This window comes from Stenella coeruleoalba, assembly GCF_951394435.1.
Source record: "Stenella coeruleoalba genome assembly, chromosome: 3".
Taxonomy (NCBI): Eukaryota; Metazoa; Chordata; class Mammalia; order Artiodactyla; family Delphinidae; genus Stenella; species Stenella coeruleoalba.
In genome coordinates, this window is record NC_137148.1 from 167,019,571 (window position 1) to 167,159,364 (window position 139,794).

A 139,794-nucleotide genomic window follows, 5' to 3' on the forward strand; every position below is an offset into this window, starting at 1 on the left:
GTGGGCATGGGGGACTTTCCTGGTGGTCCAGTGGTTAAGAATCTGTCTTCCAGTGCAGGGGACGTGGGTTCAATCCCTGGTCGGGGAACTAAGATCCCACACGCTGTGGGGCAACAAAGCCCGTGCACAACTACTGAGCCCGCGCTCTAGAGCCTGTGTGCCACAAGTAGAGAGAAACCTGTGCGCGTAAGGAAGAACCCATGTGCCAAAACGAAGACCCCATGTGCCGCAACTAAGACCTGATGCAGCCAAATAAATAAATAAATTTTTTTTAAAAAAGTGGGCATGTAAGCAGATAGGGTAAGGGTCCCTGGAAGAAAAGAACCAGATATACCTTTTTGACATAAGAGAAGCCATTTTTTGCCTAAGCCATTTTGTGATCTAAGGCCAGCCACGGGGCTTGCCCTTGAATGAGTCTCAGTAATTAATGATCTTAAGGGAACAAAAGAATGCAGGAATGAACCACTGTTATCAGGCAAGAGAAGTAACAGTAGCAAAGATAATAAATCCGTTGTAAAGACTTCCAGTTCTGTTTCAGTGGTAAAGAGTAGCCTGAAGCACTCTCTTGAGCTGTTTTGCAAAATTCAAACTCCCCTCAAGTGCTCAGTCACCAGATCAACTAGTACCTAAGGAATGAAGATGTTGACCTTTTCTGACCCTCTTGATTTCATCAACTTAAGCTTGGACTCTGTCAACCTTTGTCCAAATTCTATGCTGAATTCTCCTCTGCTCAAACCCCTTCATGGATATGCATATAATCTTAGCTTAAAACGTCCCAATTTTACTGCCTGGGGAGACACTGCTTTGGGAGAGATCCCCGGGGTTCTCCTTACTTGCTGCAAGTAATAAATCCTTCCTTCTCCCGATCTTATCTTATCTTTGGCTTGGTTGTGTCTTTTGGCTTGACACCCACAAAGAGGCGGGTTTTCTGGTAACAGGCAGAGGATCTGAAGAGATATTCTTCCAAAGAAGACATACAGATGGCCAACTGGTACATGAAAAGGTGCTTGACATCACTAATCATCAGAGAAATGCAAATCAAAACCACAATGACTATGATAATAGTCGTTCTAACAGGTGTTAGAATGACTATTATCAAAATGACAAGAGATAACAAGTGTTGGTGAGGGTGTGGAGAAAAGGGAACCCTTCAACTCTGTTGGTGGGAATATAAAACTGGTGCAGCCACTATGGAAAACAGTATGGTGGTTCCTCAAAGAATTAAAAATAGGACTATCATATATCCAGCGATTCTACTTCTGGGTATTTACCTGAAGGAAATGATATCACTATCTCAAAAAGATATGTGCACTCCCATGTTTATTACAGGGTTACTTACAATAGCCAGGATGTGGAAGCAAGCAACCTAAATGTCTACTAGTGGATGAATGGATAAAGAAAATGTGATATAGGGGAATTCCCTGGTGGTCCAGTGGTTAGGACTCTGTGCCTCCACCGCAGGGGGCACGGGTTCGATCCCTGGTGGGGGAACTAAGATCCTGCATGCCAAGTGGTGTGGCAAAAAAAAAAAAGTGTGTGTGTATATATATATATATATATATATATATATATATATATATATATATATAAACGTTACTCAACCACAAAAAGAAGGAAATAAGTCAGACAGAGAAAGACAGATACTGCAGGATCTCACTTATATGTGGAATCTTAAAAAAAACAAACATGCAGATACAGAGAACAGATAGATGGCTGCCAGAGACGGTGAGTGGTGGATGAAATCAGTGAACAGAGTTAAAGGTACAAACTTCCAATTATAAGACAAATAAGTCATGGGAATGTCATGTACAGCACGGTGATTATAGTTAATAATACTGTATTGTGCATGTGAAAGTTGCTAAGAGAGCAGATCTTAAAAATTCTCATCCCAAGAAAAATAAATCGAACTATGTGTGGTGATGGATGTTAAATAAACTGATTGTGGTGAACATTTCAGAGCATATACATACAGCAAATCATTCTGTTGCATACTTAAAATGAATACAATGTTATATGTCAATTCTATCTCCATAAAAAAATTACAATAGGTGGCTAATTTTAATAATACTTTGTACTTAACCCACTATACACAAAATACGATCATGTAACAAGTATAAAAAATTATTAATGAGCTATTTTACCTTTTTGGGGGGTACTGTTCTCAAAATCTGATATAGTTCATGTGTTTGTTTTACAACCATAGAACGCCTCAATTTGAATTGGACACATTTCAAGAGCCACATGTGGCCAGTGGCTACTGTATTAGTGCAGGAAATGTAACCATTGCCCAGGTGAAGACAGGAGACATCCCAGATGCAGCTGGAACCCTGGGTCCTTCGCTCCATGTTCCCAGATAGTCTCTGCCTGAATTGCGGTGGACTCCTTGGAGCCCGGTGTAGGGCTGGAGCCCAGTCTGTATCTCCAAAGGTACTGACTCTGCTCTTTGAACCGCTTCTCCTCTCTTCCCTCCTCCTCCTGCAAGGTCCCACTACCTTAAACAAACCAGATGCCAGGCACCCCCACAGGGCCACCCCAGGCTTGTCTGGATTGGCCTGGGACCACCACCTCAGATTCAAAATAACAATGACTGTCACAGGCTGTCCTGCCTTGTGGGCTGTATTGTTTCTCCACAAAAGATATGTGGAAATCCAAACCCCAGGTCCTTGTGGTTGTGACCTTATTTGGAAATAGGGTACTTTGCAGATGTAATTAGTTAAGATGAGATCATACTGAATTAGGGTGGGTCCTGAATCCAATATGACTGATGTCTTTAGAGAAGAGAGATGCAGACAGACACAGAGGAAGAAAGTCATGTGACCATGGAGGCCAAGATTGGGGTGATGCAGCTTTGTGCAAAACCAAGAAGGCCAGGGCTTCCCTGGTGGTGCAGCGGTTGAGAGTCCGCCTGCCGATGCAGGGGACATGGGTTCGTGCCCCGGTCCGGGAAGATCCCACATGCCGCGGAGCGGCTAGGCCCGTGAGCCATGGCCGCTGAGCCTGCGCGTCCGGAGCCTGTGCTCCGTAACGGGAGAGGCCACGACAGTGAGAGGCCCGCGTACCGAAAAAAAAAAAGAAAAAGAAAAACAACAAAGAAGGCCAGTAACCACCAGGAGCTAGGAAAGAGACAAGGCATGATTCTCTCCTCTCTCCTAGAGCCTTCAGAGAGAGCATAGCTCTGCTGATACCTTGATGTTGGACTTTTAACTTCCAGCACTGAGAGAGAATCCATTTCTGTCTCAAGGCACCCACTCTGCGGTAATTTATTGCAGCAGCCTTAGGAAATGAGTGCAGCCTGTTTATCCCTTCTCTTCTTCAGGTCTTGGCTTGCCAATCACCTGCTCTAAGAGGCCTGCCCTGACCTCCAGCTTGGGCCAGGCTCTCTTTATTCTCAGGCTCCTCCTGATCACAAATGAATTATTACATCTTTACAATTGTGTCATCGCTTGTTATTCCCAGTGTCCCCTGTGAGAGCAAAAGTCCCACGAAGAGAAGAGCCACAACAGTCGTAACTCCATTATTCCTTCAAGAGCATCCACGGTAAAGAATGAATTACTTTTTTTGTTTTTGGCTGCACCACGTGGCTTGCGGGATCTTAGTTCCCCAACCAGGGATCGAACCTGTGCCCCCTGCAGCAGAAGCGCAGAGTCTTAATCACTGGACCGCCAGGGAATTCTCAAAGAATGAAATTCTGCTATTTGCAACACCATGGATGGGCCTCGGGGGCATTATGCTTAGTGAAATAAGTCAGACAGGGACTTCCCTGGTGGCAACTGTGGGACTTCCCTAGATCCCACATGCATGCCGCAACTAAGAGTTCGCATGCCACAACTAAGGAGCATGCCTGCCACAACTAAGACCTGGCACAAGCAAATAAATAAATCAATAGATATTTTTTTAAAGAAGAAATAAGTCAGACAAATACTGTATGTTGACTTATGTGGAATCTAAAAATAATACAAATAAGTGAATATAACAAAACAGAAACAAACTCACAGATACAGAGAACAAACTAAAAGTTACCAGTGGGCTGAGGAAGGAGGGAAGGGGCAACGTAGGGGGAGGAGATTAAAAGGTAGAAACTACTATGTATAAAATAAATAAGCTACAGGCTACATTGTACCGCACGGGGAATATAGCCAATACTTTATAATGACTTAAAACGGAGTATAATCTACAAAAATATCAATTCACTGCATTGTACAGCCAAAACTAATAGAATACTTTTATTATTATTATTTTAAATAAATTTATTTATTTTATTTATTTAGTTTTGGCTGCATTGGGTCTTCGTTGTGGCATGCGGGCTTTTCGTTGTGGTGGCTTCTCTTGTTGCAGAGCACGGGCTCTAGGTGCACGGGCTTCAGTAGTTATGGCACGTGGGCTCAGTAGTTGTGGCTCGCGGGCTCTAGAGCGCAGGCTCAGTAGATGTGGCACACGGGCTTAGTTGCTCTGTGGCATGTGGGATCTTCCTGGACCAGGGCTCGAACCTGTGTCCCCTGCATAGGCAGGTGGATTCTTAACTACTGCTCCACCAGGGAAGTCCCTAATAGAATATTTTAAGTGAACTTTACTTCAGTTAAAAAAAAGAAGAACGTCCATGGTCAATCTCAGTGTCCTGCACCAGGCCAGCGATGACAGGAGAGAAAACCAGCCGTCCCGGCCTCTTGTGTTGTTACATGACAGACACACAGTAATTGTTAAATGACTAAGTGAATGATTAAGGAACTTAGCTGTCCTAAGAGCCTCCTCCCAGCTATTTTTTTTAAAATTTAAGTAGAGTTGATTTACAATGGCATGTTAATTTCTGTTTACAGCAAAGTGATTCAGTTATACATATATATATATACAACCTTTAAAAATTTTTTATAATGATTTTTAAAATAAATTTATTTAGTTAATTTATTTATTTTTGGCTGCATTGGGTCTTCGTTGTTGTGCGCGGGCTTCTCATTGCAGTGGCTTCTCTTATTGTTCAGCACGGGCTCTAGGCACGCAGGTTTCAGTAGTTGTGGCTCATGGGCTCTAGAGCGCAGGCTCAGTAGCTGTGGTGCACGGGCTTAGTTGCTCCACGGCATGTGGGATCTTCCCGGACCAGGGCTCGAACCCGTGTTCCCTGCATTGGCAGGCGGATTGTTAACCACTGTGCCACTAGGGAAGCCGTATAATGATTTTTAAACAATTTATTTATTATTTATTTTGGCTGCACCAGGTCTTAGTTGCGCCCCGCGGGCTCTTCATGGCAGCATGCAGACTTCTTAGTTGCAGCACACAGGCCTCTTAGTTGCAGAATGCATGTGGGATCTTAGTTCCCAGACCAGGGATAGAACCCGTGTCCCCTGCACTGGAAGGCGGATTCTTAACCACTGGACCACCAGGGAAGTCCCAGGACCTTGTTGTTTATCCATTCTATACATAAAAGCTTCCATCTGCTAACCCCAAACCACTCCATCCCTCCCCCACACCCCCTCCCCCTTGGCAACCACAAGTTTGTTCTCTATGTCTGTGAGTCTGTTTCTATTTCATAGATAGGTTCATTTGTGTCATATTTTAGATTCCACATATAAGTGATATCATACGGTATTTGTCTCTTTCTGACTTCCTTCACTTCAATCTCTAGTTGCATCCATGTTGCTGCAAATGGCATTATTTCATTCTTTTTTATGGCTGAGTAGTATTCCATTGTATACATGCACCACATCTTCATTATCCATGCACATGTCGACGGACATTTAGGTTGTTTCCATATCTTGGCTATTGTGAATAGTGCTGCTATGAACATAGGGGTGCATGTATCATTTTGAATTAGAGTTTTGTCTGGATATATGCCCAGGAGTGGGATTATTATATGGTAATTCTATTTTTAGTTTTCTGAGGAAACTCCATACTGTTTTCCAACATGGCTCCTCCAATTTACATTCTTACCAACAGTGTAGGAGGGTTCCCTTTTCTCCACACCCTCTCTAGCATTTGTTATTTGTTGAGTTTTATTGATGGCCATTCTGACCAGTGTGAGGTGGTACCTCATTGTAGTTTTGACTTGCATTTCTCTAATAATTAGCATCCCCAGCTCTTTCTGAGTCTCCTCAGCTGGCTTCTCCAGGGTTCAAGATCAATGCCCTCAAGACTTGCCCTACTGGCTTTACCTGTCTTAAGTCATTTAACCCTTAGTACAACCCTAGAAGTCAGATCTAATTATTTTTTTAAATAAATTTATTTATTTATTTATTTATTGGCTGCATTGGGTCTTCGTTGCTGCACACGGGCTTTCTCTAGTTGTGGAGAGCAGGGGCTACTCTTCATTGCGGTGCGAGGGCTTCTCATTGCGGTGGCTTCTCTTGTGGCGGAGCACAGGCTCTAGGCACGTGGGCTTCAGTAGTTGTGGCATGCGGGCTCAGTAGTTGTGGCTCGCAGGCTCTAGAGTGCAGGCTCAGTATGTGGCTCACGGGCTTAGTTGCTCCACGGCATGTGGGATCTTCCCGGACCAGGGATCGAACCCGTGTCCTCTGCATTGGCAGGAGTATTCTTAACCACTGCACCACCAGGGAAGTCCCTAGATATGATTATTAAACCCATTTTACAGGTGAGGAAATAAAGTATCAGAAATAGAGGTCATACAGTGGGCGAACTACTGTTATTCCCAGTGGTCATCTTCATAGTCGTCATACATTTAAAACTCAGAAAGCAACCCAATAAAAGCACAGGCAAATGATCTATACAGTCTCTTCACAAAAGACAAATGGATGCCAAATAAGCACATGAAAAGATTCTTATCGAAAACCATTAGGAAAATGCAAAATAACACGACAATCAGATACCACCACAAACCCACCAGAACAGCTAAAATGAAAAAGACTGACCCTGGGGCTTCCCTGGTGGCGCAGTGGTTGAGAGTCCGCCTGCTGATGCAGGGGACATAGGTTCGTGCCCCAGTCCGGGAACATCCCACAGGCCGCGGAGCAGCTGGGCCCGTGAGCCACAACTACTGAGCCTGCGTGTCTGGAGCCTGTGCTCCTCAACGGGAGAGGCCACAACAGTGAGAGGCCCGCGTACCGGAAAAAAAAAAAAAAAAAAAGACTGACCCTACCAAGGTGAAGATATAGAGGAACCAAACATTTAAAGGGCATGCATTTTGTTGTATGTCAATGACACCCCAATAAACTAGAAAAAACAAATCAGTATGGTAACATTAGGACACGGACACAAAATTGCATTTGAGTGGAATCCAGTGAGGTAGGATTGGTGACTGTATTCTGGTGATTGTATTTTGGCGTCAGTGCCTGAATTTCATCCTGGGTCTCTCAGCAATTTCAAGAATGTTTCTGTGCTTCTCCACCCAGTTCCCATGCTCCTTAGTGAAATCATCCCTCCTAGGCTGAGCTGACTAAATTACACACTCTTGAAGGAAACACAAATATGTATAAAGATGCTTTCTCACATAGATCACTTTCCTAGTCAAACTTCCTTGCTTCCTTAGAGCCCCCTCGTCCTACCTCTCATGCCTTTATTGCACCCAGAGTTGTGTGAGAGAATACTCTAGAAATGAACTCACATTATGACTGCCTTTTTGGCTGAAAGGATGCCAAACTCTTCTTTCATTCAACAAATGTATCCTGGGGGTAGGGATAGATTAGGAGTTTGGGATTAAAATATACACACTATTTTACATAAAATAGATAACCAACAAGGACCTACTGTATAGCACAGGAAACTATATTCAATGTCTTGTAATAACCTATAATGAAAAAGAATCTAATAGATAGATAAAGTATAGATAGATATGGATATATAACTGAATCACTTTGCTGTACACCTTAAACTAGCACAACATTGTAAATCAACTATATTTCAATAAATTTTTTTTTTTTTTTTTTTGGCCGCACTGCATGGCATGTGGGATCTTATTTCCCCGACCAGCGATCTAACCCTCATCCCCTGCATTGGGAGCACAGAGTTAACCGCTGCACCACCAGGGAAGTCCCTCAGTAAAAATTTTAAAAAGTAAAAATAAAAACAATACTACTAAAAACCAACCAACCAAACAAAAAAACCCCACAAATTTATCCTGGGCATCTACTATGTGCCAAGCTCTCTGCTGGGCACAGGGCTATAGAAAGAGGACAAATACCATGGTCTCCTCTTGGGGTCTTGGAGGTAGGATAAAGGAGATAAATGTTGAATTCATTACACAAATAATTACATAGTTATGATTGCAATAAGGGTCACATAGGAAAATGCAAGCTTACAATAACAGGAAGTAACCTAGTTTGGGGGCTGTGATCGGGAGGACTTCTGAGGAAGCCACATTTAAGTTGGGCTCTGTATTAGTCCGAATAGGTCAAGTCTCCCTGCAATAGCAAACAAGACCAAAGTCCAGTGGTTTAACACAACCAAAGTTTATTCCCCCGTCATGTTACTCATCCTACATGAGCTGGCAGAGGCTCAGCTCTACACAGTCAGGAAGGGGTCCAAGCTGACCAGGTACGTACTATCTTGTGGCTGTACCGTCAGGAACTCACTGCCTCAGTTGCCACAAAGGGACAAGAGAGAGACTGGAGAAGCTCGTGTGGGCTTTTTTTATTATTATTTTTTATTTAATTAATTAATTTATTTTGGGGCTGCGTTGGGTCTTCGTTGCTGTGCATGGGCTTTCTCCAGTTGCGGCGAGTGGGGTCTACTCTTTGTTGCGGTGCGCAGGATTCTCATTGCGGTGGCTGCTCTTGTTGCAGAGCATGGGCTCTAGGCGCTGGGGTTTCAGTAGTTGTGGCTCTCGGGCTTTAGCGTGCAGGCTCAGTAGTTGTGGTGCACGGGCTTAGTTGCTCCGTGGCATGTGGGATCTTCCCGGACCAGGGATCAAACCCGTGTCCCCTGCATTGGCAGGCGGATTCTTAACCACTATGCACCCAGGGAAGTCCTTGTGTGGGCTTTTTGATGCCTCCTCAGAATTGATTGACATGCAGAAGTGATGTATGTCATTGCATACACTTCATATTTCAATGGCCAAAATTAGTCAAGAGAGTCACCTAATTGAAGTAGTTTTTCATTCAATAGTGATCCCCAGAAATGTTTATCGTAGCATCTAAAGGATGAGTGAGAATTAGTGAGAAAAAGAGAGGAAGGAAGGAAGTGCCTTCCTGGTAGAACAGCACATTCAAAGACATGGGAAACAAAGAGACAATGGGGGCTTCCCTGGTGGTGCAATGGTTAAGAATCCGCTTGCCAGTGTAGGGGACATGGGTTCAATCCCTGGTCCAGGAAGATCTCCTATGCCACGGAGCAACTAAGCCCATGCGCCATAACTACTGAGCCTGCATGCCACAACTGCTGAAGCCCCTGTGCCCAGAGGCCATGCTCTGCAACAAGGGTAGCCACTGCAATGAGAAGCCCGTGCACCACAACGAAGTGTAGCCCCCGCTCGCCGCAATGAGAGAAAGCCCGCATGCGGCAACGAAGACCCAACGCAGTCAAAAATAAATAAATAAAATAAATAAATCTATTAAAAAAAGAGAGAGAGGTTCCCCGTCCCACTCCTGCTGAGAACCTGCCTTTGCTTCCTGCCCTCAGGTGTGTAAGAGGAGCATGTTTCTTTCCAATAAATACCAATACATCAAAAAAAAAAAAATAAGGAGAGAGAGAGACAATGGGGATATGGATTCAAAATTCTGACAGAAAAGGATTTTCAATCCAGACCACTATTTCCAGCCAAAATATTGATCAAGTGTGAGGAGCAAGTAAACACATATCAAAACATGGAAGGACTCAGAAATGTTATCTTTGATGCTCTTACGTTCTCAGAAATTTACTGCAGGATGCACTCCACAAAAACAGAGGGGTAAACAAAGAAAAAAAGAAGACATGAGACTGAGGAAACAGGGATTCCAGCTTAGGAAAGAGATGAAGAGAATTCCTGGGATGGTGGCAAGAGGAATACCCCAGCAAAAAGAACCCAGGAGGAAAACAGAGTGCTACCTATAGATTATCTGATGAATTTTATCATTTGGAAAGTTGGATTGAGATAAATTACCAGAACTTCTAAGAGAGACAGCTAAAGAAAAAAAGAAGGTAATTAACTCCAGGTGGAGAAATTATACATAATAATAATTACATTTCTTAATTGTATCCTTCAAAAGGAAATTACATTTTCATAAAATCAATAAAAAGAACGTGAGCCACCAAGACACCAGGTGAATGCATGTCTCATATTCAGTTGATGACTCAGTAGCACCACCTGATGGCGGGGAGGCATCTCAAACTCAACTGGCCCTGAACTGAACTCCCTGAATTTAACTTCTGCCCTTTCTGTTGTTCCATGCCCTTCCCATCTCAGATGCCTGAAAAGCAACCCAGCAAAGTTTGAGGACTCCTAATGGCCCACGTGAAGATGCTCAGACCAATTTTGGGTTGACTCCGCCCACATTCTCCAACCTGACCAATCAGAGCAGTCCACTCCCCAGACCAGGAGATTGGTTTGGTTATGACATGTGATCCTAGCTGGGCCAATGAAATTCAGTACTAGGACTTCTGGTGGAACCCTGGGGTGACCGGATATCTTTTTCCAAGTTGCTACTGAGTGGGAATAATGGATCTGTAGTGCCAGGAAGAATCTCTGCCACCCAAAGGGGAGCTTGATGAGATGAAAGCCCAGCTGAGCCAAGGGACAGAGTTAGATTCCTGGTGACACTGGAGCTTCTTGATCCAGGTATGCCTGAAGTTAACCCAACTCCTAGATCCCTAGATTTTCAGCTACGGGAGTCAATTCATTCCTAACCACTGCCCCCACGCCAGTTTGAGTTGTTTTTAAGTTGGACTTAATTTTTTTTCCTGGAACTTTCAACTAAACAAATCCTGATTAATACAGCCCCTACTCAATGCCAGGCATTGCACTAAACAGTTGACATGACCAGTCTCATTGAACCGTATGAGAGGGGAATAATTATGATTCCCATTTAAGTGATGAGGAAACTGAGGCTCACAGATGTCAATCCATCTGCCCAAGATCATCAGAGCCAGAATTCCAACCCACGTCTCTCTGACCCCAAATCCTGCTTCTCTGACCATGAGGAACAGTTGCCAGGTTTGGAGATTTAGAGGCAAGAGGTATGGTATGGTAGGGGGTGGGGAGCAGGGCAACAGCCAGTTGGCAAAGGCCTGGGCTGCCTGAGCTTGCTTTCTTTTATTATTATTTGTTTTAATTGAAGTATAGTTTATTTACAATGTTGTGTTTGTTTCAGATATACAGAAAAGTGATTCAGTTATCCATGCATATATATCTTTTCTTTCCAGATTCTTTTCTCTTATAGGTTATTACAAAATATGGAGTATAGTTCCCTGTGCTATATAGTAGGTCCTTGTTGGTTATTTATTCTACATATAGTAGTGTGTATATGTTTATCCCAAACTCCTAATTTATCCCTTCTCCCCTCTGCTTGAGCTTTCTTCAAAGTGCTCCAAGGAGTTACGGGAGGGTCATGAGTGGGGAAGGATAGGAGGAAGCATGCACTGCAGTGTGTGCGTTGGGATCAATAAAAATAATAACAAAAAGTAATAACTTAAAAAAAAAAAAGGAATAACTATCAAACCACAATGAGATGCCACTTCACGCCCACCAGGATGACTGTAATAAAAAAGGATGGAAGGGACTTCACTGGTGGCACAGTGGTTAAGAATCCTCCTGCAGGGGACACGAGTTCGATCCCTGGTCCGGGAAGATCCCACATGCCGCGGAGCAACTAAGCCCTTGCGCCACAACTACTGAGCCCGTGTGCCACAACTACTGAAGCCCGCGTGCCTATAGCCTGTGCTGCACAAGAAGAGAAGCCACCGCAGTGAGAAGCCTGTGCACCGCAACAAAGAGGAGCCCTCTCTCCCCGCAACTAGAGAAAAGCCTGCGTGCAGCAACGAAGACCCAACACAGCCAAAAATAAATAAATAAATAATAAAATTTAAAAAGGATGGAAAATAACAAGTGTTAGCAGGATGTGGGGAAATCAGAACCCCTATATATTGCTGGTGGGAATGCAAAACAGGGCAATCACTTTGGAAAAGTTTGGCAGTTCCTCAAGACGTTCAGCAGAGAATTACCACATGACACCACAATTCCACTCCTAGATATATTCCCAATAGAAATAAAAATATATGTCCACATAAAAAAAACCTGTATACAGGGACTTCCCTGGTGGTGCTGTGGATAAGACTCCACGCTCCCAGTGCAGGGGGCCCAGGTTCGATCCCTGATCAGGAAACTAGATCGCACATGCATGCCACAACTAAGGAGCCCGCCTGCTGCAACTAAGACCCGGTGCAACCAAAAAACAAAACAAAACAACAACAACAACAAACCTGTACACAAAGGTTTATAGCATTTTTCAAGGTAGCCAAAAATAAAAGAAGAAAAAGAATAGAAACAAGCCAAGTGTCTGAGAATTCCTTGATGGTCCAGTGGTTAGGACATCATGCTTTCACTGCAGGGGCCTGGGTTCGATCCCTGGTCAGGAACTAAGATCCTACATGCTGCACGACATGGCCAAAAAAAAAAAAAGTCTGACATTTATCAAGTGGTTAGCTCTGGGCCAAGCAATGTGTTAGCTCTTTACACCAATGATTGCCTTCATACTCCCAAGATCACTGTGAGAACGAAAAAGACTTCCATGACTTCATTTTACAGATGAGTAGGCTGAGGTCAGAGAGGTTAAGTAAGTCACACAGCAAGATGGTGAACAGATATCACAGGCCTGATATTTGAGGTCCACCAGATCTGCCCTTGCCCCACCCCCAGCTTCACCTCCCACTCCTGCTCTTTCCTCCCCCTAAGCCATAACTGTGCCCTACTGACCTGATTTCTGTTTCTTTTACCCACACATTCTTTTCAGCCTCCACACTTTTGTTTTTGTTTTTGTTTTTGCGATATGCGGGACTCTCACTGTTGTGGCCTCTCCCGTTGCGGAGCACAGGCTCCGGATGCGCAGGCTCAGTGGCCATGGCTCACGGGCCCAGCTGCTCCGCGGCACGTGGGATCTTTCTGGACCGGGGCACGAACCCGTGTCCCCTGCATCGGCAGGCGGACTCTCAACCACTGCGCCACCAGGGAAGCCCAGCCTCCACACTTTTGCATGTGCTGATTCAATCTCTCTGCCCAGTTGTTCTTTCCCCTCCCCTCCCTATCTAGTCTGTGAAATGAATGTCTAAGTGTGAGGGGGAAGAGAGAGAGAGAGAGAGAGAGAGAGAGAGAGAGAGAGAGGAAGAGAGAGGAGGATCTGACTCCAAGTTTCCAAACCTCACTTGGAAGTGAGGGATGCAGGGAGGGGGGCACCAAGAGGGCTGCTTGGTGGGAAGGATCAGGGCCTGCCTCCTCTGCCTTCTGAGGACTTGGTCTGCCAACCATGTCTCCAGCTTTTGGAGCCCTTGGCCTGGGTTTAACCCAAGTTGTATCTGGGGACATCTGTGCAGGAAGATGAGGTCAGATTTTCCCCTGGGCAGTTCACCAGGCCCGGAGTGAGCAGGGGAGAAAAGCATGGCTCTGCCCAATTTCTGCCCAGCACCTGGGGACAAGGTGATCCCCCCCCCCCCACGAAGCCCCTCACTCTCCCAACTCAAAGCCTCTTCTCGGAGCCTTTTAGAATTTTTCATAAGTACATTAATACAATAGTAGTATTCACTCATAAAAAGAAATGAAGTCCTGCTGCCTGCTATACAACCTGGAAGAACCTCAAAACATTATGCTAAGTGAAAGAAGTCTGGTGCAAAAGGCCACATATTGTATGATTCCATTTATATGATGTATCCAGAATAGAGAAATCCATAGAGACAGAGTGCAGATCAGTGGTTGCCTCGGGCTGGGGGATGGCGATGGGGAACAACTGTTTAATGGGTGTGGGGTTTCCTTTTGGGGTGTTGAAAATGTTTTGAAACTAGATAGAGGTGGTGGTTGAATACCATTGTGAATGTCCTCAATCCTACTGAATTGTTCCTTTAAGAGAATTAATTTTACGTTACGTGACTATCACCTCCATTTTTTTTTTTTTTTTTTTTTTTTTGGCTGCGATGCGCAGCCTGCAGGATCTCAGTTCCCTAATCAGGGATTGAGCCCAGGCCACTGCGGTGAAAGCGCTGAGTCCGGACTTTCCTGGTGGCACGGTGGTTAACATCCGCCTACCAACGCAGGGGAAATGGGTTCAAGCCCTGATCCAGGAAGATGCCACATGCCTCGGAGCAACTAAGCCCATGCGCCACAACTACTGAGCCTGCGTTCTAGAGCCCACGAGCCACAACTACTGAGTCCACGTGCCACAACTACAGAAGCCCGCGTACCTAGAGCCCGTGCTCTGTGACAAGAGAAGCTACTGCAATGAAGAGTAGCCCCCGCTGGCCGCCACTACAGAAAGCCCACACACAGCAATGAAGACCCAACACAGCCAAAAATAAATTAACAAATAAATTTGTTAAAAAAAACGAAAAGGAAAGCTCTGAGTCCTAACCACTAGACCACCAGGGAACTCCCTCAATTAAAAAAAAAAAAAAAAAGGAAGTACAGTAAGCTAGGCCTTTGCTCATGCTGATTCCTCTTCCAGGAACACCCTTCCCTCTGCCTTCATGTTATTCTGACCTCAGCTCACTTCACCTCCACAAAGAGCCTTTGCCTGCTCTTGGATCTAAGATGGTCCCCAGGACTTCCCTGGTGGCGCAGTGGTTAAGAATCTGCCTGCCAATGCAGGGGACACAGGTTCGATCCCTGGTCCGGGAAGATCCCACATGCCATGGAGCAATTAAGCCCATGTGCCACAAAGACTGAGCCTGCGCTCTAGGGCCCGTGAGCCACAACTACTGAGCCTGCGTGCTGCAACTACTGAAGCCTGCGCACCTAGAGCCTGTGCTCTGTAACAAGAGAAGCCACCGCAAGGAGAATCCCGCGCACCACAACGAAGAGTAGTCCCCGCTCGCCGCAATTAGAGAAAGCCCCCGCACAGCAACGAAGACCCAATGCAGCCAAAAATCAATATATAAGTAAATAAAAATTTAAAAATAAATAAATAATAAAAAAATATAAATAAAGTGGTCCCCATTCCGGGAATTCCCTGGTGGTCCAGTGCACACTTTCACTGCCAAGGGCGCAGGTTCAATCCCTGGTTGGGGCCCACAAGCTGCGCGGCCAAAAAATATAAAATAAAATAAATTCCCCATTCACTCCCGTAACACAACATTATATTTTATTTGTTTATAATACATGTCACTATGTGGAATTCTCTTAATAACTTGTGTATGGTTTTTTTTTTGTCCCCCGCAAAAATGTGAGCGTCTTATGGGCAGAGGACCATGGTGTTCCCATTTTCAGATGAGGAAATGGAGGTTCAGGGAAGTTTAGAAACTGAAAGTCGCCCTGCCACCTGTCTCCTCTGAAATCCATGCTCCTGGCACTGCAGCCAGAGATTTCAAGCTCAGATACTGTGAAAGGCCAGGCTGGCAATAGAAATGTCCAAAGCCTCCTGGTGGCGTGGCCTGGGAGCATATGTCTTCTCGAGGACCTCTCAGGCTGTAAAATTACCTTTTTGTTCCTTCTCCCTCAGTTTAAAATAGATTCAATCATGTATTTAAATCGGCATGGATTTGTGGACATTTATTTTATTCTTTGGGTTATAATCCAATTCTATCGCTATTTATTTTGTTCAAATTGTTCCAGCTTTGGCCAGTGGGAGTTCTTTCAGACTGGCTCTGGTGTCTTTTTGGCATTTTTTTTTTTTAAAGCACTCTGTCTAGAAGATGCTTCAGGGTCCTTGTGCAGTTTCTCTGCCCCAGCCCTAGAAGTGGTCGTTTCTCCAAGAAGCCCTGGTTCCTCATACTGGAAAATGGTATTTAGAAACCAAGATCTGGGTGCTGAGTGTACTCATTGCTACTGGGGTGTCATTGCTCTGAGCCCTCGGCAGACAGAGCTGGGAAATGTGTGTGTACTAACCCGTGTGTACACTCATATCCATATTTACTTTCATATCTAACTGTTAAAATAAACACTTCATAATGGTAACCCCATCCAGCACCACACTGCTTATTTGTAACTTCATTCTCCAACAGTATGAAAACTGGTTGTCAGTATCTACAACATATGTACTTATTTGTTCAGTGCTAGTACACAGCAGTTCCAAAATTAACCCGTACCCCTGTGAGAAACAAATATACCGACCAGACTAGTGTTTCTGTACAGTTCAGACAGATGTTTGAATGGGAAACCTTTGAGCCAAGCAACCGAATCTTGAGGTTGTGAGCCGGAGTTGGCCCTTCAACCTCCAGTTTGAGACAACCCCCCACCATCCCCCCCACCCCACCCCTCCGAAACCATGAATGCTCTGGTCTCTGGCTGTGCACCTCCCTGCAGCCACATTCATGCCTCAGGACTGGTCAGAGGGAGATGGAGAGGGGGGGAATGGGAAGTCCTGCTGCAGCCCTCTGACTCTGGATGGGTGGAGGTGTGAGGGTACTGTGGGAGGCATTTTGCTCTTTCAGAGATGAGGATACAGCTCAGTGAGAGTGGGCACAGATTGGGTGGGGCGGCCCCTATGGGTGAGGGCCCTGGCAGCAGAACCTGCCAGGCAGGTGTGCCGGCCCAGACATGCATCAGGCAGCGGGCTGTGGCAGGAGCTCGGAGGCCAGGGGTGCCCTTCCCCTGGGAAAGAGACCAGGCATGGCTGGGGGGCAGGGGGTGGAGGCAGGTTGGGGTGCTAGTGGTGCCTGGGGTTGATGGGGCCTGAGTTGAACCCCTTCCTAATTCCTCCTCTGGGATACAGTGGTGACCAATAGCACCTGAGCTAACATTGACTGAACTCTCACCTGTGTCTCACAGCTCTGTTCCACTCCTTCCTCCTCAACAGCATCCCTCGGAGTGGGAACTGTCGTTATCGATTTTACAAAAGAGGCCGCCAACGCTCAGAGTGGGTGTCACTTGCCCGGAGTCCTAGATTACAAAGTAGCTGAGCCCAGCTCCACACTCCAAGCTCTTAACCTTTACTCAGTGACTGGGCAGAGGGACAGACAGGGTCCCTGGCTTCCTGGAGCTGGGAGTCTAGGGCAGAGACCCACAGTATGCCAGATGAATAAGTAAACATTCAAGGTAATTTCAGATGGTGCCAACTGCCGTGTGAGCTTGGGGAGGAGGGGGACGCAGCAGGGAAGGCCTTTCTGTGGAGGTGACCGGCTGGAAGGGCTGGAAGAAGGATGTTCCAGGCAGGCTGATCCCCAGGTGCCAAGGTCTTGAAGTGTGTGAGGAACTGGGGGGAAGTCAGTGGGGCTGGAAGGGAGTATGACGGAGGAATAGCAGAGATGTAAGGAGGAAAGACTGTGCAAGGCCTTGTGGGTTTTGAAGGCCTTGTAGTTGGGGTTTGGACTTGAACTCTGAGCCACATATGGAGCCATGGGAGAGTCTAGAGCAGGAGAGGGCTGTGATCTTGTGGGATCTTGCGTACGAGGTGGCATGAGTTGGGGGTGCTGGGCCTGAGACCCGTGGCAGGAAGAGCCCCCCTCCACCCTGCGGGGCCCGTGGGAGGTGAGATCCCCGCCTGGGAGGTGAGAAGCAGCCACTTTCCCACCCTGGGGTGTGGCTTCCCCTTTGCAGAATGGGGTCATTTATGGATCACATGATGTGTGCCAGGCATGGCCCCGCCGCATCTGGGGAATCTTCAGGGCTCATCCCAGCGGGCTTGGTCGCGGGAGGCTGTGGAGCTCTGGCACCCAAACCTTAAGGCGCCCCCCCTTCGTGGGCCCCACTGGCTGCGCTGTCCCTGTGTGGGACCTGTCGGAGCAGGCAGGAGTGGTTGTATTTGGAGCCACAGAGATTCCCTAAGAGGCTACACGGGGATGCGACCCGGCCTGGGTGTCCCACGCGGTCCCTCCCCTGGGGGCACCCTTCCGATCCATCCCCAACCTCTGGCTCATGGTCCCTGGGACGCCCTCACCCCACCCGTGACCCGCAAAGCCTGAGGCAGCAGGTGCAAAGGGCACAGTCCTGGTGAAGGTCGTGGCAGCCAGGCCCAGCCCCCCTTCCCGGCTGTGGCCTCTGGTAGGAGGGAGCTTCCCAGCCTGGAGGCTCCTGGGAACTGGGGGTGTGGGCTGCGGGGCCAGCTGGGACTGGCCCGTCGGAGGAGCGGAGGCCTGGGAGAGACGTGGGAGAGGCACAGAGAAAGGCGGAGAAGCGACTGAGAGAGACACACACAGAGACGGGGAGAAACAGAGACGGAGAGACCCTGAGAGAACAGAAGAGAGACACACAGAGAGAAAGTGAGGGAGACAGTCATTCATTCATTCACTCAGCGGCTGCTTACTGCGCACAGGCTGTGTCCAGGCAGTGCCCACGACAGAACGCAAATTCCTACCCCTGTGGGGCTGACTGGTGGGGACACAGTCCAGAAACATGACAACCGAGTAAATCACGTTGTCGGGAGTGATAAGGGTGAGAGAGACGGGGTGGGGGAAGCGGGAGAACCAGGGGGACTTACGAGCCAGATTCTCCTTATCTGGGGAGGAAAAGGTTCCCACCAGAATCTTGACCGCGCCTGCCCCTCCCCCACTCGCCCCAGACGCGGGGTGGGAGCGGGGAAATGGGGTGGGGCCTGAGCCCGGAGGCCGACGGGACCTAGCTGCTGGGGGGAGGGGATTGAGGCTACCGCTGCCGAAGACCCCTCCTAACCCGGGTTGCCAGGGCCCCTCCGCCGGCGGGACGTCCTTGGGGTGCAGCCCAGGAGGTTCAGTTGGAAGGTAGGTGGAATACAGGGAGGGACCAGTGCCCAGAGGACAGAGAGGACCCCTTTACTTCGGTGGGCGGGGCGAGAGGCTGAAGAACCCTCCCCTTCTCAGGTCTCCGGGTCCTCCCACCGCGACGGAGCGTCCCTGGGAGAGAAGCCCAGGCCCAGAGGGGGAAGCTGAGGGCTCGCCTGTGCCAGTCGCCACCAGGGCGCGTTCCGGTGCCGCGGCGGGTGGCACAGGCTGGCAGACACGGGCTGGGAGCCCGGGCCCCAAGGGGAGGGGGCAATTGCTTGCGACCGCTGGCACTCGGCCTTGCGGGCCCGCCCCCTCGCCTGTCAGCTCCAGTCCCGCCCCCCGAACAGAGGCAGCTCACTCAGCTCCAGGCCGCTCGACTGCTGAGCGCACAACACCTGGGCACAGGGGTGAGTGTACAGCACCGGGTCCTTTCGCGCGCGGGGCTCAGCCTGGCCCAGAGGGTGTTGCCCTTGTCACTACCCTTGTCCCCTTGCTTGGGTTCCTCGGCCTTTCCCGAAGGCCTCGCGGGAGAGGAAAACCGGCGACTTCGGGACTGGATGCGGGACCCGGGATGGGGGTGTTTGTGGGGCGCCCGGAATCCCCTGGCCTCGCTCCCTCCCAGCCACGCCACTGCAAGTTTCACTACCTCACTCGTGCCTCCAGGCAAGACGAGGCGAGGCGGGCGGTGCACAGGGTGTGAGCCTCTGTGCAGTGTTCCCAGCAGAGCGAATGTAACCTGTATCTGCGTGTATCTGATGCCCCCTTCCCCCACAGCGTGGCTGAGTCCGTGACTCCCTGTGAGTCCGTATTTGCGCCTGGTTCCCTGTGTGCAGCTGAAGCTGTCTGGGGTGCATTTGTTTCTGCCATGTCCAACTAAGTCCGTTCCCCTCCCTAGGCCTTGGTTTTCTCATCTGTTAAGTGGGACTCCCGTGATTGTGTAACTGTTTCTGCGTGGATGTGTTTGTGTGGGAGCGTGAAAACCTTTGTGCCTGCTTCTATGCAGGGTACTTTGAGCGTCAGCGTCCTCGTCTGTAAATTGGGGACGAGGGGATGATAGCATGCAGTCACAGGTGGGAGGTATTATTATACTTTAATGACATATATGCCCTTCTGCAAGAGTCTGTGAGATGTGGATCCTGTCTGCTGCCCTCAGGCTCTGTCGCTGCAAAATGCGTGGATGGGCTCAGCTTTCTCCCTGGGGTTTTGTGGCGGATGAAGGGGGGTTCGCAGAAAAAAGCCCTGTGTGCAGCGAGGTGTGAAGATTGTGGGGCTCTGGGTTCCAGGCTGGGTGTGGGTGGAGTTTGTGAAATTGTGGCCTGTGAGACTAGGCAGAAGATCCCGTCTGCGTGTGGCGGAATTTGTATCTCTTTGCCTGTGTCTCTCTGTCCGTGTGTGAATGGGCATTCGTGTTTCCCTGATGGGGTGTAACTGCGCATTTTGCCCTAGTTTGTGACTATCTGTGCACATGTCCTTGTCGGCGTGTCACTGTATTTGTGTGTCCCTTTCTCTGTGTGGCTATTGCTGTCTGTTTATGATTAATATGCCTCTGGACACCCCTGCTTGTGTGTGAATTATTAGTGTACCTTTCCTGTGGGACTTGTGTTACCCTGTCCCCTTGTGATGTCATTTGTGTGTCTTTGTGTCGGCCTGTCTCCATGGACACCCCCCTGCCATCCCAAACTCCCTCTGGGCCCCGTAGTGCGTGTGGGGTAGGGAGTAGGGGGTTAGGGCCCCCTTCGCAGGTGAGGCCCCGCCCGTGCCCGCCTCCGCAGGCCGCGGGGATGGTGCTCGCCAGGCCTGACATTGCACCCAACCTCTCTGCAGTCTTGGGGCGGGCAGCCCATGGAGCCGGGGCTGCTGCGGCCAGCGCCAGTGAGCGAGGTCATCGTCCTGCATTACAACTACACCGGGAAGCTCCGCGGTGCGCGCTACCAGCCCGGCGCGGGGCTGCGCGCCGACGCCGTCGTGTGTCTGGCCGTGTGCGCGCTCATCGTACTCGAGAACTTGGCCGTGCTGATCGTGCTCGGACGCCACCCGCGCTTCCATGCGCCCATGTTCCTGCTCCTGGGTAGCCTCACGCTGTCCGACCTGTTGGCGGGCGCCGCCTATGCAGCCAACATCCTGTTGTCGGGGCCTCTCACGCTGCGCCTGTCGCCCGCGCTCTGGTTCGCTCGTGAGGGTGGCGTCTTCGTGGCGCTCGCCGCGTCCGTGCTGAGCCTCTTGGCCATCGCGCTCGAGCGCCTCCTCACCATGGAGCGCCGGGGACCCGGACCCGCTCCCGCAGCTCGTCGGGGGCGCACGCTGGCGCTGGCGGCCGCGGCCTGGGGCGTGTCGCTGCTCCTCGGGCTACTGCCCGCGCTCGGCTGGAATTGTCTCGGCCATCTGGACGCCTGCTCCACGGTCCTGCCGCTCTATGCTAAGGCCTACGTGCTCTTCTGCGTGCTCGCCTTTGTTGGCATCCTGGCTGCCATCTGCGCACTCTACGCGCGGATCTACTGCCAAGTGCGCTCCAAAGCGCGGCGCCTGGGGGCCCACCCCGGGACTGGCGAGGGCGCCTCGACCCGCGCACGCCACACGCCGCGCTCGTTGGCTCTGTTGCGCACGCTCAGCGTGGTGCTCCTGGCCTTCGTGGCTTGTTGGGGACCACTCTTCCTGCTGCTCTTGCTGGACGTGGCGTGCCCGGCGCGCGCCTGCCCTGTGCTCCTGCAGGCGGACCCCTTCCTGGGCCTGGCCATGGCCAACTCGCTTCTGAACCCCATCATCTACACGTTCACCAACCGCGACATGCGCCAAGCGCTCCTGCGCCTTCTCTGCTGCGGCCGCCGCTGGTGCAGCCTAGGCCCGGGTGCCTCCCAGCCGTCCGGGACCCCCCCTGGGGCTTCGGGCGGCCTGCAGCGCTGGCTGCCTCCTGGCCTGGATGGCAGCTCCAGCCACTGCGAGCGCTCGTCACCCCAGCGGGACAGGCTGGACACCAGCGGCTCGACAGGCAGCCCTGGCGCGCTCACAGCCGCCTGGACCCTGGTACCCCCTCCAGCCGCAGACTGACGCCCTTTGGTCCGCCACTGGCCTCCCTAAGAGCTCTTTCGCAGACTTTCTTGCTAAATTAAGGAATTTATAGGAAAAGCAGCTGAAGATGGTGGAGGCAGAAAAGACGCAGGAGAATGTATTTTATTGACGCTAAACCCCACAGCAATGAACAAAACAGACAAAAATCCCTTCCCTTGTGGGATTGATGTTCTGGTGGCGGACATAGACAATAACGGAATGAAGAGGTATGGAGATAATTCCAGTGACGATACAGTGATGCGATGGTGGTCAGGGGATGCCTCTCTGCAGAGGTGGTAACGTGTGACGTGAGATGGACTGTCCCGGGAACTTCTGAAGGAAGATCATTTCAGGGTGGGGCTGCAAAGGCCCTGAGCCTAGAATATGCCTGTGTGTTCTCTGAAAAGCACATAAGTCAATGTGGCTGGAGCGGAGGATGGAGAGGGAGAGTGGGAGGAAACAAAGGCAGGGGAATAATGGGACAGATGGGGCAGGGACTTATGAGCCCAGGGGAGGACTTTCTTTTGCTCTGAGTGAAGTGGGTTCATGGAGCGTTCTAGGCAGAGGAGGGACTTAATCTGGCTCACGTGTTTACAGATGCCTCTGGTCTCTGTGGAGGGTGAAGCTAGGAGAACAAGGTGATGGAGACTGCACTGGCCTAGGGGAGTGATGATAAGGAATCGGACCGTGTGGATTCTCCATGGATTTGGGAGGTATTGGACAGAATTCCGGAGGAAATTGGGCGTGGGGGAGAAAGGAGTCAAGGACAGCTCTTCACTCGAGAGGAGAGACCAAAGACAGGGCACCCTAAAAGTTTACTTTAGGAGACTCAGCCAATTCCTATCTGAAACAAGATTTCTTTGAATGTGGTGTCAGATCTTTCATAAAGAATAAAAATACAATCGAATAATAAAAGTGATTACAGTTTATTGTGCCTGGATAGTCGCCCCATAGTGCTAGGCCCAGGACAGGCCTTTTTCTCACCCTTACTGCAACCTTTCAAGGTAGGTTTCCTCACCCCCATTTGACAGATGAGGAAACTCCAAGAACAAAGTACCTTGTCCCAGTGTCTGAGCCAGGATACAAGACCAGGTGGTCCAGGCTCCAAGGTCCGAGGAGGCGCAGGCTTGATGTCTGGTCCCTCTGGAGGGGTCTGTTAAGGCCAAGCAGACACTCCCTGCTTCAGGGGTCTACATTTTCGGCCAGGGGCGATCCTAGGGCCCCGTTTGTGCCCATAAAAGGCTCCAGGAGCGGAGGCCGCGTCTGCCAGCTGTCCCTGGCCCCCAGGTGTCCCCAGGCGTATTCCTAACCTCTGTGCGGAGGGGCTGGCGGGAGAGGGGTGGGGTGGGTGTGGGTAAAGGATTGGGGGCTTCGGGCTCAGACTGCGGCACGCCACCTGCCGGGAAACATCGGAACTGCAGGCAGCCGTAAGTAAAGATCCCGGTGTGTTTTGGGGCGTGGAGCGGGGGCTGACCCCTGCAGACCGTACGCACGGGGAAACAACCTACTTCCTGGAACACAAACACACTCAAACCTGGGGTCGCCTCCCAGGGCACTTCGAGAACTGGACCCAATCTCCCACCTGGCCTGGCTCCCCTATCCCCAGGCTCCTGTTATCTTCCGGGGCAACCTGAGACACCCCACCCCATTGTTCAGTTGTGTGATAGTGTGATGGCAGACGAGTTATTCACTTGTTCACATCTTACAAAATTCAAAAAGCACCAGTTCCCCCTCCTGGATGCATACACTATTGGGAAACTTCCAGAGCTATTCTGTGGATAAATGAGCTGAAATGTAAATACACCTCTCTCGTTTTACACGTTAGCACTGCTCTCCACCTTGCTTTGATCACTTAATAGTATATCTTGGAAATTGTTGCACATCTAGATTTTGTACTGTGTTAATTGGCTCTGGCTGCCATAACAAATACCATAGTCTAGGTGGCTTAAACAGCCAAAATTTATTTCTCACAGTTCTGGAGGCTGGAAGTCCAAGATCAAGGTGTCAGCATGGTTGGGTTCTGGTGAGTGCTCTCTTCCTGGCTTGTAGACAGCTGCCTTCTGCTGTGTCCTCACATAGTGGAGAAAGAGAAGCAAGCTCTCTGGTGTCTCCTCTGATAAGGGCACTCATGCCATCACGAGGGCCCCACCCTCAAGTCCTCATCTAAACCTAATTACCTTCCTAAATCCCCATCTCCAAATACCATCACCTTGGGGGTTAGGGCTTCAAAATATGATGATGGGGGGGGGCACAATTCAGTCCATAGTACTTTTTTCTTTTTTTCCACATTAAAAAAAATCGAAGTAAACATGTCTTGCTTCTTTTCACTGGCTGCATGGTATTTCACAGCATAGACATACCACCACTTATACCAGGGCCCTAGGGAGGGACACGTGTTGAGTCCAACACCTTGCCTTTATACACAGTGTGGCAATAAACATCTGTGTACATACATCCTCCAGCACCCGTGCCAGTGTACCTTGGATAAATTTCTACATGTGGCACTGCTGGGTCACAGGTCTTGTAGATGTTATTTTGAGATACTGGAGGTTTCTTTCGGCCTGTGGAGGAGGGTGCGGGTTTCCTCACAGTCTCAGTCACTCCCTGTACAGTATTTGCCGGCTATGCTATTGCGCCCCCTCTGGAGCTACCCAGAACTGCAGCTTCACGCAACTGGAATGGGAGGAGCAGGGAGGAACCCCACTCCAGCCTCGGACACCGGATGAATCCCAGACCCTGAGCAGGGAGGCTGAATCTTCCAGGTTCACCCCGGAAGCGGGTGGAATCCTTTCTTAGACCAACATCTGTTCAGCCTAGTGTTTCATATAGATGGACTCTTTTAAAAAAAACTTAAATACATTTACTTAAAAACTAACTTTATATCACAAACAGCATAAATGGCAAATCAGTATCACTTGCCATGAAAAATAACAATCCATATTTATTGGGCCCTAGCGCTCCCCTTTAGTTCTCCCGATAACCTAGCAGGTATTAACATTTTACAGGGAGGAAACTGAAGCATGGAGAGGTTAAATTATGGGCCCACCAGCACAGAGCTAGAGAGTGGCAAAGCAGTTGTTCGAATGCCCGCCCGCGAGCTCCACGCGCCTCCAGACTGGAGATAAAAAATAAAGACAATGCAAATCCAAGTAGGTAGACAATTCTGGCTGGATCCTGCGGCCGCCTTAATGTGAGGCCTGCACTGTGTGGAGTTAAAGGGAGAACAGGTCGTGGAGAGCAGACCTGCGCTGACACGACGAAACCCGGCGGATGGAAGGGGCTGCGAAGGAGGGACGGGCCGGGTGGGCTTGGCCATGCGCCCTCGCCCGACGCCCCATTCCTCGCTCATGGGCGCTGGGCACCTGCGGGAAGGGCGGGGAATCGCGACTCCTTCCCCGCTGCGCCCTCTCCCTGCCTCCTTCCTGGGCGTCCCGAGGCTGCCCCCCATTCGACGGCCGCAATCCCCGCCGCCCCAAAGCCGAGGCCCCCGAGACGGCGGAAGCTCCCGCGGGACCCTGACAGTGAAGGTTAGGCTGGAGTCTCGCCCGACCGGGCCACGGCCCCTCGGGCTTCCCGGAAGCTCGGTGCGCGGGTGGCACCACCGTACCCGGAGCCACCGCCGCGCCCCTGGCATCCCCACCCCGCCTCGAGAGCAGCGGAGGCTACGCAGAGACGCAGGTGAGCGCGCCGGCGGCGGCAGCGGCGGGGTGGGGTGTCCACTGATCCCTGGTGCGGGGAAGCGCTGGGCCTCGAACCTGGGGCTCATTCTCCGCGGCTCCGACCACGCGGCTGGGTGCGCTGCGGTCCTTGGCCCCGCCGCAATGACCGGCGCTGTGGTCGCCGCGCTGGGGCCGCGCAACAGGGCGACAGCTAGCGTGGGCGGGTGAGGGGGGAGCGGCCCTGCCGCGGGAGGCCTGGGGCCGCGGGGACTTTTATTCTGACACGGCCGGCGCCCGGCTCTGCTTAGTCATGGTGACCTGCGCGCGTTCTGCGCCTCCCCCCTGCGCACTGCGATGGAGGCGCCCGGGCCTGGGCGACGGAGGCGGAGCCCGAGCGCGGCCATGGCGGGGTGAGTGGGGCGGCCAGCGCCCGGGCTGAGGGCGCCAAGGGCCGTGAGCGCCCTGCGGCCGTGCCCGGGGGCCAGAGAACCGGGAGATGCGGGACCGGTCTCGGGGTTCCCGCGGCTCCGCGGAGGGCCAGGAGGGCGCGGCTCGAGTCCTATCCTTTTGTTGGACGGCGCGACTCGCGGGGTGGCCCGGGAGCGACGCAAGCCGAGCGAGAGGCCCAGGGAGCGCCGCTCGGACGGAGGCCCGGGGACCCCGGGGCGTTGGGGGGCTTGGTTTGCGCCCTGGGGCTGGCAGTGGAGAGGCCGCGGCGGGGTCACTTCCTCCCTTCTCCAGGCCTTGGCGGCTCAGGCGGGACATGCGCAGTCCCCCACTTACCGCTTCTTGGGGGGAAGTGCCCGGTGCCCAGGGGGCACCGTTGACCTATTGGCCAAAGACCGAGAGGCAGGCCTGGGTCTCGGCTGGGGAGAGGCGGCCAAGCGGCATCCAGGGCCCGGTGGAGGAGGGTGCTCTGGCAGGGACAGTGGAGTGGGCAGTCAGCCAGCCACAGCTTACTGACCTCTGCGGGGTGCCAGGCCCCAGGCAGGATGCAGGGGAGGCACATGAGAGGGTGGGCATAACCCTGACTTACACAGGTCTACCTGCTCTCTGAAGCCTGGGGCTTAGGGCCAGAGGAACAGGCCATCCTTCAACAAGCAAGCAAAGGAGCTCCTTTCCATTCTTGACAAGTGCTGTGATGGAAATAAAACAGGGAGGAGGTGACTCTGAGTCGAGCCCAGAGAAAGATAAGATGAAGAACCCAGGGAGCCTCTTGCAGACCCCCCCCCCACGCCACTCCCCACAGGACTTTTCAAAACATAACTCATGCCCTGGCCCTCCAGACTCCACAGGGTTCACCGAAAGCCTCCCTTCACTAGTCAGTCTCTCTCATTACACTCCTCCCTGATTCTCTAGATTGTCTCTCATCATTCTGCCTCTGAGCCTTTGCACTTGCTGTTCCCTCTGCCTGGAAAACTAACTCCCACCCCCAGCTTCTTCATACGTTCACCCTCTGGTCTCAGCTCCAACAGAGGCCTGGACTACCTGATTTAAAAAAAACTGCCCCCATATGACACTGTCCCAATGCTGTTGTCATTTTCTTCATAACCCCAGTTTCTGCTCCAGTCTTGCTTATTTTACTTATGGCCCTTCCCTCCCCAGTGTCAGCACCAGCGGGGCACAGTGCATTTCTGTCTTGGTCACTGCTGTGTCCCCAGTGCCTAGAACAGTGCCTGGCACACAGTAGGTGCTCAATAAATGTTGGTGAGGTGAATGAAGGAATGAGTTGGACATGTCCTAGGAAGGGAGGGGCCACCAGAGAGCTGGAACAGAATGAGCAAAGGGAAGAGGTGGACAGGAGCTGACTGTGAAGAGCTTTGCAAGCCATTGAAGAATTTGGTTTTATTCTTCATGCCACAGGGAGTTGTAGGGGGATTCTGAGCAGGGGAGGGACACCATCTGACCTATGATTTAGGCTGGACCCTCGGGCTGGTGAGGCCATGGGGCAGTTAGGGAGTGCAAATGCACACTGCTTCACCTGTGCTTAGGAAGGAAAACTGGGCTAGGAGTTACTTTATCTTAGAAAAGAAGGCCTGGCCCCAGGCCCTCCCCCCAGCCCTGTGCTCTCCCTCCTCCAGGCCCCTGAGTGCCAGTGGTGGTGTTGTCCCTTGTCACCTGGAACCCCATGCAGCTGGAACCCGGGCCTAGTGGGGCTGGGGCCCACACCCAATTCCTACCCCTGAGGTCACAGCGCCCTGAGGGGGCAGGGGACACGGTGATGTACGCCTCCACCGAGTGCAAGGCCGAGGTGACGCCCTCCCAGCACGGCAACCGCACCTTTAGCTACACCCTGGAGGATCACACCAAGCAGGCCTTCGGCATCATGAACGAACTGCGGCTCAGCCAGCAGCTGTGTGATGTCACGCTGCAGGTCAAGTACCAGGACGCACCAGCCGCCCAGTTCATGGCCCACAAGGTAGTGCTGGCCTCATCCAGCCCCGTCTTCAAGGCCATGTTCACCAATGGGCTGCGGGAGCAGGGCATGGAGGTGGTGTCCATTGAGGGCATCCACCCCAAGGTCATGGAGCGCCTCATTGAGTTCGCCTACACGGCCTCCATCTCCATGGGTGAGAAGTGTGTGCTCCATGTCATGAACGGTGCCGTCATGTACCAGATTGACAGCGTGGTCCGCGCCTGCAGCGACTTCCTGGTGCAGCAGCTGGACCCCAGCAACGCCATTGGCATCGCCAACTTCGCCGAGCAGATCGGCTGTACTGAGCTGCACCAGCGTGCCCGAGAGTACATCTACATGCACTTTGGGGAGGTGAGCAAGGGGAGGGGACGTGGAGCCAGGGCTTGGGAGCAGCATCAGAAGGACCAGGGAACAGACAGGTGGTCATCACTGTCTCCCCTTAAGATGTGAAGGGTCAAGGCAAGGAGCTGGAGAAACATGGGGTTCTGGTCTCCTAGTCTACATATCTGGGGCAACTCTGGGAAACAGCGAGGAAAGTGAGGCCTTCACGGGTTTCTGGGCCCCCTGGTCTCTCTGGGGTCAAAGGTGGGGATAGGGTGCAGTGAATATGTTGGCAGTTCCATCCTGGTGTGCTGAGCAGGGCCTGACCTTTCAATCAGTCCGCCATTATTTATTGAACACCCATGGCGTGCTGTTGACTGCAAGTATGACCCTTACACATGTTTTCTTTGGTCCACGGAGTGTTGTCCTTGCACTATTCTTTGTTTCGTTTTCGTTTTTAAGTGGAGGAAGTTGTGAATAGAGAAAATAAGTGCTTGTTTAGCACTTGCTGTGGGCCAGCCCCTGTTCTAAGTGATTTTCATCCTTTAAATCACTGAATCTTCCCAGCTCTCCTAGGAGGAGGTATGCTTTGGAGTGCCTTCTTGGAAGTTTTCAAAGTCATCCTCCAGTGGCTGGGACCAGCTGGGGTGGACACTACCCTGATCCCCACTCCTCTTCTTCTCTACCACCTTGGGGGTTGTCCAGGTGCTCCAAGAAGCTCTGGCATTAGTCCTAAGGCCTGTGGCTTCCAGGAAGGTGGTCCAAGAGCAAGGCTCTCCCACTGACCTGCACAGCATTGGTTTCAAGGGATTGCATGGGCTTGGGGGTACCAGAAAATTGGGAACCCGCTTATGTGGGGTGACTGAAATTATTTATATAGACCAGTGCCTGGCAAGAAATATTTACCCCAGGAGTAGCCCTGCTATGAGATAGCTACTAATTTAATCCCCTTTTTATAGAGGAAGAAAACCAAGACCTGGAATGTTTCAGATCTTTGCCCAGAGTCACACAGTTAGAAAGTAGTAGGCCGAAATTGCAACTCAGGCTGTTTTCTTCGAGCCTGAACTTTTTTTTCTTTCTAGAATATTCTATTGCTATTGCCTTTGTAGTCTGTCTGCTATTTTGAAAAGTAATTTCCTTAAAAGGGTAACGTTCAAATACAAAATCATACAAAAACGTACACGGTACATCGTGTCCTTGCCCATTTACCTGAGTACTTGTGTACTACACGCTTGGCTCACGCAATGTAACTCATTTGATCCTCACACACTGTGAGGTTCATACTATTCAAATCCCCATTTCACACCTGAGGAAGCTGAGGTCGTCAGAGGCAGGTTGAGTGACTTGTCCAAGGTCATAGCACTGTTGAAGGGCGGGCTGGGGGGGTGGGGAGGTGGAGAGAGACATGTAAGTCAGCCCGTCACACAAATGCCCTCTGCAGGTGGCCAAGCAAGAGGAGTTCTTCAACCTGTCCCACTGCCAGCTGGTGACCCTCATCAGCCGGGACGATCTGAACGTGCGCTGCGAGTCTGAGGTCTTCCACGCCTGTATCAACTGGGTCAAGTACGACTGCGAGCAGCGGCGCTTCTACGTGCAGGCGCTGCTGCGGGCTGTGCGCTGCCACTCGCTCACCCCCCACTTCCTGCAGATGCAGCTGCAGAAGTGTGAGATCCTGCAGTCGGACTCCCGCTGCAAGGACTACCTGGTGAAGATCTTCCAGGAGCTCACCCTGCACAAGCCCACACAGGTGATGCCCTGCCGGGCGCCCAAGGTGGGCCGGCTCATCTACACGGCCGGCGGTTACTTCCGCCAGTCACTCAGCTACTTGGAGGCCTACAACCCCAGCGACGGCACCTGGCTCCGGTTGGCGGACCTGCAGGTGCCAAGGAGCGGGCTGGCGGGCTGTGTGGTAGGTGGGCTGCTGTATGCCGTGGGTGGTCGGAACAACTCCCCCGATGGCAACACCGACTCCAGCGCCCTGGACTGCTACAACCCCATGACCAACCAGTGGTCGCCCTGCGCCTCCATGAGCGTACCTCGAAACCGAATCGGGGTTGGGGTCATCGATGGGCACATCTATGCTGTCGGCGGCTCCCATGGCTGTATCCACCACAACAGTGTGGAGAGGTGAGTGGCGGCGTCTGGAGGGGTGGGCTCCAAGGGTTCCACTGCTGACGGGTCCCAAGCCATTGGGATCTGGGGGTTCCCCCTGTTGTTGAGTGCTTTTCTCTGTGCCTTGCCTTCAGGGAGTGGAAGCCTCAAGGTGAAGCTAAACTCCTGGGAGATTTATGGTCGTGACCTTGGATGCTGGGTCTGGGCCTGGCAACTGTTTACAGGGCCACCACAAATGCACACAGCAACTTTATGCAGCTTTGGAAAAAGTTCCATCAGTTTGAAATTGTTGTAATATGCTAATTTTGTTAAAACGTGACACCTCACTGCCATCTGTCCACAAATTGTTGTAATAAACATATGTATGAGGCCTGCTACATGGTAGGTCCCCCCTCAGATGTGGTGCCCTTGTGCAGTACACAGTCTGCACAACTGTGCGTGGTGACCCTGTGTTTAGAGGCCAAGTATTTTGGGCTTTTGACTCTCCTATAGCCTCGTCCTCTGCCTTCTTGTTTTCCAGAGGTGTGAGCCAGAATACAGTTCTCACCTGGAACTTGTTAAAACAAACTCCCCGGCCCACGACAGGGGATGCTGGAGATCTGGCATTGGTGGGTTTGGAGTGAGGCTGGGGAGTAGGAATTTTAAACAAACACCCCAGAGGCTTCTAATGTACACGGTCTGTGAATAGGATGATGAGATGATGCATCGCCCTCAACAGGCCACTTTCAAGAAGAAAAGGGGCCCTATGAATTATTTCAGGAGCACAGGCCTGAACTGGAAGTGCCTGGGCCAACTGGGACATATGGTTACTCTGTCTTTGAGCATCATACTTTGAGAAGAACCATGCCAGGGGGTAGCCTAGTTGTTCGGACTGGGGTTCTGGTGTCCAAGAGAGCTGGGTCAAACCCCAGGTCTGCCACCTCCTGGGTGACCCTGAGTATGCCATCTCACCTCCCTGTGCCTCTGTCTTGTCATCTGTGAGGTGGGGGACAATAGCGAGGACTCCTTTCCCCACTAGGCTGTGTGGGGCTTTGGTGAGATAATACACATAACACTCAACACAGGCAGTGGTATGATGGAGCCATTGGGGTCCAACAGATGTGCATGTGACCTTGAGCAGATGGTGGCTGTGAACCTCAGTTTCCTCATCTGGAAAATGGATCTACTGATAACTTGTGTTTTGGGGAATCCTTGTGAGAATTAAAGAGTTCAAGCCTAAAGCCATAGCAGAATATCAGTGGGGGTTAGTGTTCCAGGTCAGCTGTGGTTGCTGCTGTCATTGTTATTATGTCGTTGCAGGTATGAGCCAGAACGGGATGAGTGGCACTTGGTGGCCCCAATGCTGACACGAAGGATCGGGGTGGGAGTGGCTGTCCTCAACCGTCTACTCTACGCGGTCGGGGGCTTTGACGGGACGAACCGCCTTAACTCAGCCGAGTGTTACTACCCAGAGAGAAACGAGTGGCGAATGATCACACCCATGAACACCATCCGAAGTGGGGCAGGTGCGCAGGGGCTGCGGGGAGGGGAGAGAAGAGGAACACCTTCCCACCCCTGGGCGTGAAACTTGGCCAGGCCTCCTGTTTCAGCCTTAAACCCCGTGGCACACACAGGAGAGCTAGATTCTGATAGAGTCCATGCTCTTCTCTCCCGGCTTTGTTTCTAAAGGGTCACTCGGGAGAGGGGAGAAGGGGGAGGGGAGGGTCCCCCCGCCCAAGAAGGTGGTGGCTGAGGCCCGCAAGGCCAGGCCCCGGAGTCACCCTCTCTGTGTGGTACCACTTAGGAGTCTGCGTCCTGCACAACTGCATCTATGCTGCGGGGGGCTACGATGGTCAGGACCAGCTGAACAGCGTGGAACGCTACGACGTGGAGACAGAAACGTGGACTTTCGTAGCCCCCATGAAGCATCGGCGAAGCGCTCTGGGAATTACTGTGCACCAGGGAAGAATCTATGTTCTCGGTGAGGCCCTGGGGGTGGGGGCCTGGGTGGAGAAGCCTACCTAACCCCATCTTTTAGGGGCAGGCTCCAATCCTGGCAGGAAGGCATCTTGTGGTTTCTTCTCCTCTTTTTCCCCCGCCCTCGGAGGGAGCAACCATCCCTTCTGCTCTCCCTGCAGGAGGCTACGATGGTCACACGTTCTTGGACAGCGTGGAGTGTTACGACCCAGACACGGACACCTGGAGCGAGGTGACCTGCATGACATCTGGCCGGAGTGGAGTTGGCGTCGCTGTCACCATGGAACCCTGCCGGAAGCAGATTGACCAGCAGAACTGTACCTGTTGAGCCACTTTTGTTTCTTGGGCAAAAAAATGTTCCAATCCAGAGTACTGTCGTCTTTGTACAAAAACAGGGACAAAAGAAAAGGCTACAGAGCAAATGCTTGTCCTCCAGGATGGGAGGCTGGGATGCCTCAGTGTTAAAATGACAACTCGAAAGACAAGGCCAGAATGGGAACCCGTGAGCCCATCAGAGTAGTCCCAGGAATGTCCAAGAGAGCCTGCCCAGGAGGTGGGTGCGGGAAGGGCAGGCCCCCCGGGGAGAGGCCCCTACACCTGCTACCCCGAGACCAGGCCTGGGTCCCACACCAGCAGCCACCACCTCCCCTTGGGATGAAAGCAGGTGCCGAGGACAGGCTGGTTTTTGTTCCCTGCATCTTCGTGATTGGTTCTTGGAGGCCTGGGAACAAGCCAACTGAGGCCTCAGGGGCTGAGGCCCCTCCAGAGGTGTGGACCCCGGGGATGGGCCTGTACATAGAAACCATTGGGTATCACTGCCCTGGACAGTCATTTTGTTGATAAGTAACCCTGTAACTTTCCATTGAAAATAAAGAACAAACTAACTAGTGTCTTCCACCCGGGCTCTCAGCTGGAGGTCTTGAGCCAGTGGGACGGAAAGGACTCTTCTCCTGAAATGCACTCAAGTCTTCGAGTTAGGGCTTGGATTTGAAACCAGTTTGTTATCTCGGCCCATTGAATTTTGATACCTAGGTTATCTTTCTCCCCATGGGCAAGCCACACAGGGCTCACTTTGTCTGTCACTTTTAGCTGCTTTGCAGACAGTGACCCAACTCCTTGACTCATCTCCTAGGGCTCCCCGAGGTTAATTGCACACGCGAACAGTTTGTATTTTAAGGAGGACTATCCCCAGCACGCCTTCCAAATTCCGTGAAAGTCCATCCGTCATCTTTATACACTTCAATAATGTAGACCGAGCGTTTTATTTTATTTAGGTGTCTGGGACAAAGGGGTTCTTGAGAATTTTCTTCAGGCAAAGGGTTCAGCAGCCTGGTTCCTTCTGAACTATATGTGTGAACGGAGTACGTGGCCTGGATCTTTTCTGCGAGTCAGCTCTGTTCGTGCTGGGGGAGTGGAGAAAAGAAGAATGAAGTATGGTCTCAACTATTGGGGATTTCACAGGTTCTTCCAAACAGCTTAGAGGAAACATTTGATTCCTTCCCTGCCAGGAGCAACAAGAGAAGCCACCACAATGAGAAGCCCGCGCACTGCAATGAAGAGTAGCCCCCGCTCGTGGCAGCTAGAGAGAGCCCGCACGCAGCAATGAAGACCTAACACAGCCAGAAAAAATAAATTTATTAAAAAATACTATACTAATATCAATAAAAATAATAATATATTAAAAAAAGTATCCAGTTGGGGAGAAAACAATTTTTATATTAGGTCTTTCTGTTCATGAACTTGGTATATCCGTCTATTTAGTGAAGACTTTGCTGTCCTTCAGGAAAGCTTTATAATTTCTCCACAAAGGGCTTGCAGTAGGTTTTATGGGAGTTTTATAGGCCTTGCTCTTGTCAATGAGATCTTTACTCACTGATCCTTTTAAATTGATATTTCTGTTATGGGGAAGTTGTTGATATAGATGTATTGGTCTTCTGCCAGCTTCTTTCTAGTACCTTTTTTTTTTTAGCAGATAGCCATCTACAAATAATGATAGTGTAATGTCATCTTCCCAATAGTTCTACAAGTCATTTCTTTTCCTTGTCTTACAGCATTAGCTAAGACATCCTATACAATTTTGATTAGTAATGGTAATAGTGGGCATCGTTGTCTTACTTCTAACTATAAGGTGACTGCTTCTCATGTTCCACCATTAATTCTGATACTTTTGCCAAAACATTTTCTGTAATCTGTGCCTTAAGTTTTGCTGGAAACTTTATCAAGTTCAGGAAGCTCCCTCCTATACCTAGTTTGCTACATCTTTTTAAAAATCATAAATGGATGTTGAATTTTCTAGATGTCTCTCATTCACGAGGTGGGTGCCAAGAAACTGCATTTCTAACAAGTTCCCAGTCGATGCTGAAGCTGCTCGTCCAGGGACCACATTTTGAGACATTGGCGTAGAACAAGAATAACGGGTTAAAGGCAAATTCTGAGAAACAACATTTAAGGAGTAGAGGGATGTAAGAGAAGGCCCGATAGGAGCACAACAGCAGCAGAAAATTACGAGAAAAACTAAGAAATGTACAGTGTCACAGAAGCCAAGTGGTGAAAAATTTGAGCACAAAAAGTTTAAAAGAATCACACTATTAAATACAAAGCAGTTCAGAAGGAGACCTTCAAATGCTCACTGGATTTGGCGATTGGAAGGTAAGCTTACTAAGAACCATTTTGGTAGAATTGTGAGGGTAAAGCAATAGATTCTGCAGGTGTTTATCGAATGCCTCCTTAGAACAGGCACTGTTGCCGAGGAGATAACACTGAAGGATGCTGAAAGAAGGAATATCTCTTTTGAGACATTTGGGTGAGAAGAGGCAAAGTACGCATGACAGCTAGAGAGGAACGAAGGGTTCAGGGAGGGTTTGGGGTTTTGCTTTTAAGATTCAGAAGACAGAGCGTGTTTATAAGCTAAGGGGAAGTTCCAGTATAGAAAGAGAAAACAAAGATGAAGGCGAAAGGATGAACTTATAGTGATGATGAGCAAGTAACTTCCCACTCTTAATCAACTGGACAATGTCTAAGATAACTTTCAGCTCTGTGAAGGCCACTGTAGTTCTGGGTGCTAGAGTATCTTGCTTTGTGCAATACAACATACCTTCAATTCAAGGACTATCTTCTCCCTTGGGAGTGTATTCTGGTGCGTTTGTTTAATTGGGCGAAGGAAGTATTTATTACTTGCAACAAGTAAGGAGAACACTAGGGATCCTGGTTTTAAAATATAAATGTTAGTGGGAATATACAGTATTGCAGAAGATAGAATTTAAGAAAATTAAATTTAAAAGAAGAAGAGAGAAAACAGAGTAGGTTTGAGACCCGTATCTGTCACTTACTAGGTTCAAATCCTCTCTGGGCCTCATTTTTCTCCTCTGTAAAGTGGGGAATAGTAACAGTATCTAGCACCTGGCACACAGTAAGAATGCAATAAATGTAGTTATTATTGACTAGGAACGAGATAAGTACTAGAAACCTGAAATGCTAACATTAATCTGAATTATTAAGGTTTTCAAAGAATGATAATGATAACATTTTATTACCTCAGGGCACTATACCTGCATTACTTAAAATTCCTCACTGGCTCTCATTACCTGTGAAAAACCAGTGCTTCCACCAACCCACCTGTCTCATTTTATGATGGTTTTGTAGCTCCCCAAGACCTCAGGGTTGATACAGGAAGTGTGGCCTAAAAGGAGTGCAGCACCCTCTTGTGGGCCTTTGGGTAAAAAACGGAACTATTTCCAGGGAAGAAAAGGAGCAAGATTGGAGAAGCCCCAGAGTGTAGAATGCCCTGATTTTGGCTTGTTCCTTTTTTTTTTTTTTTTTTTTTTTTTGCAGTACGCGGGCCTCTAACTGCTGTGGCCTCTCCGTTGCGGAACACAGACTCCGGACGCGCAGACTCAGCGGCCATGGCTCACGGGCCCAGCCGCTCCGCGGCATGTGGGATCTTCCCGGACCGGGGCACGAACCCGTGTCCCCTGCATCGGCAGGCGGCCTCTCAACCACTGCGCCACCAGGGAAGCCCAGTTCCTATTTTTTAAAAAAATCAGCATTCTTCAAAACTTCTGGGAAAATTATATTTTTATAAATAAACAAGGACTCTCCCTCCTGTGAGCGCCAGCACCAAATCCACACCTCAGGGTTGTAACTTTGATTTTATTACACCCAATTGTAAGCCGGACACCCAGGAACACTTTTCAGACTACACATCCCAGGATCCCCTGGGATTTATTCAGTTAATTTAGACAACATTTGTGGGAAATTCGAAACTGCAGCCCGATGCTGACGTCAGCTACCTCTTTGCCTTCCCCTGCCCTCACAGGAAAGATTAATAGCATTGGCCAAGGAGTTGGTGTTTCTTTCTTAAGTCTCAGCTATCGCAGGTGGATTCTCTTTCGTTTCTAGCCCATGTCTTTCCCTTACTGATCATATATCACCGTCTCTGACCATCTCCCAGTTCCTCTGAGGATTCACCAAGTGAAGAGATGAGGCGGGAACAACAAATATTTCAGTGCCTACCATATTCCAGACCCTGTGTAGATACAACTGGGAGCAGAAGACATGGTTTCTGCCCTCCTGTAGCCCATGGTCAAGGGCGGTGAGGAGTGGACAGTTATTTGTATTTTATTTATGTACAACCAGAAACCCTGAGAAGTGCTCTAGGAAAAAGTAGCTTGCAGAAATCATAAACAATGTATTTTTTGCCTTGTATTCATAATTATTCTTCGATTCTTCGTCTTGTTCACCATTTTATTTACTGGCACACAATAGGAGCTTCACCCATATTTGAACGTTGAGTAGATGAATTCTTGGTCACAATGGATGTATGATAAACATTTGTGAGATTAAATGGAATTGGTGAGGTCATGCAGATGCTTCTCCAATGGTGTGGATTTCGGCAGCTCTGTGCAAGAGTAGAGCTACTTAGCCTGTTACGATTTTAGTTCAACCCAAGAAGCCCTTTTGACCTTTCTTTACCTGTTATCATCAGATACCTTGGAACGTCATGGAACAGAGTAATCCCTCTTTCAGGTAACAGCCTGAATATATCCAGTTGCTGAATAAGTACCTACTGATGATGTCAGGAGCTGTGAGAAGCACTTGATAAATATTTTAAGGCAGCTTTAGATCCTTCCTCCAGCTCCCGTTTTAGGAGAAACAGCCCCAGTTCCTTAAACAATTTCTCGTGTGACATGGTGAGTTCCTTTATCAGCTAGTTTCACTCCCCCGCCCCCAAACATTTTGAGGGTGATTTGAGTCTTGCCTTCTCCCTCTCCCCAGCTGGGGATAGGAAAGCGCAGGAGGGGGCTTTGGGACTTCTCATGTACGGGGATCACCGAAGCCCTTGCCGGGGTCCTTCTCGAATTGCAAGGGAGGAAGAGATTACCCTCAGAGAGAAGGGGGGTGATGGGTCCTTTCAGGGTGTGGGGATGGCAATGACGACAAACCCTCAGGAAGGGAGGGGACAATGCCAGACCCCTTCTCAGGAAGGAGGAGCAATACGGGGACCCTTGAGGAAGGGGGGGAGTATGACCCTGGGGGTCCCCTTCGGAAAGGATGACATAGGAGGGGACTCCTCAAGAAGAGGGGGTGACGCCAGGGTCGGTCTCCCTCAGGAAGGATAATGCTGGGGCCCTATCAGCAAGGGGCCTGACACCAGGGTTCCCTAAAGAAGTGGGGACGACTCTGGCGTCGCTCTCAGGAAGAAGAGACGCTACTAGGGTTCACTTCAGGAGGGCGAGAGGATGCTGGAGTCCCCCTCAGTACGGCAGGAATGACGCTAGGGTACTCTCAGGAAAGGGGGATGACGCCAGGGTCTCCCTAAGAAAATGGGAACGGCGCTGGGGTCTCTCTCAGGAAGGGAGTGACGCCAGGTCCCCTCACCCGCCTCAGGGTTCGTCGCACCCGCCTCGGTCCAAGCTCCTCGGCTCCCTCGGTCATCTAGTTCGAAAAGCGAAGCGGCCGCGCCTCTCATTGGCTGCTTTATTGGCTAATGACAGCTACGACAGCCAATCGTAGCTCGGGGAAGAAAATCTCCCGCGCGACTTTGGCACGCCTTCTTCCCAGTCTACGCGCCGCGCACCTTCCTGCCTGCTGTAGTTCCTCAGATCCACTCTAGGGGGCGCACGGGGTTCGAACGCCTAGTCCTACCTCCTTCCTCGCCTGTGACCCATTTTATAGAACAGTACCTACTTAGCAGGGCTGTTACGAGAGCTAAGTGCAATAATTTATGTAAAACTGTGCCTGTCACATGGTAATCGCCTGGCAAACCTGAGCTGTTATTATTTGCATTTTACAGCGAGGGAAACTGAAGCACAGCATGAGTAAGTAATCTGCTCAAACTAACTCAGTCATTAACTGGCAGAGTCGCGACCAGAATCCAGAGTCTGTGTGCTTATCTACTATGCTTCTGTGGCTCCCAGATAACAAATACTGGCTGTGTCTTTCCTCTGATTACGAAACAACTTCCCCTTGATTATGAAAGTAATACATGTTCATTGCAAAAATTCAGAAAACATCCAAGACTACAGAACAGAAAACACCAGTGTCTTTTAATCCATTCACTGGAGACTGTAAATATTTTGATGAACAAGCTGCTTTTTCTATGCAGATATGTAGGATGGTATAAAGCAGAACATTTTTAAAAATTTTATTTTTATTTATTTATTTTTGGCTGCATTTGGGTCTTCATTGCTGCGCAGGGGCTTTCTCTAGTTGCTGTGAGCAGGGGCTTGTTGCGAAGCATGGGCTCTAGGCGCGTGGGCTTCAGTAGTTGTGGCTCGTGGGCTCTAGAGCGCAGGCTCAGTATTTGTGGCACACAGACTTAGTTGCTCTGCGGCATGTGGGATCTTCCCCGACCAGGGCTTGAGCCCGTGTCCCTTGCATTGGCAGATGGATTCTTAACCACTGCGCCACCAGGGAAGCCCATGCAGAACGTTTTGAAGCCCGCTCTTCTCATCGTGAACATCTTGTCATTTCAATAAATACAGACCCACCTCATTGTTTTTATTTTTATTTATTTATATTTATTATATTTTATTTTTTAAAATTCTTATTTATCTATTTATTTTGGGCTGTGTTGGGTCTTTGTTGCTGCACACGGGCCTTCTCTAGTTGCAGCGAGTGGGGGCTACTCTTTGTTGCGGTGCGCAGGCTTCTCATTGCGGTGGCTTCTTTTCTTGTGGAGCATGGGCTCTAGGCGTGCAGGCTTCAGTAGTTGTGGCACAAGGGCTCAGTAGTTGTGACTCACGGGCTCTAGAGCGCAGGCTCAGTAGTTGTGGCGCACCTCATTGTTTTTAATAAATGCATATTACTCCACCATACAGGAAGCATAATTTCATGACTACCTAGTGTTGGACATCTGGGTTCTTCACAATTCTTCACTATTCTGACCAGTACTAGAATGGGCATTTGGTACCTGCAACTTTAGGTTTTCAGCCAACTGGTTCTTTTTTTTCAAACTTTTTTATTGGAGTAAAATTGCTTTACAATGTTGTGTTAGTTTCTGCTGTACAATGAAGCGAATCAGCTGTATATATATATCTATATCCCCTCCCTCTTGGACCTCCCTCCCCCCCCCACCCCCATCCCATCCATCTAGGTCATCACAGAGCACTAAGCTGAGCTCCCTGTGCTATACAGCAGGTTCCTACTAGCTATTTTACTCCTGGTAGTGTATTTATGTCAAACCTAATCTCCCAATTCGTCCCACCCTTCCCTTCCCCCAATGTGTCCACATGTCAGTTCTCTACGTCTACGTCACTATTCCTGCCCTACAAATAGGTTCATCTGTACCATTTTTTCTAGATGCCACATATATGCGTTAAAATACGATATTTTTCTCTTTCTGGCTTACTTCACTCAGTATGACAGACTCTAAGTCCATCCACATCTCTACAAATGACCCAATTTCGTTCCTTTTTATGGCTGAGTAATATTCCATTGTATATACATACCACATCTTCTTTATCTGTTCATCTATCATTGGACATTTAAAAAAATTATTTAATTTATTTATTGATTTTTGGCTGTGTTGGGTCTTCGTTGTGGTGCACGGGCTTCTCATTGCAGTGGCTTCTCTTGCTGTGGAGCACGGGCTCTAGGCATGTGGGCTTCGGTAGTTGTGGTGCGCAAGCTCAGTAGTTGTGGCACACAGGCTTAGTTGCTCCACGGCATGTGGGATCTTACTGGACTAGGGCTCGAACCCGTGTCCCCTGCATAGGCAGGTGGATTCTTAACCCCTGGGCCACCAGGGAAGTCCCTGGACATTTTTAAAATAAATTTATTCATTTGTTTTTATTTTTGGCTGTGTTGGGTCTTCGTTGCTGTGCGCGGGCTTTCTCTAGTTGCTCTGGGCAGGGGCTACTATTTGTTGCGGTGCGCGGTCTTCTCATTGTCGTGGCTTCTCTTGTTGCAGAGCACGGGTTCTAGGCCCGCGGGCTTCAGTAGGTGTGGTGCACGGGCTCTAGAGCGCAGGCTCAGTAGTTGTGGTGCATGGGCTTCATTGCTCTGCGTCATGTGGGATCTTCCTGGGCCAGGGCTCGAACCCGTGTCCCCTGCATTGGCAGGAGGATCCTTAACCACTGCGCCACCAGGGAAGCCCCGCTGGACATTTAGGTTATTTCCATGTCCTGGCTATTGTAAATCGTGCTGCAATGAACACTGTGGTACATGTGTCCTTTTGAATTATGGTTTTCTCAGGGTATATGCCCAGTAGTGGGATTGCTTGGTCATATGGTAGTTCTGTTTTTAGTTTTTTAAGGAACCTCCATACTGTTCTCCATAGTGGCTGTATCAATTTACATTCTCACCAACAGTGTAAAAGGGTTCCCTTTTCTCCACACCCTTTCCAGCATATGTTGTTCGTAGATTTTTTGATAATGGCCATTCTGACTGGTGTGAGGTGATACCTCACTGTAGTTTTGATTTGCAAAAATATGGAACGCTTCACGAATTTGCGTGTCATCCTTGTGCAGGGGCCATGCTAATCTTCTCTGTATGGTTCCAATTTTAGTATATATGCTGCCGAAGTGAGCACCAACTGGTTCTTTAGGATAAATATTTTTAAAAGTGCAACGTCTGCGTCAAAATGCATGCACAGTTATGTTTTTGATAAATATTGTCAGACGACTCCTGGAGAGCTGTATGTGCTAATTTCTACCAGCACTAACGAACTATGAAAGTGCTTTGCCCACCCCTGGATGGTCCATCTTTTCATTATTTGCCAATAGGTGAAAAAAGAAAACTGTCTTCTTTTCATTTTACTTCCATATATTTTGATGCTGAGAAAGAGGGAGAAATATTACCCACATCTCATAATTTTGTGCATGTGAACTAAAATAGCGATAATAATATAAAAGTACCAGGCAGCTATCATTGTCAAACAGGCATTGGGTGAAGTGAGATCCCTGCCTTATTTCCCTGAATTTTCTCAACACTGTGAGATCACTTCTCAGCCTCAGTTTCCTCATCTGCAAAATGATAGTACCTATCTCAAGAACAGCTGGAAAGTTGATAAAATAATCTGAGTAATGAGTTTAGCATACGGCAGAGCCCTCTGAAGCCTGGGCGAGGTGGAACCGTTTGCCCCAGACCCCTGTAGCTTGCAAGTGGCTGACGTCAACTTCAAAGAATGAACTGACTCCACCCCTTCCCAGGGCCCCCTGTCCTGTTCAGATTACAGGGCTTCTCTGCCCTTGGCCACCTTTCCCCGAGGAAAGATGAACTCCCCAACAGGAGAATTTTAAAGAGCCAGCTGACGGTCACATGCCACCTCTATCCTTTGACCCACATTCTCAGACTGTCACCAAGTCCCAACTCAGGAGGCATGTGGGACATCACTCCTACCCTTTTACACTTGGGAAAAATGAGGCCCAGAGCGAGAAGGCTCACCCAGAGCCGCCCACCTAACCCCCTGCAGGCTGGGATTGATACTGTCGCCTCCTGACCCCCAGCCCAACACCCTTTCCCCGACTCTGCTTCCCTTTGAAACACCCTCGGGAAAACAACTGTGTCTCCTCGTTGCTTCTTGCGCAAAATTCAGATTCCCTGGAAACTTCTACCTAGTTTTTCAGCTTTGCTCCGCCCCCTGGGTCCAGGCTGGCCCCTGCTCCTCTGGCCCAGGATATCTACTATGAATCTTTAAGCCAAAGTCAAGCAGGAGAACCTTTGTATATATTAAACCCTCTACATTAACTCTCTCGCTTAAGTGCCAGTACTGCGCGGTCAGATAGAGCAGCCATTGGCTAAATGTGGCTACTTAATGTAAAGGAAAATTAAAACTCTAGTTCAGTTGCACTAGCCACATTTCAGGTGCTTGATAGCCACGTATGGCTAGTGGCTACCTTATTGGATAGTGCAGACATAGAACATTCTCAGCATCATAGAAAGTTTCACTGGACACCCCTCTCTAGTCTGGAACTTTTGTTAACCCCATTTTATAAATGAAACAATTGCAGGTCAGAGAGCTCACGGCCAAGGTCACACAGCTAGAACTGGGATCCAAACCAGTCCTTGGCCACTAGAGACAAACAGCAGAGTAGGTGGGTCGGCCTATCCTCAGATCCAGGGAAGCTGCCATCCTTTTTTTTTTTTTTTCAGTATTTTTTATTTGGCTCCGTCGGGTCTTAGTTGTGGTGTGCAGGTTCTTTGTTGCGGCACGCGGGCTCTCTAGTTGTGGCTCTCGGGCCCTAAAGCACGTGGGCTTAGTTGCCTCGCGGCATGTGGGATCTTAATTCCCTGACCAGGTTTCGAACCCGCATCCCCTGCATTGGAAGGCAGATTCTTCACCACTGGACCACCAGGGAAGTCCCAAGCTGCCATCATTTTGTTTCAGAAGACACATGCTGTGAATATATACTGGTCCCACTGTGCTTAACCACTTAAGGACTGTGTGTGTACGTGTGTATCTCTGTTTATTACACACCAGAGGCAGCCCGTATTCTAGTCTGAAAACCTGCATCACAAACACTTCCTCCATCTTTATCTTTATTCACAAGGGAAGTTTTGCTCATTAGCATAATGAATGGCAGAAACGTTTTATTGGTGAAATCGGGGCTTGTTAATTAGGCTGATAGGGCTTCCCTGGTGGCGCAGTGGTTGAGAGTCCGCCTGAGGACGCAGGGAACACGGGTTCGTGCCCCGGTCCGGGAGGATCCCACATGCCGCGGAGCGGCTGGGCCCGTGAGCCATGGTCGCTGAGCCTGCGCGTCCGGAGCCTGTGCTCCGCAACGGGAGAGGCCACAACAGTGAGAGGCCCGCATACCACAATAAAATAAAATAAAATAAAGATAATCAGAGGCTTTAAAAAAAAAAATTTAATTAGGCTGATAAAGGTTGGAAAAATGGGCTCCCAGGGGTGGAGTTAACAGTATTCAAATATGTGGATTGGTTAAAATACCTGAGACTCCCTAGCTCCCCGATCCTGTATGAACTCGTCGGAAAAACAGAGCTAAAATCCGAAGCTGGTCCTGTGTGAACTTGGAGGATTCATCTTGCCTGAGATACATCCTAAGGTTCATGGGCTTTAGGATAGTCAAGTTTGTTTGTTTGTTTTGGTTTTGTTTTAATGCAGCGTGAGGGCTGCAACACTATCATGGCCAGAATTCATGGAACTTACAGATGTAAATTCTCTTGTGCTAATAAATCAAGTTTAATGTCTGCAGGGCAGAATTTGATCCAAGTGCTTTTATCGCGACCTGGCAACCAGATGTTGGAGGCAGGGGTCAGTCAGGTTTCCAGGAATGACTTCGTGGTACCAGGAGAACCCGAGTTGCGTCAGATATGCTCCACGTGAGAGAAACAAGGCTTACCTGCGTCTGCTGGCCTCCAAAAACTGCGTGGTCTGAACCTCCACTTTACAACCTGCAGCCCCTGTGCCTGGACCTGGCCCAGGCCAGGGGGCTGCCTCCCACCAAACTATCTGCACCCCCTTCAAGTTCTGTCTGCTTGGGAAGGGGCAGGGACAGAGCCCGCTCACTTTCCCCACCCCTCCCCAGACAGATAGCCAGAGAGACACACACCTTGAGAAACAGGATGGGAAAGGAAGCCACATCAGCCAGGAAGATCGGTGAAAGCCTCGGTTTAATTGGAGACAAGATCGAAGGATTGAGTATCGATCAGCAGACCGACTGACTGATCATCAAAGTGGACAACACTCGAGCAGCTCAAGGGGGTACTGACTCCCCTCCCCCGCCCCCCGGGGTCCCTGTCCCCAGTTGCCAATCACTCCTGGCCCTGGGGCCGGGGGAGGGGCAGGGTCTGCGAAGTCCTCCCTCACCCGCTCTGATGACATGACTCGCCGTTCAACAACAGCGCTGAGTCCACACTTCCGGGGTCTATGGTACAGTTTGTATAATACAGCAGGAATGGAGACTCCCATCGGGAGACCCCCAAACCCTCCTTCCCCTGAGTCAGCGGGGGAAGGGCAAGTTTATTTTCCCTTTTTGCCTCTGTAGAATAATTTACAAACCAACCTTACAGTATGTACAAAAAAAAGAAAGAAAGAAAGAAAGAAAAGAAAGGAAACAAAGAAAGAAAACCAAAAAAAAAAAAAAAAAAAGGCCCACTCCGGTGGCCGGCTGGGACTGAAACTACTTTCGCTACAAAAATGAACCCTGTACAGCATCATGGGGGTGGGAGCGGGTGGTACTCCCCACAGGGAAGGACAGACAGATGGAAGGCTGGGGGGAGCTGGGGGCTACAGTACCGTGTGCTCCGAACTGGAGGGGAGAGAGATGAGAGAGAGAGGACGGTCCTGCCCAGCTGCAGAGCCAGGCTGAGGGGCAGAGCGGAAGGGGAAGAGGGGGTCTTTCTTTCCAAACAGTCCCTCATGGCTTGGAGAAAAATGGCCTTGCATCTGTCTGTCGTATTGCTTGGGGGAAGAGCTAGGGGTAGGCTTGGCAAGGTGCGGGCAAAGGAGAGACGACCTTGGTTGCCAGGGTGGGAAGGGCTGCCCAGAAAGGGGACGTGGGTGTACACCGTTATTGCTTCCTCCTAGGGCAAAGAGTCGGGGAGGGGGGGCAGGAGGATGCTGGGGAGGGGGCTGTGCCCACGAGGGGGGCTCCAGGCCTGGCCCTACTCCACCCAAGGTGCAGGTGGGAGCCACTGCAACCCCCCCTCCTATGGCCGTGGGAATCATTAAGGCAGAAACAAGAGGAGAAGCAGCTGGAAGGAGGGGTGCGGCTCCAAGCCATCCCCCGCCCCCGCAAACGGAGAAAATTCAAACGGAAACCAGACTGGAAGGGGAAAGGGGTGGCCGGTGGAGGGGGGAGGTGGATCACACCCTCCTCAAACCTCAGACCCCAGGTGGGTGGTGTGAATGTCCCTCCAACATCCTACCCCTGCCTCCTAAGATCCACCCATCTCCCCCCTGCCCGTCCCCCAAGTCAGTATTGCCAGGTTTGTGCAAAATGAGGCTGAAGACTTCTTGGGGGGAGGGCAGAGAGCTCATGGGGCGCCCCCTCCCCGCCCCCAGAGGCCCCACCCAGAATGGCTATTCCTGGCTGGGTTCTAGAGACCCTCCCCAATTCAGAAGAAAAGTCTGGGGGGAGACCCCACACCAGGTGAAGAGCCCGAAGAGGCCGGAAGACTGAGCCTGGAACCTGGGGCGGGGGGTGGGGGGGGTGGGAGGGGGAAGCGGGGGTGGGTCAGAGGAGGGGGGTGGAGCTGGCCGAGGGGAGCTGGGTACAGGAGCGTCTACAGTTGCTGTGTTTCATCCTGGGCTTTTTTGTGTTTTTTTTTGTTTTTTTTTTCTAAAAATGTAACAATTAAAATTCCAAAAATAAAATCCCTTCGGGGACCTCAGCCCCTTGTTCCCCAGCCCCCACCTCCAAAAAGAGGCCCAATGGGAGGGGGTGGGGGGAAAGGGGAAAAAAAGAAAAGAGAAAAAACCCCACTTTTCTGTTTTCTTTTTTCTCAGGAGGCCCAAGAGTCTTTGAGGCAGTGGAGGAGGTGGGGGGGTGATGGTGGTGGCGGGAGGCAGGGAGGCCGACGGGGTGTAGAGGCTGAGGCTCAGGTAGGGCCTCCAGCTGCCCCCCACCCTCCAGGAGCTGGGAGTGTGGATGGATCCTCGCCCGATGTTCCTGTGCAGGCGCAGCACGCCCTTTTGGCAGCCTGATCCTCTTTTTGGGCCCCCACCTCGGCCGCCGTGGAGGGGAGGCCCAGAAGGCCCGGGTCCTCCTCTGGAGGGGGCGGGGTCCTCAAGACAGGCAGAGGGAGGCTCTCGGGAGACAGGGCAGGGGGGCTGCTGCAGCCTACAGATGCACCTGGGGGCGTGGACGCGTCCTGACCCTCAGCCACACTATCTGCTGAGTCTGCTTGCTGTGTCAAGTACATTTCCTCTACCTCCACCTCCGTAGACTGGTCCTGGCCATCGACCTCCAACGGTTCCTCAGCTGGGAACACGTCCTGGGCGGTGGACAATTCCTGCACTTCAGTTGCACCTGGGGCAGTGGACACCTCCTCCTCTTCTTCCTCCTCCAGCGTCAGCTCAAACTGGAACTTATCCGGTGGAGGGGGGTGGCCTGGTCCCCCGGGCTCCTCCTCGGGTGGTGGCGATGGGCTCTGCCGAATGGCGCTGTAGTACCAGTCCCGGTTGTCCTCCAAAGTGTCCAGGATCTCTTGGGCATCTGGGTGAACCAAGTCGGCCCACGTCTCCCACAGCGGGTGCACAATGTAGTCGATGAAACCCACCTGAGGGAGGGAGAAGGACGAATAAACCAGGGATCTGCTGGTACAGATTGCACCGCCATGCTGCGGGATCTAATACAAAATTTTTTTTACGTCTTTGTTGAATTTGTTACAATGTTGCCTCTGTTCTATGTCCTGCCACGAGGCATGTGGGATCCTAGCTCCCCGACGAGGGATCGAACCCACACCAACCCCCGCATTGGAAGGTGAAGCCCCAACCACTGGGCCGCCAGGGAAGTCCCAAAGATCCCGCATGCTGCGTGGCGTGGCAAAAAATAAAAGATGTTGATACCCTTGGACCCAGCAATCTTGCTTCTCCAGAGCCACCCTGGAAAAACTCTTGCACAAGTAAGAAAAAAAGAAAAAAACCACGTATGAGATGCAAACAAAAACTGGAAACATCTCCATATATACATCGGTTGGGCATTAGTTTATCTGTTTTAAGTTATTATTATTTTTTTTGGCCACACCATGCTGCATGTGGGATCTTAGTTCCCCGACATTCCAGGGAGGAATGGTTGGAGCTTCAAGAGCATCTGTGACCACAAGAGACATCTCTGAGGAGAGAAGCCCCAAGCTTCGCATGACAGAAGAGAAACACTGAAAGCTCTGGGGTGCCTGCCAACTATGTGGAGCCAGAGAGAGCCAAATTCCCTTTCTCCAGACTTTCCTTACATAAGAGAAAAACAAACCAATACAGCTTTATCCTGTTTGAGTCACTGTGAATCCCTAACTACTAAACACTTGTATGTCCACCCACAGAGCACTCACTACACAAACCATTATTCATCTGTCTCTGTGGGAATACTATACAGTAGTGAAAAAGGATAAGCTTAATCTATGTGTAATAATGTGCACAGATCTCCAAGTCATTTTTGGAAAGAAAAGGCAAGCTGTATAAAAATAGGTATACATTGAGATTCCCTGGCGGTCCAGTGGTTAGGACTCTGCACTTTCACTGCCAAGGGCGCAGGTTCAATCCCTGGTCGGGGAACTAAGATCCTGCAAGCCATGCAGTGCCTCCCCCCCCCCCCCCGCAAAAAGGTATATATTGATACAGTTTATATTTTTTAAAAGAGCTAAACCCACAAACTATTGCTATTAAGTTGCTTGTGAACATAAATACATAATAAAACAAGCAAAACTGGGTTTCATCAGGGGTTTGGGGCTGTGTGCATGCCCTGGGAACATTTGGAAGTGTTTGGAGACATTTTTGGTTGTTACCGCAGGAAAGGGAGGGCGTTCCCGGCATCTAGTGGGTGGAGGCCAGGGACGCTGCTCAACACCCTACAGTGCACAGGACGGTCCCACCACAAAGAATGATCCAGCGCCAAATGCCAACAGTGTTGAGGCTGCATAACCCTGGATGGGAAGGGCATACACACCGATCCGGGAAGAGGCCTCACCAGGGAGGAGGCTGGAAGCAGGGAGAGTGAGAAAGTCTCATATTCACACTTCAGTGTTGTCTTTTACGAGACTGTGTTTCTGTCCCTCTCGTTAAATTAAAAAGGCACGTGATGGAGACGAGTCATTTAACTTCACTTCAAAATCCACCAAGGGACTTCCCTGGTGGTCCAGTGGTTAAGACTCCACACTTCCACTGCAGTGGGGCACGGGTTCAATCCCTGGTCAGGGAACTAAGATCCCGCATGCCATGTGGCGTGGCCACACAGCAACAACAAACTCCACCAAAACTCAGGCACAAAATGAGTGGCCAGGTTATAGGGAAACCGAGAGGCTGAAAGGACATGAAGTCTGTAATTAAGGGCCGGATAAGTGTTATTACTGATGTTACAGCAGTTGCTACAAATGAGTTACAACTGTCTGGGTGCAAAACTACAACTTATGAGTCCAGAGGCTCAGTTCAATTGTTTTGTGGAGGAGAAAGTGTTGCCTATTTCCCATCAGGATAGAGAAGGAAAAAACAGACAAAGACAAACTTGACACTGTGTACGGGCAGGTTAGGACCTCTTGGGCCTTTGGAGCTCGGCCCGCCCTGCTCTCTTCCAGTGGTGCCGAGACTGTACCTGAGACTTCTCCACCGAGGCCGTGTGCTTGTCGCACATGGGGCTGATCTCCATGCCACGCTCGCGTTCACGGTCACCCTGCTGGAAGAACTCGGCCATGATGCGGTCGGTCCACTGGCGGTACAGCTCCAGCGGCTTGGTGGGGTTGCTGAGATCTGCACAGTGCACCATGTTCCGTAGGACCTGCATGGGGTGGGGGACCTTCAGAGACCGTGTCCCCGTCCTAGTCTGAGGCCTCAGGCTTCCTTACTTCCCCTTTGGAAGGACAGTAGGGGAGAATGGGTAGCGGGGAGATGGAGAAAGGTAGAAGAGGTGAGGGAAGAGGGTCGATGAGTGGGGAAGAGAAGGGGAGAGATGAGACGAGGTTGATGAGCAAAGGGCAGAGGGAGGGAAGGGAAAAGAGGCGGTGGGGAGACAGGGGTGTGGGGGACATGGAAACGGGTTGATGAGGAAAGGGAAGAGCGAACTGGAGGAGATGGGGGGAGATGGGATGGAGAGGTGGGAGTTGGAAAGGGTTAGATGGAATAGAGAAAAAGAGACAGGAAGATGGGCAACCTGGGAGCTGGAGCAGAGGGAGGGGCAGCAACCCAGACCTAACGGGGGAGGGGAGGGTCCAATCTCCCTATACGGTGTGGGGAGGGGGGCACCTGGATGCGGTCGGCATAGTTATCCAGCAAGAGGACCCCCGAGCTGGTCACTTTCTTGGTCTCCACCATGGTCTTCAGGTCAGCCAGGAGGGTCATGTGCTTGGACATGTCCGTGGCCAGCACCTGTGGGCAAGAAGTTGTCACAGGGGCCGTCGAAGCCTGGCTGCCCGGGCAGGGCCTCTGAAGTTTTCACTCCGCACCATCAGCCGCCACGACCCACTCCCAAAGGACGCCTCCCCCACTAGGGGCCTTTCTGTCCCAGACTCAGACCTGGCCCTCCCCAATGCCCCCTTGCTCCAAAGGTGACCTTTCCCGCTCTGTCCCCGCCCCTCGCCCCGCCCACCATGTCGATGACCATCTTGCGCAGGCTTTGCCGCTGGCGCTTGCTGAGGTTCTGGAAAATGTCGCAGTTGTCTTCCTGCAGCAGCTTGAAGCCCACGGCCAGGTGGTGATTCTCCAGCACCGACTCGTCATTGTACATGAGCGCCAGTTCAGAATCTGTAGCCCAGGCAGGGTCGGGCAGTCAGGAGAGGGGAGGACCCACCCAGGGCGCCCCCCGCAGGCCCCGCCTCCAGCCCAGCAGGCCCCGCCCCCGTGGCGGGCCACTTACTGGTGTTGATGAGGAACTGGTTGGAGACCCCAGGGTGGTCCACATCATGGATGGAAGCTGCGAAGAGGGCGGCGAGAATCTCCAGGTCCGTGAATACGGCCTGGGGGCAGAGGGAGATGGGTTTGAAAGATGGGGAGTCAGAGAGACAGGGTAAGAGAGAGATGGGGAGTCAAAAAAGATGGGGAGGGCTTCCCTGGTGGCACAGTGGTTAAGAATCCGCCTGCCAATGCAGGGGACACGGGTTTGATCCCTGGTCCGGGAAGATCCCACATGCCACTAAGCCCTTGCGCCACAACTACTGAGCCTGCTCTCTAGAGCCCGCAAGCCACAACTACTGAAGCCCGCACGCCTAGAGCTCGTGCTCCACAACAAGAGAAGCCACCGCAATGAGAAGCCTGCGCACCGCAACGAAGGGTAGCCCCCGCTCGCTGCAACTAGAGAAAGCCCGCACGCAGCAACGAAGACCCAACGCAGCCAAATATAAATATATAAATTTATAAAAAAAAAAAGATGGGGAGTCAGGAGAGAGAGGAACGGGGTCAGAGAGAGATGGACATCAGAGACTCAGGGTCAGAGAGATAAACAGAAGATTGGAGATGGATAGTGTGAGGGGCAGCTGGGGAGACATGGGGGCCAGGCGATGCTCACATCCAGTGCAGGTGTGGCCAGCAGCACGTGGGTGGACTGCAGCACGTCAGCCGCGTGCAGGCTGTTGTGGTAGGCCACATCGGGGTGGTAGTGGTCCTCCAGGGTCAGCATGTATGTAACCATCGTGTCCACCGGGATGCGGAACTTCTTCAGCAGGTCCCGCTCCTGAGGGCAAGAGTAGGGGGCGGTGACCCCCACACCGGCCCTCTGCTCCCCGCCCCGCCCCCTCCCTTGCATCCAGCCCCACTCAGCCCGCCCTACCTGGAATATCGTGTACATGATGCAGCTGAGGGAACGGCCCCCCGCATAATCCGACACGCAAAAGATGTTCAGGCCCCACTTGTTCAGATTTTCCAATTCCTGGTGGAGATGGAGGCCAGAGGTCAGGAGCCCCCAAGGCCCAGGGCCCTCTAGACTCTTTTCTAGGAGTTCAGAACCCTGGTCTGAATAGTGGCACCATTATCGCTCACCCAGTAGGTGGCATGCTCAGCAGTATAGAATTTACTGCCCAGGTCCTACTGGGCCAGAAAATAACAAAGCAACCCCAGAGTCTACTGAGTGTGTATTATCCACCAAGCACTGCACTAAGCGCTTGATTTCACATGGCAGGTGACGGAACCAAAACTCAGAGCAGCGACGTGACTTACCCGAGACCTTGCATCTCACAAGTGGCAAAGCTAGGATGTGAACCCAGCGTGGCTGACCCCAAAGCACAGCTCAGCCTCAGTTAAACTGCTCTTGAGCGCTGAGAGGAAAGGAACATGGGCTAATGTTCCATGTCTCCCCAGAATTCAGAACAGCACCAGCACATAGTAGGTGCTCAATAAACACTGAATGACTGAATAGAGCCCTGGCCAGTACTGGCACGCAGAGGGTTACAATAAATGTCAGCTGAGGGAGCCACTGAGCTTGCATCAAGTCCACTGTGCAAATCATTGTGGGAGCCCCTTGGCTTAAGATTTCATGGAAAAGCCAGGAGGCGAATCCAGGTCTGGTCTGTAGTGGATGCTGTTTGGGTTCCGCCCAGATTCCCTTCACTGGTCTCAATGCACCCATCACCCAGCTGCTGGGGCTGTTGCTTACAAAGACTCACAGCTGCCCCTTGTCAAAAATCGGCTCTTCCCTCACAGGAGCTATGTGGAGGGGGTGATGCCATCCACCCTGGGGACAGCCCCCAGCCAATGACTGACACAAGGGTATAAAATGTCAGCACGCTTGCCTCAAGGTGGGCTCCACTCAGTGCTGTTGTTCATATTCCAGAGCCCCCTGTGGACACCAGCTGAGACCACTCCCTCTCTCCTGAGAGTCTCACAAAGCAGGTACACCCGAATCCTCATCTCAGGCTGATCCAAAGCCCAGTCCTTCTTTGGGCCCCAGGAGAACCCTGCCCCTCTCCAGCCCAGCCCCCCCCCACCGAGGCCCCACCCACTTGGGCCAGGAGTTCCTCTTGATCGGTGTTCACCCCAAAGCGGGGGATGCTGGAATCGTTCAGGCTGCTGCTATGCACCGCCTTCTTCACCCCGGTGATCTGAGACATGGGCTGGAACTGTGGCCCAGGGGGCGGAGGCTGCTGGGAAGGTCTCTGCCGTGGCACTTGCTGTTTTTCTCGATCCTTCATTGCGGGTGATGGGATCTCCACTTCATTCTGCTTGTCTGCAGAAGATAGAGGAGAAGCCAGCATGAGAACCTCACAGAGGCTCCCTCATCTGGCTCTCAGACCGCCCCCCCGCCACCAACCCCTCAAGCCCTGGGAAGTCTCACTCAGGAGGGCAGACCTATTCTGGGTGTCATGCTGTTGGTTACTTATGGACTGGAAACCAGAGAGGAGGTAGGAACTCTTCTGGGAGGTGGTGGGCTGGAGTGGGGACCCTGGGGCCAGCCTGGAGCTATGGGGTAGCCCCCGTCCAATCACCAAGTTTGGCATGGGGGTGGTGTGGGAAGTCAGGAAGCAGGGTGGGGATGCTAGAGAGAGCCACCGCCTGCCTGGGATAGGCAGGGAACCTTCTCCAGCAGGCAGGGAAGACACCCCCATGGTGACCCAGAGGGCGGGTGGAGGCGGACAGCGCTGGGAGGCGGGAGGGAAGGGTGGTCTCTGGCTCCATGGACCCCCACCCCCACCCCCTGGACACCAGGCTTTCTGGGGACCAGCCCCAGAAGCCCCTTTCCTGAGCTCTTTAGGGTTTCCAGAGCCCAGCCAGGGCCACCCATTGTGACCTGGGGACCGCCAGTCAATGACAGGGCCTAAGAAGGCTCATTTGCATGCCGTGCTCTTATTGGCTGGATCTCAGGCACACCACACCCCCACTGACGGGAGTGTTTGAAACTCTGAAACCTTCTTTCCAGCTTGGTGGGGGGTGCCCTGAATTCGGGGACCTTTGGTAATAAATTCTGAGGGTGAAATTATCCTGAGTTTGGGGGGGATATCCTCAGCTAGGTCTCTTGGGTTCAGGATGAGATTAGGATGAGTTGGAGATCCCCATGAGCTTGAGGGTTCCAATGAATTTGGGGTATTCTACTGTCTTCAGGGTTCCACTGAGTTAGGAAATTCTCCTAAGTTTGGGGAATCACTTACAGGTTCTTCAGTGGGAGAATCCTATTAAATTTGAGTATCTAAAGTTTGCGGGGGTCTACTGAATTTGGGAGACTCTTCAGCTTGGTGGAAAGGTTTAGGGGTCTTTTACGGGCTCTTAAGGGCAGGGTTTCCCTTAAGTTTGAGAACCCTAGTGAGTTCAGGCACCTCTCTTGAGTTTGAGGGGTCTTCTGAATTTGGGGGGGGCTGAAATCCAAGTTTGGAGATTCTAGTGAATTTTGGGAGACTTTTCAGCCTGGAGGCATTTTAAAGTTTAGGAATTCTATTTGAGTTTGGGAGTTTCTCGGGGTCTTGAGTTTAAGAGTTCCAATGGGGTTCCCCTAAGTTTGGAGGAGCTTTGCAGCTTGGAGAGATTTTTAAATGTGGGTGTTCTAAAGAAGTTGGGGTCCCACTAAATTTGGGGGCATCGCGATATAGTAGCTCTTGAGCATGGTGACTTTGACCTTTGGGGAGTTGAGTCGGGGTTCCCTGGGCAAATGTGGGCAACAGGACCCAGGGTCTGCGGTGGCCCCCTGCAGTCCAGTTATGCAATGCCTCCCCCCACACACCCACCCACACACAAGTGCCACCCTTCACTCACCTAGGAATGTGGTGGAGATGTACTCAGAGACCTGGTTTCCTGACCTGCTCATCTCTGACAGGTGTGTGAGTTCACGGTTTAGCATCCTCTTGAACTAAGGTTGAAGGAGGCAAGAAGGAAGGAATGATGGGGTCATGGCAGGTGTGGGTGTGGGGGGGGTGAGGCCAGGCCCTCTCAAGAAACTTCTGAAGAACCCGTGAGTCCCTCTCACTTCTCTGCTCAGCCAACAGAGTCCTCAGCAGGCTGCTAGAGGGGAGGGGTCAGTCCTTCCTCTCCTCCCAGCTCTGGATGGGGGTACCCAGGCTTGGGGAGTCAGGACTCAGCATACCCCTCCCTGTCTGAGGAGGCGGTGCTCCTCTCACCATACTCCCTCCTTCTCCCCCCCAAGGAGGAGCCAGAGGGGCACCTGTGGAAGGGAGGGGCTCCTACCTAACAGGAAGCCAATGGGGTGTCAGGAGAATCCCGTCACCATGGTGATGGGAGTCTCCTTAGCAACTCCCCCTCCAACCAGCTGCTGAGCTGGGGGAAGGGGGGGCAGCCGGCGGGCCCTTTAACCCCTGCCTTCCCAGAGCTACCCCTGGCCCAGGTCTTCCCAGACAGGGACCCCACTCCCTAGGGTCCCGGCCCCCAGCCCCCAGCCTGGTTTGGGAGGAGGGAATGTAGTCCTGAAGTTCTGGGTGGAGAGGTTTGACCGGGGCAGGGAGAATAGTGAGCTGAGGAAACCCTAGTTCAGTCACCCAGGGGAGGGGGTTCCCATCATAGCCCCCTCTCCCCCAACCTCAGAGTGGTGGACAGATGCACAGGTGGACGGAGTATACCCAGAACCAGGCTGGTCCCCCCATAGCACTTCACACAAGCATCTGCTGTGACATTGTGCGTGAGGAGAAAGGGCATCGGCTCCCCGCCCCCAAGCTCCACCAAAGCACCCCCAAAGCAGGAGCAGACTCTATCCAGAGAGGCAAGAGGGACATTCAGCAGGAAGGGTGAGCCCGCATGGCCCACATCAGGACGAGCGCTCCCTCCTCCCACTGCTGCCAGAGGCCTGGGCACACATAGAGTCACACACACACACACACACACACACACACACACACACACACACATACACACACGATGGACCCACAAAGTCACACAACCGCACACAGACTCCCATATTACACAGTTCTACACAGCCCCAGACACACAAACCAAGGAGCATACACAATAAGGCAGTCACTGACACTCGGGGTCACATGCCCCAGAAAATCACGCCGCTCTGGGCTCATAAACATGGCCCCAAACACAACACCACAATCAGAGCCACGTGACTTCAGCCAGGGCCACCCCCTGGTCCCTGACCCAGGCAAACAAGCATATAGTCAGGCAGCCCCCCACCACTGCAGACACACACGTGTGTGCACTGGCAGTCACACCCAGAGAAAGACTCACACCCCCAGCCACCCGCCATCCACGCCCAGCCCTGGGTCACACACAGAGAGACCCAGTCACAAGGCTTCACGTCCAGGCCGCACACGTGCACAGCCGCACACACAAGCCTAGACCGGGGGCTGGAGGGTCTGAGGTGGGAGGACCAGAGCCGGGGCTCCTGCCCATCCTCCACCCCGAGTTCCCCTACCTGGTCCCACCAGCCCACCAGCCATGGCTTGGAGCAGGTCTCGCAGAAGAAATCCACCAAGGGCATCTTGGAGTCTTAGCCCTGCTCAGGGCTGCCGCACACAGAGGCTGGGCTTGGGGAGTCCCGGGATTAGCAGCTACTGTGCGGGGGGCGGGGGGGCAGGGTGCTGGGCAGGTGGGCAGTGGAAGGGGGAGCCGCGGAGGGGCCCGGGCCGGCCCAGCAGGGCTGGGGGCTCCCTTCCCCTCCGCGCTCCCGGCAGCAGACCCGGTTACATGGTCCGCCAGCCCCTGGCCCCGATGGGCACTCGCGCGGCAGCGGCTGGAGGCGGCCAGGGACCCCTGCCCATGGGGGGGTGGCAGGGTAAGGGTCCCAGGAGGAGGCTTCGGAGGCTCTGGGCTCCGTGTGTTCGCCTGTGTGTGTGCGTGTGCGTGCTCACTGCAGCACTGGCAGGCTGCACTCGATGTCAGGTGGTGCTGGAGGTGGGGGGGGCGTTAAAGGGGCATTGGAGCCCACGGGCCTCAGGCAGGACCCAGCTGGGGCTGCTGGGGAGAGGCAGGGAGGCACGCACACCCTGGAGAGGACGTGCCCCCTCCGTGGACACACCCAGAGACAGACACACACCCACATGCTCCACACACAGACACACCCACACTCAGACACACCTTCCACACCAATACAGCCAGACACCTGACACACTCATGCACTCGAATACACTCCAACACCCAAATGCTCTCCGTCCTTTGCTGACCACACACACACACACACACACACACAGAGTCACAACTCTGTTGTTCAACACATTTATAGGTATATAGTTGACCTCACAGAAATACAAATGCCTTCAGACACACCCCTTCCAAGAACGCAGACTCACACTCAGATGTGGAGACACACACTAAGGGATAAACACCCAGATACTGGACACACTCACAGACACACTCAACACACCCACAGACACACTTGTAAACAAACACAAATACCCATGTGTCCTTAGACACATATGTGCCCTGACAAATCCATAAGGGGATACTCACACTCACACCCACAGATACACACGCACACACCCCATCGTAGAAATACACCCACAGACCTACATTCAGAGACACAGTCACATTCTCGGATGCTCAACACACCCTCAGGGACACAAGCGCCCTCAGACTCACATGTTCCCAGACAAACCTCCACCCATGGGTGTAGGCACCCCCCAACACAGACACCTCTACCTGCACATTCATTTCCTGATAGGCATCCTCCCACAAGGGCTGCTCCCATGCTGCACAACTCCAGGAAGTGTCATTCACATTGCCTGCTTTCTGAATGGTGTCCCCTGGAGTTGTGCAGTGCACAGTCTGCACAGCTATGCATGGAAGCCTTGCACCCTCTCCCACAGCCCTGCAAGCGTGCACACACACACACACGCGCACACACACACACACAGTTACAAACACATGGAGATATACACTCAGATTCACATCTGGACCGACTCACACCTCTAGACATACACACCCCTCTGCCACAGCCCCCCACACTTCCAGCTCCACGTAATCAGCTGTGCACACCCATACACGCTCCATAGATACACACGTGCATGCCAGTCCTGCCGGATCCTATCGGAACACACCTTCCCACGCTGCAAATATGTAGCCAACAAATCAACAGCCACATGGACCCATAGCCACAGATACACATTCACAAACCATAGAAACATACAACCCACCCCCCGGGAGAGATGGTCACCTACGGACACACACACACACACACACACGCACACACATACACCCCAGGGCCCCCCAGCCCTGGGAGAAGTCAGAATCTATAGGCGCTACAAAGTCCGCCCAGGGATTGGCCCCACCCCATAGGCCCTAGCCACAGGCTGACCCCGCCCACCAGCCACGCCCCACAGTTAACCCCACCCCAGCAGTCGGCCCCACCCCACAGGCCTTGCACACCTTGTGGGATGCCATCTCGCTAACAGAGCGGTAGGTCTGCATGGTCTCCAGCTGCTCCAGACACCAGTCGAGCTCCTCCAGCGTCTCCCGGGCCAACTGCTGACACGTCTCTTCTGGAGAAGGAGCAGCCAGGGCAGTGGCTGAGAGGGTCTACATGCAGACCCCAGAGGTGATGGGGGCCCACCACGTGAGGAGGCTGCAGGGAGAGGGGGATGAGACAGCCTCCCCGGGTGAGGGACCCCCCACTGGGGCAGCAAGAGGGGTCTTTCCCATCCCCCGGGGCTTAGTTACCTGATAGCGTGGCCTTGCAGATGGGGGTTGGGCCACCCAGCGGGGACCGCCTGCAAAGAAATGGGGCTCCAACAACAGCCTGGTTCTCCCCCATCTCTGCTTCCCCTTGTCCATGAAGAATGCTGATTTTCCTTTTTCTGAGCCTTCTCTGTGTCCCAGGCATGCTGCCATGTACTCTGCCCGCAGCCTCTCACAGAGCCCCACAAGAACCCATTTTACAGATGAGGAAACTGACGCTCCAGGAGGTGAACTGACTTCCTCAAGACTACATGGCTGGTAGGGTCAGGTCCTGTGTCTCCAAAGTCCCTGCTTCCCTGACCATCCCTCCCCCCAGCTCCTTGAACATGAGGATGGCTCTGCCGCCCACTCCCAGAGGGACCAGCAGCTCTCAGCCACACCTCTGCCCCCAAATAATAACAACTACTTCTATTTAGTGAGCACTTACTATGTGCTGAGCAATATTCAAGTGCTTTCTATATATCACCTTCTGAACTCCTCACAGCAGCTCTCTAATGGAGACACTATGAAATTCCCATATTATGGAGGGGAAACAGAGGCACCAGAGGATGCTATTTGCCCAGCAAGTTGGCATCAGGGCTAGGAGTGGCCCAGAGGCTGGGGTGGCTGGCCACCTAAGAACTCTGTCCAGACCCCTCCGTCTTTATTTATAAAAGTTTCTGCGTCTTAGGCATTCAAGTCACAATGATTTACTGGCTCAGAGGGAGCTGTCACTTGAACAGAGGCTCAGAGAGGTCAAGTGCCTGCCTGAGGTCACACAGCAGCACGGAGAGTTGAACCCAGGTGTGCTGAGCCTCATGTTCATGGGGCATTGGGGCCCAACCTCCACTTACTTGTTGCTGGGAATGGGCACATTGGTCAGGAGGGAGAAGTTGCTGCGAACGCTCCGGAGACTGGCCAGCACCTGAGTTGGGGAGCCACAGTGAGGAAAGTGGTCCACCCAGAGGGGCAGCGGGGGCTGGGCCCCTGTCCCCAAGTGTGGTGTAAGGTTAGAGCCCCTCCCTCCTTAGGGGAGGGGTCTTACCTGGGCGAACGGTGTCACGATGAGGTCCTCTGCATGCCTACAAGGACAGGGGCAGGTCAGGGGTCCTCACAGTGGGACCCCCAAGGGCCCGGGGTGGAGAGGGGCTGGGATGCAGGGAAGCAAGTCTCTTGGGGGGGCGGTCACTCTGGGGGGGGGCTGGGCCCAGGGAGGCTGGTGGGCAGGAAGGGGGCTCTGTGGGTCGGTGGGGGGAGGACACTTACACCTCACAAGGGTGGCCATGCTGCGGGGGGCCGGGCAGGGAGAAGGGCTCAGGGGTGTGGGTGGGGCGGGGGGGAGGTGGGCGCAGAGACAAAAGGAGGGCGATGAACACACCATAGGGCCTGGGCTTGGGGAGACCAGTGGCGGGGAGGGGGCGGAGGGCCGGAAGGAGCCGCGGGGAGGTGAGATGGATGCCTCGATGGGTAGGGGCAGGGCTGGAGGACTGGATGAGAGGGAAGGGGGCTGAAGAGATCAGGAGTGCTCACACCTCCACAGGTGGTCATGATAAGGGGGGGCTGGCTTTGGGAAGCCCAGAGTGGGGGAGGAAGAGGGGGTCAGCCCAGGTGGACACACTGGAAGCAAGTGGTGGCCAGGAGGGGCTGGCTCCCTTCTTGCTGGAGAGACGGGATGAGGTGGGCCAGGTCCCCAAAAACCAAGGGGTAGGAGTGGGCTTGGGCAGGTTGGGTAGGCGGGGACTATATGGACTTAAGTCTGGGCTGGGCCTGAGGGAGGGGTTCAGCGTGGCTGGGCAGGGGGCAGAGATAGGGTGGGCGCTCATACGCCGCTGGGTGGACATGCTACAGAGGGACTGAGCCCTCGACAGGGGATAAGGGTGCTGTTTACTTTTCACTAGGGAGGACGGGTGTGCAGGTGGACGGGGACTTGGGCAGTGTCCCCCTCCTTGCTGGGAAGGGCAGCTTGTGCTGGGGCCAGGCCTGGAAGAGCTGGCGGGTAGGGATCGGGGGTGCTCACGCCTCGCTGGTGACCGACGAGTTCCGGGACATGGTCTTGGGTGACATGTCATAGTCGCTGTCTGAGCGGTAAAGAAAGGATTCTCGGCGCTGGCTGGTGGCCGCCCCAGCGTGTAGCACGAGTCCCGGGCTCGCCTGCGAGTCCAGGGGGCTGCGGCCTGGCGATGGCGTCGGCCCATTCTCCGCCTCCAAGCTGCAAGGGGCGGGCAGGAAGAGGGGTCAGGGGGGCTGAGATGGCATTGGGGGGGGTGGGTCAAGAGGAATACGGGGACCAGGGAAATTCCTGGCAGAGAGACAGGTACCCCAAAAGAGATGGGAGACAGGAAATGACAGAGATCAGTAACTGAGCGCCTTTGTGGGCCAGGTCCTGTTGCAGGAGCTGGAGACACAGCAGGGACCAAGACAGACCATGATCTGCCCTCACAGAGATGACACGGGGAGGGCTAGACTATCAAAAGGTTAACCTAGCAGCAACGCACACCCCAAAAGTCGTGGGGTCTTCCTTGGCTCTGTTTTTTCCTTTGCACCTCAAATCAACCAAATTTGTTCAGAATCTGTCCACTTTGCACCCCTTCCTCGGCCGGCCCCACCTTAACACTTGCCTGGACCAGTACATTCGCCTCTGCCCTGGTCCCCAGCTCCCGTCTTTGCCCCCCAGTCTGCTCTCCTACAGCGGCCAGAGGGAGCCTGTGAACACCTGAGTCAGGTCACATCACTCCTCTTCTCAGAACCTTCTACGGCTCCCAGCTCACTCAAAGCAAAAGCCAAAGTCCTTGCTGTGCCCACAGACGCTCCCCACGACCTCCCAGTCTACCCCTCACGTACTCTGCTCCAGCCATAATGGCCGCCTAACTGTTCCTTAACATTCCAGATACATTCCTGCCTCAGGGCCTTTGAACATCCCTTTGCCCAGATCTCCATTGGCGCCTCCTTCACTTCCTTCAGGCTCCTTCTCAAATGTTGCCTCCTCAGGAAGGCCTCTCCTGACCAACCCATCTAAAATGTCAACCCCTGCCCTTATAGTTCACATTTCCCTTCCTTAAAATAAATACTACTTACCTGACACATTCTATATTTTACTCTTCACTGTTTGCCTTCCCTTCTAGAACTAAGCTCTGCAGGGCAAGGACTTTTGTCTGCTTTGTTCACTACTGTATACTTTAGGCCAAGAACATGGCCTGACACGCAGTGGATGCCCAAGAGATGTCAATCGCATGAATCAATGTATGAGTGAATGAATGAATATACGGACTGCCATGCAGAGAATTAAAATGATGTGGGTAGGGCTTCCCTGGTGGCGCAGTGGTTGAGAGTCCGCCTGCCAATGCAGGGGACACAGGTTCGTGCCCCGGTCCGGGAGGATCCCACATGCCGCGGAGCGGCTGGGCCCATGAGCCATGGCCGCTGAGCCTGCGCGTCCAGAGCCTGTGCTCCGCAGCGGGAGAGGCCACAGCAGTGAGAGGCCCGCATACCGCAGAAAAAAGAAAAGTGAGGTGGGTGACTGGAGAGGTGATTTTAGCTGATATGGTTGAGACGGGCCTCTCTGAGGAAGTGATATCTGCAGGATATCTTTCAGGAGCAGGTCCTGAAAGATGAGAAGGTGTAGGCCACAGGTCAGGAGGTAGGAGAAAGTACTCCAGGGTGAGGAAACAGCAAGTGCAAACGCCCACTGGCAGGATTTGGTTCTTGTTGGAGGACCAGCAAGGAAATTGGTGTGGCTTGAGCAGAAATACAGACAGATGACAGAGACAGGACACAGCCTGGTGGCACTGGCAAGACAGACCCTCAGGATGAGTCAGGGAAAAGCTGGCTGTGCCACTTCCCGGCTACGTAACTTGAGGGAAAGATGGAATTTCAGTTTCCTCATCTACAAAATTGGGACAACCACCATCTGCCTCAGGCCATCCAGGTGACCAGTGTCAACACAGGCAAAACGCTCAGAATGGTGCTTAACAAAGAGCTCAGAAAACACTGGCAACTACAAGTCTATCAGCCTCATATATGCCACCTGGGTAGTGAACTCAGCAAGGCAATCAGTATGAAGATTTGAGGATGAGAGTGGGGAGCTGTGTGCCTGTGACATGCTGTGTGACTTCAAGAAGGTCACTGCCTCCTCTGGTCTGTTACTCTTAAAGTCAGGGGGTTAGCAGACTGGTCAGCCGACTTCAGGCAATGCTCTGGTGGGTACAAGGGGGTAGGGGGAAGAAAGAGAACCCTCCCTCCCTTTCTGGTCCTACTACTGAATTTCAGCCTAAGATTTTATTTGAATGTTCCCTCTGCCAAGAAATAAATCTGAAATCTCCTAGGCCAGGACAGTGATATCAATTTCCATATATTGGGCCTTTCTTCCGGGCCAGTCCTGGGGTGAGGGAATGGGGAAGGACTTCATTGCCTCCATTTTACAGATGAAGAAACTAAGGTTCAGAGAGGAGAATGATTGGCTCTGTGTCACACAGCAAGGTCATGGTGGGGTCAGAATTCAAACCAAAGTCTTGTGATTCCTCAGACCAAAATGTTAACTGCTGCCCTCTGCCGACTTGACCCCCATCAGAGCACATTCCTCCCCTTAGAGCAAATGTTTCCAGGGGTCAGGCGGCCAACATAAAAAGCAGAGTGGAGCTGGGGACCCTGACCAACCAGATGTTCCAATTTTAGTAAAGAAACCAGAAATTTTAAATAGTCAAAAATTCCAACTTCTTTTAAAAACAAACTTCAAAAAACGTTTTAAAAACATTGAAAACTGCTCTGCAAAAGACACTGTCAAGAGAATAAAAAGACAAGCTATAGACTGGGAGAAAATATCTGACAAAGGACTTGTGGCCAGTGTACATGATGAACTCTGAAAACTCAATAAGAAGAAGACAAATAACTCAGTGAAAAAATGAGCAAAAGTATGGTCAGTTCACCAAAGAAGATATACAGATGGCAAATCAGCACAGGAAACATCATTCCTCCTTAGGGAAATGCAAATTAAAACCATGGACTATCACTTCACACCTACTAGCATGCTAAACAAATGAAAACTGACAACGATATCAAGTGATGATAAGGATTCAGAGCAACTGGAACTCCCATTCATTGCGGATGGGAATGCAAAGTGGTACAGCCCCTCTGGAAGACAGCTGGTCAGTTTCTTATGAAATTAAACACACGCTTATTGTACAAGCCAACAAATCCACTCCTATATATTTACCCAAGATAAATAAAAACATACTTCTACTCAAAAACCTGCTGACTGATGTTTAGAGCAGTTCTGTTCATAGTCACCAAAAACTAGAAACAAGCAAATCAAGTGTGCGTCAACGGGTGAATGGATAAACGGTAGCAGAGCCATGCCATGGAATACTATTCAGCAATTTCAAAACCACAAACGTGAACTACAGCTCTTCCTTGACTTATGACAGGGTTATGTCCTGATAAACCCACCATAAATTGAAAATATCGATAGCTGAAAACACATTTAAGACACCTAAACTACCTACATCACAGTGTAGCCTAGCCTACCTGAAACGTGCTCAGAGCACTTACATTAGCCTACGGTTGGGCAAAATAATCTAACACAAAGCGTATTTTATAATAAAGTGCCGAATAGCTCATGTAATTTATGGAGTACTGTACTGAAGCTGAAAAACAGAGTGGTTGTACGGGTCTAGAACGGTTGTAAGTGTATCAATTGTTTACCCTCATGATCGCGTGGCTGGCTGGGAGCTGCGGCTTTTGCTGCCGCTGCCCAGGATCACAAGAGAGAATCAGACCACATGTTACTAACCCAGGAAAATATCAAAAATTGAGGTGCGGTTTCTACTGCATGCGTATTGCTTTCACATCATTATGAAGTTGAAAAATCATAAGTCGAGGACCATAAGTACTGTGAAAGAATAAATATATATATTTGGCCTCAGCCTTGGTTTCCTGGTACACAGTTCCTAGAACCCTGGAAATCTCCACAGTAATAGGTATCTTTTTGTATGCTAACGAGATGACTGACTGCTAGGGACTCCCGGACAGCCTCCGGATGGGGGCTGGTTGCCAGGAGAGCCAACCATGTGATTAGAGAGGCTGGACCAGTTCAGGGACCAGGACTGGAGGTTGAGTTAATCACCAGTGGAATGGCCAATGGTTTAGTCAATCGTGGCTACATAATGAAGCCACCATCAAAATCCCTGAATGACACGGTTTGGAGAGCTGCTGGGTTGCTGAACATATCAAGGTGCTGGGAAGGTGGCACACCTGGGGAAGCTCCAAGTCCCTCCCCCAATTCCTTTTTCTATGTATCGCTTCCATCTGGCTGTTCCTGAGTTGTATCTTTTAAAATAAACCAGGAGGGGCTTCCCTGGTGGCACAGTGGTTGAGAGTCCGCCTGCCGATGCAGGGGAAACGGGTTCGTGCCCCGGTCCGGGAAGATCCCACATGCCGCAGAGCGGCTGGGCCTGTGAGCCATGGCCGCTGAGCCTGCGCGTCCGGAGCCTGTGCTCCACAACGGGAGAGGCCACAACAGTGAGAGGCCCGCGTGCCGCAAAATAAATAAATAAATTAATTAAATAAAATAAAATAAACCAGGAGGGGAATACAAAAAATAAATTTTTAAAAATTAAAAAAAACCAACCCCCCCCCCCCCCCCCCAGCAATCTAGTAAGTAAACTGGTTTCCTGAGTTCTGTGAACCGTTCTAGCGAATTATCGAACCAGAGGAGGGGGTTGTAGGTACCTCTGATTTATAGCTGGTCGCCCAAAAGCACAGGTGACAACCTGGATTTGAGACTGACATCTGAAGTGGGGGAGGTCTTGTGGGACTAAGCCCTTAACCTGTGGGATCTGCACAAACTCCAGTTAGTGTCAGAATTGAATTAAACTGTAGTTCACCCAGTTAATGTCCATAGAGTATTGGAGAATGGGTTGGTGTGGGGAAAAAAACCAAACACATTTTGTGTCAGAAGTTTTCTGCAAAAGTAGAAAGAAACAGTTTCCTTTTTAACTACTCAAACACAAAATAACTTGGATGACTCTCAAATGAATTTTGCTAAGAAAAATAAGCCAGTGGTGGGGATTACATGTGTCAAAACTCATACAACTGGGGCTTCCCTGGTGGCGCAGTGGTTGAGAGTCCGCCTGCCGATGCAGGGGACACGGGTTCGTGCCCCGGTCCGAGAAGATCCCACATGCCGCAGAGCGGCTGGGCCCGTGAGCCATGGCTGTTGAGCCTGCGCGTCTGGAGTCTGTGCTCTGCAACAGGAGAGGCCACAACAGTGAGAGGCCCACATACCACACACACACCAAAAAAAACATCATACAACTAATAAATGAATTTAGCCAAGTTGCAGGATATCAAATCAACACACAAAAGTCAGTTGCTTTTCTATGCCCTTAACAATGAACAAACTAAAAAGGATATTATGAAAACAATTCCACTTACCATAGCATCAGAATGATTAAGATACTTAGGAATAAACTTAACCAAGGAGGCAAAACCTCTGTATACTGAAAACTACAAAATGTTGCTGAAAGAAATTAAAAACACAAATAAATGGAAAGACATACCATATTCATGGACTGGAAGACTTAATAATGTCAAGATGTTCATACTACTCAAAGCAATCTACAGATTCAATGCCATCTCTATCAAAATTGCAACAATGTTCAGGACTTCCCGGGTGATGCAGTGGTTAAGAATCCACCTGCCAATACAGGGGACACGGGTTCGAGCCCTGGTCCGGGAAGATCCCACATGCCTTGGAGCAACTAAGCCCGTGCGCCACAACTACTGAGCCCACGTGCCACAACTACTGAAGCCCGCACACCTAGAGCCCGAGCTCCGCAACAAGAGAAGCCACCGCAATGAGAAGCCCTTGCGCCGCAACGAAGAGTAGCCCCTGTTCACCGCAACTAGAGAAAGCTGGCGCACAGCAATGAAGACCCAACGCAGCCAAAAAAAAAAAAAAGAGAGAGAGAATAAATAAAAATAAATTAAAAAAATAAAAAGACACTATTCAGGGAGTGAAAAGGTAATCCACAGAATGGGAGAACATTTCTTTTTTTTTGCGGTATGCGGGCCTTTCACTGTTGTGGCCTCTCCCGTTGCGGAGCACAGGCTCCGGACACGCAGGCTCAGCGGCCATGGCTCACGGGCCCAGCCGCTCCACGGCATGTGGGCTCTTCCCGGACTGGGGCACGAACCCGTGTCCCCTGCATCGGCAGGTGGACTCTCAACCACTGCACCACCAGGGAAGCCCCAGGAGAACATTTTTTTTTAAATAGTTTTTTTGTTTGTTTGTTTGCTTGTTTTTGCCCGCACCACGGGGCAGGCAGGATCTTAGTTCCCCGACCAGGGATTGAACCTGCGCACCCTGAAGTGGAAGCGTGGAGTCTTAACCACTGGACCACCAGGGAAGTCCCGGGAGAACGTTTTTGCAAATCTCATATTTGACAAGGGATTAATGTTCTAGACTATATAAAGAACTCCTAAAACTCAACAACAACAACAAAACAAACAACCCAATTAAAAAGTGGGAGGGAATTCCCTGGTGGTCCAGTGGTTAGAACTCCGTGCTCTCACTGCTGAGGGCCTGGGTTTGATCACTCGTTGCGGAACTAAGATCCCACAAGCCACGTGCGTGGCAAAAAAAAAAAAAAAAGTGGAAAAGCACTTAAATAAACATTTCTTCACAGAAGATATACAGATGGACAATAAACATGAGAAGATGCTCAACACCACTGGTCATTAGGGAAATGCAAATCAAAACCCCAATGAGAGGGACTTCCCTGATGGCGCAGTGGTTAAGAATCCGCCTGCCAGTGCAGGGGACACGGGTTCGATCCCTGGTCCGGGAAGATCCCACATGCCACGGAGCAACTAAGCCCGTGTGCCACAACTACTGAGCCTGCGCTCTAGAGCCCGCGAGCCACAACTAGTGAGCCCGCATGCCATAACTACTGAAGCCTACGCCCCTAGAACCCATGCTGCACAATAAGAGAAGCCACCACAATGAGAAGCCCACACACTGCAATGAAGAGTAGCCCCCGATCACCACAACTAGAGAAAGCCCGCGTGCAGCAACGAAGACCCAACGCAGCCAAATATAAATAAACTTATATAAAAAGAAATCCCGGGGCTTCCCTCGTGGTGCAGTGATTGAGAGTCCGCCTGCCGATGCAGGGGACACAGGTTCGTGCCCTGGTCCGGGAAGATCCCACATGCCGCGGAGCGACTGGGCCTGTGAGCCATGGCCACTGAGCCTGAGCGTCCGGAGCCTGTGCTCCACAACGGGAGAGGCCACAACAGTGAGAGGCCTGCGTACCACAAAAAAAAAAAAAAAAAAGAAATCCCAATGAGATACCACTGCATACCCATCAGGATAGCTATTATTAAAAAAAAAAAAAAAAAAGGAAAATAACAAGTGTTGGGGAGCACGTGGAGGAATCAGAATACTTGTGCGCTGCTGGTGGGAATATAAAATGGTGAAGCCAGTGCAGAAAAGAGTTTGGCAGCTCCTCAAAAACTTAAGTACAGAATTACCACGTGATCCAGCAAAGCTAACTCCTCAGTATGTACACCCCAAGGAATTGAATGGCAGGACTCCAACAGATACTTGTACACCAATGTTCCTAGCGGCATTATTTACAACAGCCAAAAGGCAGAAACAACTCAAATGCCCATTAATAGGTGAATAATGAAAATGTGGTATATATACGATGAAATATTACTCAGCCTTAAAAAGAAAGGAAATTCTGACGCATGTTTCAACATGAATGAACCTTGAAAACATTACGCTAAGTGAAATACGCCAGACACAAAAGGACAAATATTGTACAATTCCACTTACATGAGTCCCTAGAGGAGTCAAATTCATAGAAACAGAAAGTAGAATGGTGGGTGCCAGGGGCTGAGGGAGTGGGAATGGGGAGTTAGTGTTTAATGGGGACAGAGTTTCAGCTTAGGAAGATGAAAAAATCCTGGAAATGGATGGTGGTGATGGTTGCACAACAATGTGGTTGTACTTAATGACTGAATTGTACACTCAAGTTAAAATGGTAAATTTTATTATGCATATTTGACACAATTAAAAAAAAACCCTTATGCAATATATACTAAAAAGGCTGAATTTTGGGAATTCCCTGGCAGTCCAGTGGTTAGGACTCTGTGCTTACACTGCCAGGGCCCTGGTTCGATCCCTGGTCGCAGAACTAAGATCCCACAAGCTGCACAGCACAGCCAAAAACAAGGTGAATTTTACTTTATGTTAATATTTTAAGTAAATTTAAAAAAAACACAAAACACTCAGGGACTTCCCTGGTGGCGCAGCGGTTAAGAATCCGCCTGCCAATGCAGGGAACACGGGTTCGAGCCCCGGTCCGCGAAGATACCACATGCCATGGAGCAACTAAGCCCGTGCGCCACAACTACTGAGCCTGCGCGCCTAGAGCTTGTGCTCCATAACAAGAGAAGCCACCACAGTGAGAAGCCCCTGCACTGCAACGAAGAGTAGCCCCCGCTCGCCGCAACTAGAGAGAAAGCCCGCACGCAGCAATGAGGACCAAATGCAGCCAAAAAAAAAAAAAAAAAAAAAAAACCACGTTCAGGAATGAAAATACTCTTAGATCATGAGCTTGGGCCTTTGATGATAATGCCCATTTATTAAGCACCTGCTGTGTACTGGGTGCCAGGTTAGATCCTTTAAGCTTATAGTAATAATAATAAGATATTTATTCAGTATCTGCCGTGCGCCTAGCACTATCAAAGTGCTTTGTACACGTGAACCCGATGAGGTCTCCCACTAACTCTGTGAGTTGGGTTCTGTTAACGTCCTGGGTCAACGAGGAGGCGGTGGTGCAGAGAGGCAGCGAGGGGTTGGTGGCCTTGCTGCCTGCGAACCATGTCCTGTCTCCCAAGGCCCAGCCTGGGTGTTTTGGCTCTGCTGAGTGCCCCTGTGGAGGGGAGAGGAACATAGTTCCATACTGAAGACCTCAACCCCGCCCCAGGACCTGAAGCCACAGTTCGTTGGGGGAAGGTGAGACCCAAGTCCAGAGGGCGCCCGACTAGCCTTGCGGGCAGATCCTGCAGCCCCAGGGGACTCAGCTCACCTAAGCAGGAGCCCAGAGGCTGGGATGGGAAGAGGAGGCTTCCTGGGGCCCTGCTGTTTGTGCTTCCAGGAGCGAATGTCCCCTGGGCTGTGGAAGGGCAGAGGAGAATCGGGCCTGTTGAACTGCAGCCTGAGTGTGTGTGTTTGTGTATGTGTGTGTGTGTGTGTGGGGGTCTCAGCTACCCCTCAGAACCAAACCCCAGAGCTGTGGGAACTCACCCCTCCCTGACCTGCCACTGCTCAGCGTGGCCAAAGTCAGGCTGGAGGCTGTTCCAGCACTGTCCCAGTGGGACCTGAAGCCACAAATCGGAGTCAAGGGCAGCAGACAGGCCCTGACATCACAGCCACACACCCAGACACTTCATCACAAAGGAAACGACTTGCCCAAGGCTCCCCTTTGGACAGGCTGACCACTTGATGGCATTCTCAGTTGAAGCTGCTACCTGCCTCCACCCCTCTGGGGCCCCAAGGCCTGCCCACCTGGGCTCCCAGAGCATCAGATTGGGCCTCTGCAGGACTGTGCAGCCTAGGGGCAGATCCAGGCTTCAGAGAGTTCTGCTGCAGGGGCCGATGGGAAAGAAACAAGCAGGGGAGTGGGGGTGGCCAGGAAAGGGGACACATCCCAGTTGGTAAAGATCATGACAATGAAAGTAGCCAGCTGCTACTGAATGTCACATGCTAGGCACTCTGCTATGCCTGGATGTGTACTAATGCCCTATTTTCCAGAGAAAGAAACTGAGGCACAAACAGGATGAGTAACTTGGCTAGTGGTAAAGCCAGGATTTGAACCAGGGCAGCCGGGCTACAAGGCTGCCCAGTAAATCACTGGGTGTCCGTCTCCCCCAGGCAGGCCTGGCACCTCCCTGGGCTCCCTGCCCCACTCCACCTGACTGCCTTGTAGGAGGTGCCAAGCAGGCTTCATGGAAAGGCCTGGCATTTGCTTTGTGAAGGTCACACGGAGGTTGGGGGCGGGTGCTGGTGTGTGTCTGCCAGGAGGGCGCATGGTGCCAGGTGACACGGCAGTTTGTGGGGCTGGGTGTGCAAGGAGGGTCTGTGTGTGTGTGAGTCGGGGTGTGTGTGCGCGCTCAGGAGCCCCTGTGTGCATATAGTATGGATTTGTACGTGTGTGTGTGTGAGCGGGGTCTGGGTGTTGGTGGTGCCTGTGTGTATCTATGTCTGTCTGTGGTCTGTATGACCTTGGGAGAGGGTACCTGTGTGCTGCACATGGGCCCTGACTCCTCAGTGGGTATGAGGTTGAAAGCTCCTGTGTGTGGCCATGTGCAGGTGGGAATCGGGCCTGGGTGTGCGTTGCAGTGACAGTGTGTACCTGGGGTCAGCGCAGTGTATGCGAGGCTGTGTGAGACCAGGGTTTCTGTGGTGTTTGTCACCATGGCCATGGGTCACCTGTGGGGTTCTCTTTTTGGCCCCGTCAGCCAGAAGACCCGTGCCTAGCACAGTACACACCAGGTGATCTCGATTACCCTGTGTGTGGGTGTGTCTGTGTTTGTGTCCTGTGTAGCTGCATATGTGGAGTGCGTGTATCCATGTGGGAGAGCACGTGCATGTCTGGGTGTCTGAAGCGGTTGGTGCAGGGGGAGCAGGTACAAGGCTGGAGCACCCTGAGAACCTAAAGACCACTTCTCTGCCTCAGCGCTGTCCAGCTGATTCTAAATACCCCCCAGGAGTTCCAGCAGGAACCTCCTCCCCACCCCCACCCCAGCTTGGTTTTCATCCTGGCAGCCCCAGCAAGGAAGAAGGGAGGGTAAGGCTAGAGGCACTGAGCAGAGCAGGGCCGGAGGGACGTGGCTTGAGGCCAGTAGCCCGGGAGTGGAGCCTGGGTGATGCAGGACACCCATATTTGCTGCTACGGTGAATGCCAGAAGCCCAGATTTGGGGCACAAAGAGGGTTAAGGGATCCCACCTTGGGTAAGCAGGAAGGGGGCAGGACCCAGCACCCATTCTGGGGTCACCACCTGCAGGAAGCCCTCAGCGGCATCCAGACAGTTTAGGGCCCGGGAAGGGGGTGAGGCTCCAGACCAGACAGACCCTGTAAACCACTGTGGGGACTCCCCGCAAGGCAGACTGCTCCCCCACCCTACACACACACACACACACACACACACACACACACACAGCAGCCAGAGCCCTCCGGTGGCAAAGGAGGGGACTGGCCAGGGGCCACCCACCTGACAAATCTGCCTGGAGGGTACCAACAGGTGTCCTCGTCGCTGAAGGAGAAGTGGACCAGGGACTCAGGGCCCGCGGGGGGCAGTACCAGGGCAGGGGGCCGGGGTCGGGCCCGGGGTGCTGCACTGGAGCGCATGAGTGCCAAGCACCGTCGGGGCGCGCATGGGGACGGCTGCACGGTGGTGTGGCGCGCACTGCTCTCCAGGCCCTAGGTGTCTGCAGCCGCCGCCGGCGCCGCCTCCACACCCGCCCTCCCGGTGACCCCCCCGCCCCCAGGGACGGCCCCGGGCGTTCGGGCACCCCCCCCACCCCCGTCCGCAGCGCCTGGGCGGGCTCCGCGCCTGCCTCCTCCTGCGGGGGCCCTGCGGAACTCTGCGCATACTTCCCGCCTGCCTCCCTTCCCCCGGGCCTCGGAGGGTGCCCCGGGCTCCGGTTTCCCGGGTTCCGAGCCCTCCCCTGGCCCCGCCTTTTCCACCCCTTCCCTGACGTCGAGCTGGGCCCCCTGGAGGTCTCCGAACGCCGTGCGTCCTGCGTGGGGGAACGACTTGCCAGCGGGCGCAGTGCGGGGTCCGGTGACAAAAACCCGGGGAAGGGATGATGGATGCGGGGGAGGTGGAGTTGGGGGCGTGGGGGCGGCGTAACAGAGACAGGAGAGGCAGAGGTCAAGACAGCGACACCGAGAGAAACCGGAGACAGGCACTGATTTCCCCCCACACACACTCTTCCCGACCCCACGCGGGCCTCCCAGGGGCCTCGACCCCTCCTCCTTATCTCTTCCCGCCCCGATCTCGTCCCCAAATGCGGACGCGGGCCCGCGTACTGTCCCTGCAGCGCCCTCTCTCAGCCTGTGTCTCCGGACTCAGGTTCTAAACAAGTGCACGCGGAGAGTATCGAGGAGAAGGGCAACCAGAGGACCTCTCCGGGTTCCGGAGAAGCCCCCAAAGCCAGCCCGTGCCTACCTCCGGGCCGCCAACCTCCGTTTCCAAGATAAACGGACACTGGAAAGCCAGACCGGATGTGGCCTCCAGGCTCCTCACCCCCAAGCTGCCCGCCGCCGCGGCCCACCCCGGGTCTGGCCAGGAAGGGAACTTCCATTTGCCCTCCTTGCTCGGTGCACGCGGTAATATTCCAGTGCCTCCTGGCAAGGCAACCCCCAGAGGGCAGCGCTGGCCCCATTTCACAGGCCTGTGGACTAAGGATAACACAACTGAACACACGTCCCCACATCACCCTGGATGGCAGGTTGGCTTCACTCCCCCAAAGCCTGACCGCAGCTTCAGGTCTGCACAGGAAGTGGGAGGAACATAGCGTTTATTGAGCGCCTACTGCATGCCTTATCAGATGTCTCCACAGCAACCCTGGCGAGCAGACTTGATTTTTATCGCTGCCCTGTGACGGAAGAAAAAAAGTGAGGCTGACAGAGCCAGCTACGAACCCCAGACCCTGGCGCGCGCCTGATGGCCAGGGGGGACTCGAACCCACAGCCACCAGCGCGTACTTACCCGGCCCACGCCTGGCGACCGAAATCCTGAAAGCCGCGGAGAAGCCGAAGGCGCCTGTGGAAAGTTGGGGACGGGCTGGCAAAGAAGACAGGCGAGGAAGGTGGCGAACGTGGGCGGCGGGGCGCGCGCGGGGCCGGGGGCTCGGGCAGGAACGCCTCGTCCTCGGTGGCCGCCGCTGCCGCCGCCGGGAAGGCCTCCAGCTGCAGTTCGGGTATGCGGCCCAGGCCGCGCGGCCGCGCCATGACTTCGGCGCGGGGCGCGGGTGGGGGGGCCGCAGGGCGGCCCAGCCTCGGCGGGCGCTGGGGAACAGCGCCGCCCGCCCCGCGCGGCCCACACAGGCCGGCCGCCCTACCCGCGGGCCCACGGGCCCCACCCCTCCCGGCCGCCTCGGCCCTTCCGGCTACGCGCTGGGGCCGCCCCTGGGGCGGGGCGGGCCAGGAGCCCCCACGCGCCGCGGTGGGGACACCCCACAGACGCCAGGGGCCCCCCGCAGTCCCTCTGCCGTCCTCACAATCGCCGGAAGCATCTCTACAAACACCTGGAATGCCCCCAGATCTCTGGGGTGCTCTCACACACACACAGCCTCCACGATGTTGAGAGGTACTACAGACCTCAGGGTCATCCCCAGAGTCCCTCAGACTTAGATCTCCACAATCCTAAGGAGTGCCCCTACTATCCCTGAGCTGTTCTCACACAACCCAGAGGTACCCCCCAAATCCATGGGTTCCCCCACAAAACCCAAAGGTGCTCTGAGAGGCTCCCATAGACACCGGACACTCTCACAGCTCCCCAGATGTCCCCTCATTGTTACTGAAACATGCCCACAGACTCCAGGGGCACCCCAACAATCCCAGGATGCACCCACAAATGCCAGAGGTGCTCTGAGAGTCCACGAGAAACCCCTTCAGATCCCAGGACAACCACTATGTTTCCTCAGATGTCCCCCAAATCCCCTGGGGCAGTCCCACCATCTCTGAGTCATGTGGAGACCCTCCAAACACCCCCAAGAACCCCCCACAGCCACAGAGCATTCCCACAGATCTCCGTGAGGGCCCCCCCAAATCCTAGGGTCCCTTAGAGGCCTCAGGAAGGCTTCCACAATCCCTCAGATCCCCTCCCCTAGTAGTTCCACAGCATTCCTGAGATGCCCCCAGAAGTGCAGAGAACCCAACATTACCTCAGGGGTGCCTTAGGACTCAGGGGACATTCCCATAACCATGGGGATGCCACCAAAATCCTGGGGTGCCCCCCACAGATCCCAGGGGCACAACTAGATTCCTCCACAGCTCCTAAGACAGGCCTACCACCCTAGGCTACCCCCAGAATCCAAGATGTACTCACAATCCTTGGGGTACCCCCAGAATGCCCCCCCACAGGCTCTGAGACATGCCTTATAAGTCTTAGACACCCCTAGAAGCCTGGAGTGTGCTCACAGCCCCCTAGACACTCCTAAGAATCCCCCCAGTCCTCCCACTCCTTAGCACCTCTGAGGTACCTCTTAGAATTGGGGGCCCCACAGCTCATGAGGTGGCTCCAGGAACCCAACCTCCCCTCAGCACTGACTTCTGTGGGGTCCAGTGGTGGTGACTCTGCATGCGCAGCCACTGTGACTTTGTGGGGGGCATGTTATCCCCTCTCACAGATGGGGAAACTGAGACTCAGAGAGATGAAGATCCTTGAATAAAGTCATCTAGCTAGTTATAATTCCAGAGCCTATCCCTCCTGTCTACAGCTCTCTGGGGTTCGGGAAGGGGGAGAAACTTGTTTAAAATAAGAAAATGGGGCACATCTCTACTTTAAATCTAAATTGCCTCTGTGAATATCTTTCCCTCTCTACCTGTTGGCTCCCATGTCAAGGGGCCCAAAGTTGGATGACCTAGGCTTGAGTCTGGCCTCCGGCGCTTCTTATTCATTTGACCTTGACCCAGTCACTTCATTTCACTGAGCCTCAGTTTTCCTACCTGTAAAATGGGTAAAGTAACACTACAGACCTCATGGATGGACACATAAAAGGCTCAGAAAAGTGTCTGTACAGTTTTCACTGAATGTTAGGACTAATTCTCAGGACAAGTGGTCCTAGCAGCTGTTAGGGCCTTACCTGAAAATTCCCCAACCACAGCAGCAAGGCTCCTGGCTGGCTGCACCAAAATGTGTTACCAAGTCCAAGCTTGTACTGCTTGCCACACGACAGGCCAATAAATTGGGTGCTAAGTTATTGGGGCAAGGAATAGTGACTTTATTCGGAAAGCCAGCAGACCGAGAAGATGGTGGACTCATGCCCCAAAGAACTATCTAGTTACGATTATTATTATTGGACAAAACATTTATGGAGAGCTTATAATGTGCAAGCCATGCACTAGACAGAGGATACAGATGATGGTTGATGATGATAAAGATGACATAGCAGCTAACCTTCAGAATGCTTCCTGTGCATTTACCGCCTCTAGCTATGATCGCATTTAATTCTCACAAAATGCCCATCAAGTGACATTATTGTCCCATTTTACAGATGGGAAAACTGAGTCTTGGAGAGAAACAATCTGCTCAAGGTCACAGAGCCAATGAGTGGCTGAGCCAGGCTCCAGACCAGTGGTTGTCTCCTTTTATTTCACGATAATCCCCCCCGAGTGCCTTTTTAGACGCTCCCTTCCCCACCCACCCCCAAGTTGCCTCCTTCACGAAATGTTAATGCCATAGATATGCTGTATATCCATTTATGTACGGGGTGTTTATCTGGGCTTTATACATAAAAGTAAGCTTTTTTTCACACCTCCATCCCAAGAACCAAATTTCACCCCGTTGGAGGTGATGTCGCCTTGTTGGGAATGCAGGGCTTCCCAACCTTGGCACCATTGACATTTAGCACCAGATGATCCTTTGTCCTGGGGGGCAGTCCTGTGAGATAGTAGCAGTGGCAGAATCCCTGGCTCCTCCCCACTAGATGCCAGTAGCACCCCCTCAGTCACGATGACTAAAATGTCTCCAGCCATTGCCACATGTTCCCTGGGGCAGAATTTTCCCTGATTGAGAACTGTTGCTCTAAACCCACTAAGACCCATGCCCTGGCCACCAGTACCCCTCAGTCTAGGTACAAACAGAAAGGAAGGGCATTTGTATTTACCTGCCCTCAGGGTTCCCTGCATTGTTTTGTTGATTCCTCACATCAGACTTTGGGAATAGGGTTCATACTAGACCCATTTCAGAGATGGGGAAGCTGAGGTCCAGAGAGGGAAGTGACTTGGTCAGGGTCACTCAGCCTGGAAGGAGCACAGCTCGATTATGAGTTGATTATTATTATTATTATTTTTTTCCGTGACACGTGGCTTGCAGGATCTTAATTCCCCAACCAGGGATTGAACCCCGGCAGTGAGAGCGCCGAGTCCTAACCACTGGACCACCAGGGAATTCTCTCGATTATGAGTTGAGTTGTCTGACTTCAGAGACTGGAATTCTGGCCCAAAGGACCTTCACGGTTCAGTTTCCTTCCGGCCCCCTGAAGTCAGATATAAACTGAGGTCTAAAGCCAGCTCTGACCATGATCTACAAGGCCCTACATGAGCTGCCCCATCACCTCCATGCCCCATTTCCTTCCAACACCCCTTGCTCACTCTGTCCCAGTCACACTTGCCTCCCTGCTTTTCCTCCAACATATGAGACAGGTTCCCACCTCAGAACCTCTGCACCTGCTATTCCCTCTGCTTGTCAACCTCATCCTTCAGACACCCACATAGCATCTTCTCTCACTTCATTTAGGTCTCTCCTCAAATGTCACCTCCTCAGAGAGGCATTCCCTGACCTCAAGGTCCCTCTTTTCTTCACATCCCATGCGTCACCACCTAGAATTATTGAATGCCTTTCCTTATTTCTTCCTCACTCACTAGTCTGAGAACTCCAGGATGGCGGGAACTGGGTCCACTTCAGTCTTCACCACAGCTCGAAGATGTTCAATCAATGTTTTTTGTTTTGTTTTTTATTTCTGGATTTTTTTTGGCCGCGATGTAGGGCATGCAGGATCTTAGTTCCCCGACCAGGGATCGAACCCACGCCCCCTGCAGTGGAAACGCCGAGTCTTAACCACTGTCTTAACCACTGGACTGCCAGGGAAGTCCCACTCAATCAACGTTTTTGGAATGAATGGCCCTGTTGCAGATGAGGAAACTGAGGCTCAGACAGGTGAATTCCTTTCCCAAGGTCACACAGCAAGTCAAGGGCAATGGCTGGATTTGGGCTCTTACTCAGGAGTGAAAACAGTGGGCTCAGATGCCCCCCAAAACTCTGCCCTCACCCTGCCGATCTGCAGTTCTCCCAGGCCCAAAGCCCTAGTTTCCTGCAACTCGGAGGAGCTTGCAGTCCATCTGTTACTGCTGAAAGACGGGGCACCCTGGCAGCCAGAACCCGGGTTTGTGGTTTGGGGGACGCCCCCTTTCGCTCTGCTGAGGAAGTGCATTTTGAGGAAGTGCAGTTCTCAAAACAACAGCTTCTCGCTGCCCAGCCCCAATGTCGGCTATCTCAGCCTTACCGCAGCCCGGGGGGTGGGCAGATCTTATTCAGCCCGGCTTTACTGATCAGGAAACTGAGGCCCAGAGAGGCATGATGCTGGCCCCAGGTCACACAGCGAGTCAGCGGACAGGGCTACAATCTGAATCTCACCCACTGGCCTGGAGTCGAGGAGACCTGGTTTTTAACAATAATTCTGCCCTTCCTTCCTCGCTGTGTGCCCTTAGGGAAATCACTTGTGTCTCGGTTTCCTCGGCAGGAATGGAAAGCCAAAGATGCCGGGAGTTAAAACGCAGGTTGGTGTTGGGAGGCCCTGGCATGGGCATTGGCTTGGGCAAGTGCGCGCGGAGGCGAGACGGGAACTCCGCGTCCTCAACTTTTCCGCCAAGTTCCTCTCCATCCGCCAGGCGGCCGTCTCCACCACGCTCGGCTGAAGGTGGAGGATGGAGGTAGCGGCCTGGTACCAACCCCGGGTGGGCGAGGACTTCACCCGCAGCCTGCGGTCGGCCGGCCTGGCGCCCGCTGTCCGCGACGCTCAATAAACATGAAGTAATAATACGGGGCGCCGCGGCAGTGACGGCGGCGGCGACTTTGCTCGGGGACGAGAGTTTCGGAGGCAGGTCCGGACTCTGAGAGCACACTCAGCCTGTGCCTTTCTTGTCACCCAGCAGAGGGCGTGCGGAGGGAGGGGCGCGAGGAGAGACCTACTCCCGATACACACGCAGGGATGTGGGAGCGCCAGGGACTGGGGGAGGCGAAGACCCCAGTGGAGACCACGGGTCAGAGAGAGACCCCAGTCCGGCTGTATCCACCTCCTCCTGGGGCCAGGCAGAGCCTCCCTCGGTGGGGAGAGTCTGGGGGTTCAAAAGGGGTCGGTACGTTGGCCTCGCCCCCCAGTTCAGGCAAGTCTCCCCACCTCACCACCAGAGTCCTTCTCTTCCTCCAGCTCCATCTGCCTTTTGACAGATCGTGGCGGTGCCGTGACTCAGCCCCACAGGGAGCCGGGAGCGCAGGCTCTTACATCCCCAGGTCTGGAGGGGGGTTCAGATGCCATCTCAGACGTGGGGGGGGGGCAGTGCCCTCTCTTTGGAGGTTCCTGTGATTCAAGTCTGGAGGGCTCTCTGGATCCCCTTTCTGGTGGCTGCATGAACTCTAACGTGGATAGCACTGGAGCCCCCTGTGTGTGCACCCTTTCTGGAGAACTGGGCTGGCAGAATGCTCATTCCTAAGGAGTGAGTTCCCATGAGAGGCCTTTCAGTTTCTCCTTCCTCCTTCTGCCTGGGAGTGGGGGGAGGATGCTGGCACCAGTGCCCTCCCTCCGGCCACAGCCACTGGAGGCTATGCAGGCCCACAGTGAAACAGAAACCTGAGCCCCTGCGGGGATGTGGTTGAGGTTCCTGTTTTTCCTTCCCACCCTACAGGAGCAGGGTCTACGGAGGGCCCACCTCCTCTCCCAAATTCGAGTCCCTGAGTCACTACCAAGCACTCGCTGTGTGAAGTCCTTTACACACATCCTCAATCTCACAGAACTCTCGAAATGATCCCCACAGGGCAGTGACAACAACAGCCTCACTTTACCGATGGGAAAACTGGGGCTCAGAGAGGGCAAGACACTTGTGCCAGGACACACAGGCATCAGATGGGACCTATGTTGGAATCTCAGCTCTGCCATTTCTTGGTTGTGTGAACTTGGGCAAGAAGGAGAAGGCGGGACTTCACTGGCAGTCCGGTGGTTAAGACTCCGCACTTACACTGCAGGGAGCGCGGTTCAATCCCTGGTTACGGGGAACTAAGATCCTGCATGCCATGTGGCGCAGCCAAAAAAAGGAGAAGGGGCTTTGCCCCTCTGGGCCTCAGTTTACCTCACAGGTCACTAGGGATGAAGATGTGTGGAAAAGTCCCTGGCATGGAGCCCAAGAGTGAGACATGATGAGACGGATCTCACTAAGATAATGATGATGTCACTCAGCCACTGTCCCCAGAGAGTCAACATCACAGAGACCAGGGTAGGGGGAGTCCCTGGGGCCTAAAAAGGGACTAATGTCCAGTTCCTATTGGACCCCGCCGCCCCTCGGGTCTCTCAGGACAGTGACCTGCGCCAGTTTGGCGCGCTGCCCCTGATCTTGGCATTTCCTGTTGTTTTCCCTCAGCCTCTCTCCAGTTCCCTGTGGGAAACAGCAGGCTGTGAGTGCTGGATCCGTGACATTTGCTTCCTGGGGGTGGGCAGGGGTGCTGGAGTGCCCCGAATGGAGGTGGGTGGGTGACCTGGAGGCTGTGGTGTCTGCTGGAGATCCCCAGAGAGAGCTAAAATAGGAGGGTCCCAGCCTAGAAGGGCCTCCCTCAGGAACTCCAGGAGAGGCCTGAATCTGACGGTCCCAGGGGTGTTCCAAGTAGAGGGGCACCCATGGGAGTCAGGCGAAGCACTCAAAGCCATCAGTCACACATGTCACCAGGACACAAAGTCAGACCCCATCGGAACACTAGGTGGTTAGAGGACAGCATGTCAGGGAGTTGGGTGCACGCCCTGCAAGTGAGAGCACCAGCTCTCAGACACGGGGCACACAAGCAGCAGAGAACATCTCACAGTGTCTCAATCACAGTGTCCCCAGGAATATAACATCACATGCCACCATCACTGCATCCCAGAAACACACGCTGTCACAATCACTGTCCTAGGAGCACACAGAGTCACTGTCACAATCACTGTCCTAGGAGCACACAGAGTCACTGTCACAATCACTGTCCTAGGAGCACACAGAGTCACTCTGTGACAAGCACCACATCCTACAGTCAGGGACACAATCACAATGTCCTGGGAGCACATACAGCCACGCTGTCACAATCATAGTATTCCAGTAGCACACAGTCATCCCATCACAGTCACAGCACCCCGGGGGCGCACTCAGTCACCCAGCAAAATCACCGTGTCCCAGGACCACTCGATGTCACTGTCACAATCTCTGTCCCAGAAGCACACAGTCGCTTAGTCACAGTCCTGGGAGCACAGTCGTACAGTCACAATCACCATGTCCCTGAAGCACACAAGTCACACTGGCACCATCACTGTCCTGGGAGCACACAGTCAACATGTCACTAACTATACTATCCTGGACACACACACAGTTATGCTGTCACGGTCATAGGACCCCAGAACGCCAGGCAGGGCATGCAGCCAAGGTAGCCACAGCTGGCCATCCCCCACAGCTGGAGCAAACTCAGGTCAATGAGAGGGTACCCAACTCCCACTTCATCACTAACACTGTTACCTAGGGAGCCAGGGTCTCCCTCACCCTGTGGTGGGACTGTGCACCCCCTGAACACTGTTCCCTCCCTCTGGGCAGCTACTGAACCCTAACACTCCTGCCCTGAGCGGGGGCTCTGACATAGCACACAGGCCCCCAACACAGGGCTCCCCCAAGAGTCCCCCTTTAGATTACTGACCCCAGCTGCAGGGCAAGTCCATGAATCCCGCTCCCAATACAGTCCCCCCACTCTAGAAGGACCCTGGGAGCACCCCAGCCTGCAGGAAGCATTGTGGTTCTAGCAGGCACCCCCTACAGACTGACCCCTAGGCCATCCCCAAACACAGCGAATCTAGCCCCGTCAAGTGGCACCCAGCCTAGTCACTGTCCTGCACTGTCACCGACGAAGGCTACAGACCCCTAAAGCTGCAACCCTCAACCAAGACCCCGTTAATAGCACACGCAGCATGGCGCCCCCATAAATCGATCTCAGGATCATCTTCCATCTTCAGTACGAAGTCTCGGGTACAGTGCACCACCGGGGGTCAGGTCCCAGACGCCCCCGCAGTAGAACTCCTCCCCCCAGCCCCGTCAGTCACACTGATCCCACCCGCATCACAGCGCCCCTCCGCGGTCAGCGGGGCGAGTTGCGTCCTCTCTGCGCGCCTATCCGCTCCGCGCGCGTCCGCCGCGGAGTCTTACCGCCTGCAACTGCCTCCGCCCGCGCTGCCGCTGCCGGTGCCGGTGCCGTGAAAGGACGAGGGCCAGGACATGCGGGACGTGCGCAAGCCGGGCCGGTCGCCGGTGTCCACGGCGTCGGCGCGCTCTATGGGCCGGTGTGCCGGCCGCTCGGGCTCGGCGCGCTCCGCGCTGTCCGAGTAGCCGCGCTGCTGGATACGGATGGGGGTCCGCGGCTGCCGCCACAGGTGCTGGGGGGGCGGCTTCAGGGTGGCCTGGCCATCCCGGGGCCCTGGCAGAGACAGAGATAGGCTCCTCTCTGAGGGGACGGCCGGGGGCTCCATGGCCCCGGCCCCCACCTGCACACCAGGGGGCCCCGGCCTCTCCAAGCTGCACCCCGTTCAGCTGCGCGCGAGCTGACGCGCCCGGGGCCCCGCAAGTGCTCCTGGCCTCGGTGCGGCCATGGCGCCCCGGGGAGAGACCCGGGGGCGCTACGGGCCGATCGCCCCCGGGCCGGGCGCGGAGGCTTCCTGTCAGCGCCTGTCGCTCTGCTTGATGCGGGGCAGCGCTCTCCGCGCTCGGCGTCCCGCTCTGAGGCAGCCCCGGCTCCCCCGCCCCGTCCCGCCTCTCCCCGCCCCACGCCCGCCGCGGCTGTCAGCGCCGCCCCCCTCCTCCTCCGTCCGGGCCAGTGGGGGGCAGCCACCCGAGGAGGGGGCCCTTCCCGCCCACGCAGAGCCCCGCTCCCGGCGGGGAGGGGGCGCCGGAACTCAGCTCTCTCCAGAGCGCCCTGCCTTAGCCGCGGCGCACACGGCCACGAAGGAGTTAAACGGTTAATCCGCTCGTGAAGGAGACACCCGACTGGTTGCCGGTGTGTCAGTCAGTCCGTCCATCATGGTGGGGGCGGAGCCCAGTGCTGGCTTGTCCTCTTCGCTACCCCTGGCCAGGGGGAGCTTGTGGGAAGTGGTCCCGGTAACACGGATGCGGTCCCTGCAGCGGGCGGCGACGGTGTTCGGGGAATCTCCTTTTGGTGGGTCGGAGGACGGTGATGGTGTGTGTCCGGGGGCGGGATGTGCGCGCACGTGGCCTCTTCCGAGGGATGTGTGTTTTCGGTGTCTGCTAGAAGTGTGTGTGCGCACGTGGTTGGCTGCTGCGGTCTGCCTGTTTACCTGGATTTCGCTGTGCGTGTATCTGCGTGTCTGTGGCTGAAGGAAGTGTGTGCACGTGTGCTGCCTGTTTGGAGGGTGTGTGCCTCTCACAGGGTCTGTTCTGGTGGCCTGGGGTCTGTGCTTGTGTTCCCCCGCGATTGGGTGTGTACTGTGGTGGGTCCGCGCTCGCGGAGCTGTGCACTCGATTCAGCCTCTGTTGTTTGTGGTGTCTGAGGGAGTCCATGTGTGTTGGTGTGTGTGTGTGGCCGGCCTGGGGCCACTCTGAGGTGTTACTGGGGTGTGTCCCTTCTGTGTGGCTCCAGGAGGACACCCCGGCTCTGATACCCCGACTGCCCGCCCACCGCTCTGTGTATCGCTGCTCCTTCTAAAGCGCTTCTGCAGCAGGTAAACTGAGGCAGGTCCCGGGCAGCCGCGGGACGCATCCCCGTGCCCTTTTCAGGCGAGTAAACAGCCGCGCCTCCTCCCCGCTGCCCCCGCCGGCAGAGCCCCCCTTCCGGCACCTAAATCGGGAGTCGCCGTGACTCACGCTCCCGCCTCCCCCAGCGCCGCGCTGAGCGCGAGCGAGCAGAGAGCTAGCGGAATCCGAGCGCCCTCCCTTTCCCCCGCCCCGACCCAGGCCGAGCACTGGTGTCGGTGGCTGCCGGGCGGGGGGCAGAGCACACACACCAGTGGCCCGCCCCCGGCCGTTGCGCGCTCGGATTAACCAGCTTGGGTGCAAGTACGCGCAACCAGGCCCCGCCCCCGCGCGCCCCCCCTCAAGGGCTCCCCCCGGGCAAGCCTTGCCGTCTGCCACCGCCCTCCCTCCACACTGTTCTTATTGGAAAAAAAAAGAAAAAACAAAGCCCGTCTCCAACCCTCACAGCCTCTTTTCTCCCCGCCAGAGGGGGCTCCAGGCGTGGGCGAACGCAGAGCCAGAAACGCCCTCCCATTAGCAGCGGCTGGATGTCCCAGAGGCCAGAACTGTCCCCCAGCTTCTCTCAGGGACCCTCCCCACAAGTGCATACTCAAAAAGGCTTCTAGGGGATCGGTAAGGGCTGGAAGTCCTCCCCAGATCACTTGAGGGTCTTGGGCTGGACCAAATTCTTGGCGGGGGGGGGGGGTTGCTGTAGTCTTGTCAAAGCTCTGGGTGGGGTAACACAGGGTGGGGTTGAGGGTGGGGTCAGGTCACAGCTGGGGCTGCACAAAAAGGAAAGCCCAAGGCAGTGGGCCAGAGCTGGTAGTTGGATCTGTGGCCTGAACTAGGTAGAGGCTAGAGGAATTTTCTTTCTTTTTTTGGGGGGGGGTACATTAGACCACTGGAGAGGGGAATGACAGTCACTTCCTCCCCCATTTGGAATTGAACCATTGTACCATGACCCAAGCAGAGACCCTGGAGCCCTCCGACTGAGTAGACAAAGGGGTGGGTGGGGAGATTGAGAGAAGCTGCAGAGAACAGTGGCAGCTGTCTGGCTTTCAAATTCATCCTTGGGCCAAGATGGGGGTTGAAGTGCTCTCCGAGGGCCCCAGATGAGAAAGAGCAAAGGAAGTGCAGTGTGAAGCTGAGCTCAGGAGAAAGAAAGATGCCAGTCCAGACCTCCTCCAGGGTCCCACCATCTCCTTTTAAGGCCTTGAAGAAACTGCATCCTCTCAGAAAGGGAAATAGAGGTGCACGGCGGATTGGTGGGAGGCTCACTCCCTAGCCTGTCCCAGCTCTCTGATTATGGGAGCATCGTTGGGGACTGGAGGGTTGAACCCCTTTCCGAAATCCTGCCCCTTGCTGACTCAGGCAGCTGCAAAATGGAAGAAGGGGTTCCTAGAGGCTGCAAGAGGCGCCTCTTGCGGGGGCGGGGTTATGTCATAACCTGACCCACCAGGCTCCAGGAGAAGTTTCAGCTGCTTTTGCAAAACACAGGGAGCCAGGAGCCTAGAGCACAGGAAAGGGTTGGTGGCTGGACTTAGCCCAGGTGGCCCTGTTCCTCCACCCCACCTCCCAGCCTGGTCCACCTCCTGCCTACCTGTCAGCTTTGGTGATGGAAATCTGCGGGGGGATCAGCAGTGGCAGCGTGGTGGGCCGTGGTGGCAGAGGGACCCCAGTGTCCAAGGGCTCAGGCTCAGCCCAGCCCAGGCCTGGGCCCATGGAGAGGCGTCGGCGAGGGCGTCGGAGGGCAGCCCCGAGCATGTTGGCTCGGCCGGGCTCGGGGGTATCTCGCGGCCTCTGAGGTGTGACAAGGGCGGGGTAGGGGTGCAGCCTGGTCAGGCAGCTCTGAGCCCCTCCCTGCAGTAACGTCCCTCCCTAACCATCTGAGATGGTGGCCGATGGGGATATAGGCTACTGTGCCCCTCTCACGTCTTAGCCACTCACTAATCCCTCCCACAGAGGGTCCCTTCTCAGCTCTTACATCTGAAGGGTGCCCGTTCTCAGCCATAATTTTTGTGGGACTCCCTTTTTTCCTCTCACTTTTGTGTGTGTGTGTGTGTGTGGGCACACCACGCGGCATGCCGGATCTTAGTTTCCTGACCAGGGATCGAACCCGTGCTCCCTGCAGTGGAAGCATGGATTCTTAACCACTGGATGGCCAGGGCTCTGGGCCCTCATGCCTGTACTCTGCCTTTCACTGTGAAACCCCTCTAACACATCACCACCCTCCACGTCCAGGAAGCCCCCTCTTGGCCTAAACGTCTGTGGCCCCCTCTCCTCATATCTGAGACCCTCAAGGCCTCACCCCCAGCACCCTCCCCTCCACCCTACAATCCTCTCCCTATTTGGAAAGCCCCTTGGAAGACCCTGCCTTCTATCCCTGGGCTGAGAGCCCTTAATTTGGGCAGCAGGAGAATATTGAAGTCAAGGGAGTAAACTGAGGCACAAGGGGACAAGACTCCTTGCTGCCTGGGGGGAAGTGAAGCCAGGCTTAGTGAGCAGTCAGTCTTGGTCTCTAGAGGGCTCCCTACCCCCCGTCGCAGCCCAAGCCCCGCCCCCAGCCCGGGCCCCGCCCCTCGCACCTCGTCACCGGTCCGGGCCACCGACAGGACACTGCGACTCCTCTTCATCCCGCCAGACTAGCGCGCCTTGGGGGCTTCAGGGGCCATGTCGGCCCCGGCCAGCGCCTCCTGCAGGACCAGGCCGAAGGCATCCGCCATTAGCTCCCGGGGGCTCCCCCTGCCGGCTGAGCATGGAAACCGCCCCCGCCCCTCGCCAACTGCCTCTCCTGGGGCGTGACGTCAGCAGGTGGCTGACGCACTGCCTGTCGGTGACGTCGCCCGTCTGTTGCCAGAGCGACAGCTGATGCTCGACTGGGCTCTGAGCAGAGTCAATGCCTGAACTGGCCACTGGGGGGCCGAGAGCCTCCGGCCCGGGTCGCCCCAGCCCCCACCAGTCCTCTTGCGGGGGCTTCTCCAGCCTGGGGATCCCTCAGAGAAGACAGGGAGCTCCCAGAGCCGGCCGCGTGTGGCGCGTGGTCCGAGTCGGGGGCAGGAGGAAGCGTCTTCTCCGAGCTGTTGGGCTTTTATGCCTAAACCCGAAATAGCTCCGATGTGCGGGGGCCGGGTGCAGCGAGACGGCGGCTTGGGCACAGATGGGGGACGCGCAGGCAGAGGCGCGCAGAGACAGACAGGGACGCGTGGAAATAGAAACAGACAGGGACACAGACGCAACTCCCGATTATGAGTGCGCTCTGCTGCCGGCAATCCCTATCTAAAAGCTTGCGGGAGGGGAAGGCTGGCTCGCTCGCTGCACCGTCAACTCAGGCGCTGCAAATTATTGCTGTGTGGCCCGTAGGTCAGTGACTTAAACTGTCTAAGCCTCAGTTTCACCTCTGTGAAATGGAATGATAATCCTTGCAGCGTCTATACGAGAATGAAATGAGATCAGACCATATTGAATTCTCGAAGAACTGCGTCTGGTACGCAGTAAGTGCTTAATAAAGGCTATTACCATCTGAGCCTGTGGGAGCCTGTTAGAACCCAAGTCAGATCATGTCCCTCTTCTGCTCAGAGCCCTCCATGGCTTTCACCTCCCTCAGAGGAGACGTCAAAGTCCTCAACAAGAGGCTCACACAGTCCTGCTGTCCTCATCTCCTCCCACCCTCCCCCAGGCTCACTCTGCTCCATCTACACTGGCCTCTTGGCTGTTTCTGGACACACCAGGCAAACTCTAGCCTCAGGGCTTTTGCACTTTCTGTTCCCCCTGCCTGGAACTTTCCCCCTTAAACATCAGCAGGTCCCTCACATCCTTCAGGTCTTTAATCACATCTCACCTTTTCAGCATTTCTCCTGGTGTTTCTCTCCACCCCACCCCTGTTTAAAGTTGCTATCCCCTCAGGATTCTTAAACTCCCTTATCCTGCTCTATTTTTTCACAGCATTTATCACCTCATAACATACTATGTAATTTACTTATTACCTGTATTGTCTGTCTTGTCCCATACTAGAATATCAGCTGCAGGAGGACAAAAATATTTTATCTATTTTATTAATATATCCCCAGTGCCTAGAACTGAATCTGGAACATCGTAGGCTCTTAATAATTATTTGTTAAATGTCTAGTTATTGTTTTGAGGACTCAAGAGCATATTAATAATGTTCCTAGGTCTCCTATGGACTAGCTCTTATTTCTTTTTCTTGTCATATAGCTCTAACTAGCACTTCAGTTCAATATGAACTAGTAGAAGTGAATGTAAACGTCATCTCACCCACGTAGTGCTTAGCACCAGGCAAGTCTATGACAGACAATTGTTGAACAAATGGATGAATGTGTAAAGATAGCTTAAAGGTCACCTCCACTTCTCAGCCGGACAGAGCCAGTCCATGTTCTGGGCTCCCACTGCTGTTTGTTCTGCCCCTATTAAAGCACTCATCATGTGGGGTTGTAATTATTTGTATTCCCCACTAGAGCTCTGTGGGGGCAAGAAATGGTACCCATTCATCATGGTCCCCCACACATAGTCTCAATGAATGCTGAGTGAATAAATGAAGGAATGAGTTAGACATACAGAGAAAGAGGCACCCTCTCCTCTGTACGCAGACAGACACATATGCTCAGACAGGCAGAGAAAGGGCCATGTAGTAAGGACCATGCTTAGGCTCCAGTATTACATTGACAGACATGCATTCAAATCCTAACTGTGCCACTTATTAGCTGTATATTTGGGGGCAAGTTGCCCAGCCTCTTTGAGCTTCAGTTTCCTGTAAAATGGGGATAATATTCATACCTATCTGAGGAGGTTGTTGTGAGGATGAAATGAAATAATGCATGTAAGGTTCTGAGCACAGTGCCTGGTTCATAGTAGGTGCTCATGAAACAGTAGCCACTATCTTAATAATACTAACAATTATCACTGTTGTTGACTCAGTGGCGCTGTGGACATACATGGGAGACAGCTACACATTCACAGAGACCTCAATTCCTCCCGTCCTCCCCGCTCATCCCGCTGGCCTCCTCGCTGTTCCTCAAACACTTCAAGCATATTTAGACCTCAGGGACTTTGCACTTGCTTTTCCCTCCCCTGGAAAACCAGCCTCAGATATCTTGTGCTCCTCCCACCCCCGATCTCCCTGGCTCTGCTTTCCTTTTGTTTGTTTTAGACTTACAACATTCTAACAAGATATATAATTTACCTATTTTATTATTGCCTGTCCTTTGATTAGGACATGAGGTCAGGATGTTGGTCTGTTTTGTCCCCTGCTGGATCTCCAGGACCTAGGACAACACTGGTATACAGTAGGTACTCAACAAATGTCTCTTGAGTGAATGAATAAATCCACTTGACTCCTTCACCTCCTTCACCTCTCTGCTCAAAGTCACCTCCTTTTAGAGGCCTTCCCTGGCATGGATGCCTCCCCCAACCCCATCACCCTCTGTTTCTCACTCATCTTTACTTCTGTTCTCAGCACTTATCACCCCTGAGGTATCATGTTTATGTTTCTGCTTGCCCCCACCCCTTAGTTCCATGAGGGCAGGGGATTTTTCTGTCTTGATCTAGGGCCAACTTCATGTACACGTGACCTAAGCAGTCCCACTGAGCCCCATGCTTAGAAGGTTTAATGCACTGCTGTTGTGGTCTTGAAATTCTTAATAATTTTAAACAGGGGCCTTGCATTTTCATCTGGTCCTGGGCTCTGCAGAATTCTTTAGCCGGTCCTGGCTGTACCCTCAGCGCCCATAACAACTCATTGTAGATGCTCAGGGATTTGTGGAAGGAAGGAAGGAGGCCAGGGGAGAGAGGTAGAGACACACATGCCACCACTGTCTGGACACCTGTGCACATTTGCAGAAATCATCTCTGGCAGAAACCTGGGCATGGGACACAGGGCCTCAGAAACTGGCCTGAGTGCCCAGGTGGACGGGAGCCGCTAAGCCTGCCTTCCCCTCCCCTGCGCAGCAGCCAGCTGGCGAGGGGTTCCAGATGGCAGAGCGGGCACCAGGCTCAGGCTGAGAAGAGGCCTCTTCCCCCATCCAGCTTGTCAGCGTCCCTGGCCTGGCCTGACAGAGGAGCACTGGCTTCACCCAACCTCCACTGCCTTCAGAAGGACAGGGTGATGGGCAGCCAAAGAGGCATGGAAATGAGGATGAATACGCTTGTCCACAGCTTGCCCCAGATCATTCAGGCCTGAGGAGGTACAATGACTACCCAAGCTCCATGACCTGGAGCTGGGAAGGACTCTCAGCCCCTCTCCCCACGGGGCATGCGTGTGTGTGTGTGTGTGTGTGTGTGTGTGTGTGTGTGTGTGCGCGCGCGCGCGCGTGCGCGTGCACCTGGGTGAAAGTGAGACTTTGTACACAGCTGTCCACATGCAACTGGACAGGTGGAACTCTCTGGGCGTCTGAGTGTTGTGTAGTTGAGACTAGACCATACCTACAGGAGTGTGTGTATGTGACAAAGTGACACCATATCAGTCTATGTGGGCATGAGGCTGGCTGTGTCTCTGTGTGACTCTGAGTATGTGTGTGTGTGGAGGCGGGGAGGGTACATGCATGTGGGTGCAGCGGGAAGTACACTGGTTAGAAATGTGGATTCTGGGTTCAAATCTCTGCATGGCCACCCAGTAGCTATGGGGCCTCAGGCACACTATTAAGGTTCTCAGGCTCCAGCCTGTATGTGGTATGTGATTATGTTTGTCTGGATCAAAGTCTGTGTGTGTGTGTGTGTGTGTTTGAAGAGTAATGAAACTCCTCTGGGAGGTCTTCCTGGATACCCAACCCAAAGTAGACCCCTCCATTTTTCTCTCTTGTCACAAGCTATTTCTATCACCGTCCTAATCACAGTTTGTTGTTATATATTTATTCGTTAGTTTATGTTGTTTCTTCTCTGTTTTCTCTACTTAATATCAGCTCCATGGGCGTAGGGGGTTTTCTTCTGTTTGCTGTTGTGTCCTGAGCACCTAGCACACAGTAGGCATTGAGTAAATACTTGTTGAATGGATGAATGCAGGGCTGTGTCTGTGTGGTATGGGGAGAGAGATGGGCACTGGCTGGGTGTCATGGGTTCCTGGAGGGACCTGTGCTCAAGTCTGGTCTCTACTCTCTTCCATTCCCCGCTGTTCAAAACCATTCCTTCAGCCACCCTCACCTGTGTGGGAATGATGACACCCCGTCAACTCCCTTATTGCCTTTGACGACATCTTTCCCTTTTCTGGGCCTTAGAGACTCACTCGCCTCATCCGTAAAATAGGAGAGAGGATGGATTGGTTCGTGATAAGCCTCCTACCTGATCTAAAGTGCTATGAAAATAGTCTTAATCTAATCCCCTCTTTAACTCATTCAACATTTATTGAGCACCTATTGTGTACCAACCACTCTTCTAGACCTGGCCCTCCCCTCATGGAGCTGAAAGTGAACCAGGAAGGCAGATACAAACCGTAGATCTCATTTAATCTTGAACATCCTTCCCTGCAGTCACTCTCTATGCCTCGTGAAATTTTAGTCTTCACAGTCTGAAATCACCGTGGATACTTCTCTGTTTACACACTGATCTTGCTCCCTCACCAGTGTCCAGGGTCAGCAGAGCAGGGACCCAGCTGGTCTTGTTGGTTGCTGTAGCCTGACAGCCTGGTCACAGGCTGTCTGCACACAGTAGGCTCTTGGGAAATATGTGTGAAATGAGCTGTAAAATAAATGATGGCGTAATGGCAGACTCGCATGCATGACCTCCCCGAATCCTGGGTGTGTCATTACCCACTTTGCAGATGAGGAAATTGAGGCTCAGGAAGGCAAAGCCGTTTGCCCAGTCCCACAGCCGCAGCTAAGCAGTGTGTGGCTATGGGATGCAGCAGAGGAAGCTTGGGAGCCTGGAGGAGCATTCCCAGTCCCCCACCCCCACCCCACAGGTACAAGACGCCCAGCAGGGGGTGCGCTGATGGGGGGAGGGCGGTTGGGAGTCCGAGGGGCAATGCAAAGCAACTCAGGGGTCTCTGTCTCAGTCCCCCAGGCTGGAGATGCTGTGTTGTCAGGAGATTAGTAAATGCTTGGCGCTGATCGGGGAGCTTCCGGCGCCCTGTCCCCAATTCTGGGAGCTGGGGCTCCTGGGACCCTGTTTCCCTGGGGCCAGGCAGCTCCGGTCTCCGAAGCCAGGTAGAGACCCTCGCGCCTACCCGGGAATCCGGCATCCGGGGTCCTCCCTACATACCCTCAGCCTGGAGGCCGGCCTGAAGCCCTCAAAGGGCGTACAGGGAGCCCCTGACTTTCTTGGGGGGCGAGGGAAGCCCCCCCCGTCCAGACCCCCTCCCTCCCGGCGCCTGGTCCCCCTCGCCACCGCAGCTTGTGGTCCAAAGCTTACCTTGCAGGGGGGCTGGGCAGGGGATGCCCCGCCCTCTCCGGCCTGAGGGGCGGTAGGGGACGGGGGTGTCCAGACCGTTTGTTGCTGGTGCGTGTGTGTGTGTGTGTGTGTGTGTGTGCGCGCGAGAGAGAGGAGAGAGAGAGAGAGAGAGAGAGAGAGAGATTGTGAGACCCGCCGAGGTGTGGGTCCTTGCGCGCGCGTGCCCGGGACTTGACTGCCGCTGTGATGCTGGACTGCCGGGGCTGGAGGGGGAGGAGGAGGAGAGGGGGACTCCCCCGCCCCCGCCCGCCTACTCGCGGGTTTGAATGGAGCGCGAGGGGGAGGGGCGGCAGCAGGCGGGAGCTTTTGTCCGAATGGCCCCTCCCCTTCCGTGGGCAGGGGAATCCCCCACACCCGCACCCTTTTAGAGACCTTTACTCCAGTCGCTCCACCCCCTCCCTCCAACGCCCGCTCTGGGGGAGTTTGGAAGAGGCTCCCTTCACCAGGAGCCTCCCGGTTGAAGCTCCTGCAGTCCACCCTGTCCCCCCAGCGCCCTTTAATCTGAGATAATCCTTGCCCTAGGCTGCAACGAAGCCTTTTATCCCGGTGTCACAGCGTGGATAGGGATGTATGAAAATGTGTGGCTGGGGTCGCCCAAGCTCAGTGTAATGGAGTCCTTAGCGCCCGGGACGAGGAAGGGGGCGGGCGCTGCGAGCAGTCCTAGAGTACTTCAACGGGTCAAGACCCCCCGCCGTGCTCACTGCCAAGATCCACCCCCACCCCCACCCCCACCCGGCGCGAGGCCAAGAGCACGGGCCGCTAGTTAGACACTAGCGACACCCAGCGGCTGCACGGGGGGATGCAGTGGACAGGCTCCCGAGGCCAGTTAGTGTGGTCCGGGTGATTCCAGAGGGGGCGTGTATGCGCGAATCACCGCTAAAGAGGCAGAAGATACGGACGCGAGGGGTAGGCTGTGATCCGAGCCGGGGAAACACCAGCCATTAAGGCAGGGCTACATCGCGCCCACCTCCGACTCCTCAAGGGCAGGGCCATATCCTTCCTTTACTTAGACCCTCCCAGGGCAGGGCCCTGTACCCCTCGGACTGGGAATGTCCGTTCCTATCAGGCACAAAGTTAAGTTCCTCTTCACAAGGGACGGGAGCGAGGTCTTCTCGCCGAGGCCCGGCCCCAGCAGTGGGCTCGGTCTGACGTCACTCTGGTGTGGCTAAGGGGACAATCCTCTCCCTCAGTCTCGCCAACTGCCCCCCTCACGGACGCCGTAAACGCCCACCGTGGGGCACCGGAAGAGAAGGGGAGCTCAAGGTTGGAGAAGCCACCCGTATACCCCTAGGAGGTGCCTAGCGGAGGCCCCAAGCCCGATGGGGTGAGGTCTCGGCGAAGACTTCGGGGAGCCGGAACACGTGCGCAGGGGTCTTTAAGACCTCGGTCGCCAGTGCCGCTGCCGCGGTTACTAGGGATGTGACGTCACGCGCGGGCGGGGGCGCCCGCGTCCGGGCGGAAACGGAAGGGGCGGGGCTCTGCGGGCAGAGTCTGTGTGGTGCTACCGCCGTAGCCGCCGCTGCTGCCGCCGCTGCTGCTGCTGCTGCCAGAGCCGGAGCGGGCTGGGCCGCGGAGGCAAGATGGTGGACTACAGCGTGTGGGACCACATCGAGGTGTCTGACGATGAAGACGAGACGCACCCCAACATCGACACAGCCAGCCTCTTCCGCTGGCGGCACCAGGTAGAGCGCGCGCGCCCAGCGCCTTCCCCCACTCTCGGGACTCCGCTTCAGAGTTCTGACTCCTGATACTGCTGGGGACCCAGCCATTGACACCTGGGTTTCCCACCCTACAGTCTGGACTTTCAGAATCGCCCGGGGTTCCTTGATTCAACTCCGGGGCAACAGAATTGCCGAGACCCTTGAGTTCCTTGCCCGCGATCCTGGGCCCTCCCCCCTCCCCCCTCCCCTTCCAATTTCTTCTTGGAACTCCCAGTTGACCCCTAGGGCACCTTCTTCACAGTTTAGACTACCAAGACAAGCTTTGGACGTGCCCCCCCAATCCATTTGGGACCTTCCACTTACACCCAGAATTCTACCTCAGAATCTGCACCCTGAACCTTTCGAGTACCCACTAATGATCTTGGATGTCCCATTGGCCCGTCCAACCCCCAGAGTTCCCAATACTTTAAGTCTAGTCTGTGACCTGCCTTTCGGAATCTTGACGGTGATTCACATTTAGATCTAGAGGTTCTGCTCCTCTCAATAGAGCAAGGAGTTCTGTCCTCCCCCGAGATTTCTGTTCCTGGCCTGGGACTCCAGCCCACACCCAGGACCCCTTCCCTAGAACGTAGACCGGTGCCCCACCAGGACCCTCAGTCCCATCTAGGACTGGAATTTTGAAACCTGGTTCCCCTTCAGACTGAACCACCAGCTCCGCCCTGATGGAGCATCCAATTCCGGCTGCTCTCCTTCAGCCTCATGCACTGTAGACCCAATTTCCTATTGCATCAGGAAACCCTACCCACGTGGCGTCCTGCCCAGCCAGAGCCCCTGCCCCTACTTGGTACTGCAGGCCCAGTCACCGCCCACCCCCGAGACAGGCTTCCTGTAGGAACCTCCGCCAGCATTGGAATGCCTCATTCAAACCCAAGTCCAGGACCTAAACCCACCCCAGCTTCCTTCTGACCCCAGTTTGGTCTGCTGTTCTCAGACACCCACACTGACCCTGCTTTTACCAGGAACCCTCCCAGTCTAATTCCAAATTCCCTGCCCCTTCTTTTACTTATTTTCCCCCAAATCCAGACCCCAGAATCCCAAGTCTGTGTGTTCTCTCACCCCTCTCCCTGACCAGCAGTGCTCTCAGGCCAACAGAATGGCTCTCATGAGACCTAATGTTCTAATCTGCTCCACCAAATCAGAGCTCCTGCACCCACATTCCTATGCTTGTTACACTCTCAGACTGAGGGCATATGTCTCTCAGAATCTTCTAGTTAGGAATTCCTCACCCCACCTTCCCATATATCAGCTCCCAGTCGTTTATCTAGAAGCTTCTAGAAGGGCCCTTCCCCATCCTGCCAAGACCCAGCATTAGTCCCTACATCTGGTTTCCAGTCCCAGTTCCAACCCATTCCTTAAAGCAGCAGCCTCCTGGGTAGTGTCTGCCGGGTGGGCCCCTGGAGTGTAAGGAGAAAGTTCTAGCACTTCTCTTTCTTGACACGTGTAACATTTTATTATGAAATATTGAAGATCTCTGCAAGCTCTCAAGGCAATTCTTGGGAACACCTATTTCTGTAACATAGTTAATCTATATCACCGTGGGGAGGACGGTTTGGTCCTGCTGAGTTGGGAGGCTGATGTCCCCTCTCCTGCAGCATCCTCCTCCCACCACACCCTTCTCCCTCTTGGCACAAAACCTTTTCCTGGCCTGCCACTGGGAGCCCCAGTGCTGGAGTGGAGGCAGGGAGCCTGGTGTCTCCAGCACCCGGTTCAGCGGCCACCAAGCCTGGGTTCTCATCCCAGCCCTGCCACAGGGCCGTTGCTGCTTTAGGGGGAGCGAGACCCCGCCTCCATGAGACCATCGTAAGGATGACATGAAATGAGATCTGAAAAGAACTTGGCTCAGGGCCCGGGAGGGAGTAAGCAGGACCAGAGGGGAAAGGGGGATTAGAGAAAAGGTAGCCTGGTGTGCTTCTGAGCACAGGCCTGCCCACCCAGGTTCAGATGCTGGCTCCTGCTGAATCACTGACCTGCTGCATTGCCCCCAGTGAGTGTTGATCTCTCTGTGCCTCAATTTCTCCAGCTGGGGATCTTATCAGTATCTACCTCATAGGGTTGTTGTGAGGGTTGCCTTATGTATTTAATGTGTGTAATGCTCTCAGGACAGCACCTGGCATGTAATAAACTGTGTAGAAACTTTAGCCACTATCATTATTATTACTCATGTAATTCACGCTCATGGTAAAAAAATAATCCAAAGGTTCCAGAAGGGGACCAGCGAGTCTTCCTGGCTCCAGCTCCAGCTCCCTGGCTCCCTTGCCCAGAAACAGCCACCAGTACTAGTTTCTTGTGGCTCCTCCCAGTGAGCTGTGTGGTGTCCAGGTTCTGTGAGCCTTGGGTCCCCTGTCTGTAAGGAGGGCAGTGATACCTGTGGCCCCTTCTCGCTGCCAAGGCTTCTGCCCTTCCCAGCCTGCTACAGCCCCTCCCGGAGGCGTAAAGCTCAGGCCGGGCAGGCTGCCACCCCCAGCAGCTCCAGGAGGCCTTTATTTAGCTTTGGCCTCCCTGGCGGCTGCTCAGAGGATGCCGGGAAGATTTTGATGGCCGTCCAGCAGAAACCAGCAGTGTGGTAGATTCCTGCTGCCACCCAAGGCCAGCTATAATGCCATAAGGCAGCAGGAAGGCTCCAGGTGACACAGTCCCATCGTGGAAAAAGAGGGGTGGCAGAGGCCACAATGTGTCCTCCGCAAGGCGAGGGCCTCATCCGAGTGGGAAAAGTGAGGCTCAGGGTTGGCCATGTCGGTCCTGTGGGGCATTAGAGAAGGATTCAGGTCTCCCGCTTCTCACCCACCGTCTTCCTGGCCCTGTGCTAGGGCCTCTAATAAAGCACAGAAGCAAGTTAGCGGACCATTCTGGTGGCCGTGGCCGTGGCCGTGGCCATGACGGCGGTGATGACAGTTGAGGACACGTATACTGAATGCTGTGTTGCAGGCAGTTTCCTGGGAGTAACTCATTTAGTCCTCAAAACAACCCCGTGAGACCCCATTTCATAGAGGGGGACACCAAGGCAGGGAGAGATATGAGACTTGGCCAAGGTCACATCACCAGTAAGTGGTGGAGCTGGGCTGCTCTGATGATACAGTAACAACTGCTCCTAGTTACCAGTTATAAGCATTTACTGGATATCGAGCTAAGCACTTGAAGTACATTTTCTTGTTTGAGCCCCAGTACAGTCCCCAGAGAGAGACAGATTGTCCCCTTGGACAGACAGTAATGACAGTAGCCAACGTGGGAATGGTGCTGACTGAGCCCCCAGCACGGCTCTGGACTGTCTACTTTTATAACCTTTTTTGCTTTTCCCAGTGCAACCTTGGCACTATTGTCTGCATCTGACAGATGAGGAAACTGAAGTTAGGGGATTGGCCCAGGGACACCCGGCCATTACATGGTGGCTGTGAGATATGACCCCAGGTCTGGTGCCCCAAGGCCTTCCACTAGCATCTCATCACGTCATCTGATGATCACAGAGGGGCCTTTGGGGCTCAGTGACTCTGGGGGTCGGGCACTTGGGGAAGGCTTTGTCGAAGCTGAGACTTGGGGACAAAGCAGATGGAGTAAGGGGAAGAGAGTTCCAGGTGGGAGGAACAGCATGTGCAGAGGCTAAGAGTCAGGAGAGAGCTGGTCCATTCAGGGCTAGCATCAACCACAGGGGCCGGCATCGGCCTGCGACCCAGCCCCCCAAGGAGCCTTGGCCATCTGGCCAGCGTGGGGCAGGGGTCTGGGGTCCCCTCTGAACCCAGACACTCCAGTCTGAGGTAGCAGGGAGGGCTGTGGTCAGACAGGTACATTTCAAAGACTCCTGTGGCAGGTTCCGAGCCTGGATTGGGGCGACAGCAATGGAAGATGGTGACACCTCTCAGGGTTCAGTCATTGGTCTGGGTTGAGCAGGCACTGCTGGGAGCCAAGCAGGGTTGGAGAGTGACAGGGCCCAGTGATCTGATAGGGGTCGGGATGGGGGACTGAGGAGATGGGGTGCAGTGGAAGAGGAGGTCTGAGGAGTGGCGTCTAGGGTAGGGGGGGACAGGAGGCTGGTGGGCACTAGGCTGGGCTCAGGAGGGCCTGCTGGCCTGGAGACAGAGCTGAGCGGGCCTCTGCAGATCCAGGTGCAGCACCCGGGGTGGAGCAAATTGGAGAAACAACTGGAAATGAAAAGTGTCAGGGGAGTTTCCTGGTAGCCTAGTGGTTAGGATTCTAGGCCTTCACTGCTGTGCCCCGGGTTCAATCCCTGGTCGGGGAACTGTGATCCCACGAGCCACGCAGCGTGGCCAAAAAAAAAAAAAAATAGTGTCAGGATTTGGTGGCAGAGAGGGAGGGACAGGGCTCACAACAGGCCTCAGCTTGGGACAGGAGGCAGGGGCAGGCTCTTTGCTGAGGGAGGACACAGCAGAAAAACAGGTCTGGGGGGCTCCGGTGGGGAGTTCAGTTTGGGGCACAGAATTGGAGGTGCCTGTGGGACACCCAAGCAGCGGTGGCTTGAGGGGCGTGGTGGGCGCAGGAGGGTGCCTGAGTGTTACTGAGGGTGGCTCCAGGGAGGAGGGGGAACCTGAGACCCTGGGGAGGGGTGAGGCCTCTATCCAGCATCTTATTACTTTATTACATCCAACAAGGCTTTCCTGAGTCCGTACTGTGTGTCAGGCCCAGCTCTGGAGGCACAACACCTTTGTGGAGCCAGTATCCTTGGAGGAGGACAGTGCCCGAAACATGATAAATAATTGTCACAGGCTGTTGTCAGGTGACAAGTGCTGAGGAGGAAGGTCAAGCAGAGCAGGGTAGGGGGAGGTTGAGACCTTCAGCTGGGTGGTCAAGGAAGGCCTCATCTGTAAGGGACTTTTTTTTTTTTTTTTTTGCCGCACTGCGCAGCTTGTGGGATCTTAGTTCCCCAACCAGGGATTGAACCCGGGCCCTCGGCAGTGAAAGCACGAAGTCTTAACTACTGGACCACCAGGGAATTCCCTGTAAGGGACATTTGAAGATGATAAGGGGGACTTCCCTGGTGGCCCAGTGGTTAAGACTCTACACTCCCAATGCAGCGGGCACAGGTTCAACCCCTGATCAGGGAACCGCAATCTCGCATGCTGCAGGGCGCGGCCAACGAATACATAAATAATATATATATTTTTAAAAAGAAGATGTTAAGGATGCCGGGGTGGGGGGTATCTGGGGAGAGAACATTCCAGGCCAAGGGAACAGCCAGTGCAAAGGCCCTGAGGTTTGAAGTGGGTTCGAGAAAAGGTGAGGCAGCCAGTGTGGCTGGAGGGAGGGGGTGAGCAGGAAGAGGTGAGGCCATGGAGGGCACGGGACAGATTGCGCACAGCCCTGCGGGTCACAGGGAGGACTTAGGTTTTTGCTCCAAGTGAGGTGGCAGCCGTAGAGGGTTCTGAGCAGAAGAGGGACCTGCCCTGGCTCAGGTGCACCTGTAGGAGCGAGAGCGGGAGCTGGGAGTCCAGCACGCGGAGGTTGGTGCTGACATTCTCCGGGGTCATTCCAGGTGCAGCTGTTGGGGTCCTGGGCCTGGGGCTGGGGTCAAGGGACAAGCCGTTCCGCAGAGTGATGGGCCGTGCCTGTCCCACAGGCCCGGGTGGAGCGCATGGAGCAGTTCCAGAAAGAAAAGGAGGAGCTGGACAGGGGCTGTCGCGAGTGCAAGCGCAAGGTGGCCGAGTGCCAGCGGAAGCTGAAGGATCTGGAGGTGGCCGAGGGCGAGGGCAGCAGGGCCGAGCTGGAGCGGCTGCAGGCCGAGGCACAGCAGCTGCGCAAGGAGGAGCGGAGCTGGGAGCAGAAGCTGGAGGAGATGCGCAAGAAGGAGAAGAGCATGCCCTGGAACGTGGACACGCTCAGCAAGGACGGCTTCAGCAAGGTGTGCGAGGGCCGGGCGCACTCGGCAGACGGTGGCAGGTGTGGCCGAGGGGACTGCTCAGGTCCAGGGACGGGTGGATGGAGGTGGCGGGTGAGGGGATCATGTGTGGGGGCCCAGGCAGGTGCGGCACCCCACCGGTACCCCCCCTCTGATCTGCCCGAAGGCCCTAGTCCGAGGCCACACCTGCCACGCCCACGCTCCCGCCACGCTGATGTTCATGGCGCCGTCACCACCTCCACCCTGGATGGGATGGGCGCTGCGGCCGCGGCCCACCCGGCCACGCTTGAGGCGCCGCACAGCCTCGCCCCAGCCCACTCCCCTTCTCACCCCACCACAGAGCATGGTCAATACCAAGCCTGAGCGGGCGGAGGAGGAGTCGGAGGAGGTGAGGGAACAGAAACACAAAACCTTCGTGGAGAAGTATGAGAAACAGATCAAGCACTTCGGTAAGTTGGGCCCAGGTGGGGGCCCGGTGGGCGGTGCACGTGACAAGGGGCTAGCCTCTGCCTCCAGGGCCCTTCCAACACCTTGCCAACACCTTCCCGCAGGCATGCTCCGCCGCTGGGATGACAGCCAGAAGTACCTGTCGGACAACGTCCACCTGGTGTGTGAGGAGACCGCCAACTACCTGGTCATCTGGTGCATTGACCTAGAGGTGGAGGAGGTATGTGGAGCCTGCCCTCGGGGCTGGGGAAATTTCGGCTGTGCCCTGGGTCCGCCACTTGGTGACGCCGTGCTTGTTTTCCCCTGGCAGAAATGTGCGCTGATGGAGCAGGTGGCCCACCAGACCATCGTCATGCAGTTCATCCTGGAGCTGGCCAAGAGCCTGAAGGTGGACCCCCGTGCCTGCTTCCGGCAGTTCTTCACCAAGATCAAGGTAGGGAGGGGCCGGAGTGGCCAGGGCAGAGTGGAGGGTGGTCCTCCTCAGGGAACCAGCCTGCGGTCCACTGGGGGAGACAGACATGGGTTTACTTGGACTCAAGCCCCTGTGATCAGTCCTCTCCTCAGTCAGGAGAGGGCTGGGCCACGGAGGAGCTGACGAGTGGTCGGCTCCTGGGCAGATTTGGAAAGCCGAGCTGGCACGATGTGCTGAAAGTCCTAAGCTGGGGTGAGGGCCAGAGTCAAGGATGCCTGTGGGTTTCTTACCTGAGCACCTGAAGAGTAAAGCTATCCCTGCTGAGCTGGGGGAGCTGCAGGACAGACTAAGGGGTGTGACCGGGAGCTCCGGGGTGGCTGTGTTGCATTTGAGATGCCCGCTAAACTCCACAGGAGGACCCGGAGGAGGTGGGTGTCACGAGTCTGAGGTTCAGGGGCTTGTGCGGGCAGGGGGTCGTGAGCACAGAGGTGTAAAGTCGAGCTCAGAGGAGGTAGAGGAGAGCCCTGAGGCCCAGGGTGCCTGTCAGTCAGTTCAGGAGCAGATGCAGGGAGCCCTGGGGCGTCTCTGAGGACCTGCAGTGGGGCGGTCTTGGCTCCCCCAGTTCAATCCTGTGCACGCCCCTGCCCCCCGCAGACTGCTGACCGTCAGTACATGGAGGGCTTCAACGACGAGCTGGAGGCCTTCAAAGACCGCGTGCGGGGCCGGGCCAAGCTGCGCATCGAGAAGGCCATGAAGGAGTACGAGGAGGAGGAGCGCAGGAAGCGGCTTGGCCCCGGCGGTCTGGACCCCGTCGAGGTCTACGAGTCCCTCCCTGAGGTGCGGCTCCCTGGGCCCTGGCGGGCAGCAGGCAGGCAGCCAGTGGGGTCCCCAGGCTCCCTGGGACCCAGGCCCTGACCCCACCCCTCTGCACCCACAGGAACTCCAGAAATGCTTTGACGTGAAGGATGTGCAGATGCTCCAAGATGCCATCAGCAAGATGGACCCCACCGTGAGTAACTGCGCCCAAGCCCACCTGGGCGAGCGATGTGTCTCCCCCGCCCCCTCCAGCTCTGCTGCCCACATCATTGGTAGAAGTGTCCCTCCTGGGCTTCTCAAAGGAACAAGGGACGTTTTGTCACCATGTGGCCAGCACACGAGGCAGCCAGGCTTTGTGCCACCTGCCCACTTACATTTATTGAGCACCTACTGTGTGCCCGGCATCCAGATTGAGTGTCCCTGTCCCTGCGGGCTGTTGATGAGCACACCAGCTGACCCCACCTTTGCCAGCAGCTCAGAGTGGCCCAAGGAGGGGGTCCCTTTCCAGCCTCAGTTACCTCATCAAACCACTTTCTCTCGATATTAACTCACGAAATCCATGGGGAGGGCTGAGCACGTAGTAGGTGCTGGTAAAAACAGCAGCTGTTTCGAGCAGTCACCGCGCTGGTAGATAAATACTTTGAGTCTTGATAGACCTCGGTTTGACCCCATTCCTGCTGCCTGTCTCACCCCGTTGGCCACACTGCTTTCCTCATCTGTAAAAAGTCTAGTCGCAAGACCTGGCCCAGGGTTTCTAGATGCTTCTGTGGGAATGAACATCTAGACCAAGGGTCTTCCGCCTATGGCTTGCAGGCTCATTGCCTGTCTCTACATAAAACTTGATTGGAATGCAGCAGCCAGGCTGGTTTATTTTCATCTTGTCTGTGGCTGGTTTTGTGCTACAACCATAAAGTTGAGGCATGATGGGTTGAGAGGTTTTGACAGAGACCATAGGGCCCGCAAGCCAACGATATTTACTGTCTGGCCCTTTACAAAAAAGTTTGCTCACCCTTGTTCTAGACTACACTGTTTAAACTTGCATTAAAGTTAAGTGAGCTTTAAAGTTCCCCTGCACCAGCCACATTTGAAGTACTCGGTAGCCACACGTGGCTGGTGGCTACCATATTGTACGGCACAGATTACAGGCCATTTCCATCATTGCGCGCAGTTCTTTGGTAAAGCTGTAATCTAGAAAGAGCAGGAAGCAGGCTCGAGGATGTGCGGGGGACAGGCGGGCCACCAGAAGATGGCAGCCCAGCCTCACCAACCCACCCTTCTCCCTGCAGGACGCGAAGTACCACATGCAGCGCTGCATCGACTCCGGCCTCTGGGTCCCCAACTCCAAGTCCAGTGAGGCCAAAGAAGAGGAGGAGGCGGGTCCCGGGGACCCCTTGCTGGAAGCCTCCAGTCGGGGCGACGAGAAAGACGTCAGCGCATAACCCACCTCAGCTGCTGCCCGACTGCCTGCAGGCCCCTGTGCGCCCCTTTTCAGAAAACAAAAATAGACACCATCTCCCCAGCTCCTGGCTTCCTCCACTTTGGCTGCTCCCACACCTAGCCCGGAGGGGCCTGCCCACCCCCCTCCACTGACCCCACTCCCTGAGCGCTCATCCAAGTCTGCTTTGAGTCAAGGGGCTTCACTGCCTGCAGCTCCCCCACTTCAGCATTATGCCAAAGGCTTGGGGGTCCAGGGAGGGGTAGAGGTTGCCAGGCTGGTCCACAGGGTATGGGTGGGGTCCCCAGCTGAGGGCCCTGCCCCAGTCACTGTGGGCTCCGTTTTCACTGTTCATCTGCTGTTGAGTCTCCTACATAGTAAACAGCAATTATCTTCCAATAAAGGATTTCAGATGCTCCGCGAGACCTCAGGAGGGCTGGCACAGCTCTTCTCTTGCAGGGTGGGAGGGAACCCTGGTCAGTGTTGGCGGCTGGGCTTGTGATGCCCCCAGCTTTGCCCTGCAGCAAATGGGCAATGTCGTCCGTCCTCACTCCAGGCTCTCCAGGAATGTGTCGTTCCGCCGCCTGGAACACTTCCTCAGGACACCTTTGTGTCAAGGGTTCTCACTCCCCCCCCCCCCCCCCCGTAAGTCTTGGGATTATCTCATCCCTCTGAGCCACCCCCCAGCGTCCGTTCAGGAGCATCAACTTGCACCGTGTCTCACCTTCCACGTGGCCAGCTCTGCCTCCAAAACAAATCTTGAGTCTGTCCACTGCCCTTCGTCCTCCACCCTGGTTCAGGTCCCTGTCACCTCTGGCCTGCATGCCCACTCCAGCCTCTTCCCTGTCTTCCTTGCCCTCACTGGACCCCAGCAGGCAGCCGCCAGTGGGCACCTGTGAACACCTGAGTCAGGGCACATCCCTCAGAGCAGAAGCCTAAGACCTCCCTGCAGTTCGCCAGGCCCTACACCATCTGCCTGGTCACCTCCCTGCCCTCGTCTCATGTCCTCCCCTTCTCATCAACTCCCTCCTTGCTGATCCTTAAGCACTTTCAAGTTTTTCTTATCAGTGTGACCTTGGGCACTTTCCTCAGCCTCAGTGTCCCCCTCTGTACAATGAGAGTCATGTTCATGCTCTCCTCCCAGGGTTGCGATGAGGTGTAGGTGAGATAATGTACAGGCAAGCATGGCACCTGGTACCCAGGTGCTCAAAATCTGGGCCTTGGCACATGCCCGTCCCTCTGCTTGAACACCCTTCCCTTGAAAAAGTAATCTTTTGAAAGCAGTCTTCCTTTAAAAGGTAATGGAATATTCGGGCCACAGGAAAGGCTTAAAGAATACTATAATAAACAAGGACACATCAACTTTTAAGACATGAAATACCAAGGGTCGTGAAGTCCACTGCCCACCTCTTCTGGGGGACACCACCCCCTGGCAGCTGCTTCTCACTGCAATCAGAGCTCTGCCACCTCCTCCCGGAGGTCCTCCTTGACCCGCCTTTTGAGTCACGCATCACGTCTGGCCTCGCAGCTTCTTCACCTGCCTGGTTTTGCTGATGTGTGTATTGCTGTCTCCTTTATGCTGTGAGCACCACCACGGCACAAACTGAGTCTTGGTCCTAAAATATTCCCAGCGCCCCGAAGGGGTCCTGGCCCTCAGTAAATGCCTTTGTGTCCAAGCTGATCACCACCAGGGGTCAACAGTGAGCTGCAAACCTGAGTGGCATTGCCTAATGCTTTTCATATAGATGAGAATGGCTGGTGGGGGGGGGGTATGGGGGGCCCTCCTAAGGCCCTGGATAAACCCCACCCATCCAGGATCCACTCAGGATCGTCAACTTGTTAATACTTTACTGTAAAACTTTCAAAGATAGAATCCATATTCCTGATATTTTGTTTGACCTCAGGCTTCAGTAGAATTCAGCGCTGTTACTGATTTTTTTTTAAAAATTATTTATTTTTGGCTGCATTGGGTCTTCGTTGCTGTGCCCGGGCTTTCTCTAGTTGCAGCGAGCGGGGGCTACTCTTCGTTGCAGTGCGTGGGCTTCTCATTGCGTTGGCTTTTCTTGTGGAGCACGGGCTCTAGGTGCATGGACTTCTGTAGTTGTGGCGTGCAGGCTTAGTAGTTGTGGCGCACGGGCTTAGTTGTTCCGCGGCATGTGGGATCTTCCCGGACGAGGGCTCGAACCCGTGTTCTCTGCATTGGGAGGCGGATTCTTAACCACTGAGGCACCAGGGAAGCCCTGTTACTGATTTTTGACTTAAAATTTCAATGTTTTGTTCATCATGTTTTTTTTCACATTAATGGTGTTTTTGGAAAATATTACATTAAAATATTTATCTCGATTACTGAGTTGGCGCCCTCTTTGCTTTCATGCCTCGCCTGCCTCACCCTAACACCGGCTAGGATTTAAAACACCAGCTATTAAGAGAGACACATAGAGTAGGTTCTCTCTCTACTCACCCACCACCCACGCTGTTCCCTGCCCCCAGCCATGGGAGCCCACCGTATACGGTGTCTCGTGACTCCTTCCAGGGTTTCTTTTTGTAAGTTCAAATGTAATCTTACCCCTTCCGTTCCTTTTTCACACAGAGCTAACACACTGCAGTCAGTGACGCGCGTCTTTGCTGTTTCTCACTGAACCTTGTGGCCCTGCAGATTTTTCCTTATCAGTTCATCAGCACTTCCTCATTCTTTCTACTCTGGTAGAAAGCTCCAGTATGTGCACATCTCAGCATTTATTTCACCAGCGTTTTTAACACTTGCAAGTTTTTCCGTCTCTAATTTTACAAGTAATGCAGCGAAACACCTTTGCGCACCATTTTCCACGAAGACAGGCATCCCACCTGTAGAGTAAGCTCCCAGAAGCATGATTGGCTGGGTCTTAGCGGCAAACAGAATTCCACTCCAAAGGGTTTCACTGAACAAAATGTAATGATGTGAGTGGGACAGGAGAACCAACAGATGTGTGTTGAGTGGATTCATTTTCTGTGGCTGCTGTAACACATCACCGCAAACTTAGTGGCTTCAACACAAATGCATTACCTTACCCTTCCGCCGGTCAGAAGTCTAACATGGGTCTCGCTGCGCTAAAATCAAGGCATTGGCAGGGCCGTGATCCTTCTGGAGGCTCTGGGTAAGATCCATTTCCTTGCTGTTTCCAGCTTCTAGGGGCTGCCTGTGCGCCTTGGCGCATGGCCCCCTTCCTCCATCTTCAAAGATGGCAAAGATGAATCAAGTTCTGTCACATCACTCTGACCTCTTTTTCTGCCTCCCCATTCCACTTTTTAAAAAAAGAAATAAATTTATTTATTTTTGGCTGCATTGGGTCTTTGTTGCTGCACGCGGGCTTTCTCTAGTTGCGGCGAGCGGGGGCTACTCTTCGTTACAGTGCGCGGGCCTCTCATTGCGGTGACTTCTCTTGTTGCGGAGCACGGGCTCTAGGTGCGTGGGCTTCAGTAGTTGTGGCTCGCAGGCTCTAGAGTACGGGCTCAGTAGTTGTGGCGCACGGGCTTAGTTGCTCCGTGGCATGTGGGATCTTCCTGGACCAGGGCTCGAACCTGTGTCCCCTACATTCTTAACCACTGCGCCACAAGGGAAGTCCCCTCCCCGTTCCACTTTTAAGGACCTTTGTGGTTACACTGAGTCCACCAAGATAATCTCCCTATCATTTTTTTTTTATATGGAATGATGCACGTATTTGCGCGTCATCCTTGTGCAGGGGACATGCTAATCTCTGTATCCTTCCAATTTTAGTATACGTGCCGCTGAAGCAAGTGCTAATCTCCCTACCTTAAAGTCAGCTGAGTAGCATTCTTAATTCCTGATTCTCACTGGCGATTAGGGCATGGACATCTTTGGGGCGTTGTAAATCCATAAGGCACCCGGAACTAGCAACAGTGGGAAGATTTCGACAGGACTAAAGAGGATGGGAAGGGAGCAGAACTTGCTGACATCTGGAGCCGTGAAGAAGGGGCTCCTTGCAGGTTATGTGGCCACAGAGAAACCACCACTGCCCAACTGTGGTTGGGCAGGGAGGGAATAGGGACCCTCGTCTGTCTCCCACCTCTGATCTCCTGTCAGCCTTCCCCATCGGCAGAACCCACCAGAAGCCAAGGACATGGAAGCTGAGTGAAGCAATGTCCTCTTTTTTTGTGGCTATAGGAGGAAGCCCTGAATACACAGCTGCTCATAGGCAACACATATCCTGCCGGGGGCCTGGAATTACACTGGGTGCTGAGGACAGAGCCTAAAACAAGTTACTCCTGCACCCTATACCCTTTATCTGCTCCACTCTTCTCTGCCCACCACTTCCACCTTCCAACAAAACCCACAAGTGGGCTTATTAGTATTTATCTGGTTTATGTAAGCTTCCTGAAGGCAGGGATTCCTGTGCTTTGTTCATGGCTAAAACCCCACGGCTGAGAACACAGCACAGGGTAAGCATTCCGTAAGTGCGCGCACGTGTGTGTGTGTGTGTGTGTGTGTGTTTAATTGTGGTAAAATGTGCATAACAAAATTTATCACTTAACCATTTTGGGTTGTTTTGTTTTGTTTTGTTTTTTGCCATGCCACGTGGTATGCAGGATCTTAGTTCCCTGACCAGGGATCAAACCCACGGCCCCTGCAGTGGGATCTGGAAGTCACAACAACTGGACCGCCAGGAAAGTCCCCATTTTAACAATTTTGAGGGGTACGATTCAGTGGTATTAAGTACAAGACTTTATTGTTTTTAATTGAATTGTATACTTTATTTTTTAAATTAATTTATTTATTTTTAATTTTATTTTAGCGGGGGCTACTCTTTGATGCGGTGCATGGGCTTCTCATTGTGGTGGCTTCTTTTGCTGCGGAGCACGGGCTCTAGGCGCTCAGGCTTCAGTAGTTGTGGCACGTGGGCTCAGTAGTTGTAGCTGTGGCGCACGGGCTTAGTTGCTCCGTGGCATGTGGGATCTTCCCGGACCAGGGCTCAAACCTGTGTCCCCTGCATTGGTAGGCGACTTCTTAACCACTACACCACCAGGGAAGTCCAAGTATGAGAATTTCTGTATGCATTAAACACTTAAGTCCCCACTCATAAAATATCTGTAATTTTGTTCCTGGCTTATTTCACTTAATATAGTGTTTTCAAGTTTCATCCATGGTGTAGCATGTGCCAGAATTTCCTTCTTTTCTTTTTCTTTATGGCTGAATAATATTCCATTGTAGAATACACCACATTTTGTTTACCCACTCATCCATCGTTGGACACTTGGGTTGCTTCCCATCTCTTGGCTATTGTGAATAATGACGCTATGAACACAGATGTACAAACATCCCTCTGAGTCTGTGCTTTCTTTGTGTATACACTCAGAAATGCAATTGCTGGATCGTATGGTAATTCTTTTTTTTTTTTTTTTTTTTTGGTGGTATGTGGGCCTCTCACTGTTGTGGCCTCTCCCGTTGCGGAGCACAGGCTCCGGACACGCAGGCTCAGTGGCCACGGCTCACTGGGCCCAGCCGCTCTGCGGCATGTGGGATCTTCCCGGACCGGGGCACGAACCCGCATCCCCTGCATCGGCAGGCGGACTCTCAACCACTGCGCCACCAGGAAAGCCCCTGGTAATTCTTTTTGAGGAACCATTAAACCATAGCATGTTTTGAATTCAGTAATGAGATGGGTGTCAGGGGGCTGGAAGCAGAGTGGGGACTTGTCCTCAAAACCATTTTGTGCCTTTTCGATTTGGAACTATGTGAATGAATTACTTATTTTTTTAAAAAATCCAAAAAACAATTAAAAAGAAAAAAAAGGGTGGGAAAATTTTGTTTCCTGGAGACATTGAGACCACAAAATTGGATTTCACATAACTGTCCATTCACGGGGGAAGGGACAAATAAATTATAGCCTATTAATGTGTACAGTGCTGCATGACAGAGCAGTGAAACCAGGGAGAGAAACTCACATCAATATGGATGAAATTCATGAACAAAAATGCGGTGAACAACAAGAGAAGCCACCGCAATGAGAAGCCCATGCACTGCAATGAAGAGTAGCCCCCTGCTTGCCGCAACTAGAGAAAGCCCACGTGCAGCAACAGACACAATGCAGCCAAAAATAAATAAATAAATTTTAAAAAATTAATTAATTGGTAAAAGAAATAATGAGGGACTTCCCTGGTGGCACAGTGGTTAAGAGTCCACCTGCCAATGCAGGGGACATCGGTTCAATCCCTGCTTGGGGAAGATCCCACATGCCACGGTGCAACTAAGTCCATGCTCCACAACTACAGAGCCTGTGCTGTAGAGCCTGTGAGCCACAACTACTGAGCCCACGTGCTGCAACTACCGAAGCCCGCATGCCTAGAGTCCATGCTCTGCAACAAGAGAAGCCACCGCAATGAGAAGCCTGCGCGCTGCAGCAAAGAGTAGCCCCTGCTCCCCACAACTAGAGAAAAGCCCGTGCACAGCAACGAAGACACAACACAGCCAAGAATAAATAAATAAATAAATAAATAAATAAATAAATAAAATTAAAAAGAAATAATGAAATGAGGAGAAGAAGAAGAAAAAAGAAATGCGGTGAAGCAAGTTACGGGGCCCAGCAGATAGATAGGAATTACATCAAGTTCAAGGACAGCCTTCTCCTCCAGACCTTTGCCTCAGCTGTTCCCCCTGCTTGGTACACCCTGCCCCTGACATCCTTGTGTCTCCACCTCAGCTCCTGCAGATCAGAAAGATGGTCCCAGGCCACCCGATCTCCAGTGACGTCATCTCCTTCCTTTGCTTTTTCTATATCGTATCACTATCTGTCACACTATATATTTTTACTTGTTTATCCTTGTTCTCGGCTGCCGTCCCATCTAGAATGTCACGCCACAAGTGCAGGGAATTTTATCTGTTCTCTTCCCTGCTGTGTTGCCAGGACCTAGAACAAGGCCGAGCGTAAAGTAGGTGCTCAAGAGATATGTATTGACTAAATGAAAAGTGGCCCTTACTCATTGCTTAGGGGGTGGAAGGGACAGCAACTACTTCCCTCCAGGGGTGGAAATGGAGAGTGGAACTCTGAGATCCTCCACGGTATTTAGGCTGGTTTTGTTTTGTTTTGCTTTTTACCTCAGTGGAGGGCACACAGACAATTTTTTTAGATTTTTAGAAAATTGAGAGGGAATTCCCTGACAGTCCAGTGGTTAGGACTCTGTGCTTTCACTGACGAGGGCGCGGGTTCAATTCCTGGTCAGGGAAGATCCCGCAAGCCCTGCGGCGCAGCCCCCCCCCAAAAAAAGAGAATTGAGGTATAATTGACATATAATATTATGTTAGTTTCAGGAACAACATAATGATTTGATGTTTGTATACACTGTGAAATGATCACCACTATAAGTCCAATTCACATCCATCACCATACATAGTTACAAAAACTTTTTTCTTGTGATGAGAACTTTTAAGATCTACCATCTTAGCAGCTTTCAGTTATACAATACTGTATTATTAGTCACCATGCTGTACGTTACATCCCCAGGACTTATTTATTTTATAACTGGAAATTTGTACGTTTTGACCACCTTCGTCCATTTCACTAACCTCACTTCCCCCTGATTTTTTAAACATTGTGGTTAAAATACACATAACAAAAAATTTCACGTTTAAATCATTTTTAAGTTTCTAGTTCAGGGGCACTAAGTACATTCACATTGTTGCGCAACCCTCACCACCGTCCATCTCCAGAACTTTCTCATCTCCCCAGACTGAAACTCTGTTCCTGTTAAACACTGACTCTCCCTCCCGCTCCTGAAACCCCTGGCCCCCACCATTCTACTTTCTGTCTCCTCTAGGGACCGCCTATAAAGTGGAAACATACAATATTTGTCTTCTTGTATCTGGCTTCTTGCACTTAATATGTTTTCTTTTTTTTTAATATTTATTTAGTTATTTGGCTGCGCCAGGTCTTAGCTGCGGCCCACAGGATCTTCATTAGAGACATGCGGGATCTTCAGTTGCGCATGCGGGATCTAATTCCCTGACCAGGGATCGAACTCGGGCCCTGGGCACTGGGAGTGCAGTCTTTTTTTTTTTTTTTTCGGCGGTACGCGGGCCTCTCACTGTTGTGGCCTCTCCCGTTGCGGAGCACAGGCTCCGGACGCGCAGGCTCAGCGGCCATGGCTCACGGGCCCAGCCGCTCCGCAGCATGTGGAATCTTCCCGGACCGGGGCATGAACCCGTGTCCCCTGCATCGGCAGGCGGACTCTCAACCACTGCGCCACCAGGGAAGCCCGAGACAGAGTCTTAACCACTGAACCCCCAGGGAAGTTCCAGCACTTGACAGGTTTTCAAGTTTCATGCCCACTGTAGCATGTGTCAGAACTTCATTCCAGGACCCCCCCATGGATACCGAACTCTGCAGATGCTCAAGTCCCTTATATAAAATGGCATAGTATTTGCATATAACCTATGCACATCCTCCTGTACACTTCAAATCATCTCTAGATTACTTACAACACCTAATACAATGTAAATGCTATGTAAATAATTGTCAGTGTATGGCAAATTCAAGTCTTTGCTTTTTTGTGGAATTTCCTTTTCTTTTGATTATTCTCCATCCATGGTTGGTTAAATCCGGGATTCAGAACCCGTGGATACAAAGGGTCAAATGTATTCCATTGTACGGCTATATTACATTTTGTTTGTTCATTTCTCTGTTGATGGACACTGGGTTTGTTTCCGTCTGGTGCCTAGGTGATGTTTTTATTTATCTCGACACCTTTTTGGATGCCTGAAATATTTCATATTAAAACAATTCCGGGACAACATTGTAAAGCAACCATACTCCGATAAAAATTAATTAAAAACAAAACACAACAGTTCTGGGGAATTCCCTGGCGGTCCAGTGGTTAGGACTCCAAGCTTTCACTGCCGAAGGACGGGTTCGATCCTTGGTCAGGGAACTAAGATCCCACAAGCCGCGAGGCACAGCAAAAAAAAAAAAAAAAAAAAAAAAAAAAAAAAAATCCACCAAATAGATCTATAGACAGTGGAAAAGAAAGATATCTAAGAAATATTGTGAAATAAAAAAGATAATACCAGTTGCTCTGCGCCTGGCTCTTTATGTATATTAATTCATTTGATGATCCTGACACACACCTCTGAGTTTGGGACTCCAATTAGCCCCATTTTTTAGAAGAAGAAACTGAGGTATGGTGAGGTTGAGGGATGGCTTGGGATCACACTGGTCTTCTGGCTCCAGCCTTCATGTGTGTAACTCCTCTGTTTCCTCTGGAGTTCAGCACAGAATGTGCTTGTCTGTGGCTACTTATGAGAATGTTCTAGAGGCCATGTGTTCACACACATACAAGGGAAGGATTCCCAACCGACCTCATAGCTGTTTTGGGGAGGGGAGTGACTGTTTCCTGAACCCTCCCATTCAAAAGGACACAAAGAGATTTTTGTTTTAATTTAGCAGCCCTTGACTTTTCCCTGGTTTGGCGGGAGCTCTAGGGAGGCCCCAGCAGGCCTCTCAGAGTCTGGGGAATTCCCCAATTCGAGCTTCCTCCTAAAAAAAAAAAAAAAACCACTGGAGCAGGGTGACCAGTAGTCTCAGTGTGCCCAGGACTGTCCCAATTTTAACCTGGAAAGTCCCTTGCCTGGGAAACCCCCTCGGTCCTAGGCAAACCCCCATGGTTGGTGGCGTAACCCGGAGCCTCCCTGCTGGGGCTGGACCCCAGCTGAGATGTAGGAGTTCAGGAAAGAGGACTCAGGCCTGGGGGGCAGCACATGAGCCTTCCCAGTGGCCTCCATGTCCTATTTTTTCTCCGGCTGTCAAGTGGGGTACTCGTTCCACTTGAAAAGAACCTGAGAGGGCTCAGAGAATTCTCAACTGAAGAATGAGTTGAATTCTCAACTCAAGAGAATTCTCTCTCAAGAATGCCTGGGCCCAGACAGCATCCAGCCTAGAAAAATGTGAACTATTATTAGAGTTTATTATTATGACTGGGTTTATTACCCTTATTGTTATTATTAATCACTCTGACACTTCCTGTCGGTCCCTCCTCGGGTGGTAGACAGCAGGTCCCAGGCCCAGCCCGCCCTCTGTAGTCTGGCCTCCAGGCCCAGCGAGGCCAACCGAGCTCATCCAGGCTGGCTGTTGAAGAATCTGGCGCACTTGGTTTCCTGCTGCTGCGGTCCTAGTGGCAAAGAGGAAGCTGAGGCCGGAAGGCCATGGCCAGCCCTTCCGCAGCAGAGCAGGACAGTAGCCCCGGCCTAGATCATTCACTCCACCAGCTTCTTGGAACCTACTGGGTGCCAGACACAATTCCAGGCACTGAGGACACAGTGGAGAACCCTTGTGGAGCTGACATTCTAGAATGGAAGCCAGGCATTAAAACCAGTGCTCAAAGAGACTTCCAGTGGAATGTCAGACTGTCATAAAGGTTGCTAAGAAAAATATAGCAGGTGAAGGGGACAGGAAGATGGACTTGCTGATTCAGAATCAGGAGCTTCTGGGGAGTGGTGAGGGTTTATTTCTTGGCCTGGGTATTTGGTTTGTTCTATTATTGTTGTTTCTTTAAAACTGGGCACGGGTGAAGCTCATGAAAGTTTTTTTTTTTCTTTTTATATTTTAAAATATTTATTTATTTATTTGGCTGCGCCGGGTCCTGGTTGCCACATTCGGGATCTTCGTTGAGGCATGCAGGATCTTTAGTTGCAGCATGTGAACTCTTAGTTGCAGCATGTGGGATCTAGTTCCCTGACCAGGGATTGAACCCGGGCCCCCTGCGTTGGGAGTGGGGAGTCTTAGCCACTGGACCACCAGGGAAGTCCCTTAAATTTTTATTTTATATTGGAGTCTAGCTGATTAACAGTGTTGTGTTAGTTTCAGGTGTACAGCAAAGTGATTCAGTTATACATATACGTGTATTTATTCTTTTCCAAATTCTCTTCCCATGTAGGTTATTACACAATATTGAGCAGAGCTCCCTAAGCTACACAGTAGGTCCTTGTTGGTTATCTACTTTAAATATAACAGCGTGTACACGTCATTCCCAAACTCCCAGTCTATCCCTCCCCGCAACCCTCCCCCCCCATAACCATAAGTTCGTTCTCTAAGTCTGTGAGTCTGTTTCTGTTCTGTAAATAAGTTTATTTGTATCATTTTTTTTTAGATTCCTCCTATAAGTGATATCATATGGTATTTGTCTTTTTCTATCTGACTTACTTCACTTAGTTTGACAATCTCCAGGGCCATCCATGAGTCACATCATTAGCATAAACTCAGGTATGGCTGCTCAGGCTTAGACCGAAAAACAAAACATGTTTTTCTCATCTCTCACCTCTGTCACTCAGGAAATTCCAAGGGTCTTAGGAGCTCTGAGCCAGGAACCAGGAACTAAACCCAAATACTATAACAAAACATGATGCTATCAGCTCTTTCACTCAACAAGTTTCAAGAGTTTTCGAAGTTCTGTGCCAGGAATCAGGGGTGAAGAACAAACATATATTTCTTGTTATATCACAATATCACACGTAGAAGGGCCAACTCCTTCAGACAAGTGTATTGATGGGGTCAAAGTTCTCAGGGTCATCTGTGTCTGCCCAATATTTCCATTCCAAACCTCTCCAGTCAGTGCCCTTACCTTAGCATAAGAGACCCTGAGCATTTAAATGGTTTCACAATTCTGTAACCCACACAATCAGGCTCTGGGCCCGATCCCCCATATCTATAAAGGATAGGAGATTGTGCTCAGATGCTCACAGATGCCCTGTGGGTGATGCAGGGAGGATAGACAAGGAGGTGGGGGTGGGCAGGGGCAAGGGGAGGAGCCTCAGACCAGGATAGAAGCAACTGCATCGGTCCAGGCAAATGATGATGGGGGCTGGACCAGGAGGGGTGAGATTTTGCTGATGAACCAAAGGTTGGTGTGAGACAAATGTGAGATTTTTTTTCCTGAGATTCTCTGAAATTTTTTTCCTTGAGCTAACCAATATTTCTATATTTCTCTTGAGTCTTCCCATAGGTGGGCTGAGCAGGCACAGGGAAATATAACACATTCTCTTTATTCTATATATTTCATTCTGTTATGAAATATAGACACTCTGGAGATGTCTCCATATCAGTACAGAGCTCCTCTTTTTTTTTTTTTCCCCAGTTGCAAATTATTCCCTTGTCAGGATGCATCACTGTTGATTCCCCAGTTCCCAAGTTCCTAGCACTCACTACCCTCCAGGTGCTAGGCTAAGTCTCTGTCTACAACTTCACATTGAATCTCCATAGCTGCCCTGTGAAGAAGAGTCTGTTTTTCCCCACATTTTCTCAGACTAAGATGAGTAGCCACATGCCCTTGGCCACAGCAGTTATGGCTCCACCTTCAGAAATAAACCTGATTCTGCTCTTTTGTGCTGGGCAACTAACTAACCTCGGAAAGTTACTCAGCCTCTGTTAAAGAAAAAAATGACTCTGACACTTGTTAAAAACTGTCGACTGAAAAAAAACAAAAGCATGACCTAAAAGTTGAGAGTTATAGTTTATTCAGCAGACAAAACTGAGAATTAAGTCTGGGACACAGCATCTCAGATAACTCTGAGAGATTGCTCTGAAGAGGCAAGTGGGGATCCAGGATATACAGGAGTTTTTGCATCAAAGACCAGGTAGTTGGAACATCAAAAGATTATTGTTAATTAAAGAAAACCAGCTATCTCAAGTTAAGGAATTTAGTACTTTTCTATGTATGGGAAGATGCAAGAGTCTGGGCTCACTGAAGTCGTTCCCTTGATAGGCACCTCAGCTATCTAGGGCCAGTATCCTGGGCTTTCTCATCCGGAGTCTCCTCAGGGTGCATCATTGCGGGGGTTGGGGGGTGTGGTGTGCTGTGGCTGATGGCTTGATGCTGGGCATCCTCTTTCTATCTTGAGTTCCCTCCAGGGTCACCATCTGGGGGTCTGTAATGTGACGGCTTGATGGCTACAACATCCTTTGTTTATTGATATGGCAGGCAATATTTTTCATTCACAGAACAGTAAGGAAGACTTTATTCAGGACTATTGTGATAGGCAGATTGCAAAAGGGGAGAGCATTGGGCTCAACTCTGAATGCAGCAAAGACAGCTGGGGACTGACGGCCAGAGCAGAGTGGTGAGGTCCATGGAGACATTGAGGGTAGGGGGATTCTTGCTAAAGAGAGGCCAAGGATGTATACATCAATGGTGGGGAATGAGAAACTTGTTCAGATATCAAGGGTTGGGGGATGACTTAGAAGGATTCTTTGCTTAGACTGTACTGTGCAGGCCAAAGACAGGACTGTTGCCAAGGTTGAGGAGTAGTCGAGAAGAAGGTTCAGAAGACTACAGTTTGGTCAAGGAGAGAGTCTGTCACCTCTCTGGACCTCAGTTTCTTTCTCTGAGAAATGGGGATAACAGTCCCCAGAGGAACTCCTGGTAGCATCAAATGAGATAACGCGTGGAAAAGGCTCAGCGCATAGCCTTTTCTGTAAAATGACAGCGACCTACTGTGTAGGCATCAGAACTCGGATCAGGTGGGACGTCCAAGCTGCTACCTTGAGAGCAAGGGGCCCTCGGAGGACAGGGCTACAGGTGATCAGAAAAGGGATGTGAGCTGGTGGGCCGGAAATGCCTCCCTTAGAGGAAGGGGGTCTCAGGCCGCCAAGGAGGGCTGGCCAGGCAGACAGGGACGAAAGGCAGGACAGATGTAGGGCCATATGGCAGGGGAGTTGGAGGACTGAAAGACTGCCGAGCTGAGGACCTGGGCTTGCACCAAGTTCAGGTACGGAAGCCTGACTTAGGCCCACCGCCCGCGTGGGTAATGGAAGCAGCCTTGCCCCGGCAAGACCTCACACTCCCGCCCGCTGCTGAGCAAAGCATGAAGCCCGCACCAATGGGAGCGCCGCCGTAGCAGCGAGGGGGCGGAGCAGAGCGGCCGCCAATGAGTGTGCCCGTTTCAGGCAGCCAATGGGAGGCGGCGTCCCAGCGGCGATCAAGCGGCGGCTGACCCTGGCTGCTGGGCGGGGCGGGGTCCTAGGTTCGAGCCGGAGTTCCCCGGAAAGGGTGAGTCTGGAGCGGGGGCGGGAGGGGGCGCGCCCGGGAGGTCATCAAGAAGGATGCGGCCGGCGGGACTGCCCTTTGCAGGAGGTGGGTAGAAGCCCCCACACTGCCTTGGGACTGATTGATGCCCGGTGGGTACACGTCGCGGTTCCCGCCCCTGCCAGAAGGGTTTGGAGATTTCTGTTGGGGGGCGGGGGCTGCGGACCTCACCCAGACCTCATCTTCAAAGCTGGGTCTGGGCCCAATGGGGACGAGGAGGGAGGAGATGGGCACCTGCAAAACCCCATCCCCAAGATCTTATCTCGAACGTTAATAAGATAATAATAGCGAACATTTATCAAGCACTTATTGCACGCCAGGCCCGGTGCGGAGCCCTTTCCCTGTCTCACCTCACTGAATCCTCCCATCAACGCTTTGAGAGAGAGACTGTTTTATGCCCATTTTCTAAATGAGGAAACAGGTTCAGAGAGGAGTTGATTCCTGACGACTCCGACATTGTGCTATTACAACCTTCTCTTTTCCCCCATCACTGTCTTAAACCAGTAACATCGGTCGAATCGCTGACAGCCCCTCCCTGCAAATACTGGAGGCCTCAGGAGGCCTGAGCCCTGGGCCTGGCTCTCGAAAAGTTCCAGATTGTTGGGGAAAGAGCTGAACACAGCCCCTTCTCCGCTCAGGGAGCCAGCAGGGACTGGGGTCGCTGGTGGGGGTAGATGTGGTATGCAGGAATCTCAGCTTGAAAGAGAAAAAGGATTATGATGATAAAACCAATAATGACTTCATTCTTGTTTTTATCATATTTGTTATTTTTTCATGCCTGTATCAAGGTACTGAACATGTGACATGCAGAATTGTGTTGAAACATCACAACCCAATTGATCTACAACTCTAGTTTTTTTAAAAAAAAGGATGTAGAAAAAATAACCGTAATATAATAATCTGTTTTAGTTACACAATATAAAAAACATGTAAAGTGTAGCAGCAGTAATCAAAATATGAGGTGGAGGAGAATGAAAAGTATAATGTTTACCAGTCCTATTGAAGTGAAGGTGTTATTAGCTTAAAATAGGGTGTTACAAGTGTGAGGTATGTTATGTAAGGCTAATAAAATGTCTTAAACTTGTAACATTAAACTTAGGGTAACCACAAAGGAAAAATCTTATAGTAATTACATCCAAACACAAAGAAAGACAGCAGGATAAGAAACAAGGAACAATGGATGTACAAAACAACGAGAAAACAACAAAATGGCAATAGTAAGTCCTTACCTATCTGTAATATGGTGACAGTGGTGCGTAATTCACTTACAACTCTAGTTTAAAAGTTAAAAAAAAAAAGAATGTAGAAACTTCACAACCATCTCTTCATGGCAACACTCTCAGCATCTCCATTTTCCAGATGGGGAAACCGAGGCCCAGCATGGCTAAGTGACTCATCTGAGTCGACACAGGATTCACCCCCAGGTCTGTCTGGCCACCCCTGTCTTCCTGGTTATTTTGGAAAGGTGGGTTCAGAGCAGATGTAAAAAAAAATTTATTGGACAGAGCAGATTTTTATATTGGTGAATTTGTCCAATAAAGGGGTTTGGTGGTGTTATTGTTCATGACTGATCTGGTAGGTGGGGACACATACCCCAACTCCATCAAACGATTGTGGAAACTGGGGCTCAGGAAGGGGAATTGGGTGTCTAAGTTTGCACAGCGAGCAGGGGTCCAGAATCTTCCCCCCAAACCTCAGTCTGGATGGTTGGAAGGTTGAGGTGCTCAAAGGGGCCTCCAGGCTGAGGCCTGGGGCTGACAGGATGTTGTTCCTTCCCAGGCAAGCCAGCTGTCAAGAGCATGCCTCTGTGCCAATGGGGGGCCACCACCAGGGGCAGAAAGCCCGATGGGGATGGAGCTCAGCCCATGGCCACCAGAGGAGGCCTGAAGGTGCTTCTGCACTGGGCCGGCCCTGGTGGCGGGGAGCCCTGGGTCACCTTCAGCGAGGACACACTGACTGCGGAGGAGGTCTGCCTCCACATTGCACACAAAGTCGGTGAGTCCCGGGCATCAGCCCCATGGCGGGGTGGAGGTGCTGGCAGCCGCCGGGCCTCATCCATCCAATCGTCTGCCCATTCATTCAGAGGACATTGAGTGAGCACCTAGTGTGTGCCAGCCCCCAGTTACTACATTTGTAGAGCTGATATTCTAACAGGGATCAACAAGAAACACAATCAATAAGAAAACTGTATAGGAGGCCAGAGATCATGGTAAAAGATTTAAAACTTGGGGAGATAAGGGACTGAGCCACGGGTATATCTTGGGGAAGATGGCGTCAGGCAGTGGGAACAGCAAGTGCAAAGGCCCTGAGGTGGGAACTTGCCAGCAACAGTGAGGAGGCCGGTGTGGCTGTAGCCGAGTGAGTGAAGGGGAGACAGGAGTAGGTGAGGGCAAGCAGGTGATGGCACAGGTTGTACAGGGCCTCTTGGGCCTCAGGGAGGACTTTGGATTTTACTCCAAGTGAGGTGGGAGCCACAGAGGACTGTGAGTGAAGAAGGAACGTAATTGGACGCAAGTGTCACAGATGATCTCTGGCTGCTGTAGGGGGAGCAGACTGTGGCGGGCGAGGGTGGGAGTGAAGTAGGAGGTTATGGGGCAGAAGTCAGCCAGGTTCAGATCTACAGTGTTTTAAACCCCAGAGGGAGGAGTTTAGGGCTTAAAGCTTTCCCCAGGAACAGTAGTGAAGCATGGAATGGTTGAGAGAGCCTGCAGCACACGTGCTTGAAAGTTAGTTTCTCCTGCCGGAGGGGGAGAAGGTCTCTCCAAGGGGACTTTGCTTACATGCCCTTTCCTCCAGGACGTCCTCTCAAACCCCCTGTCCCACAACTGGATGGGGGCCTTCTGGTAGATTTCTATAACACCTTGTACTTTCCCATCAATGGCAGATTCTTAAAGAAGTACTGGTTTTCTGGGTGGTGTGAAACATGCCTGGCCAAGGACCCAGAGAACCTGATCTTTTTGAGGAAGCAAAAGATCTTAAGAATAACTGGAGCATAGTTTTCAAGAATTTGGAAGGGGAAGTAGGAATTGAAAGCAGAGCATAATTGTCTGAGTCCAGGTCATGGTTATTCAGTGCTGAGGGGGTTGGGCTTTCTCAGGGGGCAAAGGGGAGCGATGGAAGTTTTAAGCCAGAGATTGAAACAGATTGGTTCTTTAGGAAGTTGTCTCATAGGGAGGCATGCTCTTTCTTTGGGGGGCAGTACACTTGGATGCAATGATTCTTTTCTTTTCTTTTTTTTTTTTTTTTTGGCCGTGCCATGTGGCTTGTGGAATCTTAGTTCCCTGACTAGGGATTGAATCCAGGCCCTCGGCAGTGAAAGCACCAAGTACTAACCACTGGACCACCAGGGAATTCCCGGATGCAATGAGTTTGGAGAGCAATTTGGCATCGTCTAACATGGTTGAAATGTACATCCCCTGAGGGCACACAGTTCCACTCCTAGATGTGCACTCTACAGACACTCAGCTCATGTGTTCCAGGAGATGTACGTGGGAAAGTTCAGAGTGGCTTCATTTATCTTAGTGAAAATAGGAGACCATCTCAAAGTCTGTGTATAGGAGAATGCACAAATCAGTTTCAGTATGGTTGAACACTGGAATACTATACAGCCAGGAAAAAGGAATTTAACCAAAGTTACATATATCATATGTGAAGCTTAAAACCTATCGTAGCATGAAAAAGCAAATTGCAGGACGCCTATGGTATAATACCGCATTTGAATTTATAACATTCAAAGATGATAGAGAATATGAAAATGATAAACTCTAGTTCAGGAGTATAGTTACCTCTTTGTGGGAGGGGAGAGGAGGTGGATGTAGGTGGGGGCTTCAGTTGTACTTGCCAGGTTTTATTCTTTTTCTCGTGGCTGGTACTTAGGTGATTATAAATTATTCTGAAGGACTTCCCTGGTGGTCCAGTGAGTAAGACTCTGTGCTCCCAATGCAGGGGGCCTGGGTTTGATCCCTGGTCGGGGAACTAGATCCTGCATGCATGCTGCAACTAAGGAGTCTGCATGCCACAACTAAAGATCCCTCATGCCGCAACTAAGACCCGGCGCAGCCAAAACAAAGAAAGAAAGAAAGAAAAAAAATTTTTAATTAAAAATAAATAAATACTTCTGAACTATTTTAGATACAATTTTTAAGTGATGTGTATAAAAAATAGATGCTTGGGCAGCCAGTGTGGGGAATGACAGTAAGTTTGGAGGCTGAACTAGGGCTGAGTTTTGGCTTTGAAGGAAGTGGGTAGATCCCAGAGAGATGGAGGATGCCGAAAGTACAGGACTTGTGACCAATCTGATGTGGAGGGGGTGGGACGAGTTGAGGACAAGGATGAAGTCCGGCAGAGAGGGGGCAGGTTTGGGGACCTCAGATGAGATCTATTTGGAACAAGGCACATCTCAGGGGGCCCGAGATGTCTAGAGGAAGACAGCCAAGGGGTAGTTGGATATTTCTCTGGGTCTGGAGTTCAGAGAGAGACCAGGCAAAGTGCCAGCAGTCTGTAGAGCTGGGTTAGTCAGTCTATGATAGGTTTTGCTGTAGTAACAAGCAGCCCCCCCAATTCTACTGGGTTAAGACAATGAAAATTTACATAAAATCTAATGCAGGTCAGATGGTTCCCCTCTATCTTATAGCTTCACCACTAGGCATAAGGGGTTTCCAACATCCCTGGGGCAGCGAAGATGGCAGGAAAGTTTATTTCTAGGCCTGGAAAAATGTACTCCCTTATGCCCACATCCCACTGGCCAAAAACCAGCCCAATGTCTCCATCCTAGCTGCAAGGGAGGCTGGGAAATGTAGTTTTCCTGTGAGGCCATAGGATGGTTTACATATTGCATTGTCCTCTGTCGGCAAGGCAGGAGGCCCAGGGAGGGATTGTGAAGGGAGACAGTGGGTCTGGGGGTCCACAGGGCTAACGGCAGCAGGCATTGACTCCTGACTCATTTCTCCCCTGTCCAGGCATCACTCCACCCTGCTTCAATCTTTTTGCCCTCTTCGATGTCCAGGCCCAGGTCTGGCTGCCTCCAAACCACGTCCTGGATATGTCCAGAGACTCGAGCCTGATGCTGTACTTCCGCATGAGGTGGGTGAAGTCCCCTTGGAAGGCTTTCGTTCTGTCCCCTCCCTCCCCTGTCCCCACCTTCCTGGACCTGGTCTGAATCTGTGCTAAACCCCAGCTGCGCCCCCTCCCTTCCTGCAGGTTTTATTTCCGGAACTGGCATGGCATGCATCCCCAGGAGCCGGCTGTGTACCGCTGCGGTCCCCCAGGGTCCGAGCCTTCCTCAGAACAGGCCGAGCAGGGGGTGCAACTCCTGGACCCCGCCTCCTTTGAGTACCTCTTTGAGCAGGTGTGAGCAGGGCTGGGGAGGTGAGACTGTTTGTGAGGGAGGTTGCAAATGAGGAGTCCTCACTTCCCTCCCAATTTGCTGTAGCTAGTAGGTTTCAACTCATGCCATCTGGGATCCTTTGGCTGCCTAAACCAAAGGGTTTTGAGACTCTTAGGGTTGTAGGGGTAAGTGCTGTGATTGATTAGTGATGTCTGCCACAGGCATAGGGTTGGGCAGAGGAGGCATACATGTGGGGTCCTTCCCTTCCCCAAAGTGACCAGAAGCTGGGGAGTGAACAGGTTCTCATGCCTCCCTTTCTGCCTGATTCCCCATCCCCAGGGCAAGCATGAGTTCATAAATGACGTGGCATCGCTCTGGGAGCTGTCAAGCGAGGAGGAGATCCACCACTTTCAGAACGAGAGCCTGGGCATGGCCTTTTTGCACCTCTGCCACCTCGCTCTCTGCCATGGTGTCCCCCTTGAGAAGGTGGCCAAGAAGATCAGGTATTGAGAATGAGGCGGGAACACTGCATAGGTGGGTGGACATGCCCAGGCATCTGGTGGCCAGGGTAGACCTTGCATATACTGTCATGCCTTCATTCATTCAACAAACATTTATTGACTGCCTACTGTATGCTTGTACTAGTTTTTTTTTCTTCCAGCCGTGCTGAGCGTCTTGTAGGATCTTAGTTCCCTGACCAGGGATTGAACCCAGGGCCCTGGCAGTGAAAGCACTGAGTCCTAACCACTGGACCGCCAGGGAAGTCCCTGGTACTAGTTTTGGGTGTTCTGGACACAACAGTCAATAGGACAGACAAAAATCCCTGCCCTCCTGGAGGTCACATCTGATGAAGGAGACAGGCAATAAACAAAATACAAAAATAAAATGTATAGCGTTTTAGACAATGATAAGTGCAATGGGGAAAAATTAAGCAGGAACAGAGGAAGAAGGGGTGTGTCAGGGAATGGGGGGCGTACAATTTAAAACTGGGTCATCATAAGAACCTACTGTATAAAAAATAAATAAATTAAAAAAAAAACCTGGGTCATCAGGGAATTCCTCACTGAGAAGGTGACATTCAAATTCAAAAATCTGAAGGAAGTGAAGGAGGGAGCCAGGTGGGTATTTGGGAGAAGAGAATTCTCCACAGAGGGATCAGCCAGTGCAAAGGCCCTAAGATTGTACCATGCTTGATATGTGGTGGAGGAAGTGTGGCTGGAGCAGGGTGAGCTTGGAGGACTCCCTAGAATTCAAGGGAAAAAAGGAGGCAGGAGTCTGGAGAGCTGCTAGCCTCCACTGCAGTGAGGGCTGGGGCAATCAGGGCACACTGCCTGGAGGAGGCAGCAAGAGAAATGGGTCTTTCAGGACCTGCAGTTCTTTTTTGGCCGCGCCACACAGCTTATGGGATCTTAGTTCCCCAACCAGGGATTGAACCCACGCCGAGTCGTAACCACTGGACCGCCAGGGAATTTCCCAGGACTTGCAGTTCTTAAAGCACATATTTTTCAATCCCTGTCGTGTTATCACTGGAGGACTAGGGCTGTGACAGTGAAGCCCAGGACGCTGGGAAGCCCAGAAGAGGGACCCTATCCAGCCTGGAGATCAGAGCATGCTCCTGGGGGGAGGTGATTTCTGCTAAGACCTGAAGGTTCAGTTGGCTTTATCCAGATGTGGATTGCTTTGGCCAAGCATTCGAGGGAGAGGGAACAGCATATACAAAGGCCCAGAGGCAGGAGGTGGTAAAGACCTAGTTTCCAGGGGAACTGAACTCGGAATGTGATTGCCCAAATGCAGGAGACGGCCAGGCACTAGTCAGGGAACCTTTTTCCCTGAGAGCTCTAGGGAGCCCTGGAAAGCTTGGAAGTGGGGGCAGAAGGCAGCTAGAACCTTGACCTTCAGGATCTTTGTATTCAAAGGTTGGAAGAGGTGGCTTGGGACATGGAGGATGAGGCTTCAAATCTCATCTAAGTGGGCTATGCTGGTGCGCAAGTGCAGGGCAGGAGAAGGGGTGAAGGGTATGGCTTTGTGAAGAGCAGAGGGCCTTCCCAGAGCTGTGCCTTCTATTGATAATCATATTAATGATCAAAACAATAGCGACTTCTCCAATAATAATAATAGCCAACACTCACATAGTCCTTATTTTATGCCAATCAATAGTCCTGATTCTCTCATCAGCCCTAGAAGTGGGCACTGTTTGATCCCATTTTACAGATGAAAAGACAGAGCCCTTTAGAGCTTAAGGAAGTTGCCCAAGAGCTGGGATTTCCGACCTATAGTCTCCTCCAAAGTCCTGGGCCCTGGGCCCAGACACCACCTGGCCTCCCTGTGCTGGCCCTTTATAGCATTCTCTGTCCACCTTCATGACAGCCTGCCTGTTTTTTTTTTTATTGTTTTGGGGTTTTTTTCAGTTTTAATATTTTTTATTTTTATGTTTTAAATTTTTGGCCGCACTGGGTCTTCGTTGCTGCGTGCGGGCTTTCTCTAGTTGTGGCGAGCGGGGGCTACTCTTTGGTGAGGTGTGCGGGCTTCTCATTGTGGTGGCTTCTCTTGTTGCAGAGCACGGTCTCTAGGCTCGTGCGCTTCAGTACTTGTGGTGCATGGGCTCAGTAGTTGTGGCTCGCGGGCTCTAGAGCACAGGCTCAGTAGTTGTGGCACAAAGGCTTAGTTACTCCGAGGCATGTGGGATCTTCCCGGACCAGAGCTCGAACCCGTGTCCCCTGCATTGGCAGGCGGATTCTTAACCACTGCGATACCAGGGAAGCCCCCCCTAATATTTTTTAAATTGAAATATAGCTGATTTACAATGTTGTGTTAATTTCTGCTATACAGCAAAGTGATTCAGTTATACATATATATACATTCTTGTTTTTTTCATCCTCTTTTCCATTATGGTTTATCATAGGATATTGAATATAGTTCTCTGTGCTATACAGTAGGACCTTGTTGTTTATCCATTCTATGCATAAAAGCTTACATCTGCTAACCCCAGCTTCCCACTCCATCTGTCCCCCAACCTCCTCCCCGTTGGCAACTAGAGTCTATTTTCTATGTCTGTGATTCTGTTTCTGTTTTGTAGATAGGTTCATTGTGTCATATTTTAGATTCCACATATAAGTGATATCATATGATATTTGTCTTTCTCCTCCTGACTTACTTCACTCAGTATGACAATCTCTAGTTGCATCCATGTTGCTGCAGATGGCATTGTTTCATTCTTTTTAATGGTTGAGTAGTATTCCATTGTATATAAGTACCACATCTTTATCCATTCATCTGTTGATGGCCATGTAGGTTGCAGCCTGTCTGTTTTCTAGACGAGGCAGCTGAGGTTCAGAGAGATGAAGCCACTTGCCCCACGTCACCCAGCTAGGCCTGCAATCCCGGCCCCTGACTGGCCCCTCCTGGTCGTCCCCACAGCTTCAAGGACTGCATCCCACGCTCCTTCCGGCGGCAGATCCGGCAGCACAATGCTCTGACGCGGCTGCGCCTGCGGAGCATCTTCCGCAAGTTCCTGCGGGCCTTCCAGCCGGGCTGCCTCTCCCAGCAGGTTGTCATGGTGAAGTACCTGGCCACACTCGAGCGGCTGGCGCCCCGCTTCGGCACAGAGCGCGTGCCCGTGTGCCACCTGGAGCTACTGGCCCAGGCCGAGGGGGAGCCTTGCTACATCCGGGATGGCGGACAGGCCCCTCCCGACCCCGGGCCTGAGTCTGCTGCAGGACCCCCCACCCACGAGGTGCTGGTGTCGGGCACCGACGGCATCCAGTGGCGGCTGGTACAGGCAGAGGTGAGTGGGGCGCCTCTTCCATCTAGCAGTCCAGGGCAGCTGGGGGTGGCGCGCCCTTGCTCAGCCTTGGCCTTGGCCTCCGAAGGTGGTTTTCCCCCACGTGCCTCTGGGGTGTGTCAGTCTGTGCCTGGGAGTCTGTTCCTTTTTTTTGTTTTGTTTTGGTTTTTTGTTTTGTTTTTTTTGGTCACGCGGCATGGCATGTGGGATCTTAGTTCCCCGAGCAGGGATCAAACCCGTGCCCCTTGCATTGGAAGAGTGGAGTCTTAACCACTGGACCGCCAGAGAAGTCCCTGGGGGTCTGTTTCTTGGGGAGTGTCCTCTGTCTGCCTGCCCCCCTGGGGACCTGATTTCTGGGGTCTGGCATCTGGGGCCGAGAGGGTGAGGAACCTCCATTCTACTCTCCCCGAAGTTCCAGTTTCTGGCATGTGTATCTCTCTGGGTGGGTCTCCTGTCCAGCCTGTGACACTGGGGTTGATGGGGGGGTTGCCTGGTCCCTCCAGCTCCCGCCTCTCCCCCGGGGAAAAGTGCAGTGGGACTAAACAGGCACTGCCCTGCTCCATTCACCTGCCCCACGTGCTGGTTTCCAGACTGCCAGTGATGGTGGTGGTGGTGGCGGCAGAAGGATGCCCCATGCTGGCCCATCTGGGAAGAAAGCCAAGGCCCAGGAGGTGGGCAATCAGCCAGTGTACAGACCTCAGGAGGCCCCATGGGCCTACTTCTGCGACTTCCAGGACATCACCCACGTGGTGCTGAAAGAACGCCGCGTCAGCATTCACTGTCAGGACAACAAGTGCCTGGTGGGGCCCGGGACGGGGGGCCGGGCTGGCCGTGGGGGGAGGGTTGGGGGACGGTGGGAGCCTCTGGCCTGTGACATCTGCCTGATGTTGTCCTCCCCACCACCGCCCCCTCGCCTGCAGGAGTTGACCCTGCCTTCCCGGGCTGCGGCCCTGTCCTTGGTGTCACTGGTGGATGGCTACTTCCGCCTGACGGCCGACTCGAGCCACTACCTATGCCATGAGGTGGCGCCTCCGCGTCTGGTGATGAGTATCCAGGACGGTATCCACGGACCCCTGCTGTGAGTGCCGGGAAGGGCGGGCGGGCTGCGTGGTGGTGACTGAACTGGCATGAGCTCTAGGGACTGTGGGGTTTGAATGAGGTGTGTGCATGTCGGTGTCTTAGTGTGTGCATGTGTGTCTTAGGGTGTGAAGGCCTGTGTGTTCACCCATGTATATGAGTGCACATGTGTGTGCAAGCATCCATGTCTCAGTGTGTGTGTGCCTGTGTGTGCACGTGAGTGTGCATGCACGTGTGCGGGAGCATTCATGTCTAGTGTGCACATGCGTGTCTGTGTGTGCGTGCGTGTACACATGCAAGGATTTGCTCATACAGCATTGTGCATGCGTTCACGTCGGTGGGTGCTCACGTGGGTGCATGTGTGCACCCAGGGGTTATGGGGGGAGAACGGGCACCTGTCACGGCATGGACGGTGTGTCACGCTGAGAGTGCCTGGGTTTGGGACTGTCACCACGCATCTCTGGATGTTTAACAGCCCATTTGGCACGCAGCTGTGTCACTACTCTGGGGAGTGTGTCTTGTTTGGTTTTGTTGTTGTTGGTTTGGCCGCGCCACGGGGCACGCGGGATCTTAGTTCCCCGGCCAGGGATGGAACCCATGCCCCCTGCAGTGGAATCGCAGAGTCTTAACCACTGGACCACCAGGGAAGTCCTCCAACTGCGTTTTAAATTGTCAGTGTGTGTTTTTGCACGTGACAGGACGGGTGAGTTTTGCTGGGCTATGCGTTGTCCAAACGCTGGTGGCTGTTCAGATATACGTGTGGGTGTTTACACCCCTGCAGGCATGTGTCTGTCCTGGTACTTGTGGATCACTGTCTGAGCGCTCCTGCTTGGACGTGTGGGGCTGAGAATGTGAAGTGTCAGGGCTTATGTGGTCATCAGGTGTGTGTGGCCATCCTGTATGCTGCCGGGTTGGGGTTTGTGACCATCAGCTCATCTGCTCATTGGCCCTGTGCCTGGGTATCTCCTGTCCTATCTGTGACACTTGGACTGGCCCCTAGGTCAGTCTAAGAGGTCTCACCCTTCCAAGCCTAGTCTCTACACCAGAGGAGGGTGAAGTGGTCGTTTCGCCTCTCAAGGGCTGTGGCTGTACGGGCCACATGGGCCATGTGGCCTATGGGCCATGTCAGCGTGTGTCTTAGTCCATTCGCGCTGCTCTAACAGAATGCCAATGACTGGGTGGCTTAGAAACCACAGACACTTATTTCTCACAGTTCTGCAGGCTAGAAGTCCAAATTCAAGGTGCTCGCAGATCCAGTGTCTGGTGAGAGCCCCACCTCCTGTTACATAACCAAAGTTCAGTCTTCTGGCTGTGTCCTCATATGGTGGAAGGGGTGAGCGAGATCTGGGGTCCATTTTATTTTTGTATTTATTTATTTAAATTAATATATTTACTTAATTTATTTTTTGGCTGTGTTGAGTCTTCATTGCGGTGCCCTGGCTTTTCACTGTGGTGGCTTCTCTTGTTGCAGAGCGTGGGCTCTAGGCACACGGGCTTCAGTAGTTGTGGCACTCAGGCTTTAGTAGTTGTGGCTCACAGGCTGTAGAGCGCAGGCTCAGTAGTTGTGGCGCATGGGCTTCGTTGTTCCGCGGCATGTGGGATCTTCCTGGATCAGGGCTCGAACCCGTGTCCGCTGCATTGGCAGGCGGATTCTTTTTTTTTTTTTTTTTTTTGGCAGGCGGATTCTTAACCACTGCGCCACCAGGGGAGTCCCTGGGGTCCATTTTATAAGTCACTAATCCTATTCATGACGGCTCCACCCTCATGACTTAATCACCTACCCAAGACCCACCTCCTAAGGCCATCGCCTTTGTTGGGGGTTAGGGCTTCAACATAGGAATTTTGGGGGGACACAGACATTCAGTCTATGGTACCACATATGTAACTGTCAGAGTCTGTGTGGCTGTGTCACCTTGTAGTACCTGTTTGTGCTTATGACAGTTGTCCCCTCTGGGTCTGGGATGCCAGTGCCCCTGTGGGGTTTATGTTACACAGCGGCTGTGTCTGCGATCTTTCATACTTTATTTTTCTTTTTTTTTTTCGGCCGCACTGTGCGGCATGCGGGTCTTAGTTCCCCAACCAGGGATTGAACCTGCACCCCCTGCAGCAGAAGCGTGGTCTTAACCACTGGACTGCCAGGGAAGTCCTCTGTCTGTGATCTTTTCCTTTCGGTGTGTGACAGACTGCATTGTGCGTCACCCTGGGAGTGGCAGTGTCTATGGCTGGGTGTGTGCCGTGTGTGTGTGTGTGTGTGTGTGTGTGTGTGTGTGTGATCTTGTCGGCCACGGTGTCCACAGTTGTTACACACGAGCATGTGCCTGTTCCGGTACCTGTGTCTGTGTGTGTTTTCATGCATGGGACAGGGTTACCTGCGTGTGTGTGTTCAGACACGGTGTCACCACATAAGGTGTGTCTGACATTTATCCCAGCTGGAGTGTGCCCTGCTGGGCAGGTTTTGTGTGTCCTTGTTGCCAGGTTTGGGTCCAGCAGTGCTCCCAGGTGCCCTGATGGTGTCCCTTTGTGCCCCCACCCGCCCAGGGAGCCATTTGTGCTGGCCAGGCTGCAGCCCGAGGACGGCCTTTACCTCATCCACTGGAGCACCAGCCACCTCCACCGCCTTATCCTCACGGTGGCCCAGCGTGACCAGGTGGGCCTGGGGCGGGGGTCCTGGGCTGGGGCTGGGCGTGCTCCCTGCCTGGACCCCTGCTCACCGCCCTCACCCCTGCTGCCACCTGCTCCAGGCACCCGGCGTGAAGGGCTTGCACCTACGGAAGTTCCCCATCGAGTTGCAGGCTGGGACTGTCACGCTGGAGGGCTGGGACCGGTCCTTCCCCAGCGTGCGCGAGCTGCGGGTTGCCCTGCAGGGCTGCTCCCTGCGGGCCGGCGACGACTGCTTTTCCCTGCGCCACTGCTGCCTGCCACGGCCAGGAGGTACCAAGATGGGGGTGCCACAGGGCTCGGGTTGGGGGGGTCCTCTTCCCTCCGTGCCGACTTTCAGGGACTGCTTCCATCCCCAGAGATCTCCAACCTCATCGTCACACGGGGACCTCGGGCCAGCAGCAGGCCACTCAACCTCAGCCATCTCAGCTTCCACCAGATCCGCCAGGAAGACATCACCCAGGTGCGTGGCGCGGGGGTGGCCCCTGCGGGCGCGGGACACCAGGAAGGCAGCCTGGAGCCGTTGTCATGGAGATCTTCCACACCATGTCCCCCCAGCTGTCCCACTTGGGCCAGGGCACGAGGACCAATGTGTATGAGGGCCTCTTGCGAGTGGGGGGCGGAGGCCCTGAAGAGGACAAGGTGGATGGCGGGGACCCCCCCATGCCCGGGGCGGGCTGTGAACAGGAGCTGCGAGTGGTACTCAAGGTGCTGGATCCCAGTCACCATGACGTCGCCCTGGTGAGTGAGCGTGGCCAGGGGATGGGGGGCAGGGTGAAGAGGGTCAGGGTCAGGGCCTGCAGCCCCCTAACCTGCCCTGTCCCCACAGGCCTTCTACGAGACAGCCAGCCTCATGAGCCAGGTCTCCCACGTGCACCTGGTCTTCGTGCACGGCATCTACGTGCACGGCTCCGAGAGTGAGTGGGCCCTGCCCCACCCCCGACATACACACACACCCCACCCCACTCTGCCCCATTTACAGCCCGACCCCACTTACACTCTTGACCTGCATCCTTATCCCTGACTGCACACTGACCTTTGACCTCCACCGCACCCCTGAACGTACCCCAGCCTGTGCCCATCGACTCTCATCTCCAGCCTAAACCCTGTCCGCACCATGACCCTTAGCAGCTCCCTGATCCCTGGCTACGCCCCAACCGTCTACCTGCACCCCGACTCCAGACTGCATCCCTAGCTCCATCTACCACCCAAACACCTCTAAATCCAGCCCCTGTGTATCCTCTGACCCCCTCGATACTGTGACAGCATGCAGACCCCAGCCTTGTTGGCCACCCCGATCCTCCCAGACCTCAGCCCCTGCTTCTCCCCCCGCTCTCCCGCTACTCTGTGCACACCTCCTTGTACAGGGTGCCCACGGCCGCCCCCAGACCCGCCGACCTCAGCACCACGTGTCCGTCTCTCCTGCTTTCCCCGCAACGCTGGCCTACGTGCCGAGCCTGCGCACCTCTCACTGCACAGGCACCCCCAGCCCTGTGGGATCCCAACCTCCAGCTCCACTTCCTCCACTGGTCTGCACCCTCCCCCCGGTTCCCCAGTCCCGTCCTGACCTTTGTCACTCACTCGCAGCCTCCTCTCTACCCCAGCCCCACCCTGGACCCAAATGCCAGCATTCAGCTCGGCCTCACCCTGCACCCACCTCCGCCGGCCCTCGGTACTGCATTCCTCCTCTCCCCAGAGTCGCTTCCGAGCCTACCCCCACACCCTTGCCCGACACCTTCCCCACCTACAATCCCAGCTGCACCCCCCACCCCCCACCCCCACCCCCTGTCCTGCCCCTGGCGCCCTGGAGGGTAAGCTGGTGGGCAGCACCTGCAGTGGCTGGGCCTTTGCAGATATCATGGTGACGGAGTACGTGGAGCACGGGCCCCTGGACGTGTGGCTGCGGCGGGAGAGGGGCCGCGTGCCCCTGGCCTGGAAGCTCACAGTGGCCCAGCAGCTGGCCAGCGCCCTCAGCTACCTGGTGCGTGGTCTGCGGGCGGGGCCTGCGCGGGTGGGGAGGGCCAGGGCAGCTCCCACGTTGCGTATGGAGGCCTGAACGCACCCATCCATGCACTGGATCTTCCCATGAACCTCCTCTGCTCACGCACCCCTGTGGCTCCCATCTCTCCCCACCTCCTCCACTTGGTGTCCAAGGCCCTGTGGCAGTCGCCTCTGTCCCTCTTGCCATTTGTTCCCCAGCCCTTCCCGGTCCAGTCACCCCAGTTTCCAGAACACCCCCTGTGTGCCGGGCTCTGTCCTAGGCCCTGGGGACCCAACAGAGAACAAAACAGACAGAAGTTTCTGTCCTTGGGGAGCTGGCATTTTAGTTGGGAGGGACAAGCGAGAAATAATAATTCGTACATTACATTACATAGTACGCCAGAAAGTAGCAAGAACTGTGGGCAGAAAAGCAGAGGTGGAGAGGAGGATTTGATACAGTTTGGGGAAGGGGTGATGTCTTAAACAGGTGGGTTGGGGAAGGCCTCACTAAGGTGACCTGGAGGTGACATGGGGTGAGGGGAGAGGTGGGTAGTTGTGAGTGTATCTGGGAGAAGTGCATTCCAGGCAGAGGGGACAGCCAGTGCAAAGGCCCTGGGGAAGGAGCATGCCTGCCATGGGTTTGAGGACCACAGTAGGGTCCTCTGGCCTTTTGTCCCTGGCTGAGAGCCTTGGCCACCAGCACTGGGAAAACAGGAAGGACCCACTGGAGACCCAGTGCTGCCTTGTCACTATGACAATGGACTGGTATCTCCATAACGACCATGATTGTCTTTTTCACTTGGGCTGTCCCTGGGGGGACCATGTGGGATGGGGTAGGGGTGGGGTCTATAGCCCCCAGTGGCCACGCCCCCTTTCCCCCCTACCCCAGGAAGACAAGAGCCTGGTTCACAGCAACGTGTGTGGCCGGAACATCCTCCTGGCACGGCTGGGGCTGGCGGAGGGCACCAGCCCCTTCATCAAGCTGAGTGACCCCGGTGTGGGCCTGAGCGTCCTCTCCAGGGAGGGTGAGGACGCAGGCAGGGCTGGGCACAGGGGCGGGCTTCCCCCACTCCTTTTACCTTGCTGACCTCTGACTCTGGCCCCCAGAACGGGTGGAGCGGATCCCCTGGACAGCCCCTGAGTGCCTGTCCGGTGGAGCCAACAGCCTAAGCACTGCAGCCGACAAGTGGGGCTTTGGTGCCACCCTCCTGGAGATCTGCTTCGATGGGGAGGCCCCCCTGCAGGGCCGCAGCCCCTCCGAGGTATGTCCAGGGGAGCCCTGGGCCCTTCGCACAAAGAGGGCTGGCACCGCCAAGGAGTCCAGAGGGTACATTCAGGGTCCAGAGCTGCCTCCCCTCTGGCTGTGCAGCCTCATCTCTCTGGGGCTCCATCAGGTCATCTGTCAGTTGCAGTGAACTGCAGTCCCAACCTCATAAGGTCGTTATGGCACAAAGCAAATAGATCACATGCTTTAGGCAGAGTGACCAGGGCATCAAGGGGGAGGCACAGGCTGTCGGGAGGAAGGGGACCCAGAGGATGGCCCTGACCCAGCTGAGGGATGGGGCAGGGCTTCCCAGAGGAGGTTTTAATCTAAGTGCAGAAATATCAGTGTCCCGGGCTAGGAAGAGCAGCCTAGGTGGTGGACACAGCCTATGCAAAGGCCGGGAGGCTTTGGGGCATTCAGGGAGCTGCAGTATGCAGAAGCGTTCTGGGAGCAGAGGTGGGTGGAAGGCAGGGCAGGAAGGGCCAAGTGTGAGATGCTCCAGCACAGCACAGCCTGCTCTCCTTGGGTTCCAGTCCTGACTCTGCGGTGGTGGGCAAGTCTGCATCCCGTTGCCGAGGCTCAGGGGCCTCATCTGTAAAATGGGAATGACAAGAACGAGGACCTGGCTGGTCTAGCCCTGCTCTGGGGACTTGACTCTGCCTCTTGGGGAAGGGGACTGAGGGTGTACACTGACTCCTTCCGGTCCTCTCTCCAACAGAAAGAGCGCTTCTACCAGAAGCAGCAGAAGCTGCCTGAGCCCTCGTGCCCAGAGTTGGCCATACTCACCAGCCAGTGCCTGACCTATGAGCCAGCCCAGCGGCCATCCTTCCGCACCATCCTGCGTGACCTCACTCAGCTGCAGCCCCAAAGTGAGCATCACTCCAGGGCGGGGACCCTGGAGGGGGGGAGGGGCTGGGATCCCTGCTGACTCAGGCATGGTGCACCCAAGTCTCTGTACAGTGGCTTAGGGTGTGTGCCGGTTTCTAATTCACTTAAGTAAGGGGGAGGGGAAGCCCCAAGCTCTCCTTTATGTTTTGCTTGGGGAGAGCCACGGCTTCTTTGGATGAATTAGACCCTGGCAAATTTTTTGGTTATTAATGAAAAGTTTGTGCCCTTTACCCAATCTCAGAACATCCCAGGCGTTGGTTATGGTGCAGCCAGCTCTGTGTTTTGGACAATAAGGAATTTTCCAGCCCTTGCAAAAAAAAAAAAAAAACAGTTTGCTTATCTGGGATCGGATGCTGGGGATAGCAGTAGCTGGCTTTCTGTGTCCCCAAGTGTGGACCCTTTTGGAGAAAGGGCTGTGTTCCAGACTCACCCACTGTAGCTCTTCCAGATCTCGTTGATGTCTTGTCTGTGAACCCGGACTCACCGGCGTCAGATCCTACGGTTTTCCACAAGCGCTATTTGAAAAAGATCAGGGATCTGGGTGAGGTAAGGGCGAGGCCTGGAGGACCGGCGGCGGGGCATGGGCTGCTCCAAGGCCCTGGCCTTAGAGACTCTCAGCTTCAAGGGAGGCCCCGGGGAATTGAAAGGGAGGCCTCAGCCCCAAGGGGACCCATCCACATGGAGTAGGTGGGGCCTTGGATTTTCCAAACAAACCTGCCTGGAGGTGGGGCCTGGGGAGCTGGGGGTGGGGCTGACGCTCCTGCACGCTCCGGCCAGGGTCACTTCGGAAAGGTCAGCCTGTACTGCTACGATCCAACCAATGATGGCACTGGTGAGATGGTGGCCGTGAAGGCCCTCAAGGCAGGCTGCGGTCCCCAGCTCCGTACAGGCTGGAGGCGAGAGATCGAAATCTTGCGCACACTCTACCACCAGCACATTGTCAAGTACAAGGGCTGCTGCGAGGACCAAGGTGGGCGGGGCCTAGAGATGTAACAGGGCGGGGCTATGGCTTGGGTGTGGCTTGGTGGGCGGGGCCAGCAGGACCTGGCCAATTAGAGTCTCTCGGCCCCAGGCTGGAAGATGCAGTTTGCAGACACCAAGGTGGGCGAGGCCCGGCTGCCTCCTTTCCATCCTTAGGTGCTCTGCTGGGGCCAGGATGGGTGGGAGCCACCGTCAGCTCCCTTGCCTGTGGACGGGTTCAGGATGGGTCCGCCCCACCTGAGGACTGGTCCTAGTGTGGATGGATCTTGGTTTTCCCTCCCCACCTTGGGATAGGGGGTGCAGGGTGGGCAGCCTGTGGTCCAGGTCTCTACCACCCTTACGGGCCGCTCCTCTCCGGTGTCAGGCGAGAAGTCGGTACAGCTGGTCATGGAGTACGTGCCCCTGGGCAGCCTCCGAGACTACTTGCCTCGGCACAATGTCGGGCTGGCCCAGCTGCTGCTCTTCTCCCAGCAGATCTGCGAGGTGGGCCAGCCTGCCCCTGCTCCCAGAACCTGCCCCCTTCTTTGGCTTGGCCTGAGCTCCCTATCTCCCCCGCCAACCCCGCTGGGCCTGCTCTCCTCCATCCTTGTCCATTCAGCAGATCACCTGGCCACACCCCCACTGGCCCAGGCCCCCACCCCCCTCCCAATTCTCCCGCCCCCTGCCCCGGGGGAGCCCCCCATGTGGCTCCACCTCTGCTCTCTGGCTCTGCTCCTTTTCTCTCTGGCCCCAGCTGCCATCCTGCCCGTTCTCGCGCCTGGTCCCCGCCAACTTGACTGTCCCCTAGCCATCCTGGTCACTGCTTCTCAGGCCCGGTCCTGCCCCCGCGCTGATCCTGACTTGCCCCACCCCCAGGGTATGGCCTACCTGCACGCGCAGCACTACGTGCACCGAGACCTGGCCGCACGCAACGTGCTGCTGGACAACAACAGGCTGGTCAAGATTGGGGACTTCGGTCTCGCCAAGGCCGTGCCCGAAGGCCATGAGTACTACTGTGTGCGCGAGGATGGGGACAGTCCCGTGTTCTGGTAACCAGCGGGACCCAGCCGGAGGGAGGGGTGCCAGGGTCACCTGGAGCAGACAGGGTGGAGGAGATGGATTCCGGGGTCTCAGACGACAGGGCCTGGGTCAAGTGACACTGCCCCCCCTCTTAAGGGTGGGGCCCTAACTGGGACCACAGGGCTCCTAAGCCTCAGGTAAGGACTCCAGCTCGGTCTGGCCCAAGGCCTGAGTGCCCTCTCTCCCCAGGTATGCCCCGGAGTGCCTGAAGGAGTGTAAGTTCTACTATGCGTCTGACGTCTGGTCCTTTGGGGTCACCATGTATGAGCTGCTGACCTACTGTGACTCCACCCAGAGCCCCCCCTCGGTGAGAGCCAGGCCCGCACCCCGACCTCATCCTAGAGGAGTTAGCGAGGCATGCATTCAGCTCCCAGCTCCCCCACCCTAGCAAGGACTTAACCTACCTGAGCCTCACAGTCGCATTCTGTAAAGTGGGCCAGTTACACTGCAGAGGGCTTGGATTGTGACCGAAACCCACTCAGATAGGAACGGCTTATTCTGCCATTTGCAAACCCCAAGGGGACAGTGGGAACATGGCTTGATCTAGACCTTCAAATGCCATCAGGAATCCCATTTTCTCCATCTCTCAGCTCTGCTGATTTCCATGGTAGCATTTTGTTTTTTTTGCCGTGCCACGCGGCATGTGGAATCTTAGTTCCCCGATCAGGGATCAAACCTGTGCCTCCTGCAATGGAAGCACCGAGTCTTAACCACTGGTAGCATTTCTTAAGCAAGCCTTCCCTTTGTTGTGGCAACAGTGGACCCAGCTGAGGGGAGGAGGGTCTTTCTCTTTCCAGCATAATTCAGGACTCTCTGATTGGCCCAGCTTGACTCACGTGCCCTCCAGGAAGCCACTCACTGTGTAGTCCTTGGCTGAGGGGAGGAGCCTAGAGTATGTTAGGGGTTTATTCCCAAAGCCAATCAGAGTGTCTTTATGGGAAAATTTTTTTAAAAAATTAAAAAAATTTTTAAAAGATTTTTCTGAACAGGCAAAAACAACTTGCTGAGGCTTAATAATAATAGCAAGCACCTAATTCAGACTTACTCTATGAATATTAGTTTATCTAAGTTTCACAATAACCCCAGGTGGTAGATGTTATCACCCATTTTACAGATGAGAGAACTGAGGCCTAGAGAGGCGAAGTCATAAGACCAATGTTATGCAGCTGAGAAGTGGTAGAGATGGCATTAGAACTCCTGCCGTCCGGCTTCAGACTCTTGACCTCTATCTAGGCAGCCCCGCCTCTTAAAAAGAGCTTGTCCTGTTTCTTCTGTAGAAATTCATCGAGCTCATAGGCCTCACCCAGGGGCAGATGACAGTGCTGAGGCTCACTGAGCTACTGGAACGAGGGGAGAGGCTGCCACAGCCAGAGAAATGTCCCTGTGAGGTGAGACCCTCCCTTTTCCCCCTGCCCCCACCATCGGACCAGGGAGAGAGCAGAGATCACAGCCTGAGTTTTTCCTTCCCCAGATTTATTGCCTCATGAAGAACTGCTGGAAAGCAGAGGCCTCATTCCGCCCGACCTTCCAGAACCTCATACCCATCCTCAAAACGGTCCACGAGAAATACCAAGGCCAGGCAGCCTCAGTGTTCAGTGTCTGCTGAAGCCCGCCAGCAGCTCTGCTTGGGGGGATTGGAGCAGACGGTACCCACAGAGAGGGCCTCCTGCTTCCCACCCTAAGAGGAGCCCAAGAGGGGGTGGTCAGCCTCACTGACTCCCTGTGCCTTACTCCTGTCTGGATGCCCCACCCCTCTGAACTGACTTTCCTTGTCTTAGTCCGTTTGGGCTGCTATAACAAAACGCCACAGACTGGGTGGCTTATAAACAACAGAAATTTATTTGTCCCAGTTCTGGAGGCTGGGAAGTCAAGATCAAGGCACCAGCATGGTTGAATTTTGGCAAAAGCCCTCTTACTGGTTCATAGCCTATGCCTTCTTACTATGTCCCCACAAGGTCCAAGGGGGCAAGGCATCTTTCTGGAGCCTCTTTTATAAGGGCACTAATCACATTCATGAGGGCTCCACCCTCATGACCTATGCACCTCCTAATACCATCACGTTGGGTGTTAGGATTTCAACATAGTGATTTTGAAGGGACAGAAACGTTCAAACCATAGAACCTTCCAAGATCATGAGCCTGACACAGGCTCCTGAGGGATCCAGGACAAGCAAGGAGCTAACCAGGCCCTTGAATCTGATCTTTTTATCTTCCCCCAGCTCCTGCCCTTGGAGCCCACTATCTCCCCTAACTGGTTAAAAACTCGTATTTCCTCTGCTAGAGGCATGGTCCTTGGGCCCTTCTTCAGCAAGTGTCCACTCTCCTGGGGACTGCAGATAGAGCAAGACACTCATTGCAGAAGAAGTCAGATTCAACTGTTGAACCTTTGCTCACCTCTAAATCACCAGCCAGCAATTAGACCAATGCCTGGAACACAGAAGGCCCTCAAGATGTATATTAAATATATCAACAAAGGACCTGGAGGACCACATGCCATGTAAATAAGATTGCCAGTTTCACCTTTTTCTCGCTGTGTGACCTCAGGCAAGTGGCTTCCCCTCTCTGGGCCTTAGCTTTCAACTATGAACTTGGGATGGTCATGCTTGCTGCCTTGTAGGACTAGTGTCAAGAGCTAATGAGGGCTTCCCTGGTGGTGCAGTGGTTAAGAATCTGCGTGCCAATGCAGGGGACACGGGTTTGATCCCTGGCCCGGGAAGATCACACATGCTGCAGAGCAACTAAGCCCATGCATCACAACTACTGAGCCTGCGCTCTAGAGCCTGTGTGCCACAACTACTGAAGCCTGCGCACCTAGAGCCCGTGCTCTGCAACAAGAGAAGCCACGACAATGAGAAGGCCATGCATTGCAACAAAGAGTAGCCCCCGCTCGCTGCAACTAGAGAAAGCCCGCACACAGCAACGAAGACCCAACACAGCCAAAAATAAAAACAAATAAATAATTTTTTTAAAAAAAGAGCTAATGAGGTCGTATCTGTCAAATGCTTAGCAGAGAGATATGCAAACAACTGCTCAATAAACATTTGATATTATTGTTAATCTGGTGTTTGCCAATGTGTTTCTGCTTAACAGGTATACTTGAGATGGGTCTGCCACATTGTGAAAGGCAGTTAGATTTCTTTCCCATGGGACTTCCTAAGACCCTGTGCATTGCAGCCCTCCTGACTGGTCAGTTTCACACTATTTTAGTGATATTTGCTTTTTATAACAGTTTTTAAAATTATTCATTATAATTGTAAATCTTCCTTTTTTTTTTTTTTTGATATTGCCATAGGCAGTGAAATGTTTCCCTCTTCTGTCCATCAGCCACCACTGTCACCTCCCCGGGAGACAACTAATGTTATCTGGTTTCCTCTTTTGGCTTCCAGAGACATTTTATCCAGATACAAGGAAATCTGTGCACATGTTACATTTCCCCATCTTTTGCAAAAATAAGTGTGTGCTGCTATATAGAGCTCTAGCCTGTATCTTTTCTATTTTTTCCCCACATAATAGGCCTTGGAGGCAAACAGTGTTTTCTCTTTCTATTTTATGGTTGTGTTGTAGCTCATCATTCAAATGTCATCGGCATTTGTTCATGTAATCATTTCTAATCCTTTGCCATACCCTGGGCTGCTGCAGTGAGTAAGCATGTGTGCACATGGTTTCACCCACGTTCAAGGGTATCTGTAGGACAAATTCCCAATGGGAATAGCTGCACGATCTAACCTGGTAACTTGGAAAGTCATTGCCACTAGAATATATTTTGATAGGTGATAGGGCAAGTCTCTCCTCATTCTTTTCTCAAAATTATCTTGGCTTGTTCTTAGGCAGATACTTTTTCTTTTTGCATTCTTTTTTATAAAAAATTATTTTCCGGGACTTCCCTGGTGGCACAGTGGTTAAGACTCCACGCTCCCAGTGCAGGGGGCCCCGGGTTCGATCCCTGTTTGGGGAACTAGATCCCACCCGCATGCCACAACTGAGAGTTTGCATGACACAACTAAGGAGCCAGCGAGCCGCAACTAAGGAGCCCTCCTGCTGCAACTGAGACCCAGTGCAACTAAATAAATAAATATTTAAAAAAAATTATTTTCCGTTATGGTTTATCACAGGATGTTGAATGTAGTTCCCTGTGCTATGCAGTAGGACCTTGTTCTCTCTGTTTTATTCGTTTTCTTTTTTCTTTTGTCATACCCAGTTACATGGAGATTTTTTTGCCCGTTTGGAAGTCTGGTATCTTCTGCCAGAGTTCAGTAGATGTTCTGTGAGAATCCTTGCACATGTCAATTTTTTTTTTTTGGCCGTACGGCATGTGGGATCCTAGTTCCCCGACCAGGGATGGAACCCATGCCCCCTGCAGTGGAAGCGCGGAGTCTTAACCACTGGACCACATGGGAAGTCCCTGTAGATGTTTTTTTGTTTTTTTGTTTTTTGCGGTACTTGGGCCTCTCACTGTTGTGGCCTCTCCCGTTGCGGAGCACAGGCTCCGGACGCGCAGGCTCAGCGGCCACGGCTCACGGGTCCCCCTGCTCCGCGGCATCTGGGATCTTCCCAGACCGGGGCACGAACCCGTGTCCCCTGCATCGGCAGACGGACTCTCAACCACTGCGCCACCAGGGAAGGCCCTTTGCCCATTTTTGAATTGGGTTTGTTGTTGAGTTGTAGGAATTCTTTATAATCTGGATATTAATACCTTATCAGATATATTATTTACAAATACTTTTGATTTGGGTTTTAGTTGCTCTCTGGGCACCATGTGCGAAACGGATTTTTGGGAGGCGGGGCAGGCGAGGAGAGACCTCATTGGGGAGGGTACTCCAGGTGAGAGAGGAGGGGGTGTGGCCTTAGGGATGGGGAGAGTGGATGAATGCTGAGTGCCATCAAGATCTTCAACAAGGTCCCTCTCTGGAGCTCAGGTCAGAGGCACAGGAGGCAGGTCAGAGGCCTGAGAGATGGAACTGATGGAGGTGGGAGTCCCCACCTGACCCCTCTCCCCGCCCCGCCAAGTC

At 52.9% G+C, this 139,794-nt stretch overlaps 5 protein-coding genes across 22 annotated transcripts; 4 read left to right on the top strand and 1 right to left on the bottom strand.

Moving 5' to 3' along the window:
• Window positions 1–19,082: 19,082 nt before the first annotated feature.
• S1PR5 (sphingosine-1-phosphate receptor 5) lies at window positions 19,083–21,780 on the top strand (the record flags this gene model as incomplete). The annotated part of the gene is made up of 2 exons (XM_079915600.1): window positions 19,083–19,142; window positions 20,560–21,780. Exon 2 carries the CDS (start codon window positions 20,578–20,580, stop codon window positions 21,778–21,780), a length of 1,203 nt encoding a protein of 400 aa, XP_079771726.1. The 5' UTR covers window positions 19,083–19,142; window positions 20,560–20,577.
• Window positions 21,781–24,927: 3,147 nt separating this feature from the next.
• KEAP1 (kelch like ECH associated protein 1) lies at window positions 24,928–34,071 on the top strand. Of its 4 annotated transcripts, XM_079915582.1 has the most exons (7): window positions 25,789–25,849; window positions 27,521–27,858; window positions 27,961–28,206; window positions 29,618–30,303; window positions 31,588–31,793; window positions 32,072–32,248; window positions 32,406–34,071. In XM_079915582.1, exons 2-7 carry the CDS (start codon window positions 27,568–27,570, stop codon window positions 32,570–32,572), a joined length of 1,773 nt encoding a protein of 590 aa, XP_079771708.1. In that variant the 5' UTR covers window positions 25,789–25,849; window positions 27,521–27,567; the 3' UTR covers window positions 32,573–34,071. The 4 variants fall into 4 exon arrangements, with proteins under 4 accessions (XP_079771707.1, XP_079771708.1, XP_079771705.1 ...); XM_079915581.1 differs by lacking the exon at window positions 25,789–25,849 and adding an exon at window positions 24,928–25,458 and having other exon boundaries at window positions 27,521–28,206; XM_079915579.1 differs by having other exon boundaries at window positions 27,521–28,206.
• Window positions 34,072–43,599: 9,528 nt separating this feature from the next.
• PDE4A (phosphodiesterase 4A) lies at window positions 43,600–91,080 on the bottom strand (the record flags this gene model as incomplete). Of its 5 annotated transcripts, XM_079915537.1 has the most annotated exons (18): window positions 43,600–46,929; window positions 48,954–49,136; window positions 49,601–49,723; window positions 49,944–50,098; window positions 50,211–50,310; window positions 50,859–51,023; window positions 51,120–51,218; window positions 52,288–52,511; window positions 54,029–54,122; window positions 57,593–57,705; window positions 57,884–57,933; window positions 58,735–58,805; window positions 58,926–58,962; window positions 59,898–60,089; window positions 84,239–84,438; window positions 85,224–85,331; window positions 90,076–90,321; window positions 90,994–91,080. In XM_079915537.1, 16 exons carry the CDS (start codon window positions 85,269–85,271, stop codon window positions 46,249–46,251), a joined length of 2,535 nt encoding a protein of 844 aa, XP_079771663.1. In that variant the 3' UTR covers window positions 43,600–46,248. The 5 variants fall into 5 exon arrangements, with proteins under 5 accessions (XP_079771663.1, XP_079771666.1, XP_079771662.1 ...); XM_079915540.1 differs by lacking the exons at window positions 84,239–84,438; window positions 85,224–85,331; window positions 90,076–90,321; window positions 90,994–91,080 and adding exons at window positions 72,662–72,715; window positions 81,103–81,911; XM_079915536.1 differs by lacking the exons at window positions 84,239–84,438; window positions 85,224–85,331; window positions 90,076–90,321; window positions 90,994–91,080 and adding an exon at window positions 81,103–81,911.
• A 1,422-nt stretch (window positions 91,081–92,502) lies between these two features.
• On the top strand, window positions 92,503–104,005 carry CDC37 (cell division cycle 37, HSP90 cochaperone). The gene is made up of 8 exons (XM_079915601.1): window positions 92,503–92,714; window positions 98,320–98,601; window positions 98,939–99,047; window positions 99,150–99,265; window positions 99,356–99,478; window positions 100,112–100,294; window positions 100,395–100,466; window positions 101,560–104,005. Exons 1-8 carry the CDS (start codon window positions 92,613–92,615, stop codon window positions 101,710–101,712), a joined length of 1,140 nt encoding a protein of 379 aa, XP_079771727.1. The 5' UTR covers window positions 92,503–92,612; the 3' UTR covers window positions 101,713–104,005.
• Window positions 104,006–115,241: 11,236 nt separating this feature from the next.
• TYK2 (tyrosine kinase 2) lies at window positions 115,242–137,838 on the top strand. 11 transcript variants are annotated; one of them, XM_079915504.1, is made up of 26 exons: window positions 115,242–115,736; window positions 116,872–116,989; window positions 117,132–117,237; window positions 117,552–117,767; window positions 120,731–120,854; window positions 120,972–121,119; window positions 121,438–121,601; window positions 124,516–124,882; window positions 125,470–125,679; window positions 125,800–125,957; window positions 128,495–128,603; window positions 128,698–128,887; window positions 128,974–129,077; window positions 129,173–129,355; window positions 129,444–129,531; window positions 130,468–130,595; window positions 131,484–131,619; window positions 131,702–131,856; window positions 132,577–132,727; window positions 133,186–133,292; window positions 133,524–133,716; window positions 134,092–134,210; window positions 134,583–134,755; window positions 134,976–135,093; window positions 136,064–136,174; window positions 136,258–137,838. In XM_079915504.1, the coding sequence occupies exons 4-26, from the start codon at window positions 117,572–117,574 to the stop codon at window positions 136,390–136,392; spliced, it is 3,567 nt and encodes a 1,188-aa protein (XP_079771630.1). In that variant the 5' UTR covers window positions 115,242–115,736; window positions 116,872–116,989; window positions 117,132–117,237; window positions 117,552–117,571; the 3' UTR covers window positions 136,393–137,838. The 11 variants fall into 11 exon arrangements, with proteins under 11 accessions (XP_079771630.1, XP_079771625.1, XP_079771634.1 ...); XM_079915499.1 differs by having other exon boundaries at window positions 117,132–117,196; XM_079915508.1 differs by having other exon boundaries at window positions 117,132–117,196; window positions 133,195–133,292.
• The last annotated feature ends 1,956 nt before the right edge of the window (window positions 137,839–139,794 follow it).

What these genes read in the sequence shown, in the direction of transcription:
- TYK2 (XM_079915504.1), top strand. Translation starts at nt 117,572, where the DNA reads ATGCCTCTGTGCCAATGGGGGGCCACCACCAGGGGCAGAAAGCCCGAT. An exon ending in AGATCAGGGATCTGGGTGAG is followed by an intron (nt 133,293 to 133,523) that starts GTAAGGGCGAGG and finishes CGCTCCGGCCAG; the next exon opens with GGTCACTTCGGAAAGGTCAG. An exon ending in GGGCTGCTGCGAGGACCAAG is followed by an intron (nt 133,717 to 134,091) that starts GTGGGCGGGGCC and finishes CTCCGGTGTCAG; the next exon opens with GCGAGAAGTCGGTACAGCTG.
- CDC37 (XM_079915601.1), top strand. Translation starts at nt 92,613, where the DNA reads ATGGTGGACTACAGCGTGTGGGACCACATCGAGGTGTCTGACGATGAA. An exon ending in GAAACAGATCAAGCACTTCG is followed by an intron (nt 99,048 to 99,149) that starts GTAAGTTGGGCC and finishes ACCTTCCCGCAG; the next exon opens with GCATGCTCCGCCGCTGGGAT. An exon ending in TTGACCTAGAGGTGGAGGAG is followed by an intron (nt 99,266 to 99,355) that starts GTATGTGGAGCC and finishes TTCCCCTGGCAG; the next exon opens with AAATGTGCGCTGATGGAGCA.
- KEAP1 (XM_079915581.1), top strand. Translation starts at nt 27,568, where the DNA reads ATGCAGCTGGAACCCGGGCCTAGTGGGGCTGGGGCCCACACCCAATTC. An exon ending in CACCATCCGAAGTGGGGCAG is followed by an intron (nt 31,794 to 32,071) that starts GTGCGCAGGGGC and finishes GGTACCACTTAG; the next exon opens with GAGTCTGCGTCCTGCACAAC. An exon ending in GGGAAGAATCTATGTTCTCG is followed by an intron (nt 32,249 to 32,405) that starts GTGAGGCCCTGG and finishes CTCTCCCTGCAG; the next exon opens with GAGGCTACGATGGTCACACG.